Source organism: Bufo gargarizans, chromosome 11 (assembly GCF_014858855.1).
Source record: "Bufo gargarizans isolate SCDJY-AF-19 chromosome 11, ASM1485885v1, whole genome shotgun sequence".
Lineage (NCBI taxonomy): Eukaryota > Metazoa > Chordata > Amphibia > Anura > Bufonidae > Bufo > Bufo gargarizans.
Window position 1 is genome coordinate 27,514,481 of NC_058090.1, and position 123,581 is coordinate 27,638,061.

Consider the following 123,581-nt stretch of genomic DNA (forward strand, 5'->3'; position numbering starts at 1 on the left):
CAAACTGCTTGACTCTTCCTTCAGAGGCAACATCCAGATGTCTCTTGACTTGATTTTATAGGTTGTGCTGCATTTCCAACTATACAGAGGAAATATAGGCATGTCATCTATAATGGCGTGGTGGCTTTATAGGGGGTGGAAAATATCTGACCGGTCCCCTTTAAAGATTCTGCACCCAATCTCTTGACCTAGTTTACAGCTGGGAAGAAGGACTGCTCTGGAGCACAGAGTGCTGTTCTGCCAAGATAAATATTGTGCAGACTAAAAGTCCATGCACACAGCCATAACACGTTTGGGCCCTGTATGGCGGTAAACAAAGTCCCTATGGCTAGTTTCAGACGAGCGGGTTCAATCCGTGAAACGCTCTGCGTGTGACAGTGTGATTTCCCGTTATGACCTCTGCTCCTCTGACAGGATCGCACAGCATTATAATGATTTATAATGCTGTGTGTCCCTGACAGATCTACATCTACTGAAGGACGCTGATTGCAGTATGTCAAAACAATTCAGTAGATTCGCTGTCTGGCAGGAACACACAACCAACCTATCGGAGGATAAGAGATCAGAACGGGAAATCGTGCTCCCACCCGCAGCATGTTTCTGGCATCGAACTCGCTCATCTGAATCTGGGCCTATAGGTCCGTATTGCAGCCCGTTGGTCTGTGGTACCGTCTTGATGAAATGTATTCTCTCCTACAAGGATCATTTCCAGGACAGAATATTTGTATGAAATTGCATGGCAATGGCACGTACCGCCTAAAATGTCTGGCACGTGGAGTTGGAGGATGGACCCATACAGCCATGGACGTGAGGCCTACAAAGAGAAGAACATCACTCATGAGCACTCGTAAGTTATTTTTTGAACGGAGCTCTACAAGGCAGCGTTGCGAAACTGGCTGATCAGGGCCAGAATTGGTTGACTGCATTGATTGTCTGGAAGATGATCACGTTGCTGTCAGTAAACTGCTCATGAGCTGTGATTTTTGTACTATGTGTTTGTTCACTGCCTGTCATGTTTTCTGCGCTGCGACTAATTAGTCACTTTGTCCTCTTGGATGCTTCTGAACAGCGGGGAGGCTGCTTACCGAGGTTTGCCAGTAAATTTCCTCCACTATGTTTTCCTCAAGAATTTTGAAGCAGCCTTCCACCTAAGGGATGAGTTTTTAACTTTAATCCGATCCAGTGTAGAAAAATATTGCAAAGCATCAAAAGATTATTTTTTTAATGTTTTTAACCCCTTTTGCAACGCTGCTATTTTTGTGTTTTTATTTTTTAGTTCATGCACATGAGGTCATGTGTTTAGCAGGACAAGTTTCTAATATTACTTTCTAATAGCACCATTTAATATTCCCTACAGTGTCGTAGGAAGCAGGGAAAAAATGATTCATGGAATCGGGGGGGGGGAGGGGGGGGGATGTGATTGCGCCGTTGCGTAATGAGTTTTCTTTTTATGGCGTTCACTGTGCGGTAAAAATTACCTTCATTACAGCAATACCAAATTTATATAGTTTTTATATACTGTATTTTTTTTACCCCAAAAGTGGGTGGGGAATGTCAGTGTGTCTTATAGTGTAAATACTCTTAAAGGCTATGTACACCTTCAGGGACAATTATTGCATTTTACTTTGCATTTTGGGCTTAGTCATTTTTTTCAGTTGGTCTTTATTAAAAACTAGCTGAAGGACCCGGCTTCGCTCGGGTATATTTAATCTATTTCATTGAATGTTTGTGTGTGTCGTTAAATGATATCAACACTATCCACTATACCAGTGACCTCTATAGCACCACGCCCCCAAAAGAGTGACCGCCACCCCTTAACACTGACTCCCCCCCCCCCCCCCCCAGTGCCCCGTCTCTTAAAATTGGACCTCCACAGCAGCCCACCCCCTTAACTTTGACCTTTACGGCAGCCTGCCCCTTTAACATTGACTTTCACAGCATACCACCCCCTTGACAGTGACCTTTACTGGATCAGGGGCATGTCCTTTTGAACAGCTCACTCTAAGACGGCAGCACTGTACTGTCTAAGTGTGAGCTGCAGGGAGAAAGTCACCCTCCCTCCCACCTCTGCAGCTGACAGAAGTTGATTTTTACCTTCATATTTTCAATCCCTGTTGGCCGGGGAGTGGCCTAACCAGATCAGGGGTGTGGCTTAGCGGGACCCTGGGGGCAGGGTTTTAAGTCTTTTGAGGGTGGACACATTGTGGCAGGGGGCGTGTCTGGACTCCTTCCTGCAAGAGTGACGCCCCTCTGGGCACCTTACTGGCTCATTTGCATACCAAATAAACTGGATTTTCAGAGGATAAAAACATCTATTGCTGGAACAAAGGCACATCTTGAAATAAGGTACTAAGTGCTATTAGGCTATGGCTTTACTTCAATAGCGATTATTCTGGTGACAGATTTCCTTTAAAGCTCACCTACAGCAGTGAAGATAAATGGCTGGGTTGTTATGGAAACCTGGAGTAAAACTGTGTATGTGGAGGCTGGAGGACCTGAGAGCTTCTATAGGCTGATAGGGGTCATGTGACCAAGCTTCTATTGGCTAATGCATTTTTTTGGGAATATCTCAGGAATGGTACATCCTAGAGAGCTGAGACCTGGTCTAAAACCTTCCAAGACACCTGATGTACCTGTGTGCCAAATTTCATAATTGTAAATGCGACGGTGCGGATTCCTTAAGCCGACATACATACACACACACATACACTCGGCTTTATATATTAGATATTCAGCAGCTATGTCATAAAGGGTTAACTTCTGCCTAGCTGTAAGTACTTTCACTTTGGGTCGGCATCTAATAACCCTTATCTCTAATTTACTGATAGCTCAAAAACACTTATTTAAGCCACATTCTTATCAGTAAGGTAAGAATTGAGCTATAATGAGTGTTTATCAGGTCAGGCAGCTGAGCTGCCTGATGGAACACAGTAAAATACAGAGCCTAGTACTAGAGAATCTCAAGGCTGTACAGAGAAAGGGGCTCAACATTTTAATAAAGACCAATTAGAATTTTTTTTTTAGCTTAGGATGAGTACAATGCAATAACATAAAAAGAATTGCCTCCAAAAGGTGTATCGGGCCTTTAACCACCTCCCTTCCGCCCATAGACTAAAAATGTCCGGGAGTTGGTTCTATATCTCTGAATGGACGTTCCTGAAGTCCATTCAGAGACTACAGCTGCACGCTAATTGTGCAGCTGCAGATCGGGTTGCCCGCTGTCAGTGACAGCAGGGAAACACTTAGAGAAGGCAGGGACAGTTCCCAGGTGTTCCTGCCTTCTAGATCGCAGAGTGTATACAGTGCTGGAAGCTCTATGCTCTTCCTGTTCCGGCCGGAGAGTGCAGGAGCTGTGAGGTCTTTCAGAGACCTCGATCAGCCCTGCACTGAGGCTGTACAGCGCTGTATTGCCCCTGTAACTGGGGCTACTATGTCAGCCCCAGTTACAGAAGAAACAGTGAAAAAAAAAAAAAGTGAAGTTAAATGTCCCCCAGAGGTCTTGTATGACCTTATGGGGGGACGCAAAGTGTAAAATAAAAAAAATAAAGTGTTAAAAAAATGAAAAAGGTTTCACATTGTAAAAAAAAAAATCTTCAAGTAAGGAATAAAAAACAATGTTAAACATAGAAAAAAAGAAATAAAATAGACATATTTTGTATTGCCGCTTCCGTGACGGTCGGCTCTATAAATATATCACATGATCGACCCAGTCCGATAAACAGCATAAAAAAAACTAAAACAAAACTTTTGTCACCTAACATCACAAAAAGTGCAACCCCAAGTGATCAAAAAGGCGTATGTCCCACAAAATGGTACCAATAAAACAGTCACCTCATTCTGCAAAAAATGAGCCCCTACATAAGAAAATCTCTCAAAAAATAAAAAAAACTATAGCTCTCAGAACATGGAGACATTAAAACATCATTTTTTTTTGTTTAAAAAATGCTATCATTGTGTTAAAGTTAAATATAAAATAAAAAAAAGTATACATATTAGGTATCGCCGCGTCCGTAAAAACCAGCTCTATAAAAATAACACATGACCTAACCCCTTGGGTGAACACCGTAAAAAAAAAAAAAAAAAGCAATTTTTGTCACCTTACATCACAAAAAGTGCAACACCAAGTGATCAAAAAGGCGTATGTCCCACAAAATAGTACCAATAAAACTGTCACCTCATCCCGGAAAAAATGAGCCCCTACATAAGAAAATCGCTCAAAAACCCCAAAAAAATATAGCTCTCAGAACATGGACACATTAAAACTTAAATGAGAAAAAGTATACATATTAGGTATTGCCACATCGGTAACGATCTGCTCTATAAAAATGTCACTTGACCGAACCCCTCAGGTGAACGCTGTAAAAATAAATAAAATCTGTGCTAAAACCACCAAGTGTTATAATTATAAAGTGTTATAATGAATGATCAAAAAATCATATGTACCCCAAAATAGTACCAATAAAACTGGCACCTTATCCCCTAGTTTCCAAAATGGGGTCACTTCTTGGGAGTTTCTACTGTAAGGGTGCATCAGGGGGGCTTCAAATGGGACATGGCATCTAAAAACCATGTGGCACTTCTTTTCTTCTGCACCCTGCCGTGTGCCCATACAGCAGTTTATGACCACATGTGGGGTGTTTATGTAAACCACAAAATCCGGGTAATAAATATTGAGGTTTTTTTTGGCTGTTAACCATCGATGTGTTAAAGGAAAAATTGGATTAAAATGGAAAATCTGACAAAAAAGTGAAATTTAAAAATTTGATCTCCATTTTCCTGTAATTCTTGTGGAACGCCTAAAGGGTTAACAAAGTTTGTAAAATCGTTTTTTTTTTTAAATCAGATCATTTTTATTGTCATAAAATACAACAATGGAACATTGTTATAAATATAAGCATATCAGGTCCCACATTTTGACATAAAAAGTCAATTCCACTGATGATTATAATACAGCAGGAACCATACAATGATAGTGTAACCGCAACGTACCCTTCCCACCCCCCAACTCCCACTTCAGCACTCAATGGACTTCACCTATTTTTATTCGGTGCTAGACCTCCAACGACCCCACAATTTTTCAATTTTTTGCGGGCATCCTCTCTTCTTAAACACCATTTTCTCATAAACTAACATCGTGTTTACTTTCCTTCTAAATTCCTCAATAACTGGAGGGCATGACTGAATCCAATGTAGCGCCACCCTGGTTCCTGTCCACATCTGGTCCTCTCTTGGTGAGTTTTAGATCAGTCTCCCCGCCATGGTTCTATGCGGCCGATGTTGAGACACCTCACTTGGCTTTCCATTACCTGTTCATTGACATTTTTGCATTGTTAATGCTTTTTGTACTTTGTGCATGACAGCCATACTGGTTGGAATTCTTTGATCTCTACTCCCCCTTTACATCTTTTCATTCATCAATTTTTACATTGTGTTCATGAGGTGGTCATTGTACCATACACTGTTGTATGTTCCTCATGTTCATAACCTTATAACAATAATCTTTTTATATACTCCCTTGTGACCAGTGTGCTCTTCCAGGGTGGCGCTTCTTCTTTTTTCCTCCCTGTTCCCCTACCCTGTCTGTGGCATGTATTATATGTGTACTTTTTTATCATGTATTTCATAATAATAAAAACATTTTCTAATTATTAGTTTGGTACTTCAAGCTTCTCTTCTCTTTTTCTGCTATTATACTCGGAGCTTGTACCGAGTCACCCTCTGTTGGGTACCCCCCAGTATCTATACGATATACATGCAGGCACTGTCCTTGTATTCACGTTGGGGGTTACCTGGGGTCATTCTTCTTTGTTCCTATTGTCAGTATTACTTTTGATAATCTGATCGCCAAAACTTTAGCTAATATTTTAACGTCCGCCGCTAACAATGAGATGGGCCTATAGGAGTCAGGTCCTTTCCTGGCTTAGGCAGTACCACTATAAGAGCATCTTGCATTGTAGCTGGAAGAGAACCTGCTTCTAAGGACTGTTGGAGAACCTTTAATAACTCCGGTAGCAGAACATCCCTAAATTTCTTGTATATCTCCGCGGGCAGGGCCGGCCTTTGGGGTGTGCGGGCTGTGCGGCAATGTAATATGGGCAGGCGAGGCGGCACTTATGTTTTCCCACGGGGCGGGCCCCCCGACAGCTCGCAATGTAATATGGGCAGGCGAGGCGGCACTTATGTTTTCCCACGGGGCGGGCCCCCCGCCCCCTCCATCTCCCCCTCCCCTGCATTCAGCAGGGGGCGCCCGGCGCCCGTTGCGGTTTAAAAAAAAAAAAAAAACTTGCTTATATAAGTTCGGGCGGCCGGCGGCGCCCCTCATTCTGCGCCGCCTGGGTGGCTGAGGCTGAGCGCTTGCCGCTCTAAAGAATCCTGCCTGCGCCTGCTGTGTGCTGTTAATGTAGCGTGGCCGAGCTCTGTTCGATCCGCTGTACAGGAGCTTTTGTTTCCTGTACCCGGCCGGACTGACAGGAAGTGCTCACTAGAGGTGGAGGTGGGAGTAGAATGAGTCTGAGAGTGAAAAGGGGGAGGGGGGGAGGAATAATGAGAGTGATGCGGGGGGGGGGAAATAATGAGAGTGATGCGGGGGGGGGGAATAATGAGTGATGCGGGGGGGGAAATAATGAGAGTGATGCGGGGGGGGAAATAATGAGTGATGCGGGGGGGGGAAATAATGAGTGATGCGGGGGGGGGAAATAATGAGTGATGCGGGGGGGGGGAAAATAATGAGAGTGTTGGGGGGAAATAATGAGAGTGATGCGGGGGGGGGGGAAATAATGAGAGTGATGCGGGGGGGGGGAAATAATGAGAGTGATGCGGGGGGGGAAATAATGAGAGTGATGCGGGGGGGGGAAATAATGAGAGTGATGCGGGGGGGGGAAATAATGAGAGTGATGCGGGGGGGGGGAAATAATGAGAGTGATGCGGGGGGGGGGGGAAATAATGAGAGTGATGCGGGGGGGAAGGAAATAATGAGAGTGATGCGGGGGGGAGGGAAATAATGAGTGATGCGGGGAGGGGAAATAATGAGAGTGATGCGGGGGGGGAAATAATGAGTGATGCGGGGGGGGGAAATAATGAGAGTGATGCGGGGGGGGGAAATAATGAGAGTGATGCGGGGGGGGGAGGGAAATAATGAGAGTGATGGGGGGGAGAATAATGAGAGTGATGCGGGGGGGGGGGAAATAATGAGAGTGATGCGGGGGGGGAAATAATGAGAGTGATGCGGGGGGGGGGAAATAATGAGAGTGATGCGGGGGGGGGGGAGAATAATGAGAGTGATGCGGGGGGGGGGGAAATAATGAGAGTGATGGGGGGAGAATAATGAGAGTGATGCGGGGGGGGGAGAATAATGAGAGTGATGCGGGGGGGGAGAATAATGAGAGTGATGCGGGGGGGGGAAATAATGAGAGTGATGCGGGGGGGGAGAATAATGAGAGTGATGCGGGGGGGGGGAAATAATGAGAGTGATGCGGGGGGGGAAATAATGAGAGTGATGCGGGGGGGGAAATAATGAGAGTGATGCGGGGGGGGAAATAATGAGAGTGATGCGGGGGGGGGAAATAATGAGAGTGATGCGGGGGGGGAAATAATGAGAGTGATGCGGGGGGGGGAAATAATGAGAGTGATGCGGGGGGGGAAATAATGAGAGTGATGCGGGGGGGGAAATAATGAGAGTGATGCGGGGGGGGAAATAATGAGAGTGATGCGGGGGGGGGAAATAATGAGAGTGATGCGGGGGGGGGAAAATAATGAGAGTGATGCGGGGGGGGGAAATAATGAGAGTGATGCGGGGGGGGGAAATAATGAGAGTGATGCGGGGGGGGGAAATAATGAGAGTGATGCGGGGGGGGGGAAATAATGAGAGTGATGCGGGGGGGAAATAATGAGAGTGATGCGGGGGGGGGAAATAATGAGTGATGCGGGGGGGGGAAATAATGAGAGTGATGCGGGGGGGGAAATAATGAGAGTGATGCGGGGGGGGGGGGGAAATAATGAGAGTGATGCGGGGGGGGGGGAAATAATGAGAGTGATGCGGGGGGGAGGGAAATAATGAGAGTGATGCGGGGGGGGAGGGAAATAATGAGAGTGATGGGGGGGAGAATAATGAGAGTGATGCGGGGGGGGGGGGGAGGGAAATAATGAGAGTGATGGGGGGGGGAGAATAATGAGAGTGATGGGGGGGGGGGGGAGAGAGTGACAATGGAGTCCCCAGAGCCAGACTGCAGCCAGAGTCCAGATCATCTTATTGTCCTGGTGGTAAGTAGACAATGCAATATGTTTATTATTTAATTGTTTAGTTATTAATACTACATTGAAAACTAATTTTCTCAGCTGGACACCGGCCGACACTGCGCATGCGCTGGGAGCCTCTCCAGCGGTTAGGGTAGGGAAAAAGCACTGGCCCGTACGTAAATTTTTCCCTTCCCTAACCGCTGGTGAGGCTCCCGGTGCATGCGCAGTGTCGGCCGGTGTTCAGCTGAAAACATCCATCCGATCACTGCGCCTGCGCATTGGCCCATAGTTTTTCCCTACCCTAACCGCCGGCGAGGCTCCTGGCGCATGCGCATTCTGCTGTGAAATTTCCCTAACCTGTCGTTGTGCGCCTGCGCGGCGCTGCACACCTCCTCACGTCATGTCCGGTGCGACCGGAAGTGACGAGGGTAGGGAAATCTCACGAACTAGGGAAGTATAACATTACACCGGCCTTTGGGGTGTGAGGGCTGGTAACTACTTGGTTGGATAGTCAGCCAGCCTATGCCATGATGCCAGCAACAAGCAGTTTTTGTTTTTTTTTTGGGGGGGGGGGGCGCCACAAGGTTAGTTCGCACAGGGCGCCTGAACACCTAAGGCCGGCCCTGTCCGCGGGTAGCCCATCCGAGCCCCGGAGCCTTGTCATTTGCCATGGAATCTAGTGCTACATCTAGTTCCTCCAAACTAATAGGAGCATCTAGCATTAGTCTATTCTCAGACGACAGCTTAGGGCGGTCAATGCCATGCAGGAAATCTATCATCTCTGACTCCACACAACTCGTCTTGGATGTGTAAAGCTCGGAGTAGAAGTCCTCCATAACCTTTAGAATTTCCCCCGTAGTCCGTTTACTCTGACCCTGCACATTAACTAACTCTGTTATACACGTTGATCCCTGTTGAGCTTTTGAAATAACCGAGAGTAAATGTCCTACACTTTCCCCTTCTGCAAAGAACTGCTGTTTGTAGAACTGCCTCTTCCTATCTGCCACCTGAATCAAATGACATCTCAGGTCTTCTTGTGCTAGCTTTAAATTCCGGCTCGTCACCTCTGACGGATCTAATGCATACGCCACTTCTGCGTCTTTGACAGCTGCATGCATACGAACATCAGTCACCCCATAAATGGGGTCATTTATGGGGGTATACACTATGTAGTCCCCATAAAGTGACTTCAGACCTGAACTGGTCCTTAAAAAGTGGGTTTTGGCAATTTTCTTAATTTTAAAATTGCAAATTTTTTACAAATTTTTGGGTAAATTTGGGATTTTTTTCATAAATAAAGGTGAAATATATTGACTCAAATTTATGATTAGCATGAAGTACAATTTGTCACGAGAAAACAATTTCTGAATGGCTTGGATAAGCAAAAGTGTTCCAAAGTTATTACCACATAAAGTGAGATATGTCAGATTTGCAAAATTAGGCCTGGTCAGGAAGGGGGCAAATGGCCTGGATGTGAAGTGGTTAAAGAGCCAAGATGTGGATAACATGAGGAGCTTGGATTGTATGTGAGGAGTCAGTCAGGGAAAGGCTCAGGGATTGTCAGGTTTTGACCTTTCCCTGTTCCCTAGCTTTGGGGCCTAGCCTGGTGTTTTGTTGTATTTGGTTTGCTTCCCTTACCTACCGTGACCTTCTCCTCCTCTGCCAGTAGGGCAGGTATGCGTGCTCCCTCCAGCTCTTTAACGGACAGTGCCTGCACCTAAATCTTCCCCAGCCTATGCCTGGCAATCCTGGGGTATTTCAGGCACATTCCCTAGTGGAATGGTGCCTGCGCAATAAGATTCCAAAACTTGCTAAGTTCCCTGCAAAGGTGTGCTGATTTGTTGTCTGCCTGTGTACCAATATCTGCCCGATTCCTGACTCTGATTCTCCGCTGCCTCCCCCAACCTGTGTCTGTTTACCATATTGACACTTCCTTGCCTAACCTTGGACTGTTTCTCGGATTTGCACATACTCTGCCAGCCCTGACTACAGTTTTGTCTTATCTCTTGGCGCTCTGCACTGATTTCTCTGACCATTGTGGGACAGCTGTCAGCCACACAGGGACCACCCCAAGAGATAGCAGCCTGGTGGCTCTTCTGCAGTGAAGTCCACATCCCTTTTTAGGGATGCCAGGATAACACTCTTAGGTTTAGCCCAAAGTCAAAACTGTTTGTTGACACAGTGGTCCCATACCTACTCTCTGTAATATGGAGTGAGTGAGTCAATTAGAGCATCACACATTACACTTATAAATGGAATGTGCTATGGCCATCTTTATGTAGGCTCATCAAGAGCACAATAGAGCTGTAATACTGTTATCCCAGTTCTACACCTACTATTATACTAGCAGATAGCCTCTTCCCCTCACAGCGGCAGTAAACTGACAAATAATTCCCTATATAGGAGTTGCAACTCTCTGTGAGAGTTTAATCTCTTTGCAAAGTTTTCTATAAATATTTTGTTTAAAAAAATACCCCTTTCTGAAGTGCACCTTTAAATATGCTGGGGCCTTCTGCGCTGTACATTGTATAGTGGCTGTACTTGGTATGGCAGCTCAGCCCTATTCACTTCAATGCGCCGGTGCCTTCTTAAAAAGCTGATTGGCTGGGTTCCCCACCAATCGGATACTGATGACCTATCCTGAGATTAGGTCATCAGTATCAAAATCCCAGAAGACGTTTTTAAAGAGGCTTCAGTGTGAGCATTGGGGCCCTTTAAAACAACTGATCATTGGCGGGTGGCGATCCCCACTGATCTAATAATGATGGCCTATTCTGGGGAAAGGCCATAAAGTTTAAAAGACAGAATATGTAATTTAATGTAATAAACTTGCACGTACATAAGGCCTCTACTGTGTGATCCTTTTTGCTGCTGAAACTACCAAAAATAGCCCTAAGTCTCATTGAGGCTTGACGAAGATTGATATAGACTGTGAAAGCTGAATCCTTATCACTGAGCTGCCGCTTCTAGGATCTTAATTAAACAGGACTTTGCAGAAGCTTTGATTAATGCGCTAATTAATGCACTTGGCATTTCCTTCCAGCAACTGTACGCTTCCTGGAGATGGGAACAGGATACGGGAGATGTAATTTCACTATTTAATATCATACGTCCAGGATTAACCGTTGCATTGATTGTCCCCATAAGACCAGGCTGCATCAGAAAGTCAAGAGTTTTTTTTTTTTTTTTTTTTTCATGCATTTTTTTTCACTTAAATGGGGCTATCATCGTATAATGGAAAAGGTCTGGAAATGTCAATACAGTATCTGCATCAATCCATTATGGTGATGCAACCTTCCAGATGGTGCAGATCTGAACTGGTATGATCATATAGGTTCGCACCGTATCCATAGATACGAAGTATAGCTGTAGAGGAATTTGGAGCAGGTATAAGAAATAGACTGAAGCCCTTGGGCAAAATGTCTTTGGGGCCCTCAGGTACCTGGGTCCACACCCCCTACATCTTCAAAAATCATTCAGGAATGTGTAAGACATAGAGCACTGTAATACCAGGCAGCAGGACCACCCACCCTAAGGCCTCATGCAAAGGAATGTTTTTTTTTGGTCCACGTCCGATCTGCATTTTTTGTGAAATCCACGCTGACCCATTCATTTTTAAGGGGCCGCAAAAAATATGGACAGCACCAGGATGTCATCCGTGTGTTGTCCGCATCCGTGCAAATGATTGAACATGTCCTATTCCGTTTCGTGGACAAGAATAGGCACTTCTACAATGGGAGCCTGGAAAAGTGCGGGACGCACGTGGCCAGTATCCATATTTTTGCGGATTCGCAGTTTTCAGACCGCAAAATGGATACGGTTGTGTGCGGGAGACCCAATGCAAGGTAAATCCAAAGTAGTCGGCCCCTTTCACTTTTTGTACATTTGTACAAAAAAGAAAATAAATTCATTCATGTTTCCAAAAGTATTCACACCCTCTACTCATTGCTTAGCTTATTATCCTGCCAGAGCTCTCTGGATCAGGTTTTCATGATGGATTTCTCTGTACTTTGCTCCATTCATCTTCCTTTGATCCTGTCTCCGGGTTCCTGTAGCTGAAACATATCCGCCAATACTTCATAGGGATGGTATTGGCCATATGATAAGTGGTGCCTGATTACCCGCAGATAACATTTGGGGAGAGTTTGTCACACTTTGCATCAGAATTCTGGCTTCAAAAAAGTTGCAAAATAGGGATTTTGTGACTTTTTGGGGTTATTGGCACAAAAATTCTGAGACTTTTTTTTTGCATTTTTACACCACCCACTGCAGTTTTGAGAAGTGGGTGAGAAAGTGGGTGTGGTTAGCTATGTTTATGAATTTCACTCTAGATTTGTAAAAACAAAAAAAAAAGAAACTCAGTCTAGTAGAGGGCTGGCATAAAAAATACAGTAGCCTCTCTAGATAAAAGTGTTAGGTTTCGAGATGCACCAAATTTAAAGGCTAGATAACTCCTTTATTGTTGCATTGTACTCATTTTGAGCTAAAAAATATTTTTTCCTATTGGTCTTTATTAAAAATGTTGAGCCCCTTTCTCTGTACAGTCTTGAGATTCTCTAGTATCGTGCTGTCTATTTTCACTCTGTTCCATCAGGCAGCTCCTTATCTCTGACCTTTATAAACACTTATTATAGCTCAGTTCTTATCTTACTGATAAGGCCTCATATACACGACCGTTGTTGTGTTCCGTTCCGCAAAATGGGGTTCCGTTGTTCCTTGATCTGTTTCCGTTTTTGTTTCCGTGTGTCTTCCCTTATTTTTGGAGGATCACCAGACATGAAGGAAAGTAAAAAAAAAAATCTAAGACAGGTTTGCCATGCAAATGATAGGAAACGGAGACACAAGCAAAGCTGACCTCAAATCCTAAAGGATTTATCAATATTAAAATCCTGGAGAACCCCTTTAAAGGGGTTCTCCGGGAATAAAGATGTTTTTATCTAACTCCCGCAGCCTGCCTCTATAAATAGAAGAGTCCTACTTACCTTGTCCCTGCTGCTCTGGTCCACCGCGCTGCTTCCCGCATGTCTGCGTTCCAGTCCCTGGAGTGTTGACATCTGGTGCTGCATGGGCACGGTCACATGCTCTGCTGCAGCCAATAACCGGCTTCAGCAGTGATGTGCAGCTTGTGGCTATGTTACCGCTGAATCGTCTTCACAGAGTACCACCAATTCTAAAACGTAGCCTTTTTTTATTCTATTCTTTAAAACAAACCCACAAAAACAAATACACAAAACAAATAATGATAATAATAGATACGGTAGGGACACGGTGGTCCTGAGTCCTTCAAGGTTCTGGAGGGGACTGTTCTTCAGGTAGTGTTATAGCAATCTCATTTGGGACCTTTTCCTAGTGCTTACCCTTTGCTCTGATAATCCCTGCCTAAAGAACGGAATGGCCGCCCCCAATAGGGGCGATCCCGTATTCAGGAACCTCCTGTACGCCCTAGGATGGCCCTGAAGACCGATAACACAGGCAAGACCTTGATGGTATGCCTAAGGCCTATATACTGTGGCCTATTCTAGATACATAAAATAATAAATTCTCAGTACACACGGTTGTTATTATAAATATTTAAATTAATAAATGCTGAGTACACAATGTCGTTCTAATAATTTCTACAATGTTCAGATGTGCAATAGAAAATATAACTATCATCCAGTGGATGCCAAGTACACTGTTCGCCAGTTTAGGTTCTATACCATGGGTACCTAAGCCATTACAGTTGACAACACCACGCTTTAGGCCCTTACATTTTATTTTTTATGTTACTGCTGAAGCCAGTTATTGGCTGCAGCAGAGCATGTGATTGTGTCCATGCAGCACCGGATGTAAACAGTCTGGGAACTGGAACGTGCACATGCAGGAGGCAGGGAGCAGGTAAGTATGACTCTATTTACGGAGGCAGGCTGCAGGCATTAGATTAAAAAAAGATATAAATAATATTTATTCCCGGAGAACCCCTTTATAGGGGATGTCTGACTTCAGCAAATGACATTACTACAAGGCACTTACTAATGTATTGTGATTCTCCATATTGCCTCCTTTGCTGGCTGGATTCATTTTTCCATCTCATTATAAACTGCTCGTATCCGGGGTTATGACCACCCTGCAATCCAGGAGCGGTGGACGTACTTGCACATTATAGGAAAACACCCTAACCCCTGTCCACCTTATAGAAAAACTGCACACACGGTGTACACAGAGAAAAATGAGCAAAAAGATGTGACCTTTTTAGCACCCACTTTATGGAGTAAAGGGAACGGTACATTCCCCCATTATGTATATTCATCAGAGTCATATTTCCTCGTACATAACTCGCAGCACCGGCTGTGCCCGTCCTGCGCTTAGCTAAACCCAGGAAGACAGCAGCTGATACGCTGACGAGTGACTTCATAATGGTCAGATGGCGGTGGAATGTTTCGTTGGGCCTATGGTGGTCACAGATGCGGGCCGGTGCCTGATACTCATCCCTATGATCTAAATGCGTTTAGTAGACTGGAATGTATGGCACAAGGTTGGTAGTGGGGGGAGTAGAAAAAATTCAAATAAGAGCAGTGGTGCCAACAGCGGCCACCAATCAGATCTCATTGTTCACTTCACTAATGGTGGTTATAGAATGAAAGCACAGATTTCATTGGCTAATGTGTGCAAGATTGGCGTCCTATTACGACGATACGCCATCTACGTGCGTGTCTTGCAGGATATTAACCACTTCAGCCCCGCTAGGTGAAACCCCCTTCATGACCAGAGCACTTTTTACACTTCTGCACTACACTCCTTTCACCGTTTATCGCTCGGTCATGCAACTTACCATACAAATGAATTTTACCTCCTTTTCTTCTCACTAATGGAGCTTTCATTTGGTGGTATTTTATTGCTGCTGACATTTTTACTTTTTTTGTTATTAATCAAAATGTAACGATTTTTTTGCAAAAAAATGACATTTTTCACTTTCAGCTGTAAAATTTTGCAAAAAAAACGACATCCATATATAAATTTTTCGCCAAATTTATTGTTCTACATGTCTTTGATAAAAAAAAAATGTTTGGGCAAAAAAAAAATGGTTTGGGTAAAAGTTATAGCATTTACAAACTATGGTACAAAAATGTGAATTTCCGCTTTTTGAAACAGCTCTGACTTTCTGAGCACCTGTCATGATTCCTGAGGTTCTACAATGCCCAAACAGTAGAAAAAACCCACAAATGACCCCATTTCGGAAAGTAGACACCCTAAGGTATTCGCTGATGGGCATAGTGAGTTCATAGAACTTTTTATTTTTTGTCACAAGTTAGCGGAAAATGATGATGATTTTTATTTTTTTTATTTTTCTTACAAAGTCTCATATTCCACTAACTTGCGACAAAAAATAAAAAATTCTAGGAACTCGCCATGCCCCTCACGGAATACCTTGGGGTGTCTTCTTTCCAAAATGGGGTCACTTGTGGCGTAGTTATACTGCCCTGGCAATTTAGGGGCCCAAATGTGTGAGAAGAACTTTGCAATCAAAATGTGTAAAAAATGACCGGTGAAATCCAAAAGGTGCACTTTGGAATATGTGCCCCTTTGCCCACCTTGGCAGCAAAAAAGTGTGACACATCTGGTATCGCCGTACTCAGGAGAAGTTGGGGAATGTGTTTTGGGGTGTCATTTTACATATACCCATGCTGGGTGAGAAAAATATCTTGGTCAAATGCCAACTTTGTATAAAAAAATGGGAAAAGTTGTCTTTTGCCAAGATATTTCTCTCATCCAGCATGGGTATATGTAAAATGACACCCCAAAACACATTCCCCAACTTCTCCTGAGTACGGCGATACCAGATGTGTCACACTTTTTTGCTGCCAAGGTGGGCAAAGGGGCACATATTCCAAAGTGCACCTTTCAGATTTTGCAGGCCATTTTTTACACATTTTGATTGCAAGGTACTTCTCACACATTTGGGCCCCTAAATTGCCAGGGCAGTATAACTACGCCACAAGTGACCCCATTTTGGAAAGAAGACACCCCAAGGTATTCCGTGAGGGGCATGGCGAGTTCCTAGAATTTTTTTATTTTTTGTCACAAGTTAGCGGAAAATGATGATTTTTTTTTTTTTTCTCTTTTTTCCTTACAAAGTCTCATATTCCACTAACTTGCGACAAAAAATAAAAAATTCTAGGAACTCGCCATGCCCCTCACGGAATACCTTGGGGTGTCTTCTTTCCAAAATGGGGTCACTTGTGGGGTAGTTATACTGCCCTGGCAATTTAGGGGCCCAAATGTGTGAGAAGAACTTTGCAATCAAAATCTGTGTAAAATGGCCTGCAAAATCTGAAAGGTGCACTTTGGAATATGTGCCCCTTTGCCCACCTTGGCAGCAAAAAAGTGTGACACATCTGGTATCGCCGTTCTCAGGAGAAGTTGGGGAATGTGTTTTGGGGTGTCATTTTACATATACCCATGCTGGATGAGAGAAATATCTTGGCAAAAGACAACTTTTCCCATTTTTTTATACAAAGTTGGCATTTGACCAAGATATTTCTCTCACCCAGCATGGGTATATGTAAAATGACACCCCAAAACACATTCCCCAACTTCTCCTGAGTACGACGATACCAGATGTGTCACACTTTTTTGCTGCCAAGGTGGGCAAAGGGGCACATATTCCAAAGCGCCCCTATCGGATTTCACCGGTCATTTTTTACACATTTTGATTGCAAAGTTCTTCGCACACATTTGGGCCCCTAAATTGCCAGGGCAGTATAACTACGCCACAAGTGACCCCATTTTGGAAAGAAGACACCCCAAGGTATTCTGTGAGGGGCATGGCGAGTTCCTAGAATTTTTTTTTTTTTGTCGCAAGTTAGTGGAATATGAGACTTTGTAAGGAAAAAAGAAAAAAAAAGAAAAATCATCATTTTCCGCTAACTTGTGACAAAAAATAAAAAATTCGAGGAACTCGCCGTGCCCCTCACGGAATACCTTGGGGTGTCTTCTTTCCAAAATGGGGTCACTTGTGGCGTAGTTATACTGCCCTGGCAATTTAGGGGCCCAAATGTGTAAGAAGTACCTTGCAATCAAAATCTGTAAAAAATGGCCTGTGAAATCCGAAAGGTGCACTTTGGAATGTGTGCCCCTTTGCCCACCTTGGCTGCAAAAAAGTGTCACACATCTGGTATCGCCGTACTCAGGAGAAGTTGGGGAATGTGTTTTGGGATGTCATTTTACATATACCCATGCTGGGTGAGAGAAATATCTTGGCAAAAGACAACTTTTCCTATTTTTTTATACAAAGTTGGCATTTGACCAAGATATTTCTCTCACCCAGCATGGGTATATGTAAAATGACACCCCAAAACACATTCCCCAACTTCTCCTGAGTACGGCGATACCAGATGTGTCACACTTTTTTGCAGCCTAGATGCGCAAAGGGGCCCAAATTCCTTTTAGGAGGGCATTTTTAGACATTTGGATCCCAGACTTCTTCTCACACTTTCGGGCCCCTAAAAAGCCAGGGCAGTATAAATACCCCACATGTGACCCCACTTTGGAAAGAAGACACCCCAAGGTATTCAATGAGGGGCCTGGCGAGTTCCTAGAAATTTTTTATTTTTTGCATAAGTTAGCGGAAATTGATTTTTTTTGTTTTTTTCTCAAAGTCTCACTTTCCGCTAACTTAGGACAAAAATTTCAATCTTTCATGGACTCAATATGCCCCTCAGCAAATACCTTGGGGTGTCTTATTTCCAAAATGGGGTCACATGTGGGGTATTTATACTGCCCTGGCTTTTTAGGGGCCCTAAAGCGTGAGAAGAAGTCTGGAATATAAATGTCTAAAAATGTTTACGCATTTGGATTCCGTGAGGGGTATGGTGCGTCCATGGGAGATTTTATTTTTTGACACAAGTTAGTGGAATATGAGACTTAGTAAGAAAAAAAAAAAAAAAAAAAAAAATTCCGCTAACTTGTGCCAAAAAAAATGTCTGAATTTAGCCTTACAGGGGGGGGGTGATCAATGACAGGGGGGTGATCAATGACAGGGGGGTGATCACCCATATAGACTCCCGGATCACCCCCCTGTCATTGATCACCCCCCTGGTAAGGCTCCATTCAGACGTCCGTATAATTTTTACGGATCCATGGATCGGATCCGCAAAACACATGCGGACGTCTGAATGGAGCCTTACAGGGGGGTTATCAATGACAGGGGGTGATCAGGGTGATCACCCCCCTGTCACTGATCACACCCCCTGTAAGGCTCCATTCAGACATCCGCATGATTTTTTACGGATCCATGGATACATGGATCGGATCCACAAAAAACATGCGGACGTCTGAATGGAGCCTTACAGGGGGGTTATCAATGACAGGGGGTGATCAGGGTGATCACCCCCCTGTCACTGATCACACCCCCTGTAAGGCTCCATTCAGACATCCGCATGATTTTTTACGGATCCATGGATACATGGATCGGATCCACAAAAAACATGCGGACGTCTGAATGGAGCCTTACAGGGGGGTTATCAATGACAGGGGGTGATCAGGGTGATCACCCCCCTGTCACTGATCACACCCCCTGTAAGGCTCCATTCAGACATCCGCATGATTTTTTACGGATCCATGGATACATGGATCGGATCCACAAAAAACATGCGGACGTCTGAATGGAGCCTTACAGGGGGGTTATCAATGACAGGGGGTGATCAGGGTGATCACCCCCCTGTCACTGATCACACCCCCTGTAAGGCTCCATTCAGACATCCGCATGATTTTTTACGGATCCATGGATACATGGATCGGATCCACAAAAAACATGCGGACGTCTGAATGGAGCCTTACAGGGGGGTGATCAATGACAGGGGGTGATCAGGGTGATCACCCCCCTGTCACTGATCACACCCCCTGTAAGGCTCCATTCAGACATCCGCATGATTTTTTACGGATCCATGGATACATGGATCGGATCCACAAAAAACATGCGGACGTCTGAATGGAGCCTTACAGGGGGGTGATCAATGACAGGGGGTGATCAGGGTGATCACCCCCCTGTCACTGATCACACCCCCTGTAAGGCTCCATTCAGACATCTGCATGATTTTTTAGGGATCCATGGATACATGGATCGGATCCACAAAAAACATGCGGACGTCTGAATGGAGCCTTACAGGGGGGTGATCAATGACAGGGGGGTGATCAGGGAGTGTATATGGGTGATCACCCGCCTGTCATTGATCACCCCCTGTAAGGCTCCATTCAGACGTCCGCATGTGTTTTGTGGATCCGATCCATGTATCCATGGATCCGTAAAAATCATGCGGACGTCTGAATGGAGCCTTACAGGGGGGTGATCAATGACAGGGGGTGATCAGGGAGTGTATATGGGTGATCACCCCCCTGTAAGGCTCCATTCAGACGTCCGCATGTGTTTTTGCGGATCCGATCCATGTATCCATGGATCCGTAAAAATCATGCGGACGTCTGAATGGAGCCTTACAGGGGGGTGATCAATGACAGGGGGGTGATCAATGACAGGGGGTGATCAGGGAGTGTATATGGGTGATCACCCGCCTGTCATTGATCACCCCCCTGTAAGGCTCCATTTAGACGTCCGTATGCGTTTTGCGGATCCGATCCATGTATCCGTGGATCCGTAAAAATCATACGGACGTCTGAACGGAGCCTGACAGGGGGGTGATCAATGACAGGGCGGTGATCAATGACAGGGGGGTGATCAGGGAGTTTATATGGGGTGATCATGGGTGATCAGGGGTTTATAAGGGGTTAATAAGTGACGGGGGGGGGGGGGGGGGGGTGTAGTGTAGTGTAGTGTTTGGTGCGACTGTACTGACCTACCTGAGTCCTCTGGTGGTCGATCCTAACAAAAGGGACCACCAGAGGACCAGGTAGGAGGTATATTAGACGCTGTTATGAAAACAGCGTCTAATATACCTGTTAGGGGTTAAAAAATTCGGATCTCCAGCCTGCCAGCGAACGATCGCCGCTGGCATGCTGGAGATCCACTCGCTTACCTTCCGTTCCTGTGAGCGCGCGTTCACAGGAAATCTCGCATCTCGCGAGATGACGCGTATATGCGTCCAGGAGGAGAAAAGCAACCACCTTCCGGACGCATCGGCGCGTTAGGCGGTCCGGAGGTGGTTAAAGGACTGGGCCGCTTTCTGTTTTGTTTTCATTTTTTACTCCCAGACTTCCCAGAGCCATAACTTTTTTTATTTTTCTGTTCACATAGCCGTATGAGGGCTCCTATTTGGCGGAACAAGTTGTACTTTCTAATGGCACCATTTACCCGCCACAGTTATATATATATATATATATATATATATATATATAATTATTATTTTTACAGTGTTTGCTATGTGGTAAAGCTCACCTGTTACTTTCATTTTCTGAGTCAGTACGATTACAACGATACCACATATACATAGTTTTTTTTTTTTACGTTTTAATACCGGGAAAAAAATCTTTGGAAAATTATTATTATTTTTATTTATTTTTTTGCATCGACCCCCCCATAACTTTTTTTATTTCCATGTGTGTGGAGCTGTGTGAGGGCTCATTTTTTACAGGACGATCTGTAGTTTTTGTTGATACTGTTTTGGAGTATGTACGACATTTTGATCACTTTTTATAAAATTTTTGGTTGTTTTTTGAGCTCTCAGATGCCGTGGTCACATTTGACCACGGCATCTGAGGGGCTAAATAAATGTGTGCGATCAACGTTATCGTCAATCTCCTACATTAGCCTCGGCGATGGCTCCCGCATCTTTAAATACCCAACTGCCGACGTATGCTTACATTAGGTAGTCAGGAAGGGGTTAAATGGTCCTTTCTCCGTTCCTCTTCTTCTGTATGGATTGGCAGGTCTTGTGGGAGAAGTTGATTGTGGGGCCCCAAAATCACGATTTACAGACGGGCCTTATACTTTGTGGCCCTGTAAGCCGCGCTGGACAAGCTCGTTCAAAGGACGCAAACTGGGGGACAAACGATCGTTAGTGTGATCGTTCAGTCGCCATACACATCCATCCGTTTCCTGGATTGTCGGCAAATCGCTGCCATGTGCACACGGGCCGATGATCTTATGAAAACCTGGTTTGTCCGATCATCCGCCATGTAAAAGATGCAGTCACGCCCCAAGGGAGCAGAGCGCTATACTGGCAGGACAGAATGACTGATGTATGGTGAGAATTACGGGGGGGGGGGGGGGAGGGGGGAGGGGGGAGGAGCAGTTGCCCATAGCAACCAATCAACTCTAAGTTTTTTTTATTAGACAAAATCTGGTTTTACTGCCCTACTTAAAAAGGAATCTGACTGATCGCTATGGGCAACTGCCCATGTAAGGCTGAATCTAGTTGCAACAGGCTGCTGCTCACATAAGACTCACCCTGGTTGCTATGGGCAACTGCTCACATAAGACTCACCCTGGTTGCTATGGGCAACTGCTCACATAAGACTGAATCCAGTTGGTTGGTGCGGGCAACTTCACATGTAAAACTGAGGCTAATTGGTTGCTATGGGCAACTGCCCATGTAAGAGTGAATCTGATTGGTTGCTATGGTGAACTGCCTAAGTAAAATGGAATCTGATTGGTTGCTATGAGCAACTGCTTGAGGAGGATTCTTCTCTCCCTGGATTTCTTGTTGCTGGCAGCACACCGCTATACTGGTGAGAGACATGATGTGTCCCCCATTACTTGACGTAATTTCAGGATTTCTAGGAACGTTTATTATTAAGCTGACACGTTATCCCCTCGCACAATGTGACAGGACCCCCCCACCTGCGCTGTCACTTTAAGAACTGACATATTACATCATGGCCAGCCGCGGTGCATTGTGGGCGGGGAGGAGACAACGCCATTTTTTCGTTGGGGGAGCAGAGAGGCGGATACCGGCTGAGCAGCTGCAGGAGGAGGATGCGCCCCGGCACCGCGGCTGTCAGCTAGGAGAGGCCCGGCCCGGTGATACCCCGGATACCGCAGCCGTCACCAGTGAAGAGCGCTGACACTGACCGCTGAACGGTGAGCGAGCTGCCGATGTAAACACGGGGCGGCCGGCAGGGGGCAGTGCGGGGACCAGGGAGGATGCTCCGGGGGCTATTGTCACTGCTGGGGGACGGGGTCTCCATGCTGCATAGGTCAGGAGGAGGAGGAGGGGGCCATGACAGGAAAGACTGCATTGTCATGGTGGACGGGATGGCCTGAGCGTGTCCTGTAATGGAGGAGGCTGCCCTGACAGGGGGTGTCATGGAGGAGGCTGCCCTGACAGGGGGTGTCATGGAGGAGGCTGCCCTGACAGGGGGTGTCATGGAGGAGGCTGCCCTGACAGGGGGTAACTTGGTGTCGTTAATGGAGGCTGCACGGATTTTGGGGATATCATGGATGGAGGCTGCCCTGATCTGGGGGTGGATGGTATATGTGGACGCCTGGCTGTACACTGTGTCATGGACAGCGGCTGCACTGATATGGGGGTGTCTGGTGAATGTTATATGGGGGCTGCACTGATCTGGGGGTGATTGGGTGCCACGGATGGAGGCCGCACTGATTATGGGGTGCCACGGATGGAGGCCGCACTGATTATGGGGGTGCCACGGATGGAGGCCGCACTGATTATGGGGGTGCATGGTATATGGGGCGCCTGGCCGTACGCTGTGTCATGGACAGAGGCCGCATCAGGTTCATTCAGTGCTCGTCGATCACTGTGGAGAGAAAGTGATGGTCGCTGACAGATGGAAATGCGTCAGTCACACTTCACGGAGATGCGGCTTCCCGGTGGTGACCCCCATAGTAATCCCCCACAGATTTCCTCTGTGCGATAAACAAGCGTATCATGCGCTTCTCTCTGTGTCGGAGGCCGGAGTCCCGGGAGGACGTATGGTGCATTGTTGTGGGTGGAAAGCATGGCAGCGCTGGTCTATGGAGGAGATGCTGTCAGCGCACACGTGTCGCACCTTAAGGATGGCGGCGGACGCAGTGATCTGGGGCTCAGGACGCAGTCTACATGGTCTTATGGTCTCCAGTAGGTTGTTTTCTGGTTGGGATCTGATCTTGAATGGTTGCCATTGGTCACAGTCCTGCAGCGGAGCAGAGCTGTATTGTCACATCGGACAGGGGGCAGCGTGAGCCTGTCCTTTACCAGCGGTGGGGGCTGCATCGTCCTCGGCGTGAGCCTGTCCTTTACCAGCGGTGGGGGCTGCATCGTCCTCAGCATGAGCCTGTCCTTTACCAGCGGTGGGGGCTGCATGGTCCTCGGCGTGAGCCTGTCCTTTACCAGCTGTGGGGGCTGCATCGTCCTCGGCGTGAGCCTGTCCTTTACCAGCGGTGGGGGCTGCATCGTCCTCGGCGTGAGCCTGTCCTTTACCAGCAGTGGGGGCTGCATTGTTCTCCTCCCCTGTGAGGTGTGCAGTGCTCATTCATGGAGGGTGCAGCCTCACAGGGCACGTGCATGGAGACTTTACCATTTCCTGGGTGGGGTTCAGTGCTGGGGTCTTCTGAGGGATGCTGGCTGGATCGTCATGGAGGCCGCAGGGTACTGTACCAGCATGGATGCTGTTTTCTGGGGGGGGGCATGGCTTAGAGGGCGTAGGCTGCATTGTCGCGGGGGTGATGTTTGGTAGACGGAGGAGAAACTTATCTTCAGATGCAAGTCATGGATGCTTAAGGGGTGGGGTGGGGTCATGATGGATAAGATATTTGCTTTGTAGTTCGGTAGCTGTAATTGTATTGTGGTGGATCAGACAGCCCTGGGGAGGATGGGGGTTGTACTGGGATGTGACAGGGGGTGTTGTCATAGGGAGCTGTCCTAGGTTCTTCATCCCAGGATGTCTTCAAGGCCTTGGTGAGAAGTGTCCGGCGGATTTGCTTGCATGGGATATACGGTTACATAAGTGCGAGGAGATATCGCCTATAGCATTGCTGTACCGCCATGGAGGAAGGTGTGGGTGAATGGGGTGTTATATGAAGTATGCATGCTGGGAGTTGTAGTTTCACAACAGCTGGAGTGCCGGAGGTTGTCTAGTGATCTGCTGGATGTCATTATGTTGACTTAACCGTAAATTGCTGGTAAAAAAAAAAAAATGGAGGACTTGTGTTTTGAGCAGGTTGTATGTTGGAAGCGTGTCTTCTACTGGGAGGAATCTATTTGTTACTTCCATGGAACTGGTCTTGGACCTGTATAAGAAGTCTCTAATAATGTGCTAAACTGTTAGGCCGGGTTCACACCATGAAGAATGTGGTTGAATACCTGGGAATGGTGCTCGGACGTATAACCCCGTAGGTGCGTTTGCTTCACGAGGAATTGTCTTTGGCCTTGGTTTGTTCCGATTTCACAGTGGTGAAGGCCCAGCCAGTGGGAGAGGGCTCTTCTCCAAGAACCAGTGACAAGAACGTCCGGAGACCACCCAGAGAGTAAGGTCTCGGTCACACGTCGGTGAATCTCGTACATGTGCTGTTGTGGTTTCCACACACTACTCTCATATCCATTGACTTTAAAGCGGTTCCTTAAGAATGCCCCCCCCCTCCCAATTTGGCTGGACCTGTAAAGGGAAGCTTACTTAGGCTACTTTCACACTAGCGTTTTTTGCGGATCCGTCATAGATCTGCAAAAACGCTTCTGTTACAATAATACAACCGCATGCATCCGTCATGAATTGATCCGGTTGTATTATGTCTTCTACAGATCCGTCATGAACGCCATTGAAAGTCAGTGGGGGAAGGATCCGTTTTCTAGTGTGCCAGAGAAAACGTATCTGTCCGGGCACACAATGTAAGTCAATGGGGACAGATCCGTTTTCTCTGGCACAATAGAAAACGGATCCTTCCGCCACTGACTTTCAATGGAGTTCATGACGGATCCGTTTGGCTCTGCTTCATTAGGCAGACAGTGTTTTGGTGTCCACCTCCAGAGCGGAAGGGAGACAGAACGGAAGCAAACTAATGCATTCTGAGCGGATATCTTTTCCATTCAGGATGCATTAGGGAAAACTGATCCGTTTTGGACCGCGTGTGAGAGCCCATGATGGATCTCGCAAACGGAAAGCCAAAACGCCAGTGTGAAAGTAGCCCTACCCGATTCCCCTCTCCTTCTCCTCCAGGTTTGAGATGCTTTGCTGGTTTGACGTTGCTGTAGCCAATTGCAGTCGGCGGCAGAGTCCGGATCTCCTTGCGTTATGTGACAGTTTAGCCCGTCACGTCTGCGGCGAGTGATTGGCTGCAGCGATGTCAAACCGGATGTTTGACAGCAAGGGAGCGCAGCGGAGCATCGCAGGCCGGGTGGAGGAGGAGTGGTGAGCCAGCGCTGGGAAGTAGGCAAGTCCTCTTTGGTTACAGATCCGGCCAAGTGGGTCGGGGGGCTGCCCTATTTTTGTCCATGATTACGGATCCCTCACACACATTAGTCTATGGGTCTATGAAAACCATGGATACAGCACAGGTGTTTGGTTCGTGGTGTTTACGGATTGTTGCTAGGAGATGCTCTGAAAATAAATTTTAATTTTCAGCCTAGCAGTGTCCATGGAATATGGATGACACATGGAGGGCAAAAAGCGGACATGTGGAACAAACACTGATTGGTCACGGATGAACCACTGACCATCTCCTCACACAGGGTCGTGTGAAAGAGACCTAAGGCCCTGTTCAGATCATGGTTCAGTGAGCAGGTTCACCAGGAACAGTTCCTGACGTTCATAGGTCTCTATTGGTCTGGTATTTGTTGGTACATCACAAAAGAGCATTTTAAGTGTTTATCACGTATGGTGCTACGTGTGCGCATCTTCTGCAGTATAATTAGTCGCCGACTGTCCAGTGCTCAGATACAGGAGAGTGACTGCATGTCTATGCATTGTGACACAGTGAGAGGTTTGGTCTGGCAAAACAGGTATTTTCCTCCCAGCATGTGCTGCTGGGCTGATTTACAGTCAGGTGAGGTCAAATACCAGACCGGATTTTGGCAGCACCTGGCTGTCCTTAAATAGGCAGCTGGGCACAAAAGCCATGTCTCTGTGTTGGGATCTGGGAGCCTTGTGTCTGGATGAAGGCTTGCTACCTGTTTGGTGTGAAAACAGGTTGGTGCTGCTATCAGCAAGGAATCTTTGAGGCAGAATTGCCGCATGGTGTGAATTACCACCAACACCGCAAGGTGACTTTTTGTTTGATTATGACTGTTTGTTTTATCACTTGCCTAAAATGTGAATAAAACACTGAACTGTTTGATCCAAAGAACTTGTTGTTGCCTCTATACTGCGTCCGCTAATCCTGTCTACCAGAGCGAGTCCCCACAGCATCTACTGTAGAGCAGAGGTCTACAACCACCAGCATCCTCCGATGACCTGTGTTGTAGCTCTCCAGGATCCGAGGACATTGCAGGCATTGTCGATCTTTGACTCAAGTCCTGGGATTGGGCGCTCATGAAAAGCGGTGGAGCGAGTCATTCTGTCATGTCACTTGCGAGGAGGATACACCGCGGTATTGGGAATCCGATAATTATAATATAATATATATATAATTTATTTTTTATTTTTTTCCCCCAGTGTTATTTCGTTCTTGTCATTCACCACCTCCCAGGGGGAGTGGAGCGGTGTCGCTGGTCTCTACAGCTCCGCTGCAACGCTGGTCATTTAAACGGTGCCCAGGTGGCGCTGCCAGGCATGAATCCCCTCCGGGAACAATCTGGAATATTATATAGCAGTGCCAGGAAGGTGCAGAGGATAAGGATAATGTGACGCTGTGTAACATGCAGGAAGATGACTTTTCTGTGGTTTAGGTTCCGTTTACACGTCCGTAGTGTATTGCGAATCCGCAATACACCCGGCCCGCACCCCCCATAGAACTTCCTATTCTTGTCTCTGCAATTGCGGACAAGAATAGGACATGTTCTATTTTTTTCCGGAGCCGCGGACTGGAAGATCGGGGGCGCGCTCCGGAAATGTGGATGCTGACAGCACACTATGTGCTGTCCGCATCCATTCCTGCCCCATAGGAAATGAATGGGTCCGCACCCGTTCCGCAGAATTGCGGAACAGGTGCGGACACATTCACGGACGTGTGCATGGACCCTTATCCTTTGATTTATTTTATTTCATAGATTTTTTTTTTTTTTATTGTAATATTATAAAAAATGTTGTATTAATCATAAAGTGGTTTATTGACGTGGATAAGGCCACTTTGGGTCGCTCGCATCTGCACTAGTGTCTCCTATATAACGGGGTGCAGAGTGGACTGTAGGGTGCGTTTTATATGCCTGCAGTGGGGCCCCCGGGTGGAGGGGTTCCAGGATGGTCTCATACTTCTAGTGCCTGGTCACTAGACCCTACAGTATTGGCAAAGAAGGATGTGGCGGATCAGTCTAACGTCCTGGGGAGCAAACGTTTCATATGGCCACCACTCACGTTTTGGTTGCAGCGGGGTAGGTCTTGAGGGGTGGGGTACAATATTATAGGGTAGATTGAGATTGTCATAGTGTTGGGTGCATTGGGTTGGCATGTAGTAGGACAGGTCCAAAGGGTGTAGTGTTTTTTTTTTTTACTTTTTTAGCTCTGAGCTTCTCTCATAGAGGTTCCTATGGAAAAATATAGGCCTGAAAGAGGCCGTACCTAGAGCTTGATGTGGTTGGCAAAAAGTGCAACGTGGAAAAAAAGCACTTTTGTCTAAAGAGAATTTCACGCTTTACTGTAAGTCGGCAATTGTCATTTATGTTTATTATTTTTATATATTTTTTACATTACCTGCTCTCTGCTCCTCCGGTTTTGCGCGCCGACTCCTGTTCCGCCATCTTCCGCTCCATGGCTTGTTATATTCTGAGTGGGGCATGCAAACAGTATTGCAGCCTGCAAACAGCGGGCATTCACTGGACATGTTTTATATTTTTTTTTTTGCGGTTCGGACAGATCACGGACTCATTCAAGTTGAATGGTTCTGGATCCGTCTGCGGCAGCCGCACTGATGTTATCCGTGCATTGGGGACCGCAAATTGCAGTCCCCATTGCACGGAACAGCCGTGTGTATGAGCCCCAAGTGATGCATCATGGCGCAGGTAACCATGCCCAGCCAGAAGAAAAGCCGGGGAGCAGACAATGGAGGAGATGGAGCAGATGAGTGCTAGTCTTTCAATTCAGGCTGCGGGGGATAGGTTTTGTAGGAATCTCTGTTTTTACCTTTTTAAAGTAACATCTGGCCACGTGAAAAAGCGGTGAAAATCTGCAGAACTGCAAAAAAAAAAAAAGTGTGACACCAGGGTTATTGAGTAAGAAGAATCGTGTATATGGCGGTACACAGCGAGATTGAGAACAGCACCAAAACCATGTAAAAACCGCATTGGAAAACGACATGAATTTAGTTTTATGACGTGGTCCCCTGGTACACTGCTGTGGGGTAGGGTGGGTATAATGTGCCTATACCTTGCATGGTTTGCTTCCTGCATGGCACACCGCAGAGGGCATGTCCTGCTAATAACCGCTTGTCTCCTCAGCATGGCAGCCGCTTTTCCCGTCGCAAGGTTAAAGCCGAGGAGCTTCTCTCCATCACTTGTTTATGAGCCGGGGCACGCTCCTTGTGCTGGGCTGTTCTCGGCACGCCCTGCCAGTGATGCATCGGGCACAGTCACCCTGCTGCTGCCTGAAACAAAGAGGCAGGCGCTGGCTGTACTGCGTGACCTGCCGGTCTCCGAGCGAGCAGACTGGCATTCTCATCATGCCCGCATTGGCATTCAGGCAGTGCCAGGGCCGATTGTGAGCTGCATTCGCTGCTGAAACGTCGGTGTGATTTTATTATATTTTTTTTCCCCCGGCCGCTCTGATGATTGGACTCTTAAATCGCATTTGCTGGTAGTTTGGCATAATAGCTCTGGTTAACCCTTTCCGTAGCCCTGTATTGTATCTCCATGATGCTATAGGGGATTAGCACAGAAGGGTTTTCAGCATCTGGAAATGCAGAATGTCTTCCTTTGATCGCCATCTCCTCAAGGACCCCAGGGGATCCCAGTATGGAGTCCCTTCTATGAAGGGGTTGTATAAGATTCGGAGGAGGGGGCCACTCTTTCCCAGGCGCTTGCCCGTGGGCTTCGTCTTTCATGGCATTTAATTGGAATGGGTCTGAGCTGCAATACCAGACGCAGCCTACTGACTATCTTCTAATCCAAGAGGTTGACCCCCCCCACCCCCCCACCCCCAATCAGATGCTTATCCCCCTTTCCTATAGATGGGGTATAAGTTAAAATCTTGACAGCCCTTATTAGCGCCATAGTTTCTTTCCAGAGGCCTTCCAAGCCCTATACCTACCATATACTTGCCCTGTACAACCTAGCCATAGTCGCCTGTAGCGGTCTGTGGGTCGGGGCGTTTTATATCTTTTTTTTCTCTGCCAGAAACAGCGCCACATCTGACCATGGCTGTGTCTGGTATTGCAGCCTTTCTCCAGTAAATCAAATGGGGCCAAGCTGCAATACCGGGCACAACGCGTGAACAGGTGTGGCGCTGTTTTCGGAACAAAGAAGCCATGTTTGTCCCGTGCTGTATAACTGGTTTAACATGGTTGTATGTCTTGGAGTGGTGGTCACCCAGGTAGGTGCCGGAGTGGTTGCTAGGCAACCGAAGCTTGCAATGTGTGCACGTGCCACAGTGCGAGTAGGGTCAATTCCGGGCCCACTCTGGTGGCCATGGCTTCTCCCATGTCTTATGCAGCACGAGGCACCGCGTGACGGATACGGCTCTGCCGCATTGTGAAGCGAGGCCTCAGCTGCGGGGACCGGAGACCTATCCTGGCAACAAAGAAGCTCCTTCCCTGTCGATTTCTTCCCCTGAGACGCCTAATAGCCGCGTTAAATCAGCGCTTGACTTTAGTATTTTTTTTCTCCTTGTCTTTGCCGTCGCAGTAAAGAATATGTAGAGCTCTTTCAAGCTAGACGAGTCGTCACACCCTCGAAAATACCGACCTGCTGACGGGGGTGACGTGAGGCGCGCTCGAAATGCCATATGCAAGCTTACAAGATAATCGCGTCAGCAGAGATGGGAACATCTGGCTGGGAATATAGACGCCCCCCTCCCCGTGCAGCATTTTACTAATCCTGTAATGCCCGTCCACCATGTTCATTGTGTCAGTGAGAACTGATCCGTCCCCATTGACTTGCATTGTGTGTCAGGACGGATCCGTTTGCCTCCGCATCGTCAGGCGGACACCAAAACGCTGCAAGCGGCCTCCAGAGCGGAATAGAGGCAGAACGGAGGCAAACTGACGCATTCTGAGCGGATCCTTATCCATTCAGAATGCATTAGGACAAAACTGATCCGTATTAGACCGCTTGTGAGATCCCTGAACGGATCTCGGAAACGGAAACCAAAACTCCAATGTGAAAGTAGCCTAATCTGATGGCTCATCTAAAAAAGTCCAAAACTCCTTCAAGTGGTAGGTTCTCTTTAAAGGAACACTAAACACAGAAAATGCACAAAAAAGTGAAAAAACATATTCCCATCACAAATTGTGCCTCTTCTCTTCGTCTCCTCCTTTCTTTTAATCATGTCGTGTATTGTCTCTGGGTGTCCCAGGAGATCAGCAATGTCCCCTCTCCTCCCTGTCGGGCTGTAAGACACGTGGCTGCAGCAGGAGCCTCCCCGGTCTGTCCTGCCTGCAGCAGGACAATAGTCACACCACCACGGCCCCTTCAGCTGAAGATGAAAGTGATCAGCAATTAAAGGGGTTGTGTTGGATTTTTAATGGGAACCTGTCATTAACTTTATGCTGACCTCACTGAGGGCAGTATAAACTAGCGACAGAAATGCTGATGTCAGCTGTGTGTCACACATCAGCTAAAAGTAAGTGGTTGCTGAGAACCAGCATCATAATCACTGCAGCCCAGGCCTTGAAAAGAGTCAAATCTACCTGAGAAGAGTCCTGGTTATCCATAATCTCCTTCTCTCTCACCCATCTGCTGATGATTGGCAGTTCTCTCCTAGAGAGAAAGGGCGAGAACTAGGTAGGAGACTGTGAGTCATCAGCCGGTGGGCAGGAGAGCAGGAGATTATGGATAACCAGGACTCTTCTCAGGTGTCCAGGACTCTTTTCCAGGCCTAATCTGCAATGATTATGAGGCTGGTTCTCAGCAACCACTTACTATTAGCTGATGAGTGACACACCGCTGAAATCAGCATTTCTGTCACTACTCAGTGAGGTCAGCATAAAGTTGAGGACAGGTTCCCTTTAACCCCTTCCCGACCTATGACGTACTACTACGTCATGGGAACCACTGCGTTCCCGCAATTTGATGTGATAGTATGTCATAGTGATCGCCTGGGGCCCGGCAGTCCCTGGTAGCCGAGCCCCTGCTGTATCCGCCGGCATCGCTGTAAAAGCCGATGCCGATAGATTAACCCCTTCTATGCCGCGGTCCGCGCTGACCGCGACACAGAAGAGGTTTGTGACGGGTGAGTGATCGCATAGAGTCCCCGCGCTGCGGTGGCGGGGACCCTGATGCGACAGAAGGCAGCCCGATGCCGTGCAGAGGCTGTCCAATGCCTTGCACGGCATCGGGAACTGCCTTCTACGGGTGCCGAGGAGATCCAGCCTCTGGCCCGTCTCCTAGGCAACCTGTTAGTGTATGACTCGGGCATTGCAGAGGGGATCAGACCCCCAAAAGTGAATAAAGTAAAGTAAAAAAAGAGTGTTTTTAATAAAATTTATAAAGTAAAAAAGAAAAAAACGCCCCTTTCCCCTTATTTTATAATAAAAAACAGAAAAAAACAAAAGCCACACATTAGGTATCACCGCGTCCGTAATGACCGGCTCTATAAAAAGATCACATGATCAACCCTGTCCGATGAACACCATAAAAAAAACGGTGTAAAAAAAAAAATTACATTTTTGTCACCTTGCATCACAAAAAGTGCAACACCAAGCGATCAAAAAGGCGTATGTCCCACAAAATGGTATCAATAAAACCGTCACCTCATCCCAACAAAAATTAGCCCCTACCTAAGGCAATCGCCCAAAAAATAAAAAAACTATATCTCTCAGAACATGGAGACACTAAAACATAATTTTTTGGGTTGTTTCAAAACTGCTATTATTGTGCTAAAGTGAAATACATAAAAAATAAATAAAAAATACATATTAGGTATCGCCATGTCCGTAACAACCAGCTCTATAAAAATATCACATGACCTAACCCCTCAGGTGAACACGTAAAAAAATTGCAACAGCAAGTGATCAAAAAGGCGTATGCCCCCAAAATAGTACCAATCAGACCTTCACCTCATCCCGCCAAAAATGAGACCCTACCTAAGAGAATCGGTCGAAAAATATAAAAAAAGCTATGGCTCAGACTATGGAGACACTAAAATATCATTATTTTGGTTTAAAAAATGCTATTATTGTGTAAAACTTAAATAAATAAGAAAAAGTAGACATATTAGGTATTGCCATGTGCATAACGATCTGCTCTATAAAAATGTCACATGACGTAATCCCTCAGGTAAACGCTGTAAAAATAAAAACGGTGCCAAAACATCCATTTTTTTGTTACCTTGCCTCACAAAAAACTTAATATAGAGCAATTAAAAATCATATGTACCCCAAAATAGTACCAATAAAACTGGCACCTTATCCTGTAGTTTCCAAAATGTGGTCACTTTTTTGAGTTTCTACTCTAGGGGTGCATCAGGGGGGCTTCAAATGGGACATGGCATCTAAAAACCAGTTCAGCTAAATTTGCCTTCCAAAAACCGTATGGCATTACTTTCCCACTGCACCCTGCCGTTTGGTCATACAGCAGTTTACGACCACATATGGGGTGTTTCTGTAAACCGCAGAATTAGGGCAATAAATATTGAGTTTTGTTTGGCTGTTAACCCTTGCTTTGCTACTGGAAAAAATGGATTAATATGTAAAATCTGCCAAAAAAGGGAAATTCAGAAATTTCGTCTCCATTTTCCATTAATTCTTGTGGAACACCTAAAGGGTTAACAAAGTTTGTAAAGTCAGTTTTGCATACCTTGAGGGGTGTCGTTTCTAAAATGGGGTCATTTTTGGGTGGTTTCTATTATGTAAGCCTCACAAAGTGACTTCAGACCTGAACTGGTCCTTAAAAAGTGGGTTTTGGAAATTTTCCGAAATATTTCAAGATTTGCTTTCAAACTTTTAAGCCTTCTAACGTCCCCAAAAAATAAAATGTCATTTTCAAAATGATCCAGACATGAAGTAGACATATTGGGAATGTAAAGTAATAACTATTTTTGAAGGTATTACGATCCATTATAAAAGTAGAGCAATTAAAATTTGGAAATTAGCGAATTTCGGTGACGTCATCGGCGCAGGCGCACTGAGGGAGTGCTGAGGAGGCGAGCCTCCGTCTCTGAGCGCCTGCGCCGAATCAAGACAGGCGCGCGATTTTTGAAATGCAGACAGGGCCAGCCGGAGGAGGAGATCGCGGCTGGCCCTGTCAATCAACAGGAGGAGGGGCGCTTTTTTGCGGCTGCTACCAGCAAGTAGACGCCCTACTTGCTGGTAGACAGGTAATTAGCATATTATAAAAGTACGTTTTTTGCCTTCTCTACAGAACGAAAATGATTAATAACATAATGTATAGCTATATCGCAGTATAGGGATTATAAGTACCCCCCCCCCAAAAAAAAAAAGTTTAGTGGGGTGACAGAAGCCCTTTAAGTTATCACCACTTAAAGTGACACTGGTCAGATTTGCAAAAAATGGCCTGGGCAGGAAGGTGAAAACAGGCCCGGGGTTGAAGGGGTTAATAGCGATTCCTTATCCTCAGGCTAGGTCATCAATAGCTGATCGGTGGGGGTCCGACTCCTGCTGCTCCAGACGGTTAACTGTTTGAAGAGGCCGCGGTGCCCCGGTGAGCGCTGTAGCCTCCTCACAGCTCGCCAAGCACAGCGCCGTCCATTGTATAGTGGCTGCGCTTGGTATTACAGTCCAGGACCGTTCACTTGAATGCGACTGAGCTAAGCCTAGGACATGTGAGTAATGAACGTGACGTCACTGCCCTGAGAGGAGGCCGTGGCCTCTTCATACACATGATCGCTGGCGGTGCCAAGAGTTGGACCTCCTCAGAATCCAGAAGTAAAGCCTGTGGATTTGGTGCAGAAATCGGCACTGAAATTCATGATGAATTTATGCTAGTCTACCTGCACCTGTGAGTAGGTAGCCTTACTTGCAGATTCCCCCCCCCCCCCCTTCCTGGACACCATAGGTTGTTTTCCTTTGCAATGAGCAGTAGTGCCTAAAAATGCTGATTAAGGGCTCTTTCACACCTGCGTTCTTGTCTTCCGGCATAGAGTTCCGTCGTCGGGGCTCTATGCCGGAAGAATCCTGATCAGGATTATCCTAATGCATTCTGAAAGGAGAGAAATCCGTTCAGGATGCATCAGGATGTCTTCAGTTCCGGACCGGAACGTTTTTTGGCCGGAGAAAATACCGCAGCATGCTGCACTTTTTGCTCCGGCCAAAAATCCTGAACACTTGCCGCAAGGCCGGATCCGGAATTAATGCCCATTGAAAGGCATTGATCCGGATCTGGCCTTAAGCTAAACGTCGTTTCGGCGCATTGCCGGATCCGACGTTTAGCTTTTTTAGAGTGGTTACCATGGCTGCCGGGACGCTAAAGTCCTGGCAGCCATGGTAAAGTGTAGTGGGGAGTGGGGGAGCAGCATACTTACCGTCCGTGCGGCTCCCGGGGCGCTCCAGAGTGACGTCAGGGCGCCCCACGCGCATGGATGACGTGATCGCATGGCACGTCATCCATGCGCATGGGGCGCTCTGACGTCATTCTGGAGCGTCCCGGGAGCCGCACGGACGGTAAGCATACTGCTCCCCCGCTCCCCACTACTACTATGGCAACCAGGACTTTAATAGCGTCCTGGCTGCCATAGTAACACTGAACGCATTTTGAAGACGGATCCGTCTTCAAATGCTTTCAGTACACTTGCGTTTTTCCGGATCCGGCGTGTAATTCCGGCAAGTGGAGTACACGCCGGATCCGGACAACGCAAGTGTGAAAGAGGCCTTAAATGGGGAAAGCCTCTCTAACTTCCTATCTGGGTGTGGAGATGACGCGCGGTGTCCGGGACCGGCAGGCGTTCTATGACTGGTGACACAGGGCTGAGCAGAAGTCACACACTTTCCATATGGTTACTATGGGCACTTGGAGTGTTGTGTCTGTGGGCACATGACGCCATGTCCTCCGCAGGGCACCGCTCACGTCTGTGTGGGCTGGTGCTCCACTGACTCATAGGTACCAGCGTCACATACTCTTCTTATAATGGTACCCTCCCCGTATTAAACCCTTAGGAGACGCTTTAAATATTTGCCTTTCTGCATCAGTATGTGAGAAACCCCGCAGGACGCGCTGCAAACTGCTGTGATCGCAGCCCGCACTGTAGAGCTATAGGATAGGTGATAAATGTTTGATTGCTGGAGGGACCATCCGCTGAAACCCCCAGGGATTATGAGACTGACGGGGGCTACAGCAGGGATTCAGCGCTGGCGCTCCCGTCCGCCTGGCTGTGCAGGGTACTGCTGTCCGCCCCATTTACTAGAATGGAGCTGTGGCGGCACTCTGATGGGGGTCGCTGGGATGACTCTGCAGTTAAGCTCCTGCTTTTTCTGTCATCCTAGTGATATGCCATTACTTTAAGATGGGAATACTTCTTTAAGACTCATCCCCAGGTGACGCAGGTCTGGAGGCTCCTAAAGATCTGTCTGGACCCCGCAGCGTCTGCCTCGCAGGCTGTCGCCCCAGTATCCTCGTAAACAATCCTCCCTTCCTTCTCCGGCTGGATCCTGCGTGTGATGAGGTAGACGAGGGTATTGTCTAAGGAGCATGTCCTTCACAGCTGGGGGGGTAATACATATTCTCTACAGATCTCTGTACCCCTCCAAGGGAAAAAAAATACTACATTTTTTTGCAGTCCTGTTCTGGGAGATTTGAAGGTCATCAGAGAATGCGACGTCTTCTGCTGCCTCGCTCTCGTTGCAGTTTTATTTTTATTTTTTACAGCATATGATTGCGGCGTTTTCTCTTGTATTATTGAGCATTTTTCATATCGTCATCTTTTCGTCTTCACAGGGACATTGTGGTCAGGCTCCACAGCAGGGGGGCAATGAGGGGGGGTTATTGTAGCCCCCCTCTGAAGGTGGCGAGGTACTGTACGCCGCTGTACTTTTTAGGATGTGTTCACACGCATTAGATTTGTTGCAGAAATTGCTGTCCCGTTTTTTTGAACAGGGCCTGAAGAAGCAATCCCATTCACGTCAAATCTGATTTGTGTAAATATCTCTTAAAGGGGTAGCTGATAACCTGTATCTCCAGTCCGCCACGGAAGCTGCACTGTTTTTGACGGCATTGCGCGCTTTGTCTGTAGTGCATTTCATAATGTATTATATCTCTTTAAAGGAGACAACTTGTCCTTTATCTACATGATTGGTGGTGGTCTGACCCCTGGGGCCTCTGCCAATCATATTAATAGGGGCCCATGCTCATGGCTTTAATGGAGGAGCAGACAAACCTACGCGCCACCTCTCCAGTCAACTTTTTAGGAGCACAAGTGCTCAGCTATCGCTCCATAGAGCTGAATGGAGCAGCGGCAGCGCCCATGCGTGACCGCCACTCTATTCAAACGAGCAGCACAGGCCCCTCTTCTTCTATTGGTGGGGGCCCCAGCGTTCGAACCCCCGCCAATCAGACACAATGATACCTGTAGAGGAATCCATACTTTCCTCTTCCACACTGCTCCGTGGCTCCCGGGCTATGTTCACCGGGTTTGCGGTCCCCGTTAATAGATGGGGGTCACGAGAGCCACTGCTGCCAATGACTGACCTCTGCACTGATATTTGACTCAGCCGTACGTGACCATCTCTATGGACAGTGGGACTGGAAGGTCAGTGATGAAAGCCGGGGAGCAGGGGAGTATGTTTCATATAGGCCTCATTTACATGGCCGTTGTTCGGCCGTGCCCATATTGCGGCCCGCAAACGGGGTGCGCAATATATGGGCATCGGCTGTGTGCACCTCGCATCACAGTTGCAGACCCATTCAATCCGGAAAGTTGGTGTGGAGCGGAGGCACGGAACCCCACAGAAACACTACAGGGTTCTTCTGTGGGGTTTGTCTCCGTGCCTCCGCACCGCAAAAAATAGAACATGTTCTATTTTTTGCGGTGCGGACGGATAATGGACCCATTCAAGTTGATAGGATCTGGATCTGTCGCTGCAGCCGCACGGATGGTGCCCGTACATTGGGGACCACAAATTGCGGGCACAGCTGAACAACCGTGTGAAGGAGCCCTAATGGGTACCCCATGCTAGGGCAGAGGTCAACAACAACTTTTGACACTCCAGCTGTTGCAAAACTACAACTCCCATCCTGCACTCTTGCTTGGCTGCACTTGAAACTCCAATGGAAAAGAGCAGATCATGTAGGACAGGCATGCTCAACCTGCGGCCCTCCAGCTTTTGCAAAACTACAACTCCCATCATTCCCGGACAGCCTACAGCTTTCAGCCTGCAGAAGGGCATGGTGGGAGTTGTAGTTTTACAACAGCTGGAGGGCCGCAGGTTGAGCATCCCTGATGTAGGATATTTGCAATTTCCAAAAGCAGGACTGCTGAAGGTTGCTGCCCCCTGTGTTAGGGGGTGTAAAGGGGATTCTGGGATTTACATATTGATGACCTGTCCTCAGTGGGGGTCTCTTGTATAGCGGCTGCCCTTGGTATTGCACCTCAGTGCCCTTGAATTGAGTGGGACTGAGCGGCGCCTAGGTCAGGTCACCAGTGAATGTGACGTCACGGGCCTGAGCGCTGCGGCCTTTTCATACATGTGATCGCTGAGGATGCTGGGAGTCAGACCGCCGCCAATCTGATATTGATGACCTATCCTGAGGATAGGTCATCAATATGTAAATCCCGGAGGACCCCTTTAATTAAAAAGGGACCGAATCCTGTAAAGCCCCTCACTGGGGATACACTGGGTGCCCTCTTAATGACTGTGTCCGGGGTTTAATGCGGATGTTAAATCGCCCTTTGTGCTCGCTGTTACCCGCTCATTATCTCGGTCACGTCGTAGGGTGAGGATTTATTCTGGGTTTTATAGCCACATTGATATTCAGTTATGGATCGTCTGACAGATATGGAATATTTGTGGCAGGCCCAGCGTAATTACCACCAGCCGACACCCTCCTGTGTCATGCGCAGAATGCCGGGCTGCGTACATCTCCCTTTGTCTGACCGTCATGTGATGCCCAGGACGGACCTGTCTCCACGGCCCCCGCCGTAAGCTCGCCTGTCACATCATCTCCGTTTTTCTAGTTTTGTTCCCGAGCCTTCTTCACATGTCCTGACAGAGGAGAACGCAGGTCGCCAGTAGCAACGATTGGTGCAGATAGACCAGTTAGTTGAGTTATTGATCACTGGGAACCATGAGACTGTGATGGAAGGAGAAGGGTTAATGCTTCCTGGAAATGCTACGTAATTTAATGGAGAGGTAAGTGTCTGTACAGGCTGGTGGGGATTGTATGGCATCCTATCCCAGAATGCACAGGAAGGAATGGCTGTGTTTAAAGGAAAGCCATCAGCAGGCTCAACCCTATTAAACCAAGCACAAGTGGTTAACGCATGCCTGTCACTTCGCGATCAGTTACTGTGTTCTGGAGGGAAATTACTTTTAATCTTTATGCAAATCAGCAGTTAAGTGCACCGAGGGCGGGACGGAGCCGCTCGGTGCACCCTTGCTCTCTTGGCTTCCTCTGCTAGCCCCTCCATTGTTGACAGGGCCAAGTGAGATGACTATGACAGAACCTGCCCCTGTCAGTCAAGGAGAGGGAGGGACTGGCCGAGGAAGCAGGAGGAGTAAGGGTGCACAAAGTGGCTCCGCCCCACCGCTGGTGCACTTAACTGCTCATTTGCATATTGATTACAAGTATTTTTATTTTCTCCCCTCCAGATTGATGCAACAGTTCTGCATAACAGGGTTGATCCTGCTGATTTAAAAGTATATCGGTTATGCAGAACTGTTGCTTTAATCTGGAGGGCGGAATTTTTTTTATAAAAAAATACTTTAATCAATATGCAAATGAGCAGTTAAGTGCACCAACGGTGGGGCGGAGCCACTTTGTGCACCCTTACTCCTCCTGCTTCCTCGGCCAGTCCCTCCCTCTGCTTGACTGACAGGGGCAGGTTCTGTCATAGTCATCTCACTTGGCCCTGTCAACAATGGAGGGGCTAGCAGAGGAAGCCAAGAGAGCAAGGGTGCACCGCATGGCTCCGTCCCACCCTCGGTGCACTTAACTGCTCATTTGCATATTGATTAAAAGTATTTTTTCATTCCCCCCACCTCCTCCAGATTGAAGCAACAGTTCTGCATAACAGATATATTTTTAAATCAGCAGGATCGACCCTATCAGACATTACGTATGGTTTATAAGGAGGTTTTGCTGCCTTTAAACACTTCTGGGTCCCATGCAGCTTGGGGGACATGTCTCTGCTGCAGCCTGCCCTGTGTCCTCCGCCTGTGTCTGAACTTTACTAGCGGAGACCGAAGTGGAATGAAGGAGTGGGAACAGAGAGGCAGGGAGCCTCCATAGGTCGGGGGGGGGGGAGTTAAAGTGTTGGAAACCCCGTTTCATAGTGTTGATTCTGCTGTTTAATAGTATACTGCCCCCGTCTGTCAGTGTATTATAGCTGTACGAGTTCCCTTCCGCTGTCCTGTGGCTCTCCCGTCACAGCTGCTGCCTCTGAGCGGTTTTACTGCTGCAGACCTAGAGCTGTCATTTTCTCATGAAGGTGATTTGGTTCCGCGTCGCCCGCCCTTGACCTCCGCTCTCGGCATCGACCATGGTTAATAAAGCAATAGATCAAACAGTAACGGGCGGTCAACGGCCGGGCGCTGTCTGGTAATGTGTAACCTGCCTCTGCTTTCATCACGGAACCTCATCTGCTGCGGGTTCCTGCTGGCAGGTGGTGGGGACGCCACTGCTACCAGGTCTTTGGCATCAGAGACCATTAGGGGAACCACTGCAAAGGAATGGTCAGCTACCCGAAGGCAAATATGGGCTCCAACTGCCTCCCACTGGGGTCTCCACAAGACTGGACCCGGCTGAGATGCCCTATTAAAAATCTGTGGCCTAGCAAGTGTATATTGTTTTCTCCGTAGTTAACGACCTGCAGGGGCCCGTATGGCAGTGCCAGCCCCATGCCATTTTAGTTTTGGACTCTCCTCCCGGTCTCCGAACCAGTAGTATGGTAATAACCGGTGTCAGGAAAGCAGTGCGCCCCCAAATGCTGTGGCGGTAATTAAAGGGGTGGTCCAAGCATGTCTTCCTGCAACTCCACGCTGGGTATCACTACCGCCAAGCCCAGTATCCGACACCCCCTGACAGTGTAGTGCACATGGCCTATTCATTCGGATAGAAGTTGAACAGTTGCCGCCTGACAACTGACACCCTGCCTAATGTCGGATAGGTTGGGACAATATTCCTGGGCGCACACACCCGTGCCTAGTATATGAATAGAAAATGGAGCTGTTGTTGGATGGAGGCATAACTCTTCATTCCTGTTTTATTTATTTTTTTAGTTCTTTTTAATTTAATAAATGACAATATGGCTGCCATTATAGCTCCCAGGGTGTTGGGTGCCTGGAAGGAAATTTTTTCTAGTCCAGGACACCCCCTCTCCCTCTTTTCTTCAAAAATTTTTGTTTTTTAATCTGCACCCACTAGGAAATTGTAAAATGCCCTACAAACACTAATAAAAGGGTTGTGCGTTTCCTTCCTCCTGGGTAGATGAAGTCGCCGTGTCCGTTTCCTTCCTCCTGGGTAGATGAAGTCGCCGTGTCCGTTTCCTTCCTCCTGGGTAGATGAAGTCGCCGTGTAGCGGTGGGTAATCCTGGCGTAGACCGGCTCGTGGCCAGATGCTCCAGTTCGTCTCTGCCAAGTGATCCCATTCATTCATATGGAAACGTGAACGTCGGCCGCGTACATCCAGCTGCCGCAGCTTTCGTACAAGTCTGCGATTACTGTCCGTGTTTTCCGTAGCAACATAATAAAGTTGTTTTTTGGGGGGGGGGGGGGGGGTGTGCGCGATTTTTTTAATTGCTCTTCTCATCCTGTCGGCTGGCTGGCTTCTTCTGACTTGTTTGCACAGCTGTGATATCTGTACTTCATTTACTATTTTTTTTTGTATTTTATTTTATTTTTTTCATATAGTTGCGCGGTCTCCCAGCGTTTTACACTCGCGAGCTTAAACACCCACCATTAGGGTCCATTCACACGTCCGTAAGTGTTTTAAGGATTCGCAAAATACAGACACTTGGCAATGTGCAATCCGCAATTTGCGGACTGCACATTGCCGACACTCCAATAGAAAATGCCTTTTCTGGTCCGCAATTGCGGACAAGAATAGGACATGTTCAATTTTTTTCGGGAACGGAAATGTGGATCCGCATCTGTTCCAGCCCTATTGAAAGTGAATGGGTCCGCACCTGTTCTGCAAATTGCTTTACGGATGCGGACCCAAACTACGGACATGTGAATGGACCCTTAGGCCTCATGCACACAACCTTTCAGTTTTTTTGCAAATTGCGGATCCGCAAAACACGAAAGCCGCTTGTGTGCCTTCCGCAATTTGTGGAACGGAACACGTGACCCATTGTAGAAATGCCTATTCTTGTCCACAAAACGGATAAGAATAGGACATGTTTTATTTTTTTCGCGGAGCCACGGAATGGAGCAACGGATGCGGACCCATTGAAGTGCAAAAACTGCGACTCGGATGCGGACCAGAACAACGGTCGTGTGCATGAGACCTTACAGGGCTGAAAAAGGACACAAAGGCCTCATGCACACGACCGTCGTTTTGGCCAAAACTGCAGCTCTGATGCGGACCCATTCACTTCAAAGGGGCCGCAAAAGATGCGGACAGCATTCCATGTGCTGTCCGCATCCGTTGCTCCGTTCCGTGGCCCCGCAGAAAAAATATAACCTGTCCTATTCTTGTCCATTTTGCGGACAAGAATAGGCAGTTATATCAATGGCTGTCCGTGCTGTTCTGCAAATTGCGGAACGCACAAGGACGCCAGCAGTGTTTTGCGGACTGAAAAACACACAACGGTTGTGTGCATGAGGCCAAAGGTGGAGGACCGAGACCCGTGTCCTTATGAAAATAGAGTTCTATCAAAAATATATGTAAAGCCGGGCTGACCGAATCTGGAGCCGCTAAACCCTCTGACGTCGCCGCAGAGTTTTGTTCAGTTCATGCTAACGGAGCAATGACCGATATACTGGATCCGTATTCAAATGGATACGCCCAGTGGACGCTATTGGCTTTAATGGTTGCTGTGGGTACTTCAGAAGGAAAAAATGGTGCCTTATTCTTGCTGTTACAAATACGCCCAAAATCTGTGCCTGTTCGACGGTAAAATTGGTAAGAGTTACGGGTTGGCTTGTCGTGGACTTTGCTTCTGTTTAGACGTTGTTTTTACCCTGTGCATCGCATCAATTGATGTCCTAGGGATTTAAAATTTGCACCGCAGGTTAATTTCCTTGTGGACTCGGCACAGATTCTTCTGCAGTGCGTGTGACATTGGATAGCATCTCCTCCACTCTGCTGCTCCCGTAACACGCTGCAAATTTAGTAGTGTATCCACCCCATGTGGACCTAAAGAGGTTCTGCAGGTAGCACGTCCGTCATGGCGGCATGTCCCATGATCGCAGTGATTGGTGGCAGTCCGCAGTCATCTCATCAGCACTGGGAGGCAGCATTTGGCATGAATGACACCTCATTTACCCCCCCCCCCCCCCTCCATGAAGCTCAGTACTGGCTGTCTGCGCTGCACTTCCCCATCTATTAACAATGTCCGCAAGCAGCATGTCACCGTTAAGTCACCTATTGCGTGTGGATGCGTCCCCACTGAAGCCAGTCATTGCCTACAGCGGCGCACGTGACTACCGTCCGTGTGGATATTAAAGTTGTCCAAAAAGTGGCTGCTTCCTTCCAAAAACGGCACCACCGCTTTCCACAGGTTGTCTCGTGGGGCACAGCTGCAATACCAGTCGCAGTCTGCAAACAGGGCTGGTGCTGTTTTTTCAAAGCAGCCATGTTTTTTCTAATCCTGGACAATCCCTTTAACAGGGAGCTTGAACGGATCGGATATCTTCACAGCTCCTGCTGTCTGGAAAGGGGGAAGAGGGAGTTTAAAAAAAAAATAATTGGACAATCCCTTTAATTCTAGGGCTCCATGAAGGGGAGCAGGGGATTTGGAGCGCTCCAGCCCCTCGCTGATCTAGTTTACAGCCACGTCTGGTCTCGGGGACTATTCTAGCACCACATTACCATGGATGTAATCTATTGCTGAGCAGGCGATAAAGAAACTCCTCGCTGCTCCATCAGATGACGTCTTGATGGCTTCTCATCCGTTGGACCGGGTTGCGGCTCCTTTGTGTTCGGCGTGACTTCTGTGCTGCAGTGATTGAAATTGATGCCTACAGGGCTGAGTTCAAAATGACCATTGATCCCTATTGATCAGAGCCTGGCCCGTTCTCCGATGAATAGACCGCTATCCAGTAAGTTATCACACATGCTATACGATAGCTTTCCAGTACTAGATCAGATTGTACGCGCCCGTGTACGCAGTGATTAATGGAGATTCATGAATAATACATGGTAGAGCTTTGTACGGTTTAGTTTCCCAATGCATTGCGGTATTCGTTCATCTTTGATCTCTAATGTCGCAAGCGGTATGTTCAGATTTTTTGTATTTTTTCAAGACCGCTTTGAATTGGGGTACTGTGGCTGCATGGGGGTGACGGTGACAGCATTTCTTGACATTATATAGGTATCATCCAAGGGTACGATCGCAATTGCGGCAGCAGATCTGGCAGGCTTTTCGAGGACAGAGCAGCCTACCGGATTTCGGATTCCCCATTGACTATAATTGTGTCTCCAGTGCTGATCCATCAGCTTTCTGGCATAAATGGTGGGTTTCAGCCAGACAATAACCGTTGCGTAAAACCTTTTTTTTTTTTTTTTGGGCCCGGTCGGCATTTTGTGCAGGATCAGGCATGTAGCAGATGTGAATGTACTCTACATAGTCTACAGATTGATCAAAAATAGAAAAATACCATAGAGTGACATCCTCAAAAACCTTATAGCGGCAAACATTATTGTGTCATAATAAAAGCTAGAACACAGTAGTCACGACATAATAAAAATCCACACAAGTGACGACCTAATGGCACAGGCATCACAATGGATCACAACCTAAGGCTACATGCACACGAACGTTGTTTGTTTCAGTGTCCGTTAGTTTTTTTTTTTTGGTTTTTTTTTTTGCGGATAGGATGCGAACCCATTCATTTCAATGGGTCCGCAAAAAATGCGGACAGCACACCGTGTGCCATCTGCATCAGTATGTCCGTTCCGTAGCCCCGCAAAAAAAAATAGAGCATGTTCTATTCTTGTCTGTTTCAGGCATTGTTACAATGGATCCGCCCCCCAAAAAAAACAGATGGCATACGGATGTCATCCGTGTTTTTTTTTTTTTTTTTTTTTTGCGGATCCGCAATTTGCAGAGCCGCAAAACGCCATACGGTCGTGTGCCTTTAGCCTAAATCAAATAAATCTCCACCTAGAAATGAGCTCACGCACTCCTGTGTCATAGCCCTGTAGAACAAAGCCTATAAATATGGACAAACCCTACCGTGAGATCATCACCAGAGCTGACAACCTGCAAAATAACCCCTCGCACTCTGGTGACATTGCTATAATAAAGCAATGTGACCGCACCACTACTAGACGTAGTCTGACAGTAAAGACAGACTCTACTTGGGCATCATCATCAATCACAGCCTGTCTGACGTGACATCGGGGAATGTCTCAGCCTGATTGAAAAAAGCACACTATTGAGGTGACGTCGCGTGATGTCATCACAATAGATCATGGCCGAGAAACGAACAAAAAACACGAGCGTGACCTCACAACAGGGCAAAGCCTATAAATAAAGGTAATCTCTGTGACCTCACAATGAAACTCGGCCTATAAATAAACGAGCAGAAAATGCGACTTTTCGATAGTGAAGGATTATTGATATTATGATTTTTATTGATTTCTGTCCATGACGACAGCAATCTTCATCTATTTTTGAAGGTTTGCTATGTAGATATGCATTGTGTGAAGATTCTGTAGTGTATGGAGACTTCAGATCCTCGTCGTGACTTCTCCTTTTTGTTTCCAGCGCAGCTCTAAACGCCCACTTCCCTTTTACTCACTGGTTTCCTATTGCAAAATCTAACATTGTGACCGTTTGCACTAATGGAGATGTTTGATTTACAAGAATCTGATCCCTGGACTGTTGTGTCCTCGCACCATCTTGTCATGGCTCTTGATCATTTTACTCATCCCCCCCCCCCCATTGTCAAGACTGTTAAGGGACTATTTTTGTGTCATACAGAACCACAGATGGATCCGACGCTTTCACACAATCACTTGTGGTTTTTTATGCTGCAAGTTTTTCATCTGCCATTCAACCAAAGTGAAATAAAACGAGCAAAAATAATCCAAGACAACGATAGCCTGAGATGTGTGATGGTGTTCTACAAATTAATGGGGTGGTTTTATTTTTTTATTTTTATTTTTTTCCTTCTTTAAATCTGGCCCCTCAGACCTGCAGAGAAACCCATACTCACCTGGTCTCTGCTGCTCGGTTTCGACTTACTAGGGCTCTTCACTGGACTTTAAGTCCCTGATGGTCAACTTCCTACATGGATTGGGTCACTGGTGCCACTGCCTGACCTCAGAAGAGCCGTGTCCCCAAGCGGCACATCACTGGTGGCTCACATGCTGCTTGGAGACACGTCAATAGTGAGGGCAGTCATTGGCTGCAGGAGACCATGTGACCCTGTCCGTGCAGGAAGTTGGCAGATGGGGACAGGAAGTCCAGAGAAGACAGCCTGGAAGCTGGGGGGATTATTATTATTATTATTATTTTTATTTAATAATAATAAAATTATTATATTCACCTGACTGATGAATGGGGATCAATCCACGAACATTGGTGCACCAAGTAAAATCACAGTAGTAGAGGCAGGAATAACACATTTAGGCCTCTTGCACACGACAGTATGGTTTTGCGGTCTGTTTTAAATGGATCAGTTTTTTTTTTTTGTTTCAGTAGGGTTTCCGTTCCGTTTTTTCCCATTTGCTAATCGCAAACTGAAACGGAAGTATACAATGTTTAAACAGTCAGTACATTAAAAAATTGGGCTGGGCATAACGTTTTCAATACATGGTTCCGCAAAAATGGAACGGATCCGGAAGACATACGGATGCATTCTGTTTATTTTTGCGGAACCATTGACTTGAATGGAGCCACGGAAGGTGATTTGCGGACAATAAAAGGACATGTTCTATCTTCAAACGGACATAGAAGGCATACAGAGTTGTTGTTGTCGTGTTGTTTTTTTTTTTTTTTGCGGATCCATTGAAATGACTGGTTCCGTATATGGAACGCAAAAATCGGAACGTAAATGGGTAAAAAAAACGTTTGTGTGCAGGAGGCCTTATTTTGTGTTAACGCATTTTGGGTTTGGTACCTCCTTCAGACCATGTGATGACGCTTATTCCACACTCCCTCGCTGACAGAGGTAGACTGTGGCGTAGTCTAGTTTTACAAAGCCAGTGGTTGTGGTGCTGATTTTGGTGAAGGAAACCAGTATTTCTGTGGTATTTCGGCATTAAGGTTGTAATTGGGTTTCTTAAAATCTGCTTTCTTTGACTCTACGATGGTCTTCTCCTTGCAGAATGTATGACAACATGTCCACGATGGTGTTTCTGAAGGAAGATAAGTTGGAGAAACTCACCCAAGATGAGATCATTTCCAAGACCAAGCAGGTGATCCAAGGCTTAGAGGCCTTGAAAAATGAGCACAACTCCATCCTGCAGAGCCTACTGGAAACCCTGAAGTGCTTGAAGAAAGATGACGAGAGCAACCTGGTGGAAGAGAAATCCAACATGATCCGCAAGTCTCTGGAGATGCTGGAGCTGGGGTTAAGCGAAGCACAGGTAATTGCATGGTGCACCGCCCTGCCTCGTCGGGGAATATGTAGATCTGTCGCAGCTGGTAGATCACTAAACCGGTTTTACAGATGCCTTGGTTTTTACATCATAGTATGTATACATTCATAATGATGTCTAAGATATGACAAGCTTTGAGGTGTTAGCTTTGGGCTCTCGTGACGGTGTCAGGATATGGCGGCATGCTGGCTTCTGATGCAGAGTCTTATATTGATGTCCTACAGTATCCTCTGGATAAGTCATCAATATCTGATCAGCAGGGGTGCCGGGTGTCTGACCCTCTGCGTGTTGTCTCCCTTACAGAGGCAGCGTAGTGTAATTACAAGAACTCGCCCCATTCAAGTGAATGGGGGGTAAGTACTTGTAATCATACACTGCCTGTCTTCTCGAAAGCAGGTATGCAGGTATTGAACAGGAAGCTGTGCTGGGTGTCGGACCCCCCCCCCCCCCCCCGACTATCAGATGTTGATAACCTATCTTGAGGATAGGTCATCAAATTAAGACCCCTGCACAAGGACTTTAAGGCTAGCCATGCACGTTCTACTTTTGTCAGACGTACCTACTGAGAACAGATGATGTTGGGGAGACAAGGATCAGACGAAATTAATACTTTTACCCAATCCTTTTGTTCTCCAGGGAGCTTTCTCCGCTCTCCTCATAGCATACACGGACACTTTCGGCCAAGCTGAACACGTATGTGTATAGGGGAACCAGGAGACAGGAGAAATGGAAGTCGGCCGGCAGCTTTAGAGGCTGCATCTTACCCAAGGTTGACCTGATCTGCTCATTGGCTTTATGGCTGTGACGATCCCTTTTTGGAATATGTCAGCTTGGTGATCAACTGATCGCCATGGATCCAGCTGCTAAAGGTGCCCATACACGTTAGAGCAAAGCCCGCTAAATCTGCCATTTTCAGAGGGTTTAGCCAACTATCTCATGGGTATGAGGATCTGCATTCTAGGAGTCTAGCAGTGGTGTATCCCCTTGTTCCTACTAAGAACACATACACGCGTGGCCAAGTGTTTATGGAGGACAGATAATTGTAAGTATATATGGTGGTTTGGAAACCCTAAAACTCCACCATACATAAGCTTTTACTGCCAAGTGAAGCTGTGACCAGTCATACAGGAACAGGCCCTGTCCGCCAGAGCAGCAGATGCTTGATGGAGGTATATTCTGGCTCATATACTGGTTCTCGAGTGGCGAACACCCTTCACTTGATGTTGACATGATTAATCAGACGTACCAAAAATGGTAGCCTTGATGGTAGCGCTCGTGAGATCCGGCGGGGAACAGCCTGCCAGATCTCTCTGTATCCGGCATTGCTGGAAGCTACATTGATGTAGTCTGGCCCCATTAACTATAATAGGGACTGGCAGAGATCCAGCCGAAAACCCGGCAAATATTGCTGAGTATTGGCCTGACAAATACCCCTGCGTGCACGAACACTGGTGTGAAATTAACCTTAGTGAAGCTCCTGGGTTAATAATTCATCACTTGCCTTTTCAAAATGAGCAATTAAGGTTATTACCACATTATATTAGATATTCACATGATATATGGCAGCTACAAAGCAGAACTTCACTGAGAAGAAGTTGGAGAAGATGAAGCTTTTATTGATGCCGCAACTTGGCCTCATTCACCTGATAACTGGAACATACATTTTAATTTACTTTTTAAATAGAAGCGGTCAGCAGTATAAATGTGTTGGCTTCCTGTAATTCTGACTGCTCTTCCCCTAGGTTATGATGGCCTTATCGAACCACTTGAACGCAGTCGAGTCTGAGAAACAGAAACTGAGAGCCCAGGTCCGACGGCTGTGCCAGGAAAATCAGTGGCTGCGGGACGAGCTGGCCAACACCCAGCAGAAGCTTCAGCGCAGCGAACAGTCCGTGGCCCAACTGGAGGAGGAGAAGAAGCATCTCGAGTTTATGAATCAGCTGAAAAAATATGATGACGATATCTCTCCATCGGTTTGTAACTTACATTTTTCTTCTCTCCACCCTTCTAATTAGTCATGGACGACTTCCTAGTTCTAAATGTTTGAAAGGGTATTGCATGTGTATTAAAGGAGATGAGAAATACATTGTGCAATCCCTTTAAGCCATTTTCATACCTCATTTTCAGACTGTGGGAGGCATCAATAATTAGAAGTGTTCATTTCATACAGTACTGTGTGAAAGCTAGAAAACCTCCTCACATTGCCAGCCGCAGCGCCCTCTAAGTTGCCACTGCCAGCCAGCCAGCCAGCCGTAGCGCCCTCTAAGTTGCCACTGCCAGCCAGCCAGCCGCAGCGCCCTCTAAGTTGCCGCTGCCAGCCAGCCAGCCGCAGCGCCCTCTAAGTTGCCACTGCCAGCCAGTCCCAGCGCCCTCTAAGTTGCCACTGCCAGCCAGTCCCAGCTCTGCAAACCCTTTTGATCGCTGCAGATAATCACTGACCTTAGTGGTCTCTTGCCACACAGTCCATGATCACTGCTGAGGTCAGTGACTGGCTGCATTGGTCACATGTGTAAAGCAGTTTGACAAAGACCCAGGGACCACTGAAGTGGCAGCCCTAGAGCAGCAGCAGATTAATTTAATGCTATTTCGCACCTTAAGCCTCATTTTTTTTCCATTTCCACCAAACTCCTTTAATTATAAATTGTAGTTGTGCATGCTGTAGGAGGATGGCTGCGGATTTACATCGGCCTTCGCATATGGTCTGCTTAAGACTCTCTCTGTGATGCCGAACATCTGTCTTCTTAGGTCAATTGCCCAAAAGCTGAATCTCATCCAGTTTGCATTATCGTCTGCTTGGCAGAATAAAAGCCTCCCTCTTAAGCTGGCCTTACACATTAGAGGTTTGCCAGGTGGGAATTGGTTCAGCTGGCAAGTGAGCTATGCCACGTCTAACATAATGCACCCGACTACTTATAGCATCTTGCTGTGCACATAAAGAATGACTGCACTTCTCAGTATGGGTGAACCAGGTGGTGAGGCTTCAGTCCATCCTCGCTGTAAAGCATAGCTTATGTTGCTGTAGGAGACAAAAGGCGTGAAATGTACCAGTTATTTTATTTAATTCTGCTAAATTGATGCCCACCGATATAATTAATTAAATGATAGGGAGGGAATCTTCCAGGCAATGCTCCCTGGAGAAAAAGAAAGTAAACTGCGCCTGTAGTGCCACCTGTAGGTAGCTTTAAAGGGGTTTTCTCATCTTAGACAATGGTGGCATATCGCTAAGATATGCCCCCATTGTCCGATAGGTGCGGGTCCCTGGGACCCGCACCTATATCTGGAACAGAGCCCTGCAAAGTGGTGGCTGGAGGATTCCGGTCCGGCCACCACCAATCGCTCTCCCCATAGAAGTGAATGGGAGCACACTGCGCATGACTGGCCAAACTCCCATTCACTTCTATGGGCATGACAGAAATGGCTGAGCCCTCGCTTGGCTATTTGTGGGGACCCCATAGAAAATGAATGGAGGGCACATGCGCAGTGCGCTTTCCACCACTTTCGGGGCTCCGTTCTCGATATAGGTGTGGGTCCGCACCTATCAGACTATAGGGTCTTATCCTAGCAATATGCCCCCATTGTCTGAGATGAGACAACCCCTTTAATTGCATTTCTTTTTCAGGATGATAAAGACAGTGACTCCTCTAAGGAACCTCTGGATGACCTCTTCCCTAACGATGACGACGATCAAGGCCCAGGAAGTAAGTAGCGTGTCAATTGTATTAGCAAACACTTAAACAACCCCCTCCCCGAAGACATTACAGTATAGTCGTCTGGACTTGGCGTTTTTAGCTGGGACGGCCATTAATCTGTTGTGTATTGGGAGCTCCAGACTGATGATGTTTGGGGGAAAGAAGGATCAGGCCTGTTGAATTTCAACACCTGATCCTTTTCTTCTCCTGTGAGTTAGGTCTCTTGCACACGACCGTATGCCCTCCGAGACATGCGGTCCGTGAGCAGGCCATATGTCCCAGAGCGGCATTGATCGTGCGCGCGGGAGTACACAGCATCATAGATTACAATGATGCTGTGCACTTTGGGCTGCCCTTGGGGCTATTGTCCAGCACGGATATGATCTTATGAGTGTGGGACAATAGCCCCGCGGCCGGACGTGCACAGTATTATTGTAATCTATGATGCTGTGCGCTCCCGTGCGCATGATCAATGCTGCTCCGGGACATATGGCCCGCTCATGGACCGTATGTCTCTGAGGGCATACGATCGTGTGCAAGAGGCCTTTAACAGCTGCCAGAGGCTCTCTCCCCATTGAGAACACGCATTAGTCGCACGTGCTCTGCTGAATTGAGTGTGTGAGGGGTAGAGACAGCAGACGGTCTAATGAGAGGTCGGTGGACAGCTATGGAAGGTAAATGGGCATGTTTTCATGTTCCCAGGTGCAACTGCTACATTTGCACTACTGAAAATGCACACAGTGATATCTGCGCAGGAGTAATTCTTACAAGTCTGTTCACAGGGCCTAGATAATCCATACAGGTCTAACGTACCACTGCGATCATGAATAGTGATGTCACAGTACAGAGGCAGTAACTCTACACAAGATTAACAAACTTGTCGGTGCCACACCATGAAAGTAATGAATGGGACAGGAATAATAGATGTCACTATGCAGGGATAGTGCACAATATGGTGTCACAAAACATGAATAACAAACAGTGATGTCACAGTACATAAGTATCTAGACACTGTAGCCGGAGGAGGTTCAGTGCACACAGTGATGTCACAGTGTGGGAATAATGCATACAGAAATGCCACAGTACAGGCATAAAAAAATATAATGTCACAACTGGCTGAGGATCTCTGTGCTGTAACAATGGGATAAAAAAAAGCATCAAAGATAATGCACACAGAGATGTCACAGTACAGGCATGGAAACCATAGTGATTAATTATGCTTTGCAATATAGTGGCTCACCCCTCTTGTCACCGTGGCGATGGTGCTCCTGCAAACAAGTGATCCACCTAATCGCTTGACTTTGGTTATTATATCATAATAATTAGCAGGCACTCACCATCTGTGTTTCATATATATCAGATTTATTATATATTAATAAATATGATATTAGATAAATGGGTGATAATAACACACAGCATAAAATAGGACCATATAGTAAAACAGTGTAATATCAAGTAAATGAACTAACATCTAATAGACTTGCAGCGTGTGGTAAATATAAAAAAATATAGTGTAAATATCTGGTGATCAGATAAAAATGGGAAAAACAAATAAAGAATCAAATAAAAATGGAAAAACAAAACTTTTTTTATTCTGTAGTTTTTCTTTTATTTTTTTTATTCGTTTTTCCATTTTTATCTGATCACCAGATATTTACACCATATTTTTTGATATTTACCACCAGATATTTACACCATATTTTTTTTATATTTACCACACGCTGCAAGTCTATTAGATGTTAGTTCATTTACTTGATATTGCACTGTTTTACTATATGATCCGATTTTATGCTGTGTGTTATCGCCCATTTACCAACCATTTATCTAATATATTTACTATATCATAAATCTGATATATATGAAATACAGATGGTGAGTGTCGGCTAATTATTATTATATAAACCATAGTGATGTCACAGTGGGCTAATAAAGACCTCTTAGGACAAGGTTGTTGTTAAAGGGGTTATCCAACATGTAAAATGTGTCCACCTAATGCCCGGGCCCTTCATATAGGTTATACTTAATCCGCTCACTGGCACCCGCGTGGTTCCTGATGCCCGCAAGGTCGCTGCTGAATCTCCCAGTCACGCGGCCAAAACATCCAGCGACGGGGAGGCAGCCAATAGCAGGCCGTGACTGGATGGGCCTCCCTAGCATCGCGGGTGACGCTGGGGAGGCTCGTCCCCAACGTGACCTGCTATTGTCTAATCGTCCCTCCCCACCCCCCGGTTGCCACATGTTTTGATCCACGCGACGTGGAAATGTAGCAGAGGCTGTGCGAGGAAAAGGAGCTATGCGGGTGCCGGGGAGTGGGATACTTATAATCGATATGAGGGGCCTGGGATTGGAAGGCATGTTTTACATGTTGGATACCCCTTTAACAGTGATGTCACAGTACATGGAAATTGACACTGATGTCATGGCACTGGCTTACTTGAAGGGGTTCTGCAGTTTTTTTTAAACTGATGATCTATCCTCTGGATAGATCAGCAGCTTCTGATCGGCGGGGGTCTGACACCGGGGACCCCCGCCGGTCAGCTGTTTGAGAAGGCAGCGGCGCTGGCAGTAGTGCCGCGGCCTTCTCGCTGTTTACCGCAGGCCCAGTGATGTCACGACTAGTATCAACTGGCCTAGGCGCGGCTAAGCTCTGTTCACTTGAATGGAGCTTAGCCGTGCCCAGGCCAGTGATGCTAGTCGTGACGTCACTGGGCCTGCAGTAAACATCGAGAAGGCCGTGACACTCCTGCCAGCGCTGCAGCCTTCTCAAACGGCTGTTTGGCAGGGGTCCCGGGTGTCGGACCCCCGCCGATCAGATGCTGATGATCTATCCAGAGGATGGATCATCAGTTTAAAAAAAAAAACACAAAAAACTGCAGAACCCCTTTAATGTGGTTATATCACAGCTCAGGGAAATAAATGTTGAGGATGCACACAGTGATGTCACAGTACGGAGAATAAGCAGTGTCCACACACTGTTGGATATTACTGTTGTCTCCTCTATTTTCATGCTAATTTGTTCTAATCCTGTGTTGTTTGCAGTACAACAGCCCCACAGCAGTGCGGCTGCTGCTGCCCAGCAGGGTGGCTATGAAATCCCAGCACGATTAAGGACCCTCCATAATCTGGTGATCCAGTATGCATCCCAGGGCAGGTATGAAGTGGCTGTGCCTCTTTGCAAGCAAGCTCTTGAAGACCTGGAGAAAACTTCTGGCCATGACCATCCAGACGTGGCCACAATGCTTAACATACTGGCTCTGGTATACAGGTAAGGGACATGCATTTTCCTGGTAGTGGGATGCTAGGATTCCTATACTTGCATTTGTCACTTGACAGGAACACCTTTTTTTTTTTTTTTTTTTTTTTTTTTTTTTTTTCTTTCTTTTTTTTTTTCTTTTTTACACTGGTTTCTAATAAAGGGTTAAGCAAGGGCTTTTTCCCACAATGAAATTTAAATTTACTGTTAGATTTTACAAAACTGAACAATTTTCATCGATTTTTATAAAAACTGTTTCTTGGTCTGGATATTGTGGTTACAGACTTGTCATTGTAGCCCCTTTTGGATGTCCACCTAATGTGTTCAGTGCTGCGGAGAAGAAGCCGCGCTGATTCTTATTGGCTTCTCTACACAGTAGCAGGAATGGTGGGACTGAGTTACTGAGCTACTGAGCATGTTTGACCACCGAAGCTAGACACATTTGGTGGATGTACTGAGAGGGAACCAAAAGAACACCTGGGGTGTCATAACAAGTACGTAGCAGCAGTATCTAGACACAGGAGCATTGCTTTTAAAATGATTACAATCCAGAAATGTATTTTTAATTTTTTTTTGCCGAACAATCCCCTTTAAGAGGAGCTGTGCATTTTGTTGTCTGGCTTGGTGGTATGCCGGGCTGGATTCCTGTTCAGAGCAGGAGCTTACGGCGTCATTGGTTGCTATGATGCTGTGCGCTTCATGCCTCCGCTGCACTACAGTAATACACTATACGAGTGTATTACTGTAGTGCAGCGGCAGCATGAAGTGCACAGCATCATAGCAACCAATGACGCCGTGCGCTCCTGCTCTAAACAGGAATCCAGCCCGGCATACCACGGACCGCTCTCGGCCACGGAACACGGCCATGTGCATTCGGCCTTGGGGAAAGTCCAAGTATTTTAGTGAGACTTAAAGGGGCTACCCGGGATTAGAAGAACATGGTTGCTTTCCTTCAGAAAGACCACCATGCCCTTCCATGAGTTGTATCTGTCCATGAGGCTGATCTGTAATACTGCCCTCAACCTGTGGACAGACGAGGCTCTGTTTGTGGAAGAAAGCAGCCACGTTTTTCTAACTCTGGGCAAGCTCTTTACGCGTCGTTCTGACATTGGTTACCTGAGAGCCACAGGTGGACAGGACATCTCTCATGTTGTGTCCACAAGGTTGCAGATTCAGAATAGGAGTGCGTTGGATATGAAAACAGACCGCTATATACAGGAGGAGTCCATACTCCTCGCGGTACTGGATGCTGGTAGGTTAAAGGACCTGTGATGTCATTGCCATGTGACCAGTAACATCCATGTTACATGACTATAGATATTTACATATATCTCACACCTGTGCTCCATCCATCACCCCCTCTTTATCCTTATCCTTCAGCTTTGCATTATTTCTACATTTAGGCTCTCTCCTATCATTTTGGAAATTTTAGGATGTTGTCCCGCCGCCCCCCCTTCTCTCCTCTCCCCCTCATTTCGCTCCCTTTTTTTAATTTATTTTTTGCCCCCCCTTTTCTTGGTAACTGATCTGGTGCTTAGTGGATCTACTGGTAACATCCATTTGTCCAGATCTAGTACTAAGGCCTTAAATAACGCGGGTAAGTCCAGGCTTCCCTCGCGATGTGTTGCTCAGTTGAGCTGTATGATAGCTGTTCAGCTGGAGAAGATGATGGGAGAAACGAGCGCTCACTAATTCGATAATTTAACCCTTTCTTCCATTGCGTTCCAGGGACCAGAACAAATACAAAGATGCCGCCAACCTGTTAAATGACGCTTTAGCCATACGCGAGAAGACCTTAGGAAAAGATCACCCAGCGGTCAGTAATGAATTTTGTACTTTTATGCCCCCCCCCCCCTTTCAGTTTCAGACTTTTTAATTGGTGCTTAAAGTGTTAACATTAAACTCTGCAGGAGAGCTTGCTAATGACCCGGCGATTCCTAGAAGCAGCAGGTAGGGTCCTACAGACGTCTGCACTCCACTTGCCAATCACCGCTAATAAGCACGGCATGCAGAGTTCTCGCCATTAAAGCAGCAGTTCTTACTTCAACCCTGGTTACTATTATTTATTTATTTAGTGCAGACATTTCTGCACCTGTTCCATTCATCTGCTTGTGACAATCCACGTGCTTGCTGCAGAAACAACTCCATTCGGATGAATGGAACTGATCTTCAGTCGCAGACATTTCTGCAGAGAATCTGCTTTGTGTGACTAACCTCTGAGACATGAGTTAATGTGGGGAGAAGAGCTGCTGCTTTAGCTGAACTTTACTGCTGTACAATGATGATGTCACCCCAATCTGATTTCGTCAGTGTGTAATCACTATGGACATTTAAAAGGGTTATCCAGGATTTTTGAAAAAAGAAAGAAAAATACAGAATGTTATAAAAATAAAAAAGAACATATACAAACCTGGTAAATTCAGTCTCTCCAGCACAGTTGTTCCGATGGTCCGCACCGGTCTGTGTCCTGATTTTGTCCTGCAGTGCTTCCATGCAGAATGTGTGCACATGACTGCTGCAGCCAATCCCTGGCCTCAACAGTATCATGCCAGTAAATGGCTTTAACAGTCCATTGCTGCTGGGAAATAAGGCTACTTTCACACTCGCGTTTGGTGCGGATCCGTCATGGATCTGCACAAACGCATCCGTTCAGATAATACAACTATCTGCATCAGTTTGTATTATCTTTAACATAGCCAAAACGGATCAGTCTTGAATACCATTGAAGGTCAATGGAGGACGGATCCGTTTTCTATTGTGCCAGATTGTGTCAGTGAAAGCGGATCCGTCCCCTTTGACTTACATTGTGTGTCAGGACGGATCCTTTTGGGCTCAGTTTCGTCAGACGGACACCAAAACACTGCAAGCAGCATTTTGGTGTCCGCCTCCAAAGCGGAATGGAAGCATAACGGAGCCAAACTGATGCATTCTGAGCAGATCTTTTTCCATTCAGAATGCATCAAGTAAAAATAAACAAAAAAGTAAAGTAGAAAAAAAAATTGCCAAAAAATAGGGTGAAAAAAAAAAAGTAGACATATTGGGTATCGCCGCGTCCGTATCGACCGGCTCTATAAAAATATCACATGACCTAACCCCTCAGGTGAATACCGTAAAAAAAAGCAAAAAGTGTAATAGCAAGCGATCAAAAAGTCACACGCACCCCAAAATATTGCCAATCAAACCGTCATCTCATCCCGCAAAAATCATACTCTACCCAAGATCGCCCAAAAACTGAAAAAACTATGGCTCTCAGACTATGGAAACACTAAAACGTGATTTATTTATTTTTGTTTCAAAAATGAAATCATTGTGTAAAACTTACCTAATATGTATACTTTTTTTTTTTATTTATGTATCACCGCGTCCGTGACAACCTGGTCTATAAAAATACCACATGATCTAACCTGTCAGATGAATGTTGTAAATAACAAAAAATAAAAACGGTGCCAAAACAGCTATTTCTTGTTACCTTGCCTCACAAAAAAGTGTAATATAGAACAACCAAAAATCATATGTACCCTAAACTAGTACTAACAAAACTTCTACCCTATCCCGTAGTTTCTAAAATGGGGTAACTTTTTGGGAGTTTCTACTCTAGGGGTGCATCAGGGGGGCTTCAAATGGGACATGGTGTCAAAAAACCAGTCCAGCAAAATCTGCCTTCCAAAAACCGTATGGCATTCCTTTCCTTCTGCGCCCTGCCGTCTGCCCGTACAGCGGTTTACGATCACATATGGGGTGTTTCTATAAACTACAGAATCAGGGCCATAAATATTGAGTTTTGTTTGGCTGTTAACCCTTGCTTTGTAACTGGAAAAAAAATATTAAAATGTAAAATCTGCCAAAAAAGTGAAATTTTTAAATTGTATCTCCATTTTCCATTATTTCTTGTGGAACACCTAAAGGGTTAACGACGTTTGTAAAATCAGTTTTGAATACCTTGAGGGGTGTGTAGTTTCTAGAATGGGGTCATTTTTGGGTGGTTTCTGTTATGTAAGCCTCACAAAGTGACTTCAGACCTGAACTGGTCCTTAAAAAGTTGGTTTTTGAAAATGTCTGCGAAATTTCAAGATTTACTTCTAAACTTCAAAGCCTTGTAATGTCTTAGTGGGGCAACCCCTATAACAACTTTGTATTATCATTGCCCTTTAGATTGGACATTGTCCGAGTGTAGGGACAAACACAATCAGAACTGACAATGACTCTAAATACTTGCCTGTTGACAAGGGCAATGGTAAAACAGGAGTTAATTCATTCATAAATTTCAAGGAGGAATACCAGATATACAACCCAGTATTAAGTTATAAGAAAGAAATGTTCACAGTTATTTAACCCATAAGATACCATGGTCAACCGTGATCACGGCATCTGGGGTGGCTTTTCTGAACAGCTTCCTGCGCAGAGATTTGGGACGCCATTTCTTTTCTGTAAGACTATTACTGCTGTAGTTCTTATGAAGGCCTGCAGGTGGCAGGTTTCCATAGGAGCATAGCAAATTTCTTATACAGTACAATGAATTATCACAATCTGAAGATCACATTTCACTTGAAAAGGTAGAAAAAGTACCAAAAAGGTTTTAATAATATGAAAGAAATATATATAAATATTCAAATCGCTTCCTTTCCCCATAATAAAAATAAATAAAAAAATAATTTGTACTGCCGCGTCCCAAAATGCCAGAAGTATTAAAATATATACCGTAAACGTATTTATCCCATACAGTGAATGCCGTAAAAAAATAAGAATTAGTGGCCGATTAGTCCGATTTTTTTATTTTATTTTGAAAAAATTTTTTTTTTGTCTATTCCACCTGTTTAGATTTTTTTTTTTTCCAGCTTCCTACTACATAATACGCAATATTAAATGGTGCAAATAGAAAGTACAACTTGTCCTGCAAAAAAAAAAAAAAAAAAAAAAGCACTCATGGCTCTGTGAATGGAAAAATAAGTTATAGCTCCGGGAAGGCAGCAAAAATGGAAAATCGGCTGTTAATGAAGCAGATGCCCAACAAGACTGAAAGACTGATCTTGTAAAGGCTGATTCATGTTCGGTGGTAGCCGTAATAAATGTTTTACTGCTACACCCATTTTCCTGTGTGGATATATTAATTTTTTTTGTTATGCATATATCCATGAAATTCATGCACCTAAAATGCCTTGACTTGTTCAAGTTCACATATGTCCTGATCTCTGGCCTTTTAGTGGCCTCGGTACCAATGGAGTGATGGTCTGGAGACTGTGAGCGTGCCGTGAATCCTCCCTAGTTCCATCCAGTGTTTGTATTGTATAATCAACACTTAAATTTTGCTTCTTGTAATTCCTCTGGTTTTAATGGTGGTGTTATGTCCTGTAATGTCATTTAGTCCAAATGAATATGTGACCGATGTGCTTCTCCTCTTCCCTTTAATGCTTATTTCTTCTTTTATCACCACTTGGTCTGAATTGATTTTCTTCACCGTTCTGTGCTTGTCCGCGGAGACTCTGTACTTTGATGTGATTGTGCGGAGATCGCTGCCTGTGGATATTAAGAGGCGTTTTTCAATTCACAGGTTGCGGCCACCCTTAATAACCTTGCCGTGCTGTATGGAAAGCGGGGGAAGTACAAGGAAGCCGAACCATTATGTAAGAGGGCCTTGGAGATCCGAGAAAAAGTAAGTCGCTACACAATAATCATGTAGGGAACATTATGTTAGAGGAGAGTACAGGAGTATTCACATGATCACATTTGTTTTATCCATGTGCACAATTAACGACACACGTTGTCATAGAATGGAGGGGGTTTTCCAACTTTATTTTTTTATACTGATGTCCTGTCCTCTGGATAAGGGCTCATGCACACGGGTAGGCCATTCGTGCATTGGGGGCTGCAATTTGCAGTCCCCAGTGCACGGGCAACATGCAGATTCCGCAGACGGATCCAGACCCATTCAACTTGAATCGGTCCGGGATTCGTCCCCACCGCAAAAAAGTAGTGCATGCGCTACTTTTTAGCTGTACAGAGGCATTGAGAGAAACCCTACGGAAGCACTCCATAGTGCTTCTATGGGGTTCCGCACCGGACCTTCCGGATTGCAGACCCAGAATGGGTCCTGGGCCCGTATATTGCGGACCCACTGTTTGCCGGCCGCAATACGGGCCCAGCCAGCACACAGTCGTGCGCATGAGCCCTTAGTCATCAGTACCTGATCTGTGGGGCTCTGACACCAGGAACCCCTGCCGATCAGCTGTTTGAGAAGGTCACGGCGCTCCTGTGACATCACGTGGCCTAGGTGCAGGTCAGTCCCATAGAAGTGAAAGGGCTGAGCTGTTATACCAAGCAAATCCACTGTACAGTGTACGGTGTTGAACTTGGTAAACTGTGAGGAGGCAGCAGAGCTCACCAGAGTGCCGGGGTCTCCTCAAACAGCCGGTTGGCAGGGGGTCCCAGGTGTTGGTGATGGTATAAAAATAAATGTCGGAAAACCCTTTTAAGTGGTTCTATTCACACCACCATTTCTTGGCATGAGAAACTCAAAGCTGGTCCAATCTTGGGCTGTGTCCTATAGACAATGGACCTGAAGACCAATGGACTCCAGGTCCTCCTTCTACACACCTCACTACTAGTGTTTAGCGAACCTGGTTTTTAAGTTCTGCGTCCAAAGTTCGGGTTATCGAAGAATCCCGTTATGGATTCCAAATTCCGTTATGGTCCGTGGTAGTAGAATCCTTAACTGGATTTTTCGATAACTTTGGACGCAGAACTTAAAAAAACAGGTTCGCTCAACACTACTCACTACCATACAAAAAATCCATGTGATGTGTCTGCTACATGGACTGTATTTAATATGGATATGTGAATAAGCCCCATTGTTGAAAGATCTCTCATGTATGCTGTGCCCAGCTGCATGGACATATAGAGGTAGTGCTTGCCTGCACAGAGGTTGTCTAGTACTTGGTCTGTAGAAGACCACGTTTTGCATGGCAGAGCTATGCTATAAGCGGATTCTCTTGAGAGACGGATGGTTCAGCCCTTAAGCTGTGTGCCAGGTAACTAAAGCTGGTCATGCGAGAAAGCTGTTGGGGGAGCTTCATCATCAGTGTGCATGATCATGTTTATTTCAGCAGCTTATCTGCCGCAGAGACAAAGGGTTGACCACATTAAAATCCACCTTGCCCGATCCCTCTTTCCTCCGACATCTGTAGCAGGCCCATAAAGTGTTCAGCCGGCTTTCATGTCATTTGTATGACCTGCTTTAATAGTTTTCTAATACGGTTTCAAAGGGTCAGTTTGACTCTGAATGCCTCTGTTCAGAGAGTGGGGCTCCTGATACACCCATTTGCAAATGGGGCATATTTGTATTTTACCGCATCATTTTCACCATACAGACAGACTGTTCAACCAAGGCCATCTCCCTCTAAAGCTCTCTGTAGTGTTATCCCTTTCCCGCATTATATCATGTACAGGTATGATGCAGAAAGGGTCCTTTCCCGCATTCTGATGTCCATGTATGTAGTGGGCTGTCCAGTCCTTTATGACGATGAAAAACCTGACGACGTCAAACTTTTTTTTTAAATCACACATGGCGCAATAAAATTATTAAAACATTTAGTATTTCATCAAAGTATAATGAAAAGTAAATCGCCATAAAACGTGTCCCTATAATACATCCCCATATTTTCCTTACGAAATAATATAATTTTAAAGCAACCATTATATTTACTGAAAAATGATGGCTGAAAAAAATTTGACATGTCATGTGAAATAACAAGACCTCAAATAGCTTCATGGCCTTAAAGCTGTCATCCCATTAGGACCACTTGGGGATAAGTGTCTGATCAGAGGGGGGTTCCAACTGTTGGGTCCCTGGCTGATCATGAGATTTCAATGGAGTGTTGGTCACACATGCATCCCACTGCCCTGTTCAGCTTTATCGGGCTGCTGAAGTCGCACGGCCGCCAGTAAAGCGCCTCTACGTATCAAGCGTTAGCGGACATGGACTAAGGCTGGCATCTAAATCGCCTGTCTTAGTAAAGGTCACCCACTGTCCTTTTTGAGCTTGGTAGCGGAGTGGGTAGTCTTTATCAGTGACTGACAGCTATACAGGGAAGGATGTCAGTCCCGGATAGGACCACCCATTCAGCTACAAAGTTCTGAAGTTTTAATGAACTAAGCTCAGCTCCTTCTGCTCTATAACAGTGTTTCCCAACCAGTGTGCCTCCAGCTGTTGCAAAGGCTGTCCAGGCATGCTGGGAGTTGTAGTTTTGCAACAGCTGGAGGCACACTGGTTGGGAAACGCTGCTCTATAAAATTTGCCTGCAGATTGCACTGCGGTTTCCCTTTTTTGAGAGGCCAATTGCCTCCAAACCCTGGGATATACTAGCTGTATAGTAGGCTCTATAGCACACCTTGACAGCAATATTTACAGGTGAAACTCGAAAAATTTCAATATCGTGCAAAATTTCATTTATTTCAGTAATGCAACTTAAAATTAGAATATTGTGGAAAGGTTCAATATTCTAGGCTCAGTGTCACACTGTAGTCGGCTAATTAATCCATACCCCCTGAGCAAAGGGGACCTGAGATTGTGACTTTGGGGTTTCATAAGCGGTAAGCCATAATCATCCAAATTATAGCAACTAAAGGCTTGAGATATCTCGCTTTGCCTGTAATGAGTCTCATATGTTAGTTTCACCTTTTAAGTTGCATTACGGAAATAAATGAACTTTGCACGACATTCAAATTTTTCCAGTTTCACCTGTGTAATTTTAATTATTTTTTTAGGTGCTGGGTAAAGACCACCCTGATGTAGCAAAGCAACTGAACAACCTGGCATTGCTGTGTCAGAACCAAGGCAAATATGAAGAAGTGGAATATTACTACCAGAGAGCACTGGAGATCTATCAGACCAAACTGGGACCAGACGATCCCAACGTGGCAAAGACTAAGAATAATCTGGTAAGTGTAAGATGATGCTGACCTGTGCGTTATGTGTCTTCTGGCGATGACTGAGCCCTGACATCCCTCTTCCATGTTCCAGGCTTCCTGCTATCTGAAACAAGGCAAGTTTAAGCAGGCGGAGACTTTATACAAGGAGATCCTGACACGAGCACATGAAAGGGAATTTGGGTCTGTGGACGGTAAGGATTATGTTCATAATTGTAAATTATTTCTCAGTAATCTAATGCAGTGCTGTGTGGGATGTGACCGGTTCAGGTGTTTTTTTTTTTTTTTTTTTGGAGTCTTTAGGACCAGACACAGTTTACCTGTTTTTTATTACGTGGTAGTTTTAACCCTTGGTTTTACACAGCAGACACCCGTAGCTAATGGAAAGCTATTTGTTCCTTGTGGTAGCCTCGAGCCTTAGGGAGGATTAAGGCTACCGCAGCAATGTGTTCCTGGAGTGCATAGAAATGTATTGAATCTCCCATAGACTGCAATGGTAATTCATTGCAGTCTATGGGAGAAGTGATCAGGTGATTGCATGGTCGGGTCAATAAAATAAACAAAATGGCTGATCAGCTGCTGTTTTGTCGCTTCATCTCCCAACAAAAATAAATTAAATAAAAAGTGATCAAAAAGTCACAAACACTCCTACATCACTGAAAACTATAGATGGCAACAAAAAATAGGCCTCTTCTCAGCTCTGTAGATGTGAATATAAAGAAAGTTATGGGGGTCAGAATATGGTGATGAAAAGAAAATCTATTAATTTTTCCAAATTTAAAGTATTAAAACACAATAAAAGCTAAATACATGGGATACCAATGTAATTGTGCTGACCCGGAAGGTGTTAAAGAAGTATGTATATGTTTGTGTGTGTATATATGTTTGTGTGTGTGTATGTACATATGTGTGTGTGTGTGTGTATATATGTGTATGTATGTGTGTGTGTGTGTGTATATATATATATATATATATTTATTATACAGTACAGACCAAAAGTTTGGACACACCTTCTCATTCAAAGAGTTTTCTTTATTTTCAGGACTATGAAAATTGTAGATTCACACTGAAGGCATCAAAACTATGAATTAACACATGTGGAATTATATACATAACAAAAAAGTGTGAAACAACTGAAAATATGTCATATTCTAGGTTCTTCAAAGTAGCCACCTTTTGCTTTGATTACTGCTTTGCACACTCTTGGCATTCTCTTGATGAGCTTCAAGAGTGAGTGGAGAGCCTCTTCATTCTTTGGATGAGTTGGGGGACCGTTCTTCTCGACGTAGATGTGGGAGTCAGTGGTCTATAATAAATGTATGGCTTTTTCTGTGCATATACCGTAAATATCAAGGGTGGGAATATCCTTTGAAGTTCAGGCCCCATCCCTACACCTTTTAACTTCACTGTCCCCATGAAAACACTCCCTGCACTGTGTTGTGATCTCATCATACTGACATTGTGTGAGTCCAAATATACAACCAAGGCTTCGCTTCCTAGGTGACTGAATAGCCTCAGTCAGATAGTGGGCGCTGGTGTTTATGGGGTAATAGAATTACATTTCTGTTCTTTTACTTAGTTGTCTTTGCAGTTCGTTTATAAGTGTTACACCTACTTTTGTCATCTTCATTTATTACCTTTTGTTTGATTTGTAGATGAAAATAAACCCATCTGGATGCACGCTGAAGAGAGAGAAAAATTCAAAGTAAGTTTTCCCCTTAAAGGGCTCCTGTCCTCAGAAACATGGACCTAAAACCATCTCACCTGAGACATGAGCCCTTGAAAGCTGAAGATCGTGGCCTTGGTCCCATCAGCCTCCATTCCCGCGAAAATTGCACTTTTGTAAAATGAGCCTTTAGGAGCAATGAGGGTGGCGTCGTTATGCCTAGCTGCTCCCAGAGGCTCCGCGCTCTCCTTTCCGTGCTGCGCCCCCCCACCGCAAGACTGATATGCCAGGCATTGAAAATATTCACATCTGTCCCTGAAGTCTCACAGGTGCGCTTTCAGCACATGTGCAGTAAAGGGATGGAGATTGCCCATCTGTTTGGCGCTCTCCATCCTTTTATGGCACATTCAATTGAGAACCACTGCGCTATAAGAAGAATGGTGCTTAATGGTAGTCATTCTCATGATCTATTCGTGCATGTTCTGGATAATGAGGGGGTATGCTTTTTTATTTTTTTGCATCATTAAAGGGATTTTCCAGGACTTCAATATTGATGAACTGTCCTAAGGATCAGATTTGTGGGGTCTGACACTTGAATTGGGGCTAGAATGGCCTCTACACAGTGGATGGAGCGGTCTTCTTCCTGGTCTGTACACTGTTTGTTCCTGTGGCTGCAGTTCCTGCTGTCAGTTGAACGGGATGGAGAACGGGGGGTCCTGGGTGTCAGATCTCCACCGATTTTGATATTGATGACATGTCCTAAAGATAGGTCATCAGTAAGTCCAAGAAACTTCTTTAATGGGGACATTTGCATACATTTCAGCAGCAAATCTTCCGCATATGTATGTGTCCTAAAAATTTAACCTAAAAGTGATCAGTGGGGGGGTCTGACTTTATGATTGGTGCCCCCTCCCCCCAAAATCCTGAGAATGAAGGAGCTGCAGCACTAACTCAGCTCTGCATCCCCAGAGGTGCTCCTGGCTCTGGGGAACAGCAGCCGGCCCCATTCGCTTGGATGAAGCTGGTGGGCAGGGTACTGCTATGCAGGGATGCGGCAGTAAAAACTAGCTCTGTAGTCCCATCTTTCTCAGGATGTCTTGGGGTCTCAGCAGTTGGACCGCCACTATTTAGAAAGTCATGTATCCTACCGATATGCCACTTCTTTATAAAATGGTAAAACCCCTTTAACACATTTGCTTTCTGAAAACTCCTTTTGTATGTTGGTTCTCTTAAAGGTGGCCTTGTTCTCCTTTGTTGCTGTGTTGTACATATTTATATTTTTTTCCCATTTGGACACCTTTTTAAATGGGTTTTCCGTCTTGCCCCATAGGGGAAACAAAAGGACGGCACATTTGGAGAATATGGAGGCTGGTATAAAGCATGCAAAGTTGACAGGTAAGTTTTACATAAATAACTGCAGAATACTCTTTCTTACAGAGTTTGGAAACTAAAGCCCCCATATGGGGAGAGGGATGGATTGGGTGCATCAATTCTCCAAGAGACCGGGGCTTTCTCATCTTTCCCAACTAAAACCACATGCACGCTTGCCTGAACCTAGTATTTATGTGTATGACCGAGTCGGGAGAGAAAAGTCTACGGGCACCCTAGAGTGGCACTGTATCAGTAAACTTTTCATATGTCACAGGGACATATCAAATGTTGAGATCAGTGGTGGTCTGAGCACTGACCCCACCGATCTCTAGGAAGAGGGGAGAGAATCTCACGGTCTCTCCTCACTGCAGGAAAAGAAGCAAGGCAGACTCTCTGGAAAGTCTGTGGGCCTGTCTCTCTCCCATCTTGTGCGGCGAGTAGAGAGAGCTTGCTGAGCATGCTTCTCTCACCTCAGTCTAGAGATTGGTGGGGGTCTCAGTGCTCAGACCCCCACTGAGCTAAACTTTTGATATATCTCTGTGACATACCAAATGTTTACTGAAAGTACAGTGCCACTTTAAGATTCACACACAGCCAAAAGTCAGTAGGACCTCAACTTACAAACTGTCTGAAACCTGTATTATTTTATTTCTCCTCAATCAGCTGGAAGAATCGCATTGGAAACTTTTTAGCGTGTTATCACAATTTTTATAACGCAACTGCAAATATGTTACTAATATACCCGCCATCCCCCAGTGCCACCAGCTCCGCCATCCCCCAGTGCCACCAGCTCCGCCCCAGAGGAGGTACATTACACAGTACCCATGTACATCCTAGATCCTCCTCTTATTGGGGCGGTCTCATGAAGACCATCCCTGTCCTATTGGACATTATAAATTTCAGAGGAGGGTCCCCTGCTTGGGCCCACCCTATATGTGTTGGCTTTGAGAGGCTTCCATTCTGGTGGATTGGAGTTGACCTTGTGTAACCTAGATGACCTTGTCTTTATGGCGGCTTACAATACGGATTTCCTCTCTAGCGGATGCTGCTGGGGAGATTTCAGGCTGTTTTTGGCGTCTTCTGGCAAAACTATGTTGTAGGGGGCGCTAGCTGCATCGATCTGTTGATTACATTGGCGCCAGCATTTTTGAGTGGGTGTCTCAGTTGAGACCGCTTGTTCAACTTGGCATTACCTCACACAATATCTGAATTTTATTTTTTTTTCTAAACCAGCCATCGCCTGTAAACGGAGACAAATGTACCAAAATAAATGTAGAACTTAAGTACACAAGTTTTGCTTAAAAATAAGTAACCTCTAAATTCAGCCCAACAGTGACCACAACGCTGAAAAATCTTGGAGCACTTTATAGACGTCAGGGCAAGTTTGAAGCAGCCGAAACACTAGAAGAAGCTGCAATGAGGTCACGGAAGCAGGTAAGTGGCATCCGGTGTTGGTGTTTTGTGACTGTGCACGCCTCAGTCGTTAGCTGCAATAATATTCTCACCATGAAGCGCAGCCAAATATCACATCTGATGAGTCCATGTCCCCAGTAGGCTCCTAATATTGTAGACTGCAAAATGTGTCTGTTCACATCTGCATCAGAAACCTCTGCAGTGCCAGTGCAGGTTATGGTACTGGATTTCAGTAGACGGGACATTGATCCAGGAATTTATCCTGATTACCATATCTGGAATCTGGAGGGAATTATTTATTATTATTATTATTATTATTCTATTTTTTTTTTTTAATAAGGTGCAATTGCCATCTGCTTAATAGGGCTTTTTTATCCATCTTTTGGATCAACATGGTAGGATTGTATGTCAGGCTTTTCCCCCTTTCAGTCTTACCAATGAAGTAACTATATAAACACTCCAGGCACTTGCAGTGGGGTCCATTGCTTCTGTCGATGTGTCCATCATTGTAATGGCAAAAAAAAATTGCATTTTATAGCTTGCCGTCTTTTGCGGTAAAACTTATTTGGGACTCCCTTAGGCACCAGGGCATGGGCGCTCCTGCAACATCAATCTACTCCTCTGCAATAACGGCATTGGACCATAAGGCACATCTGAGTTTTAGAGGAGGAAAATAGGAGAAAAAAAAATAATCAGACCCCCCAATCTGTCATCGGACATCAGATCCCCAATCGTCATTGGTCCTCAGATCAGACCCCCCCCAAATTTGTCATTGTACCTCAGATCGGACCCCCCCCCCCCCCAAATTTTTCATCGGACCTCAGATCAGACAAAAAATAAAAAATAAAACAACTTGCCTCCTGCTTTAGATGAAGGAGCTTCAGCACACTCTTCCTGCAGTGCTGCACTGTGACCTGATGTCACACAACATCATAAGTATTTGCATTATAAGACACACCTTTTGAGGGGAACAATTGCTCAGATCACAGATTTCATTGGTTGTGTAGTAAAAACCTTCATATCTTGAAGTACCCCTCGTTTTCTACAGTCTGAATTGTGGCTATTTCAATAAATACTAGCAACAGGGGCCTTATCAGAATTGTTAAAAAATATATATATTTTGAAAAACTTTTTTTTCTTTTTTTACTTTTTTGTGTGCAATTTTAATTATTTTTGTTTGTTCTTATATTCTAGTCTTGTGGCTGTATTTGCATGCATTCATCAGTTCAACCTCACTTGGAGAGTTTTTTTTATTTATTTTTTGTATATGAAACACTGGACGGGCCAAGAGTGATTTTTAGCCTAAACAATTGCTGAAAATATAAGCTATAATAGCTATATCTATACTAGAAAGATTGATTAGTAATGTCTGCATCCCGCCAATCTGATATTGATGACCTATCCAGATAGCTCATCAATGGTAAAAGCCCGGACAACCCCTTTTAAGAACATTGCAAGGTTGCAGTGTTAGAAAAATCGGCCGAGGACCCCGGGAAGGAACGGTGACTACTCCTATCGCCACCTCCCACAATGGGGCACAGTTGTCAGCCATATGGCCGTCACTTTGTTTCAGCTGCATGCATCGTATGTGTTCTTGGTCTGTGGCGTGTTTTAATAAAAATGTCAAGGTGTCCGCATGCCCCCTGGGTAGAAAACGAGCTTTCCTTCCCAGGCCTTGACATTGTACGTCACTTTTTGCCTTCCTTACTTAAATCTCAGGGAATTTTTTCCTTTTACTTGTAACACAAGGGTCCTGTCTCGCAGGGACTAGACAATGTCCACAAGCAGCGAGTGGCCGAAGTGTTAAACGACCCAGAAAGCATCGAGAAAAGGAGGAGCCGAGAAAGCCTGGATGTGGTAAAGTACGAGAGCGGTCCTGACGGAGGGGAGGAAGTGAGTATGAGCGTAGAGTGGAACGGGGTAAGTGCAGTACACAGTGCGGACCGACAATATCTCCGATCCTAAAACACGTGATTCGCATGCTACTATAATCTGTAATGTAATAATAACCAGAATAATGTACTGCAAACCTCCTGTCTAAATCATCTCCGTAATTTCTCATCTGACCTCTTCTCCTCGTCCTGTGATGCTGATTGACCGTCCTGGTTTATCCCTTACCGGAATTTTTAGTTCTCCGCTTGATCCCATAGCTTAGATTCCATCACAATTCACAGTTACAGGTATGGCATCTCTTATGCAAAATGTTTTCTGTCTAATCCGGCACGACAAACCAGAAATCCACTGTAACCCCCAGGGTCCGGCAGAGGTCCGGTCTGCTGCAAAATTAAAGGGGTTGTCTGAAATTTTGATATTCATGGCCTATCCTCAGGATACGTAACCCCGCAACCCCTGCCGGTCAGCTGTTTGAAGAGGCTGTGGCGCTCCTCGCAGCTTACCAAGCACAGCGCCATACATTGTATAGTGGCTGTGTTTTGGTATCGCAACCCAGCCCCATTCACTTGAATAGAACAGAGCTGCGCCTAGGGCCATTTGACCGATGCGTCACTAGCCTAGGAAGAGGCTGCGCGCTCACCGGTGTGCCGCAACCTCTTCAAATAGCTGATTGACTTGGGTTTTGGGAGTCAGACTCTCACCCTGGGTTCACACCTGAGCGTTTTACAGCGCGTTCAAACGCGCTGTAAAACGCTCAAGACATGAAATCCAATGCTTCCCTATGGGAATGGTTCACACCTGGGCGTTTTACAGCGCGTACGAACGCGCTGTAAAACGCCCGACGCTCAAACAAGTACTTGAGCTTCTTTGGGGCGTTTTGACGCGCGTTTGTGGCCATAGGACACTGCAGTCAATGACACAAACGCGCGTTTACTATTACTAAAAACGCGCGACAAAAACGCGCGTAAAACGCGCGTTTGCGCAACGCTCAGGTGTGAACCCAGGGTCACAGATCAAATATTGATGGCCTAAAGGATAGGTCTTCAGTAGCAAAATCTCAGACAACATTATTTGCACTGGGCAACACTTTTCTGGATAAGAGATTGCATCTGTATGTCATTTCACATCCGGTCATTCATTTTTATTTTTATATTTATTTTTTATTTATATTCTCATCAAGTAACAGAATGCAGAATTTTTATTTGAATTTTTATTTCAAATTGATGCACTCAATACTGATTGAATAGAGGCATGGTATACAGGGACCGACGCCTTCAACTGGTAACACACAGTAGTCAATTTATTCATACATTTCCAGGAGGCATAATGGAGGAAATACATAACGCAGTTGTTATAAAAAGAGCCTCTTTCTCCCATTCCCATTTAAGGGGAGGTGTTTTATCCATGTCTTATGACTAGAGACGAGTGAATTTTTCGGTTATGAAATTCGTTTGCAATTCGTTTACTGGTAAAAGGTGAATTGCGTTATGGATTCCGTTACCACGGACCATAAAACAATTCTACGACGGAATGCCTAACGGAATGCCTTTAGAGGCATAATAGAAGTCTATGGGCTGCATAACAGATCCGTCCCGTTTCCATTATGCAGGGGAGTCCTCTAAAGGCATTCCGTCATAGAATTGCGTTATGGTCCGTGGTAACTGAATCCATAATGCACTTCACCTTTTACCAGTAAACGAAATTTGAAATATATAATTTGCTTGTCTCTACTTATGACCATAGAATTTATGGTGTATTTCTTTTTATCTTTTTTTTTTCTTTTTTTCTGATTGCAACCATTCCTCAATTTCTACCTAGGTTGTCTGCATGCTCTAGAATGTCACACTATATTCTCCTAGCCCCTTGGTCATGTATAGACCTCACAGTAGAAGCAGCCATCTTTTCTTTTGACAACCCGTCCTGCACCAGCGCTGAATCCCCTTCATTCTCAGGATTGGCGGGGGTCCCACCAGTAATGGCTTATCCTACTGGTAGGCCATCATTTTGAGATGTAAAACACAGCGTTATACCTTGTCTCCCCTGTAGAAGCCGCTGGAGGGGGAGATCAGCAGCCAGCTGCAACTGTTCCTTTCAAAACCATCTATCGGCCCCACTTCTGTAAATTGCTGCTGTGGCTCTCATTAATGGGGCTGTCTCTGATGGGACCACCCCTTTTAAGAGCCCTTTGTAGTCCTTTATAGCAGGTACAGCAAACCTAAGCTCTTTCCTTGTGGGCAAGTCACGTTTTATACCCATTAGGACAGTTGATGGTTTGGAACGGTTTTAATAAGCTGTCCCATTAGGACGGGACCAGCTTTCCAGTACGCACTTCGGCCCCTCTATATCTCTTGCATAGGGGGGTTTGGCGGTGCAGATATTGGAAAGTAAAAGTACATGCCCTCCTCAATCTGCACTGTGTGGCTAGATTGGGATCGCTTGCCATTAGGTAGTTGAGCCCCATACCTGTTGCCGCAGTTTTCTTATTAAAGGGACGGGTTGCTTAGAAGTCTAGAAAAAGGCGTCGCATACACCATCTGCCTTCGTTTTTCTTTCCTCCGCACCAAGACGCTCAATCAGCATAAATTCCACTTTTGCACAATTTCCTATAATCCAAGCCATGACCATGCGCAGCATGGGGTCCTGCCTAATACATCCTGCTGGTTTGTGAACTGTGTACTGTACTCTTCCCTTCATTTCTGCCGGACTTTGCATGTTCTGTATTAAACTGGTGTTTTTCAAACGTGTGAATATTTTAAAGGGGTTGTCCAAGTTATATTTATTGATGACCTATCCATAGGTCATCAATATCAGATCGGCTGGGGTCCAACACAGCTGTTTGAAGAGAAGGCGCGCGCCGTGCCAGCGCTGCCTCCCCTTCACTGTTTACCTTCTAGCCGTTGCATCTGCAGCGGTGAGCAGGTGTAATTACACCCAAGCCGTCCCATTCATTTCAGTGGTACGGAGGAGCGATGCGTACCATTGAAATGAATAGAACGGCTTGGGAGTAATTACACAGATGCAACGGCTAGAAGGTAAACAGTGAAGAGGAGGCAGCGCTGGCACGGTGCACGTCTTCTCTTCAAACAGCTGATCTGCGGGGGTGCTGGTGTCGGACACCCGCCGATCTGATGTAACTTGGACAACCCCTTTAAGTATTTCTAGGTCTGTGCTGCGGCCCCTTTTTATGCGTCCAGAGTAAAATTAACCAACCCCCACCATCAAAAATGTGTTAACTGGGTGGGAGGGGGGGGGCATACTTCATGGTATAAAGTTGGAAATGACGACTCTTCTGTTAGCAGGGGTGAAGGTGACATTGACTAAGCCCAGAATGTTTTTGTGACCCTTGTACGACACCCGCCAATCTTGTTTTATCTTTATTTTCACATATTTGGTTTCGTCCTGTCATTGTGTCTTCTCAGAAAAAGTACCACATTCCATATACTTTGTGTTATTTTATGACATTTTCTGCTTGTGATCCGTTCTTGCATGACTTTGTGTTGGACGATGCATGATGTATGTCGGCTGCTTCCTTCATGCCAAAGCTCAAACGATAAAGTGAGGGATAAGGGATTTGGATTAACAGCAATCGGCTACAGTTAGAGGGATGTTCCATATCGGTAACTGGTCATACACACTAGATGTATGTTGGTTTGAACTCGCTGATTTCAGTGGGATCAGCTGACCATCTAATGTGTCACGAGACAAGACTTCCCTCCACAGCAGATGTTGAGAAAAGTGTAGGATGTTAGATTTCGACAAACCTGATCTGTTTGTTTTTTAGGGGAGAAAAACGCCGCCAGATGTGTCTGGCAGCAATTTACTCCCTTGTCTCTAATGGTATCGGAAAAAAAGTTATATATATTCAGACAAAGAAATGTTTGTCTATCCTGCCTATAAACTTCTTAAAAGTGGTTATCCAATATCTAGTATGTCCTCACCCCCAATGCCCCGACCCCTTGTATGGATTATACTTACCTGCTCCCCGCACCCACGTCGCTCTGGATCCCTGCACAGCCGCCGCTGAAGCTCCCTGTTGCTCAGATCAAAACATCGTTGAGGAAGGAGCAGCCAATAACTGTCCGCGACGGTGACCAGCCTCAAGGGGGCTCGTCCCCATTACGGCCTACTATTGGTGCTGCCAAACCTCCACACCCCCCATCGCCAGATGTTTTGATTTGAGCAACGGGGAGATGCATCAGCGGCCGTGCAGTGATCCGGAGCGACACGGGTTCCGGGGAGGTAGGGTAAGTATAATCCCGGGCATTGGAGGGTATATTTTAGATATTGGATAACCCCTTTTGATTACTTCCAGATGGTATCCAATGGGGATATATACAGGTCCTTCTAAAAAAATTAGCATATTGTGATAAAGTTAATTATTTTCTGTAATGTACTGATAAACATTAGACTTTCATATATTTTAGATTCATTACACACCAACTGAAGTAGTTCAGGCCTTTTATTGTTTTAATATTGATGATTTTGGCATACAGCTCATGAAAACCCAAAATTCCTATCTCAAAAAATTTGCATATCATGAAAAGGTTCTCTAAACGAGCTATTAACCTAATCATTCTGAATCAACTAATTAACTCTAAACACCTGCAAAAGATTCCTGAGGCTTTTAAAACTCCCCAGCCTGGTTCATTACTCAAAACCGCAATCATGGGTAAGACTGCCGACCTGACTGCTGTCCAGAAGGCCATCATTGACACCCTCAAGCAAGAGGGAAGACACAGAAAGAAATTTCTGAAGGAATAGGCTGTTCCCAGAGTGCTGTATCAAGGCACCTCAGTGGGAAGTCTGTGGGAAGGAAAAAGTGTGGCAGAAAACGCTGCACAACGAGAAGAGGTGACCGGACCCTGAGGAAGATTGTGGAGAAGGACCGATTCCAGACCTGCGGAAGCAGTGGACTGAGTCTGGAGTAGAAACATCCAGAGCCCCCGTGTACAGGCGTGTGCAGGAAATGGGCTACAGGTGCCGCATTCCCCAGAAACAGCGGCAGAAGCGCCTGACCTGGGCTACAGAGAAGCAGCACTGGACTGTTGCATGTCATTCGGAAATCAAGGTGCCAGAGTCTGGAGGAAGACTGGGGAGAGGGAAATGCCAAAATGCCTGAAGTCCAGTGTCAAGTCCCCACAGTCAGTGATGGTCTGGGCTGCCATGTCAGCTGCTGGTGTTGGTCCACTGTGTTTTATCAAGGGCAGGGTCAATGCTGCTAGCTATCAGGAGATTTTGGAGCACTTCATGCTTCCATCTGCTGAAAAGCTTTATGGAGATGAAGATGTCATTTTTCAGCACGACCTGGCACCTGCTCACAGTGCCAAAACCACTGGTAAATGGTTTACTGACCATGGTATTACTGTGCTCAATTGGCCTGCCAACTCTCCTGACCTGAACCCCATAGAGAATCTGTGGGATATTGGGAAGAGAAAGTTGAGAGACGCAAGACCCAACACTCTGGATGAGCTTAAGGCCGCTATCGAAGCCTCCTGGGCCTCCATAACACCTCAGCAGTGCCACAGGCTGATTGCCTCCATGCCACGCCGCATTGCAGCATCCTGGGCCGCCATAACACCTCAGCAGTGCCACAGGCTGATGGCCTCCATGCCACGCCGCATTGAAGCAGTTATTTCTGCAAAAGGATTCCCGACCAAGTATTGAGGGCATAACTGAACATAATTATTTGAAGGTTGACTTTTTTTGTATTAAAAACACTTTTCTTTTATTGGTCGGATGAAATATGCTAATTTTTTTTAGATAGGAATTTTGGGTTTTCATGAGCTGTATGCCAAAATCATCAATATTAAAACAATAAAAGGCTTGAACTACTTCAGTTGGTGTGTAATGAATCTAAAATATATGAAAGTCTAATGTTTATCAGTACATTACAGAAAATAATGAACTTTATCACAATATGCTAATGTTTTGAGAAGGACCTGTATAGGCTTCTGTTATAACAGTTGGCATCATGTGATTGGTTAATTTCAAACCCCTGCTGTAAAGGGTAACACCCAGAGCTTTAAACTCCTGCTGAAGCGAGATCTCACATGCTTTGTCTACGTGTGAATCTTTTAATGACCGGTCATGTAATTTTACCCCTGGAGAGAACATAAAACTTGGAGTATCGCAGACGATTTGTTGGATTCCTTGTTTAGGGATCATGCCAAAAATTCTACCACTACTGTATTGAAAACACACAAATGCTTGGCTAAGCGTGCATGTGTATTCGGTGGTTGGGAGGGCTTGCCGTCTGCTGAATAAGCTTTCAGCCAACAGCCATCTGAAATGGAAGGACATGGAACCACTTTATGTTCCGTGGCCAGAACCCTATAGTAGATGGATCACTGGTTTAGTGCTACAGCACCTTCACTGTTTTCTTGCACAACCAGTGGGCAGTAGCGCCAATGGGCATGGATAGCTTTGAAGGGGGATGCAGCGCTTAATGCTGTGGCCCCTTCATTCTCAGGATTGTGGTGTGTCCCCGACGCCTGATCCTATTACTTAAACTAATTATATGCTTTGAGGCAGAAATGACCCTTTAATGTTGTTAAAGGGGTTCTCTCCTGAAGATTAATTACCTAGTTTGAAATGGAAACCAGTCCAGCAATCGGCTCTCGTCATCCTCAGCGTTTAGCTGTTCTTCCTCGGGAGGAGCAGCGTCTGACAATGTTTCTCCATTTCCTGAAATGAGCATGTACCCTTTGCATGCCCATGAGATGTTATGGACCGACTCGTCTACTACATTTCTTCTACAACAGCATGTTCCTCCAGTTTTGGCCACTGGTATCCAATCCATTTCACAGACGTCGTCTGTTTTCTTCCATCCGCACAACTTTTTCTTCTTTTTTTCTGTATGCATGTTCTCATTAGTTTTTATTTTATTTTATTTGTTGCATGTAGTCCTTTTTGGTGCTTGACATCACTTATAACAAGCCAAAGGGAATCTGCTTCTGGCCAAACACATCTAAAAATGGGTTCTGTATTAATGGGCCCTAAAACCTAGTGGTTCTCCACTCTGGGGCACTGCGGCATCCATATATTACTGACCTGTTGGCACTGTGCCTGGGTGCACTATACAGAATGCAATGTGTGAACTGTATAACAAACAAAAACCTATGTTCCTCCGTATAAAGTATGAGGATCATGTGTCGGTCCAGTATGGACACATAGCAGAAGCTCTCAGTGAGCTTGGTTCCATAGTTTAAAGTCCAAGTGTTCTTGTATCCTGCTTGTGAACCCATCTATAGAGAATCTACCCCGATATGACTGCTATAAGTGATTTGCATTCTTTGATCCTTTGGTCATTGTGCTCTTTCTCCCTTTGCTAATGGGTTAGAGTAGATCTTTAGCATTTACAGTCATTGGCTTGTGTGCCTAGACATACCTGAGGGCCATGTTGCTTCTTGAAGGGCACCTCGGAGATGACCTTGTACACAAGCCCTTAAAGGGGTAAACCTATCAAGGTGATCTTGAGATGATCACGTTTGGTGAAATCTGATCTTGGACGGTCATTGATTTCCAGAACAGAAGAGAGCTCAAACATCTTTGCACTGTGTGGAGATTTTGGTTCCTTCAAATGAAGGTCCACTGGATTTCAGAGGCGTCAATCAGCAGTTTTGAACCCTCAAAACAGCTGACGCTACAAGGTAAGTGAGGGATAAAGTGATTTAAAAATATCTCTGGTGATTATTTTATTTGTATGACAAAGAAAGTTGTTGTAACCCCCCTCATACTGCCTATCAAGTGTCCGGTAGGCGGCTCCTTTTATGTTATGTGTCCTGGAATGAACACTCCCTAGCCTCTCACCTCTGTAGAGGTCTCTTAATTGGATGCCAGTCAAAAGCAGAGGCGAGGGTTGGGGATTGTCCCGTTCAGAGAGCCCAGGACACTTCACATGAAGGGACAGGCCACGAAGAAGCATGGCCCTCACCAGACATATGTTGAAGTTGCTTTACCCTTCGCTTATCTAGTGCTGCCAGCAGTTATCAGTGGGTCAAAACTGCTGACGGACTCCCATTTAATGACAGTGGGCTTACAAGCCAAGCAGTGCCATGCCAAAGGGGTTTGATCTCTATAGGACCCTTCATTCTGGATCAGCGGTGGTCTGAACTCACGGATCTCACCGATGTTACCTCCTCATATGATTTTCCCCTTTAAGGAAATGTATTCGCGTAACTTTCCAGCTGTCTGGGCAGAAGTTAAAGCTTTTCTTTCTCTTCTAATCTACCAGATCTCGACGTCTCGTGAGTTCTGGCCGCGTGACCTAGAAATACTGTGAAAAAGAGGGGGAAACTGTGATTGTAACCTCCAGCCATTTTTTCACGGAGACGTTTTCTTCTTCTGTTTCTATTTCCTTTCCACAGGCGTAGATGCCTTGTGTGATTCTAATTCTGTCTCCTGCATGACGGACGTGCTCCATCGTCAAGCTTTAACCTCTCTCTCCAGTACTGACCACAGTGTCCTAGCACATCTTCTTCTGTAGGATTCCCGTCCACGCTGTCATACACAATTCATTTGTAAATTGACCATTTTCACCACCGGAGCTGAGAATACTTTTTTTTTTCCTCTCTTAACACTGTATACCTGTAGCTTTGTCCACACAGTAATCTAGCTATGGAGAATTGTAACCATGAAGCCATGTGTTATTATAATGTATTAAGTCACTAGGAAAGCACTTCTCGGCTAGCCGCTCTGTCACGGATGGTAACTAATATTCTCGAGGTCTGTTAACAGCATGAGCCGGACCTCTATACAGACAAGCTGTACGCTGTAGAATTACAAAGCATGTTCTGCAAGTGCTTGGAACTGGACGCGGAGACCCATTGTGTGGTTACCGTTGAATGTTGGCTTGATGGATCTCCAGCGTTGAGTTTTAACTGGATCTTTCAGGCTTTAGTGTGACTTTATGGCAGTTGTGCTTCTTCTACTAATCCTAAAAGTGTATGGTGATTTGTGTATAAGTCTTTCTAACTTCTAATAAACTCTCTCCACCTGGCCTCTGTCTGTGTCTTCTTGTATGCTTGGTTTTCTTTCCTGCTAACGTTCCTTAAGGAACCTTCACGTTCTAATCTGGGCATTTACTTATCTGCAGCGTATGTACTAACACAGGCAAATATCCGTAGAGTTTTTTTTAATAAGCTGCTGTAAACACCTACACTGACACCCGTAGGAAAGATGAGGTATATTCATGTCCCGTGAAGCCTCCAGGGAACGTTTCTGCATCCAGTTCAGCAGCACTTCGTCCTTGAGCTCAAGACCAGAGTAATCGAAGAATGGTTGCTACTACAACTTGCTAGGGACATACTGCTTAGAAACCTGATTATGGTTGTCATGGATTGTATCCCTAGCATCCATTCTGTCAGACATGACTTTGTCTTTAAAAGGGGTACTGTTGATGGCCTACATTATCTTCAGGATACTTCAGGGTACTCCATCAACATCTGATCAGCAGGGTCTACTGCTCAGGTGCTAGAACTTTAGTTCTGGTGGCTGAGTTACTCAAAAACAGCTGATCGTGGGGATGTGAGACGTCGAACCCCCACAGATTAGATATTGTTGGCCTATCCCCAAGGTAGGCCATCAATAGTAAATTTCTGCAATACCCCAATTATTCGGGATTAGAAAACCATGGTAGGTATCTTCCAGAAACAGAGCCATACTTGTCCATGGGTTGTATGTGATATTGCAGCATTATAAAAATGTCTCCTAAAAGCCCTATGTGATGTCTAGCTAATGACTCTCATTTAGAATTTAAATTAATTGTATTCCGTGTTATATCTGTTAACCGCAATACTTTAGTGCACTTTGCGCTTACATAGTGGCCATTAGAAGATTTGGTTTATGAAGTTATCTATGGTTGTAATTTCATGTGTCTTTCATCTTGTAACTCCAACTCTGAGCTCATATTCTATGTTCTGCAGTCTTTTCCTGTTAGACATGTATTAGAGCTGGAGAGAGGATTGTCCATTGACCTCTGTCATAATTTCTCTGGGTACATTCAATAAATTACCTAAAGGCATATCCATTGCATATTCCTCACTGGGATTCTACATGCAACTGGTATCGCTAGGGCTATGATTATAGCGAGTTCACTATCTTCCATTGATTGTACTCCATCAGAGACTTCTCTTACCTACATTGGTGGCAGAATACCCTAATTGGATGGTTGTGACACATGGGTCTAGACATGTCCTTTATAATATACCCTTCAGTAGAAGGCCTTCCAACTTCTAACATTGTAGAGACATGGCCTCCATGCCCATAGGACACATGATGGCAGTAATTGTGTGTGACCTCTTAGGAAATATTTTTGGCCTACCCTTTAATGGAACTGAGCTGCAGTACCACACACAACTACTGTTGAGCGAACTTGTGGTTTCAAGTTCGGCATACAAGGTTCGAGTTATCTAACAATTCAGTTATGGATTCCGCTACCACAGACCACAGCTTATGGTCTATGATAGCAGAATCCATAATGGATTTCTTAGATAACCCGAACCTTGTACGCCGAACTTGAAACCACAAGTTTGCTCAACAGTAGTTGTGTGTGAAGTTTGCTCAACACTACACACAACCATGGAAAAGGCGTGTAACTGGTTCTGGAAGAGAGAGGTCATGCTTTTCTAATGCTCGATAACTAACCCCTTGTTTGTGGCTCTGTGGTTAGATCAGATAAAGGAAAGGGAAACTGCTTGGCAGCAGGCACACAGTAGCATAATCTTCTGAGGTTATGGCTCTGAAATGAGAAAAATCTGCTACAGTGGAGAAAATCAGAAGACATTGATGGATTTCATGGAGCCTCCACCAATCCGTGAATGAAGGTGTTATGACACGTACACGTTGGTGTTGGCCTTGGCCTCCAACCATAATGCAGGTTTCATCTTTACAAGTAAAGACAGGAACATGGAGGCAGGCATCGGACTGGAGGATGTAGGCATAATGTCCTGCGCTTTACACTTGTGCTTAAAATGTTTTTCACATAGGATAATGTATATGAATGTGGTACATTTTCAGACTATTAGGATATATTCACACGGCCATGGAGAATCCGCCTCGGTTTACAGCAGCAGGAGCACCACAAAAGCACATGTCCTTTCTCGGTGGGGTCGTGGCCCTGATCCACGGCCACATGAATGGCAGCCTGACATCATTGAGAACAATGGGAGGCATGTTCTCCATGGCCGCCGGCAGATTTTTGGCACTGAATCCACGCCAAATTTCCAATGTTCCGCTGTGTGAACATACCCTTAGATGAAACGTATTTCTACTGTTGACTTGAAAAGCAGTGATATAAACATAAGTCTTCACACACATTATCAGTTTTTTGTGGTCCGCAAAATCCGGATGCAGTCTGTGTGCCGCCTGCATTTCTTTTTATTTCTTTTTTTGCTGACCTACTGACTTCAATGGGTCTGTGGTCCGCATTTTGGGGACATGTTCTATCTTTTTGCAGAACAGACATACGGATGTGTAAAGCACACGAATGGTCCATGTGCATTCTGAAAAAAGATAAAAGTTGGACAAGTATAGGACATGTTCGTTATTTTTTTGCGGAACGAATATGGATGCGGAAAACACGCAAATCATCCATGCGCTTTCTGCGCCCGTATGTTCATTCTGAAAAAAAGATAGAATATGTCCACAAAATGAAAATCTGGACCGTGGGTCTGCAAAAAATGGGTCTGCAAAAAATGCGGATGCAACATGGACGGTATCTGTATCTTGCGGTCCCCAAAATACATACGGACGTGAGCATGGGGCCTTATACAGTTATGCATGCGGAGAGATGAAAGACCATAGTAAATAACCCCCTTCTGCAATCGACACATCTGCTTCATATGTCTGTGATGCATTATTATGGCTATATCATGTTGCCGAGCTGAGTTTGTCAATTTTGGCATCCATATTGCTACAGCTTAAACCAGTGTTTCCCAACCAGTGTGCCTCCAGCTGTTGCAAAACTACAACTCCCAGCATGCCCGGACAGCCTTTGGCTGTGCGGTCATGCTGGGAGTTGTAGTTTTGCAACAGCTGGAGGCACACTGGTTGGGAAACACTGGCTTAAACCTGCAGCATCACCTTTTAATATGATGGCATATTATAAGGATATGCCATCACCTTATGACTCTGAGGGTCTGACTTTTGGGAGCCCCCACTAATCCGAAGAATGAAGGGGCCGCTGTGCTGATTTAGTACAGTGACCGCTTTACTGTTTTCTCCTGCATAGCAGTGCTGCCCGCTCTGCAGGGAGCTGCAGCTGTCCTCTTTCACACTGGCGTTCCCCTGCCTGGTGGGTGGCCAACGTGCTGCTGTGCATGGAAAGAAAAAGGGAGGGTGCAGCTCTGAATCAGCTCATTATCAAGATTGGTGAGGGTCCCAGAGGTCAGACCCTCGCTGAAGTGATGGCAGATCATAGAATATCGCTTTCACTCTATTATGAGAATACCCCATTAAAGGGGCTGTCTCATGTAGAAAATCCTCCAGTAACATTATGGTCCGGCTCCTGGGCCGCTGGGTAGGCTATGACCACCCATTATGACAGCCATTTAGATAAATGTAGTACATGGTTGAGCATGGTCCATTAGCATGGAATCTGGTCTTACTTAGTGTCGCTCTGCTCTGGGTCTCTGTTGGGTTCCCCCAGGAAGTTTATATTTCCCAAAGGACTACCATCACGAGACTTCCCCTTAAGGCTACATTCACACATCCGTAATAATAGGTCCGCATCTGTTCCGCAAATTGCGGGACGGGTGCGGACCCATTCATTCTCTATGGGGACAGAATGGATGCGGAGAGCACACTATGTGCTGTCCGCATTTCCGGAGAGCCCCCACCGCAATTTCGGACATGAATAGGCATTTATATGGGGGTGCCGGCCAGGTGTATTGCGGATCCGCATTGCACTACGGATGTGTGAATGGACCCTTAACTCAATAAGTTATCTCAGTGATGACACACGCTGGCCAATTCAGCTCTGCTGCATCTGTATCTTGAGTCGTAATTTGCCGCCTTCTGATCAGTTTGCAACCGGCACCTGAATTATTGATTTGGCTTTTCATGTCTTTTAACCTTCTGTTCTAGGACGGCACTGGATCTTTAAAACGCAGCGGTTCCTTTAGCAAACTCCGAGCTTCCATACGACGCAGCAGCGAGAAGCTGGTCAGGAAGCTGAAAGGAGGCAGCTCACGAGATGGTGAACCAAAGAATCCTGGGTAATTATCCAAACCTAGCTGAGCTGCTGTATTCCCAAGCTTGTAACCCTTAGCACTTAGGTGGATAGAGAAGGAATGCACCAAGTGTGATGTGCGGGTTTCCTCTATGACGCGAGTTGTAAAATGCGCTGGTTTTTATTACTTCTCAGGGATCACGTAGAATTGTGACAAGGTCTTCATCCATAGAATTTATTTTTGGTATAATTGCAGCCGTGGAAGAGCCGTTCCTAGTCTAGAATGTGTTCCCTCTTTTTAGGATGGGGCCTGTAGGTCAAAAACTTGTAAATGGAGATCATGGATTTATATATTTTTTTATATTTCTGTATTCATAAAAAAATTACTTGTTTCAGGAAATTTTATATGTGTATTGTAACGAATGGGGCTCTGCCACAGGGTAACAAGTTAAAGGGGTATTCCGTTTAGTTTATCTAATATCTACAGGATAGGGGTTAACTATTAGATCAGTGGGGGTCCTGCCGCTGGTACAACCCCCGATCGCGAGAACAGGGACCTCGTACCCCCTGCTCCCTGTCGCTCCATTCAACACATTTCTATGGGAATTTCGGAGATGGGTGAGGGCTGTACTTGGCTGTCTCTGGAACTCCCACACATGTGCGACAGGCCGCCGACTCTCGTGATTGGTGGGGGTCCCAGCGGTATGGTTGATAGGGGATCACTTCAACCTGAATACCCCTTTAAAGGGAACCAGTCGCGATGTACATCAGGCATGGCCAAACCTGCGGCTCTCCAGCTGTTGTAAAACGACAACTTCCACCATGCCCTGCTATAGGCAGTCTGGGCATGCTGGGAGTTTGTAGTTTTGCAACAGCTGGAGAGCCTCAGGTTGGCCATCCCTGATGTACATGAAGTCATATCTGCAGGAAGCAGGTTATAGAGCAGGAGGAGCTGAGCAGATTTATGTATAGCTTTGTGGGAAAATATTCAGTATAACTTGTAATCTCTGCTCTTTCTGTGCTTAGGCGTCAAGTCGGCAGCCCTACTCATTGACTGATGGCTGACAGGCATCTCTTCATGTACACATACTGGGCTGTCAGTCACCGATGGGACTGCCCACTGGACTCCTAAGCCCAGAACGAGCAGTGATTTAAATGTATGAAATACAAGTTACACCAAATCTTTTCCCACAAAACTATATTTTGTTACTGTGCAATAAGAAGTGTCTGGCCACAGTTTTGACCATGCTAAACTGCTGACAGCATCTGGGTAGGGGCTGTGGAGAGCAGCACAAACATACCTTTTGTTATCAGGAGTAGTGTGAATATGAAGTTTTGTTCTGCTCCTGCAAGTGCACAGGACACTGAGCTTCACTGTTCTTAGTGAACTGACCTTCTGGTTGGATGTGACAGCAGTCACTCAGAGCAGAGGGGAGGGGTCGTAAAGCAGCAAAATGCAGAGAGCACTTCACAGTGAAGCCTGAATCCAATCTAAAACCCGACCGTCCTAGTTCCCCTCTAAGGCCTCATGCACACGACCGTTGTGTGTTTTGCCTATCCGCAAAACACGGATGGCGTCTGTGAAGTGAATGGGTCCGCATCCAAGCCGCAAAAACTGCGTCTCTGATGCGGACCAAAACAACGATCGTGTGCATGAGGCCTTTTGCGGATCCGCAATTTGCGGACCACAAAACACACAACGGTCGTGTGCATGAGGCCTTAGAGCAACTTTGTGTTAAAAATGATGGATGGTTGCTGTGGGCAAACATGAATGTAAGGGGTTAACCCCTGAACAACATTTATCACCTATGCACAGGTTTCGTGATAAATGTATGATCGGTGGGGGTCCGTAGGCTTGAACCCCCACCGATCATGACATGCTTCAAGCCTACGGACCCCCACCGATCATGATGACGTGCTTCCCTGATTGCCCTGTGTGAGTGGAGTGATGATGACCACCGCTCCAGTCACTTCTAAAGGACTGGCAGATATAACCGATCACCAGCCCCATAGCAGTGGACGGAGTGATGGTCACACATGCCATTTAACTTTTCACATAATTTACACTGGAAACTCACTCATTTAAAAAATGTTTTTTAATACTGTATTTATTTTTATAATTGTTCTAATTTTTTTTAAAAAGTTCTATTTGTCCTAACGAGATCATGTGACGCCTCTTGTGGAACGTTTGTAAAGCATATTACTGAATAAATTGACTCAATTTTAACCTTGGTTCATTATTTTACTTTATTTTTACTTTATCATGTTTCGTGGGTAAAATGTAAATGAAATCTGCTTCTGATCAGCCGATGCCCCTGTGATTGTTCTTCATATTTAACCACCTAATGGGTTTGTTCTTAACCAGCGTTGATTTCAGCTCTTGAGCCGCATGGTCCTACTAATGCAGACTGTTTATGTGACTTATATGTCTGTTCTGTCTTCTCTTGCTTACTGCTTCATCCTAACCAAATAATTGCCAGAAACTGGGTGTCCTGGTCTCAAAATGTTCATAGAATTTTAAAATGTAGCAAGCTAAAATATGATGCTTTTATGATACATAGCTTTTTTTCTAAAGAAGTCCAAAATTATCTTCATATTGTTTCTCTATAGGTGCTGGAGCTCTTTTTTTTCTGATGCATAGCTCCAAATCTCCTACTTTCCTTCACACATCCAGATAAATGAATGATGACATTCAGGCTGGCTGCAGTCACCACTAGGGGGAGCTTATTGCATACAAAGGTGTTTTTGTCGCCTGGAAATCCACTGACAAACCAGCCACAATACCTTGTAGGACTGGGTCATCTGAATGGAATTCTACTTGGCAAACCTTTGCTTCTTCTGGAGAAAAAGTCCTTTTAATCCATAGGAAAATGAGCCGTTCAGTGGACCAAGGACAGGCCCAAGCCACTCTGCATCCTTGCTCCTCCTTCCTCCGTCAGCCCCTCCTTCTTGATAGACGTGGCCAGGTGAGATGACTATGCAAAAACCTGGCCCTGCTGATCAAGAAGTGGAAAGGGCTGGGAGAGGAGCAGAAGCGGCAAGGATGCACGGTGTCTTGGGACCGCCCTCTGTGCACTTAACTGCTTATTTGCATATGGGTTAAAATTCGGTTTTCTTTAGAATGAAGCAACATATCGCTAAGGTATCATTACATTCAGTTGCACTTGCCATACAATGCATTGTACCTGGTTTATCATTGAGTTTCCTGGTGGAAAAATCCCCTATTCTATCAGCTCCCCCTAGTGGTGGCTGCAGGCATCCAGAATTGCATTTTTATATCACATAGGGAGCAGGGGATTTGGTGCACTGTATCACAAAACCTGTGCACCGCTTTTAGTCAGAACCACAAAACTGTACATCCACTTCAAAGAGGTTGGTCCACATTCATAATCTGTTCACAGGATAGGGCAGGGATCAGCAACCTTCGGCACTCCAGCTGTTGTGAAACTACAATTCCCAGCATGCTCCATTCATTTCTATGAGAGTTCTTATAAGAGCAGAGCCAGTGTGCATGCTGGGAGTTGTAGTTTTACAACAGCTGGAGTGCCGGAGGTTGCCGACCCCTGGGATAGGGGATAACTTCATCATCTTTGGCTGACTGCTGGGGCCCCCATGATCACTTGAGTAGGAGTCCCGAAGTCCCATGTGTAAATGTAGTGGTGGTAGCGTATGTTTAACCACCTCTCCTTTCACAGGCCATGGATCTGCCGACTACAGTGCTCTATCTCCGACTGTCAATTGACGTGAATGGAGAGGTGGTCACACATGCACACTGCTGCTCCATTCACACAAGGGGCTCGGGGACCCCCGTTCTATTGATTGATGGGGGGGTCCCAGTGTTGGTGAGCATACATTTACCACTTATCCTCTAGATAGGTGATAAATGTCGGTGGCCTAGCTGATTTTCTCCATTCTCTGTAGAAACTGCACTGGAAATCAGAAATCTTAGAGGTTGTCTCATCTGAGAAATCGGTGGCATATCGTTAGGATATGCCGCCAATGTCATTACAGGAGCTGTGAAGTGAGCGCAGAGCAGCCGCACATGTGTGGTCGCCCTCTATTCATATCTATGGTAGTTCCGTAAATAGACGAGGGCTGGGTCGGCTATCGCCGACAGTCATACTAGAAGTGGGTGGAAAGGTAGCCGCTCATTGTTTGGCCATTTTCGGAACGTCCATAGAAATGAATGAACAGTAAAGAGCATGTAGTGTTCTCTTCAAACAGCTAATTGGTGGGGGTCTGACTTCCGGCATCCCTGCTGATCTGATATGGATAACCTATCCTTAGGATAGGTCATCAATATAGGAAAATGTCCAACCCCTTTAAGTTTCAATCTATCTTGCTTTCAGTCTCACACCGAACCGTCAGGTTTCCACTCTCATGGCTCGTTGTAAACCTCTTAATCCTGACAGCTCATAAACACTCATTATAGCTAAATTCTTGTCAAACTGATAAGACTATGGCTTAAATCAGTGTTTCTCCACTCCAGACCTCAGGGCCCCTTTGCTGTTCATGATTTGAGAAAATCCCACAAAAATTAATACCCGAGGTAAGTACCGATGCATTGACGATAACTATATCACCTGCTCAATACTAAGGAAATCCTGAAAACGTTACATGCTTGGGGGGGCTGCGAGGACTGGAGTTAAGAAACAATGGCTTAAATGACTGTTTATGAGCGGTCAAGAGTTCAGAGATAAGGGCTGTATATCCAGCCTTCAGTGCAGCAACCTGATGGTTCAGTGTGATACTAAAAGCATAAATTTTTGCAGATACATTGAAACTTAACCCTGTAGAACAAAAACTGCTGAATTCTTTTTTTTTTTTTTTTATATACTTAAGACCAATTCAGAAAAAGCCCCCAATGTTGTTCATAGCTGTTAAGGTTTGGGGCAATTAAGTAGCTCTCCGATGGATGAAAAGGCCCATCCTTGTAAGTATTCATTCCATTCAGATGTACATCTTGTTCCCCAACACTACTGACTCTAAGAGGTCGAGAAGTTACGTTCTCATTGTTCACCTATTTTATCATAAAAGCTATGGAAGGAGGCAGAAGATACATCTATAGATGTTCTCCGATATCTGCACCAGCGTTGAGCAGGATTGTTTGCCATCGTAGGAAGGGGCTTATGTCTTGTATTACTGTGTCTCGACCTCCAGTGATTCTCATTGGTTTGTCCTTGCATGTCCACTTTCCTGGTTGCAGCATGAAGCGTGCCAGTTCTCTGAATGTTCTTAACACGGGCGGCAAAGCTGCTGAGGACCACATGCAAGTAAGACGCCCAGTCATGTTCTTACCTCATGGTGTAGCGCTGATGTGTGTACTTGTAGTGTGCCAGTGTGAATGCCGCCTAGAATTACCTAGACGTTGTGCCGTGTTCTGTGCTTTTGCTCGTGAAGAACGTCCGTAATGGACAGTGATTGGTGCGAAGTTATCCTAGCATTAAAAGAACTAAATGTAGACTTCATTGTGCTTATGTGCTACCCCCGTCCACCGCTATGTACTAACCTAATAACTGACTAACCCGCTCTTTACTGCCCCCTTCTGATCATTATAATGACGATGGGGGGGATGCATCAAAATTGAGATGTGGCAACCGCTCCACTTTTTCTGCTGCACTAGTTTGATACATCTCCCCCAATGACACTGGACAGTAGTCCATACATATTATTCACATACACCTTAAAGGGGTTAATCAGGGCTTAAAGGGATTGTCCACTTTATTTTTTATTCACCTCCACCCATCGAATTTGTGAAAGGGAATATAAATACCTGCTCCCAGCTACTCGTTCCTGATCCGTGGTCCCCGGATGGTCTTCACTGCGCCTCCAGTTCCTGCATTTAAACTTCCTGCACGGACAGGGTCATGTACACCCTTGCAGCCAGTAACTGGGCCTCAGCAGTGACATGTCCCCAAGCGGCACATTACCCAACAGTGACATGCTTCTTGGGGAATTGAAAATAAAACACATAGACAAGCGCTTTAAATAATATTAGATCAGTGGGGGCCTACCAACTAGGACCCCCACAATCAACAGCACTCAGGGAATACTTGGTGGCCATGTCATTGTTTTACCAAGCACAGTGAGTGCCATACATTTTGTAGCCACTGTGCTTTGTCCCATTCATGTCCACCTGCACAGCATCACAGCCCCTTCAAACTGCTGATTGTTGGGGGGGAACGCTTGTTAGACCCCCACCGATTTGATAGTTATGACCGATCCTGAGGATAGGCCATCAATACTAAAGTGCCAGAAAACCCCTTTAATGTGTTGAATATTCATCAGCGTATGTTGGAGATGATCTTGGTCTTGAAACTGTCTGATTTAGAAGCACATTATCAAATACTAAAGGTGGTGGTGGGATTTCCCATTCAAGACCCTCCTCTATTAGAGTAGAGAGAGGCTCTTTGTAGTCAATCTTGCTCTGGAGGACTCAACATGTCCAAATGTTACATCCGCAGGCCATTGATTTCAATGGACACTATGTAATGCTTGATATTTCCTGTGGTGGCGCTGCAGGGGAATTGAACACTTATTAGTAAAGATTACAGCTGATTGCTGTGGGACCGGGCAGCAGGTCATGCTGGGATCCGCTTATTAAGAAGGGGTTGTCCACTTTGGTTTGGAATGACTCATCTTGGAGTTAAAAAATAAATAAAAATAATGGGCATCACATGTAAAAGTAAAGTTTTTAAAGTGACCCTCCCCCCTCCATAATAGAAAAAAATCTCCTAAGTCATAGAGACATGTCAAAAGGTCAGCGGTGGGGTCACTCTATATGGGAGCACCCGAGCGCAAAGCTCCACGCTACCTCTTTGCCATCAGTGAATGGAAACCATATTCATGTTGAAAATCCGGACGCTGGTCCCGACATAGTCCTGAGCTGCACTTTGTTACAGTGTAACCATCTAGTTTTTAACTTCTGGATGTAAAGAGAAATCTTTCCATTCACTGACATCAAGAAGAGATCTTGAAAATAGTAATACATAACAATATACAGCCTATAAGAAAGTTTAATCACTTTTCGGACAATAAATAAACTTGCATAAAGCTGGACAACCCCTTTAAGGAGTCTATACCACTGCCATGTACGGGAGAAGACCGTTCCATGCTTGGGACTACGGCGTCCACCTTGAGGAGATGTTTCTTGAGTTGTTGTCAATTTTCATCTTAAAGGGGTTGTCCAGGATTATAACAAAAAAAATAAATGGGTGCCTTTTTTTCTTTTTTCCCAAAGTGGTCCTACTCCTGTTTTCAGAAGTGGTATTGCAACTTGGCTCTATTCACATTCATGTAGGTGAGCTGCAATACCTCAAACGTCCTGTGGATAGGTGTGGCGCAGTTTCAGGAAGAAGGCAACCTTTTTTTTTTTTTTTTTTTTTTTTGTATCCTTCAAACTCTTTTAATTGTCCCCTAAGTTTTATCTGATGTGCCCTACTTGTATTCGAGCCTGGCACATCTAGACTGCTGTGTGCCCATTAAACCATAGGCTACAACTGTTATTGCAGCTCATCCGTGAATGAATGAAGCTGAACTGCAGTACCACACGCCACCAGTGGACAAGAGTGGCACTGTTTGGGGAAGAAAGCAATTTTTTAGGTCTCCTACAATTCTTTTTTTATGTATTTTTGGTGAAGGTTACTATATCTGCAGTGTGTGAACATGAGAAAGCTTAATGACAACCATTTGGCGCTAGAATGGTGGCCACGTTGGTTGTCAGTTTTCCAAGATGCAGTTCACATCTGTGTCAGAGGCTGTATTCAGTAGTGAATGCATCCAAATAATGGAACCCGACAGACCCCATTGTACATCAGTGGGGTCTGTGGGCGTCTGGTGAAATCTGCTATTCTTTTGGGAGGGGACACTACATTCTCTGTACGTTCTGTGGTACCATTGCTAACGATATATTTATATTTTTCCCCTTCCTTGCTTCTTTTCACAGGAACGAAATAATTGTCTGACAGAAGTCCGAGGTTTGAGCGCTAGTCACACTGACCTGGCTCATTGAGCTGAGCATGGGGGCTAGCCACCACGAAGAACGCACTGAGACTAAGCTTCCCCCCCCCTCCCTGTACGAGAAGCTTATTCCCGTCTGATAATGGATTGATGTTACTTTTTTTTTTTTAAAAGGACAAAAAATAGATTTTTAAATTAGTATAATTTTTAGGTGTTTTATTTTTATTTTTTTTCCTTTTTAAACGGAACCTCTTATTTATAGGTGTGTATGATGTGTATATATATAATTTGCTGCTTGCACTGTTGTCTGTAGAAATATAATATATAAAATGCGAAAACGCAGAAGTGGGTCACTGTTACAGCAGCCACACGATAGGCTGAAGACCTGTTGGCTTTTGGTCGTGTTCATGGGGTTGGGGAAAGCGTTTAAAGGGTCTGTTCACACATCAGAATTTGCCGCTGAACGGTGGCCAGTGGTTTTAAAGAGAATCTGTCATCATGATCAACTGTTAGCATGCTGCCTGGTAGGGTTGACGATGCTGATTAGAACGATACCTTTGTTATGTCTGTAGGTAGAACCGTTGCTGAGATACTGAGATATCGGTGTTTTAGTAACATGCAGATGAGCTGGTTGAGCAGCGAGGGGGCGGCCCGAGCCCTTGGAGCACTGCTTTTGTAACATCCCTCTGATCTGGACATTCCTCCCCTGCTCCCCTGGCTTGTCTAGCCCCGTCAATCAAGGGGGAGAGAGGAGTGTCCAGATCAGAGGGATGTTACAAACGTAGTGCTCCAAGGGCTCTGGCCGGCCTCTTGGTGCTGAAACCAGTCTATTTGCATATGACTAAACACGCAGATATCTCCGCAACGGTCTTACCTACAGACATAACAAAGGTATAGTTCTAATCGGCATCATCAACTGGTTGAAGTGGATTGATCATGCTGACGGGTGCTTTTTAAAGTTGCGACTGCACAGGGAAGGGACATATTCCTTCTTGGCATGGTGTCCGGAAGGACGCTGCTGGAAGCCACATCGGGTGGCCGCTCGTGGTTTAACAGCATTAAATGGGGCTAAACTGCGAGCAGATGTGCATTTAAAGTTATAAAACCACGGAATATGTGGCAGGTTTTGACGGCGTCAAAATCTTCTGTGTGAACATGCCCTGTCACCAGCAGCTAGTTGTGCCTATTGCAAAAAATCATACTCTCCTGCTCTTTGATACTCGGTTCAGTAATCTCCCAGTATGTAATCTTCTGGACCGGATCACGTGCACTGCTGTAGCCGGTCACTGGCCTCAGTGGTGACATGTTCCCAAGCAGCACGCGACCCTGCTGCGATGTGCCCCTTGAGGACATGTCACTGCTGAGGCCAATCATTGGCTGCAGCAGCGCACGTAAGTTTACAGGCCGGGATAGGACCTTCACCAAACAGAGCATCACTTGAGTATGATTTTATTTCATAGGGGTACAACATGCTGCTGGAGGAAATTCCAAAAGCCTGGACAACCCCTTTTAAAGGGGTTGTTCATCTTTGGAGGACCTTTCGAGCAGACCCCCCCCCCAGTGGCCAGACCTATAGAGGGGAAAAGCATACTTACATGATCCCCGCTGATGGGTTCTGGCTCCCAGCGTATAAACATCCAGTTTGCCGCTGCTGCAGTAGTGACCTTCTCCCATTGTGTCGCATCAATGGGTCACGTGACACAAGGGGGCAAGTCATTGCTGCAATGGCGCCAAACTGGATGTTGATAATCGCGGGCAGAACCCATTGGTGAGGAGCGTGTAAGTATTCTCCCCTCTACAGGTCTGGCCACGAGGTGGTGGTTGGGGGTCTACCCAAAAGGCCCTCGAAGATGAACAACCCCTTTAAGGGGCGGCTCATGAACAATATTTATCACTTCTCCACAGGATAAGGTGATAACTGTATGATCGCTGGGGTCCAACCACTATGACCCCAATGGATTGCGAGAATGGGTGTCCCCTGTGTGAAGAGAACGGTGGCATGAATGCGTGACCACGGCTTCATTCACTATCTTGAGGACGGCTGAGTACAGTATTTGCCTGTGTCCATCAGTCCTGTAGGAGTGAACGGAGAGGTGGTCGCACATGCACACTCCTGCTCCATTTACCCAGGGACCCGTGACCTCTGCATTCTGGTGATTTGTGGAGGTCGCCAAGCCCCCAGCTTTCGTAAATTTATCATCATGGGTGATAGATGTTATCGGTTACGTTTAACCCTTTTAAGTTACAAGAAAGACCACTTTGGGGCGGGGAGTGAATACTTTATATTGTAAATAACTGTTTACATTGCCCGGACAGGGACTGCACACGTCTTTACTTGATGAACCATGGACCACCATCAATATGTTCTAATAAATCTGTTACCTTCCATTGATACCATGGTATTCCTCGGGCGCGGTGATGTCGCTTGGCCAGAATTTAGCGCTGCTCTGGAATACGAATTCAATATGAGATATAATATTAATAATATATATATATATATATATATATATATATATATATATATATATATATATATATATATGTGTATATGTATATATATATATATATATATGTATATGTATATGTATATATATATGTATATGTAGGCGTAGAATAGAGCTGCAGCCTTTTTTTAATTTTCAAATCTGCCCGGAAAAAACGAAAACTGCAATCTGATTGGCTGCTAGGGGCAGCGGCTCCATTTTTTGTCTGCGCTGGTCGCCATGCAGGGGGCCCAGCACGGTTATCAAATGAAAGTTCATCTCTAAACTGAAACGGTTTCTTGTTCTTATGGATTATTCACAGAAGAGATGGAAGACCTCAATACTGAAATAAATTGCTACTCAGAAACCCGTTTTGGAAAATATTTTATATTGCGTGTCATAAAAATAAGACTTCTGCTTTAAAATGGTTTTCCAGGAGTCCAATATTGATGGCCTGTCCTCAGAGTAGGTCATCGATATGTGATTGGTGTGGGTCAGACTCCTGGCACCCCTGCCGATTAGCTGTGGCGCTCTGGTGAGCCGCCTCCTCACAGCGCCGTGAATTGTATAGTGGCTGTGCTTGGTATTGCAACTCATTCACTTGAAGGGGACTGAGCAGCAACCTAGGCCACTTGACTGATGGGCGTGACATCACTGGCCTTGGAAGAGGATGGAACACCAGAGCGCTTGGGGCCCTTCAAACTGCTTTAATGGGCTGGGATGCTGGGAGTTGGACCCTCATGATCAGATATTGGTAACCTATCCTGGGGATACATCATCAGTATTGTACTCCCAGAAATTCCCTTTAAAAGTCAACAATATAATAAACTGTTAAAGGGACAGTGTGCATGCAATGATGAACATATGGTCGTGTACATGAGGCTGGATAGAGCGCTTGGACTTCCAGCCTACAGTATGGCTGAGGTGGTCTTATTGCATAGAAACCTTTTTGTAATGCTTGTACAGCTTTCCAATAGTAGGCCTGAAAGGCTACTTTCACACTTGCGGCAGAGAATTCCGGCAGGCAGTTCCGTAGCCGGCAAATGGATGCATTTGTGAGACTGATCCGGATGCGTCTCACAAATGCATTGCAATACCGGATCCGTCTCTCCAGTTGTCCTCCGGAAAAACAGATCCGGTATTTATTGTTTTCTCATTTTTAAAGGTCTGCGCAGACCGCAAAACCGGATCCGTTTTGCTGGAACACTTGGAGCCGGATCCGGTATTAATGCATTTCAATGGAAATTAACCCCTTCCCGACACATGATGTACTATTACGTCATGGAAGCCACTGCATTCCCGCAATTTGACTTAATAGTACGTCATTGTGATCGGGCGGGCACTGGAGCGGTGCGCGCGCGATCACTGCAGAGGCCCGGCAGTCCCTGGTAGCCGGGCCCCTGCTGTATCCTGTAAAAGTCGATGCCGGCGGATTAAGCCCTTCTATGCCACGGTCCGCGCTGACTGCGACATAGAAGGGGTGCGTGTCGAGTGAGGGAGCGCATAGAGTCCCCACGCTGCTGTGGCGGGGACTCGATGTGTCAAAAAGCAGCCCAATGCCGTGCACAGCATCGGGACCTGCTTTCTACGGGTGTCCAGGAGATCCAGCCTCAGGCCCGGTCTCCTAGGCAACCTGTTTGTGTACTACTCACTGTAGTACGCGAACAGGCAATGCATTACAATACAGATGCATTGCAGAGGGGATCAGATCCTCAAAAGTGAACATCAGAAATAAAGTAAAAAGAGAAAAGGGAAAAAAAAGTTAATAAAATCAATAAAGTAATAAAATAAAGAAAACAAACGCGCCTTTCCCCTTATTTTATAATAAAAAACAATACACCCATATTAGGTATCGCCGCGTCCATAATGACTGGCTCTGTAAATATCACATGATCCATCCACCCTGTCCGATAAACACCATAAAAATAAACGGTGAAAAAAAAAAAAAATTGTCACCTTACATCACAAAAAGTGCAACACCAAGCGATCGAAAAGATGTATATCCCACAAAATGGTATCAATAAAACAGTCACCTCGCCCCCAAAAAAAAAAAAAAAATAGCTCTCAGAACATGGAGACACTAAAATGTATTTTTTGCTAGTATTGTACAAAAGTGAAATGCATAAAAAAATATATACATATTGGGTATCACCACGTCCGTAACAACAAGCTCTATAAAAATATCACATGAGCTAACCCCTCAGATGAACACTGTAAAAAAAAAAAAATTTTTTAACTGGTGTAAAAAAGCCATTTTTTGTCACCTTACATCACAAAAATTGCAACACCAAGCGATCAAAAAGGCCTATACCCCCCCCCAAAATAGTACCAATCAAACTGTCACCTCATCCTGCAAAAAATGAGAGCTTACCTAAGACAATTGGTCAAAAAATACAAAAGCCATGGCTCTCAGACTGTGGATACACTAAAATATCATTATTTTGGTTTCAAAAATGCTATTATTCTGTAAAACTTAAATAAATAAGAAAAAGTAGACATATTGGGTATTGCCACGTTGGGAAACGATCTGCTCTATAAAAAGTCACATGACCTAATCCCTCAGGTAAAAATAAATAAATAAAAACTGTGCTAAAACAACCAATTTTTTTTTGGTCACCTTGCCCTATAAAGTGCAATAATGAATGATCAAAAAATCATATGTACCCAAAAATGGTACCAATAAAAACTTCAACTCTTCCTGCATAAGCCCCTGCACAAGACGATCGGCAAAAAAAAAAAAATAGGGCATTCAGAAAATGGAGAAACCTAATTTTTGTTTTCAAAAATGCTTTATGTAAAACTGAAACAAACATCATAGAAAGTACATATTTGATATAATTGCGTCCGTAATAACCTGCTCTGTAAAAATAGCACATGACTTAACCTGTCAGATGAATGTTGTTAATAATAAAAACTGTGCCAAAGCATACATTTTTTTGGGTTACCTTGCCTCACAAAAAACGTAATATAGAGCAATTAAAAATCATATGTACCTCAAAATAATACCAATAAAACTGGCACCTTATCCCATAGTTTCCAAAATGTGGTCACTTTTTTGAGTTTCTACTCTAGGGGTGCATCAGGATGCTTCAAATGGGACATGGTGTAAATAAACCAGTCCAGCAAAATCTGCCTTCCAAAAACCGTATGGCGCTCCTTTCCTTCTGCGCCCTGCCGTGTTGCCATACAGCAGTTTACGACCACTTGTGGGGTGTTTATGTAAACCGCAGAATCAGGGTAATAAATATTGAGTTTTGTTTGGCTGTTAACCCTTGCTTTGCTACTGGAAAAAATGGATTAAAATGTAAAACTGACAAAGTGAAAATTGGGTGGTTTCTATTACGTAAGCCCCACAAAGTGACTTCAGACCTGAACTGGTCCTTAAAAAAAGTGGGTTTTGGAAATTTTTCCGAAAAATGTCAAGATTTGCTTTCAAACTTCTAAGCCTTGTAACATCCCCAAAAAATAAAATGTCATTTTCAAAATGATCCGAACATGAAGTAGACATATGGGGAATGTAAAGTAATTACTATTATATGAGGTATCACTATCTATTATAAAAGTAGAGAAATAGAAATTCGAAAATTTGGGAATTTTTCATAAATAAAGGTGAAATATATTGACTCAAATTTATGACTATCATGAAGTACAATGTGTCACCAGAAAACATTCTCAGAATGGCTTGGATAAGTAAGTGTTCCAAAGCTATTACCACGTAAAGTGACACATGTCAGATTTGCAAAAAATGGCCTGGGGTAGAAGGGGTTAATGCCGGATCCGGCAAGTGTTCAGGATTTTTGGCCGGAGAGAAGACTGCAGCATGCTGTGGTATTTTCGCCGGGATTTCGAACTGATGCATCCTGAACAGATTGCTCTCCATTCAGAATGCATTAGGATAAAACTGATCCGTTTTTTTTTTTTCCAGTGTTGAGACCCTGTGACGGAACTCAATACCGGAAAACAAAAACGCTAGTGTGAAAGTACCCGAATATCTGTTATCCCTGTGCGGTTAGTTATCAAGTCCACAGTTGGGCCTGAATTTGCAGCCATAATACGGTGCAAAAATGCATACGTATTCGGTCCTTAGGACCAATGCAAAAATTGCAGTTTGACTCAAACCAGATTTGCAATATCTCTTGTGGTTCAAAAGTTATCAACACAGAAAGTTGCATCAGCAATTGGGAACGTTCCCTGTGATGCACAGCTATTTGAGGTGTTCAATGTGTTGTCCCTGGCGCGGAACACAGAACTTTTTAAACTTTCCGTGTTGATAACACTTGAGATATTACAAATCTGATTGTGGCAATCGATTTCTGAGAAAAAGTCTGGTCTTCTCTGATATGCTGCATGACCCCCTTCCTATTGGAAAAATTTGCCATTGATCCAATATGGTGACTGTGTTCCGGACATAGCTGAAAAGATAGGCCCCCCTCACCTATTACCTACTGGGGTATTCAGACATTTCATTTTCCCTTTTTTTCTGAAAAAAAAAAAAAAGGGTGTCCTGAGACTTTTGATTCACCCTGTACTATGATTAAAATGTATTTGCTGAGACTGTACTACCCCTGTCTAACTCTAGAGGGCAGTGGCATTCTGAGGCTGGGAGAATATACATAATCAGTTGGGTCTGGACAGTTTTTTTTTTGGGGTGTGTAGGGGGTCTGATGCACCAGGCAGAAGAATGCAGCTGGACAGATAGCGCCGGGCCGATCCTATAGAGAACAATGGGATTGGTTCTACCTTCAGTTTCCCTCCGCCATGCCAGAAGGAAACTGAGCCGGATATATGTGAAGGAGGCCTAAGAGATCAGATGTAAAAGGTTAATCCAGCATTGTTACGGCCGCTGGCTGCATGATCCTTGTTACATATTACACCTCCCAATGCCAATATTCATTAATCATAGAGGTTTGATGTCACTAAGCCTAGGCCAGGCTATCAAGCAGTCATTATAAGCTGATACCACTGAACTGGTTTGCCCTGCACCTTTCTAATAGCCGTGGCCTCCAACCTGTGGCTCTCCAGCTTTTGCAACACTACAACACCCAGCATGCCCTGATAACATCCACGCTGGTAGTTGCACCACAATTTGGTGACCACTCTTTTATAGCATAGGGGCCCTTTTAGTCTACCTAGTAACCAGCGCCAATCGATAACAGCAGGATGCCGATCGGTGCTTGTTACGTGAGGCAATCATTGCCCTGTAAGGGGATGAATGATCATTAACGTGATTGTTTATCCCCTGTTGACACCAGGACGTGTGCTGCCGACAATCCAGCATTTTTATGTTTCAGGCAAATGAGCGCTGTTCTTCGTTTCTCAGTGCATGTTTTCGAGGCCCTGGTCGGATCAGAACTGTTAAACCGCACATGATGTAGGTGATTTTAAGCTGGCAAATACTTCCAAGGGGTTTAAATATATTCATGGTGTATAGATTGTCATTTAAATAAAAATATCTGTGAACAGTTTTGAAATATAGTATGGCTCCACCTAGTGTTCTAGGTGTATAGGAATGCCAGCGTCCACACATGCTCAGTCGTGCCCTCCACAGCCGGTTCTCTACATAGTGATCTCCTATTCACGTCAGGACAGCTAATGGAAACCGCTTGCCATCTTGCTTCCTCAAGAAAGGAGCAAAGACTCTGCAGTAGCATGGCGGTAAGTCTGAGAAGTGTCCTACTGCAGGGGAGCATGTCAGCTGCCAGAGGGGGAAGGAGATGGATTCTGTTCCTTCAGCAGCAGCAAGGTGGACACATGGAAGCAAAAATGTTGTAAAGTATATATTTTTTTATACTAGAAACACTGTAAATTACTTTTGGATGGTTATTACGCAGCTTTTTTTTTTAAATAAAAATGATTCATGGGATAATCTTGTCAAGTTAGAAGTCATCTTCTATGATGAGGATTATAGTCTCATTGAAGCCAGTGACCTTTCTGCACACCCCCAACTGGTAACGCCTGGATTGTTTTTATTGCAGACTGCTGGTAATTCAAACATAAACTTCTATTAGGAATAACAGAGGAATGTCAAAATAGGGTTATATGAAACACAGCCATATAATTATTATTACATGGAGAATAAAACAGACAAGTCGGGGGAGGGGGCATGTCTAAATACAACCATGTCACAGCTACTGTAAAATGTAGATTTTCTCCATGAAAGTCCTCTAAAAGACAGATTTATATACAAAATATTTTTAGATTTTCAGGAACCTAGATAATTGTTAAACAATAAAAAAAAAAAAGACACAATTTGGCTGCTTTTTGCTGTATATTTATTACATAAGGTAAAGTGCGGCAGCGAGGAGGTCATGACCATAAATCCTGAAATGTTACAGGGCATCTGTCAGCAGTTTTGTACCTATGACACTGTCTGACCTGTTACATGTGCACTTGGCAGCTGAAGGCAAATGTTTTAAACTATATGCAAATAAGCTTCTAGGAGCAATGGGGGTGTTGCCATTACACCTAGAGGTTCTGGTCTCTCTGCAACTGCTCCACTTTGATTGACAGGGCCAGGCGTGATCATGTTTCCACTGCCTGTCTCTGCCAAGCAGAGTGCAGGGGGCGCGGCAGTTGCAGAGAGAGCTGAGCCTCTAGGTGTAACGGCAACGCCCCTGTTGCTCCTAGAGGCTCATTTACATATATTAAAACATTTTTTTTTCTCAGCAATGCGGGCACATATGAACATGGGACAAACACAGATGCCTTCAGCTGCCAAGTGCACATGTAACAGGTCAGCCGGTGTCATAGATACAAAACTGCTGACAGATGCCCTTTAAATGTCCCCCTAATATAAGTGTCCCTCAAAAACAATAGTCTCACACGGGGGTTCGGAGCTGGCTGGCTGCTGTAGACATAGGCCCATTACTTGGAAACTTCTCTGACTCCTTACAGTTTCTTTTACCTAATGGACCGTGTACTGTAGGTTATATTTCCTGGGCCGATGTGTAAAGGGTTCATGGGGTGTCGATGCCCTTCACTCCTTCCAGGTCTACAGTGTAGTAACAAGTAGAGGGAGGAATATGAGGTGCAAAAATGACTTCCATAGTCCGTAAAACACCGCCGGTGTGCGGTGGAGGCGCCATCATCTGTGTCCGAGAGACCATAAGCCTGATCAGTAGCTGGTTGGACCAGGAGATTCCCAGAGCTGGCTGCACCTTTTTAGCTTGTAACCTGTGATGTGCAAAAAGAAAATAGCTTCAGTCCGAATTTTTATATATGGGAGATGAGCGAGGGTCTGAATGGTCAGCCACCCCACCAATCACAACAGCAAAGCGAATGGAGTTGAGCTACAGTACCAGACACGTGTCTTGTAAAACTACAACAAAGCGGCGTCATGGGTGGGGTTCCCCCAATTATAACCCTGCCGCCTTTTATAGTATTACTAGATTGCTCCTTTCATCTATGGGTTGGATAAGGTGTTTGGTCAATCAGTACACTGTTCCCTAGGCACACTTAGGAAGGGAAAGGGTTAAAACACACGCTGTCCTATGTACAATGTGGGCGGATGGAGTTTTCTACTTGAGAGACTGGGATTAGTTGTTTGCAATGGTTGAGCTACAGCTCCGTGATACGTAGTGTGAACATGTATGTAGGACGTCTTACCCCAAGTGACTCGGGACTGAGTCTGCCTCCTTCATGGTGTCCGTGACCTAGTGAACAGGAGTAGAGTATTACATTATATGGTGTTAGGCTGCGGCCACGCTGTAGTGTCTGTATTATGGCGGCAACATCCCGACCACCACACCTCTACTGAACCGTACACTTAGATAGTGGTCTGACCCCCCCCATTGATCAAGGATTGACGGCCTATCCTAAGGACAGGTCATCAATCTTTACGTCCATATTCTGGAGCTGTAAGGGCTCTGTGCCTGTGCTGTGGACCGGTCCGCAACGCACGGGCACCGGCTGTGAGCACTCCTGGTGCGGATGCGGACCCATTGACTTGAACGGCTTCGCGATCTGCAAAAGATAGGACACGTCTTATATTTTGCAGTGCGGAGGCACGGACCCGAAATCCCATGGAATCACTTAGTGGTGCTTCCAATTCAGGCCTCTGCTCCACAAAAAAAATAGGATATTACCAATCTCTGGTGGATTGCAGACCCATTCTAGTCAGTGTACACGGCCAGTGCCCTTATATTGCAGACCGGCCGTTTACGATCCGCAATAAGTGCACAGAGCCCTTATGTTCGTCTGCATGAGCCCTAAGGTTCGGTGAGTCTGAATGAGGCCCTCCTGACATTACTACATGGGGGCCCCATTAGCGCAGGGCAATACCTGATTGATGCAGAATACAGGCGTTGAGAAGCTGGTGCTGAGATGGTGGAGTTTGGCCCCGAGGGACTGCAGATGCTTTGCTTTTAGGGCAGCGTCCTTGGCGGCAAATTCGCAGCGAAACAAAGCCGCAATAGAGTCAATGACTATCAGGCGAATCTGACCGCGGCGGAGGAGGATGGGAAGTTTCTTAGTAATGCAGTCAGTGAGCATGTCCTACAACAGGAATTACAGAGGTAAAAATGAGCAAGAACAGAGAAAAACCATAGGGAGAGATCTTTCAAAACTGTTGCTAAGAGTACTTTCACACTAGCGGCAGGGGACTCCGGAACCGTCCTGCCGCAAGTTCACGTGCACCCCCGGACCGCCACTCCGTCCCCATTGACTGCATGCAGTACTTTTAGTCCGGCCGCCTCTTAGCGTGCGCCGCCGTGCTGCCACCGGAACTCCACCCCTGCCCCTATTATAGTCAATGGGCACGGAGTGGCAGTCCGGGGGCACACGTGAACTAGCGGCAGGACGGATACGACGGGCTGTTCACCCGCCGGAGTCCCCTGCCGCTAGTGTGAAAGTAGCCTAAGGAAGGTGGAGCAACTAGATTTTTTTTCCAATAAAACCCCCCATGGTTTCCAAAGTTATTTTAATGAAGGTTTAAAGGGGGTTGTGCCAAGTTTTTACGTTATTCTCTCTCCACAGGACAGGGGATATTCAGCGGATCCCTGGGGATCTGACCGCTGGGAACACCACCGATCGTGAAAATAGGGGTCCTGTTCCCCCGTTCTGGGGATCTGTCCCAGCGGCCAGATCCCCAGCCATCGGCTAGCTACCCCCTATCCAGCCTGGTGGCGTTCACCGGATCCTTGTTGACTATAATGGGATGCGGCAGCGATCCAAACGCTTTCCAGCATAAATGACGGGTTTCAGCCGGAAAAATACTGCTGCATGCAGCATTTTTTGTCCAGCCAACAACCAGTATTTATGCCGGATCGGCAAGCCAATGCGTCCTTAGTCCTACTCAATAACTAACCCTTATTTTTTATGCACCGTCAAGAGGCTGTGTCTGCTATGGTATTGCAGATCTATTGAAATGAATGGGAATAAGCGTCAATACCACACACAACCTGAGAGCAGGTGTGGCGCTGTGTTTTTTTTTTTTTTTAAAAGAAGGCAGACATTTTACCTAAACTTATAACTGTGAAGCGAATGTAATGCATTTACAATCCCCAGCACTTACTATATCAGCTGCGTGCTCGATATAAATTCTATCTCCAAATCGGATGCTGCGAGTGATGTCGAGCGGGACGTCCGATCTCAGTTTGTGCTGGGATTTAATTAACTGCTGCAGTCGCTTGCTTGGAAAGGCGTCTTCTGTGCAGATGTACACAGCCCCTGTGCAATACATAGGTTATACAGGGCACAGAGAACGCCACCTGTATATACAGCATATATATATAGTGTGTAATATACGTACCTGCTCCAAGACCTCCATACTCTGCGGGGTACTGCACAGACAGGCACAGCTGCAAAGCTATCTGGGTTTTCCCTGCGGAGCTTTCCCCGGCCAGTTCTGTAATGCCCACTATGGGGACCCCCCCTCGCAGGAAATGATTCAAGATGCTGCAGCCGAGGCTCAGCTTCTGGTGCTGGGTTGGGAATCCGTCCTTGTCCCTGTATAACTGCAACGCTGTCAATGAGAATCAGAAACAATGAATCTGCGAGTGGGTACTTGCGCGCTGTCATGGAAGTGCGGTGTAATGACAAGTACCCGCTCCAGTTTAATTACACTGCATCTCCGCCGCAAGGGAGACGACGCGTAGAGCGGCGCCTCCTCTTCAAACAGCTGATCGGCGGGGGTGCTGGGTGTCGGATTCCCACCGATCTGATAATGATGACCTACCCTGAGGATAGGTCATTAACATAAAGCCCCTGCACAACCCCTTAGATACCGCGGTCAATGCTGACCACGGCATCTAAGGGGTCTACAGAGGGAAGGGGCTCTCTCAACCCATTGACGATCGCAGAGTGCAGATGGTTGTCATGGCAGCCATGCCTTCTGAGCCCTGCCGAGTGCCCATGCAGTAGTTTACAACCACATACGGAGTGTTGCCATATTCTGGAAAAAATAGGTAACCAATTTTAGGGTCCTTTTTCTCCTCTTTAACCCTTGTAAAAATGAGAAATGTGAGGCTAAAGCATAATTTTACTGTAATTTTTTTTTTTTTAATTTTCACAGCCGAGTGTTTCTAAATTCAATAAAAAGCCAGTGGGGTCAAAACACTCATTACACCCTTCAAATTCTTTGGGCGGTGTAGTTTCCAAAACGGGGTTACTTTTTGGAGGTTTATGTCAATCCAAATTTACCACTAACATGAAGCGCCAGGTGTTATGTGAAACATTGTCAGAATGGTTCGGATAAGGCCTCTTTCACACTACATTATGTCCATTTCAGTGTTTTGCGGTCCGTTTTTCACGGATCCGTTGTTCCGTTTTTTGCTTCCGTTGTGGTTCCGTTTCCGTTCCGTTTTTCCGTATGGCATATACAGTATACAGTAATTACATAGAAAAAATTGGGCTGGGCATAACATTTTCAATAGATGGTTCCGCAAAAAACGGATACGGAAGACATACGGATGCATTTCCGTATGTGTTCCTTTTTTTTTCGGACCTATTGACTTGAATGGAGCCACGGACCGTGATTTGCGGCCAAATATAGGACATGTTCTATCTTTCAACGGAACGGAAAAACGGAAATACGGAAACGGAATGCATACGGAACACATTCCGTTTTTTTTTTGCGGAACCATTGAAATGAATGGTTCCGTATACGGAACGCAAAAAACGGACCGCAAAACGGAAAAAAAAAAACGGTAGTGTGAAAGAGGCCTAAGTAAAAGCGTTCCAAAGTTATCGCCACATGAAGTGACAGATGTCAGATTTGCAAAATTAGGCCTTCCGTGTCCGTGATGACATCAGTGGTTCATCCGTGAATGATCCGCGTTTGATGCGCATGGTCAATTTTTGCCCTCCATGTGTCATCAGTATTCCACGGACACTGCTAGGCTGAAAATTAATTTCAAGAGCATTTCCTAGCAACAATCCGAGAAACACGGATGCAATAGGTTTTTATTCACGTATCCCTAGACCATAATGGGCGTGACGGATCTGTAAAACACGGACATAAATAGAGCATGCAACCGTGGCTGGGAACGTTCCTTTAAAATGGAACTCTACCTCCCTTTACTGAGGCATTTAAAGGAACCCTCTGTGAAAACTGGATACACAGTATTAGCCCTAGTACATGGCCTGAGGGGGCGGAGCATGACACAGAAATGCAAAGATCACCAAGGTTAGATGGGTCATGCCCCTCCCCTTCAGGCTCATCAATGGGCATAACCCACAGTATCAATGCTCCTTTAACTGATTATTGCTGTCATTGTATCCTTGCTCAGTTTGCTTCCTATGGGCTCACTTCCTGGGGAGTCTGTTGTTCTACAGGGAAGAAAATCTGAGCAAGAAGAGCTGCAGTGTAAAGCAAGGGGAAAGAACAGATGTAGCCTGCATCTCTATTGAGACAGCTAAGTTTCAGACTACCGCAGACGCCTACAGACAATGCAGCTATACCATCGCGAACGGAGCGAGAATAAAGGGCAGGTAAGTGTCACCCATACATTATATCCTAGATTTGAAGAAAGCTTAGTTATGGTACTTTTATAAAAATCATAGAAAATTTACCTGTAATCACTTTTTTATCCTTTTGCAAAGTAACAGCGGCTGCTTTCTGTACGTGCTGGACATCGGGGATGGACAGATGGGTAATTCTCTGCAGATCCACCGCGGAGTAAGTTAAGATGTCTGCCACAGATTTGATGTTTGCTGTAAAGATAAAGCAACATTTCATATAGTAACAGAAGACGGGAGCCCCGGCCTGAGCATGTGTCATAATGCAAAATAACGTGCACGAAAAACACAATGTCCCCTGCGTCGTATGAAGACGCTGCACAGATGCTGACACCATATCTACCTATCCACTGCCATATCGCCGCTGCTAAGCTCCCTGGATGTTAACTTCCTGTTTGACGCCGCTGCAGCCAATCTCTGGCCACAGCTTTGACCTGCTCTCCTTGCGCCAAATGGTCATATGATGCAAGGGAAGCAGGTCACCGCTGCAGCAGCGTCAAACAGGAAGCCCGGCAGGGCAGCGGAAGCCTGGGAGCAGGTAAATATGCTTCCCTTCGCAGGTCTGCTCATTAGGGGGTTGTCAACACCCCCCCTTAAGGCTCCAATCACACATCCGTATGTGTTTTGCGGATCCGCACTCTCATAGAAAATACCCTTTCTTGTCCACAATTGCGGACAAGAATAGGACATGTTCTATTTTTTGGCGGAAACAGAATTGCGGATCCGCAAATGCGGATAGCGCATTCCGGCCCCATTGAAAATTAATGGGTTCGCACCCGTTCTGCAAAATTGCGGAAAGGATGCAGACCCATTTTGCGGGCGTGTGAATGGACCTTTATAGTTTTAAAGGGGTTGTTCCAACTTTTAAATGTATCCCAAATATACAGGATAAGGCTACATGCACACAAACGTTGTTTGTTTCCGTGTCCGTTCCGTTTTTTTTGCGGATAGGATGTGGACCCATTCATTTCAATGGGTCTGCAAAAAATGTGGACAGAACACCGTGTGCCGTCCGCATCAGTATGTCCGTTCCGTAGCCCCACAAAAAAAAAAAAATATAGAACATGTCCTATTCTTGTCCGTTTTAGGCATTGTTACAATGGATCCGCCCAAAAAAAAAACCAAACAGATGGTATACAGATATCATCCATTTTTAGCGGATCCGCAATTTGCGGACCGCAAAACACATACGGTCGTGTGCATGTAGCCTACGGGATGGTCTCTGCGTCCATAGGATCTAACATGGCAGAGGTCATATGATTTATCCAGGTGTCCACCGTACCTGCAGACACAGGAGACCTTGACGGTATCTGCGCATGTGTTGAACGTGTTTGGCCCCTGAGGAGGCAGGCTGGGACCGCCCATGGACATGCATACTGCTGACGTCCAGTGTCCGTGGGCAGCAGGGGACTGGAAAGCCCTATAATCACTGTGACATTTTAATATAAAGTGGACAATCCCTTTGAAGGGGTTTTCTGGGAATACAATACTAACGGCCTATCCTATAGTTCATCGTTCTCTGCACATTGGGGGTCCGATCCCCAGCCGATCAGCTGTTTGTAGAGGCCACGGCACTCTAGTGAGAACCTCTTCTTAGGCCAGTGATGTCGCGTTCATCGGTCACATGGCCTAGGCGCAGCTCAGCTCCCATTCAAGTGAATGGGCTGCAATACCAAGCACAGCCACTATACAATGTATGGCGCTGTGCTTGGTAAGCTGTAAAGAGGCTGCAGCGCTCACCCGAGTACCACAGCCTTTTCAAACAGCTGATCGGCGGTGGTGCAGGGTGTCGGGCCCCCACCGATCACATACTGATGACCTATTCTGAGGATCGGTCACCAGTATTTTTTCTTCTGGAAAACCCCTTTACAAATTTGGGTTAAAGAGGACCCATCACTTCTCTTGACATGTCTGTTGTAGTTACTACTTGCATCCCCGTGTAGTAATTCTGCCGTTCCTCTATTATTTCTACTAGAAGTTATGAATGAATTGCCAGCAGCTTACAGTAAAAGGTACAACTGGGTGTTACCAGTTGGGGGTGTGTCCCTGCACAGACTGACACTGGCAGCACTGACTGGACAGAGTAAGGCACACCTGCTACTGGTAATATCCAACAGTATCCTTTACGGCAGACTGCTGGAATTTCATCTGGCCACATTCACTATAATGGGGACCGGCAGAGATCCGGAGTGAGTGGACAGATACTTATTTGTACAATTCTAGTAGGAATAATACAGGAATGGCACATCATAATCATAGGAACAGATGCTCCATAATTATTATTACATGGGGGAATGTAAGTAGCTGCTAAAACAGACATGTCAGGAGAGGGGACGTGTCCTCTTTAACCCTTAGGCTACCAGAGCCGTACATGTACGGCTCTGGTGCGATGTGTAAACATGACGCCCGCTCGCACGTGCAGCAGAGACCTGCGGCTAATTACAGTGACCGGCAATAATGCCGATCGCGGTAATTAAATGCTTTAGATGCCGTGATCAAGTGAGATCACGGCACCTAAATGCGCAAAAACCCGGAAGCGCTTCCTACCCATGCCCCGTGTGTCCAATCCGGGCTTAGGTAGTTGTGCTGAATACTAGTAGCCTTACTGAGTAAGCTAACAGTATTCAAACTGCAATTCTTATTTTGGCCACCAGATGGCAGGCCAGGATAAAAATTGAGCAAAAGTAAGGGCTCTTTCACACCTGCGTTCTTGTCTTCCGGCATAGAGTTCCGTCGTCGGGGCTCTATGCCGGAAGAATCCTGATCAGTTTTATCCTAATGCATTCTGAATGGAGTGAAATCCGTTCAGGATGCATCAGGATGTCTTCAGTTCCGGAACGGAACGTTTTTTGGCCGGAGAAAATACCGCAGCATGCTGCGCTTTTTGCTCCGGCCAAAAAAACTGAAGACTTGCCGCAAAGCCGGATCCGGAATAAATGCCCATTGAAAGGCATTGATCCGGACTTAAGCTAAACGTCGTTTCGGCGCATTACCGGATCCGACGTTTAGCTTTTTTACAATGGTTACCATGGCTGCCGGGACGCTAAAGTCCTGGCAGCCATGGTAAAGTGTAGCGGGGAGCAGCATACTCACCATCCGTGCGGCTCCCGGGGGTGCTCCAGAGTGACGTCAGGGCGCCCCAGGCGCATGGATGACGTGATCGCATGGCACGTCATCCATGCGCATGGGGCGCTCTTACGTCATTCTGGAGCGCCCCGGGAGCCGCACGGACTGTAAGTATACTGCTCCCCCGCTCCCCGCTCCTACTATGGCAACCAGGACTTTAATAGCGTCCTGGCTGCCATAGTAACACTGAACGCATTTTGAAGACGGATCCGTCTTCAAATGCTTTCAGTACACTTGCGTTTTTCCGGATCCGGCGTGTAATTCCGGCAAGTGGAGTACACGCCGAATCCGGACAACGCAAGTGTGAAAGAGGCCTAAGTAAAATAAGCTAATAATTAGTGTTGAGCGAACTTGTGTTTTAAGTTCGGCGTCTAAAGTTCAGGATCAGGTTATCGAAGAATCCCGTTATGGATTCCGCTACCCCGGACCAAGTTATGGTCCGTGGTAGTGGAATCCATAACGCGATTCTTCGATAACCCGAACTTTAGACGCCGAACTTAAAACACAAGTTCGCTCAACACTACTAATAATAGATTCCTGATAAACCCAAAAAAATAATTTAAAAATGTAATGATCTCATATATGAGGCACATAATGATCACAAAAAAAAGTTAAAATATATACAAAAAATATATAAAAAGTTTAAATCACCCCCCTTTGCGTATAATTAAAAAATAAATACCTAAATAACAATAAATATAAACATCATGGATATCACCGCGATGGAAAATGCTTATAGTATTAAAATAGAAAAAAAAATCCAATACGGCGAATGGCGTAACGGCAAAATCGGTCAAAATGGCCGATTTGCCATTTTTTCATTGCTTTTATGAAATGTGTTTTTTAAAAAGTCACACATACTCCAAAATGGTATTAATTAAAAGTACAGATTGTTCCACAAAAAATGAGCCCCTAAACAGCTCAGTAGACATAAGTATAAAAGAGTTATGGGGGTCTGAATACGGTGATATTAAAAATTATCAAAGTTTAAATTTATTTTTACACTATTTAGACATAAAGAACCTATACATTTGGGGTATTGTTGTAATCGTACTGACCCAGAGAATGAAGGGCTGTGGGAACAAAACCCGTAAAACGGTGAAGGAATTGCCTTTTTCTGTCCAATTCCACCCCATTTGGAATTTTTTTACCGCTTCCCACAACATTTTATGCCATACTTAAAGGGAACCTGTCACCGGGATTTTGTGTATAGAGCTGAGGACATGGGTAGCTAGATGGCCGCTAGCACATCCGCAATACCCAGTTCCCATAGCTCTGTGTGCTTTTATTGTGTAAAAAAAACGACTTGATACATATGCAAATTAACCTGACATGAGTCCTGTCCCTGACTCATCTCACATACAGGACTCATCTCAGGTTAATTTGCATATGTATCAAATCCGTTTTTTTTTTACACAATAAAAGCACACAGAGCTATGGGGACTGGATATTGCGGATGTGCTAGCGGTCATCTAGCAACCCATGTCCTCAGCTCTATACACAAAATCCCGGTGACAGGTTCCCTTTAATGGTGGCATTAGAAAGTACAACTTGTCCCGCAAGATATAAGCCCTCATACAGCTATGTGACCGGAAAAATAAAAAAGTTATGGCTCACGGAAAATAGGGAAGAAAAATGAAAACGAAAAAAAAAAACGGTATCCAAAGGGTAGGGTTTACGGCCTCAATCCATACCGCCTGCTACGTGACATGGCCGGCTATACGTAAAGAATCTTACCCTTATTAAGGGCGGCAGTGACTTGAGGATTCAAATCCAAGTGCTCCCAGTCCATGTCTTCAAGGAACACACTGTAAAGAGACAACATGCAAGCGTCACAGTATCCAGTATATACCAGGGCCCCCTCCAATCACAGGGCAGCTTTCATTTCTTAAAGGAATACTGTCAGGTTGAACATGGAGTTTGAGCTGCAGGCAGCGTGTTGTAGAGCAGGAGGAGCCGAGCAGATTGATATATCGTTTTATGGGAAAAGATTCATTAAAACTTGTAATTTATACATTTATATCTCCGCTCATTCTGGGCTCTGAAGTCCAGGAGGCGGTCCTATCAGTGATTGACAGCTCTCTCTGTATACACAGCCATAGAGGACAGCCTGTCAATCACTGATAGGACCGCCTCCTGGACTTCAATGCCCAGAATGAGCAGGAATTTAAATGTATAAATAAAGTCATACATAAGCTTTAACCATAACACTATATGGCCTCCTGCTGCATTTTCATAATGACAGGTTCCCTTCAAGATGCATTTGGGGGGAGGAGATAAAGTAAAAACTAACGAAAAAGTAAATATCCAATGAGTTTACAGCTTTCGTTTTTTTCAGTGCAGTTCAGATATGAAAGCTGCGATTTGATTGGTCGCTAAGCTGTCCCTATGCTGGGTACCTTAGCCACCTGCACCAAAACTTACCAAACAGCGAGCCGCCGCTTGTGTAGATGGCGGGAATCTGGATTCGCCCCAACCAATGGCGGTAGAGACAAACAAAAGTTGCCCTCCAATCAGAGGACACGCGCTCGACCACGTGGTCGGCCGCTCCCCTCAAATCTCTGCCTTCGCATTGGCTACGATTTTCTGTCAATAAAGACCGCGTGACCTAACCTGTCACCTGCGATTGGTCACGATGGGCTGTCAAAAACTTGATTCGCGCAGATTGGTTGATTAAAATTAACTCTGTCAGTGCCGGTCGGCCAATTAGACCATTACGAAGAGCCAGGGTTTGGTTCACCGTGTAAAGAGTTAAGCGACTTTCCCCCCCAATCAGAGATCACGTCCAGGTCTCTGCTCTGTTCTGATTGGTCGCCTGGAACGTGTCAGTCACGGGAGAGCTGAAACCTGATTGGCTGAGCGGGTTCTTCGGTGGTGTGAGGGAGTAAAGAAGATGTCCACCGACCGAGATGGAAAGAAGCTGGTCCGGTCCCCCAGCGGTCTCCGCATGCTCCCCGAGAACCGGGCGCTTGTAAGTCCCTTCTGCCTGGAGGAGCCGCAGTGGGTACCGGATAAAGAGGTAGGAGCCGCCGCTGTGCGGGGGGCAGGGGCCACAGGAGTTGGCTGACTTTCCCTCTGCCTTCCTCTCCAGTGCGGGGGGTTTGTGTTGTTTCACCCAAAACTAATTAAACTCTTGTAATGCCTAGTGAGGTAGAACTACAAGTCCCAGCATGCCATGCCAGGTCAGCGGTGCAGTTGTGCCCTGTGAGTCGCGCGACACATGTCTGTAGCCTTAGCCTAAGGGAACCTGTCGTCAGCTTTGTGGGTGTGAGACGGCGGGACGCGTCAAGTCTGTGTCTGTACCGCCGGCCGCTGCGGGGTCTGTGTCTGTACCGCCGGCCGCTGCGGGGTCTGTGTCTGTACCGCCGGCCGCTGCGGGGTCTGTGTCTGTACCGCCGGCCGCTGCGGGGTCTGTGTCTGTACCGCCGGCCGCTGCGGGGTCTGTGTCTGTACCGCCGGCCGCTGCGGGGTCTGTGTCTGTACCGCCGGCCGCTGCGGGGTCTGTGTCTGTACCGCCGGCCGCTGCGGGGTCTGTGTCTGTACCGCCGGCCGCTGCGGGGTCTGTGTCTGTACCGCCGGCCGCTGCGGGGTCTGTGTCTGTACCGCCGGCCGCTGCGGGGTCTGTGTCTGTACCGCCGGCCGCTGCGGGGTCTGTGTCTGTACCGCCGGCCGCTGCGGGGTCTGTGCCTGTACCGCCGGCCGCTGCGGAGTCTGTGCCTGTACCGCCGGCCGCTGCGGAGTCTGTGCCTGTACCGCCGGCCGCTGCGGGGTCTGTGTCTGTACCGCCGGCCGCTGCGGGGTCTGTGTCTGTACCGCCGGCCGCTGCGGGGTCGGGTTGGGCGATATAAAAAATATTCCCATGATAACAATATTAAGAAATTTATCGCAATAAATACCCATATAGCAGAAAAAACGCCTGGGGCCAAAAGGACACATTATACTGTATGGGGGCAGCCACAAGGAGACGTTGCACTGTATGGGGGCGGTGGGCCACAAGAAGACGTTGCACTGTATGGGGGGGCGCACAAGATGACGTTGCACTGTATGGGGGCGGTGGGCCACAAGAAGACGTTGCACTGTATGGGGGGGCGCACAAGATGACGTTGCACTGTATGGGGGCGGTGGGCCACAAGAAGACGTTGCACTGTATGGGGGCGGTGGGCCACAAGAAGACGTTGCACTGTATGGGGGCGGTGGGCCACAAGAAGACGTTGCACTGTATGGGGGCGGTGGGCCACAAGAAGACGTTGCACTGTATGGGGGCGGTGGGCCACAAGAAGACGTTGCACTGTATGGGGCGGTGTGTGGTAGTGTAGAGACTAGAGATGAGCGAACTTCTGTTTTAAGTTCGGCGTCTAAAGTTCGGGTTTGGATTAGCGGAGAATCCCGATCTGGAACCGGATATGGATTCCGACTTCCGTTGTGGTCCGTGGTAGCGGAATCAATAATCGGCCATTATTGATTCCGCTACCACGGACCACAACGGAAGTCGGAATCCATATCCGGTTCCAGATCGGGATTCTCCGCTAATCCAAACCCGAACTTTAGACGCCGAACTTAAAACAGAAGTTCGCTCATCTCTAGTAGAGACGCCTCTTACGAACCATCTAACTGGGGTAAAATCCTATTAGGATAATTTGTGGAGGAAGTCTGCTTTGGGGGATTTTTAAAGAAGAGGACAGGGCTCCACATGGGCTAGAAGTGACAACTGGTATTGGGGGGGGGGGTCATTCTGTGGTGATGTCACTCTCCAGCCCCAAATGTGACAACTGGTATTGGGGGGGGGGGCTGGTCATTCTGTGGTGATGTCACTCTCCAGCCCCAAAATAGCACTACATGAGGAAGCTGAAGTGACAGTGACTGCAGTCATTACCTGAAGGAGCAGTGGCATAGCCAGGGGTTATGTTAGCAGTCAGCAGCGGGCTGCCGGTCACAAAGGGCGACGCAGATGAAAACACCTTCAATGTAAAGCATCAGTCTACCGGACGATATATACAGATACACACGTCATGTATGTACACAGTGCCGTCTCTATTTATATGCCTATCACATCACAGGTGGACACTGGAGTGAAGACACACGTGTTGGTGACAAACCTTGAAGAGGACCTTTCATGGGTCCAAAGAATATGAACTTAGCAGCAGCCTACATAGAGCGGCGCCCGGGGATCTAGGTGCACTTACTATTATTCCTCGGCGCCGCTCCGTTTGTCCACTGTGGCCCCCGGTAATGCAGCGCTGCTGTCAGGGAGAAGGAGAGACTCTGGCGTCTCCTCCTACTTGCACCGAATGTTGAGAAATTACTAGGGGCCACAGCGGGTGAACGGAGCGGCGCCCAGGAATCATAGTAAGTGCACTTAGATCCCCGGGCGCCGATCTATGTAGGCTGCTGCTAAGTTCATATTCTTTGGACCCATGAAAGGTCCTCTTTAAGGTTTGTACAAAGTCTTGGTAAAGTTGCCATCACAGGTTTATATAAAGTGAAGGAAAAAAAAGCCTGCTCGTCCCTGCAGCCAGGTTCAGCCCTCCGCGTGCTAGTAGTAATGCAGGAGGCAGAGGCCAGTGACCGGGGAACGTAAGCAGGTGGAATCGGACATTTTAGAAGTAGGTCAGCACATGTGACCACTCCTATGACGTCATTAAATACAGCGGTTTTTCAGAAATGGTGATATCGCCGTGTTTTAATATCGCGGTATATTGTGGATGATACCAACCCTAGTGTGGGGTCTGTACCGCCGGCCACGATGTCTGTGCAGAGCTTTGCTTTGCTGCAGGATTTTAAGACACAATGGGAGTTGTAGTTTTGCAACAGCTGTAGAACTACAGGTTGGATCCCATAGACGTGCAGCATAAGTGCTTGTTCAAAAGTGGCAAAAACCGCAGATGTCGCCTTATGCAATGCACAGGGTGAAATCTGCGGAAATTCCATAGTAAAACATCGATTTTTCTTGCAAATTCTGCGGTGAAATCCACGCCTTATTTTACATGGACGTAAAGTGATGACACAGGTGTGCGGTTCTAAGATCCATCGCTCCCATTGCTTTGTTTTCAAACGGCTGATCGCCGGGGGTGGCAGGAGTCGGACCTCTGCTGATCTGTTATTGCTGACCTGTGCAAAGGATAGATCATCAGTGGTAAAAAGTGGACAACCCCTTTAAGCCTTTCCCATAAAACTGTACATCAGTCTGCTCTGTCCCCTGCTGCCTGCAGATTGCACTATATAGTAATGCCAGTAATATTGATGGCCTATTCCCAGGATAGGTCATTATCTGCTCGTGGGGGTCTGACTACCAGCACCCCCGCCGATCAGCTGTGTGAAGGGGAGGCGGCGCTTGTACAAGCACTACTTCCTTTTTACACTGCGCATCGTCTCGTTTGCAGTGGTGGCGCAGTGTAATTAGAAGTTCCCTGTCCCATTCAAGTGAATGAAACAATCACTTGTAATTACACTGCGCCGCCGAGACAATGCACAGAGTAAGGCTACATGCACACGACCGTAGGCGTTTGGCGGTCTGCAATTTGCCATTCGTTTTATTTTTTTGCGGCTCCATTGTAGCAATGCCTAAAACGGATAAGAATAGGACATGTTCTATTTTTTTTTTTGCGGGGCTACGGAACGGACATAAGGATGCGGACAGCACACGGTGTGCTGTCTGCATTTTTTGCGGACCCATTGAAATGAATGGGTCCGCATCCTATCCGCAAAAAAAAAACCTGAATGGACACGGAAACGAACAACATTCGTGTGCATGTGGCCTAACCTTGAAGAGGAAGTAGAGCTCGCATGAGCGCTGCCTCCTCCTCAAACAGCTGATCGGCGGGGGGCCCATATACGGAACGCAAAAAAGGCCTAAGGGTACAACCTCACGTTCAGGTTTCCTGATGCAGTTTTGGGAGGCGTGAAATCAAAAAAGAGTAGACATCGTATGTGTCCATTATACCTTCTCTCCTTTTAGGATCTATTCCGGATTTTGGCTCCCAAAACTGCATGAGAACCTGACCTTGTGGCCGTACCCTAAGGATAGGCCGTCGGGAGAAAAGTCCCCAAAAACCCCTTTAATGTTACTGAAAAAATCTATTCAGACCAGTGTGATCAGTCTTCTCATGGACGCTTTTGTATATTCCTTTCTTTATTTTTTTCTCTTTTATTGCCACATTTGCCACTCTCTGAGACCAGTACGGATGAGGAAGTGCGAAGGTGCGATATTTCCCGCCATACGGATCATTTTCCTCTTGTATTGTTGTGGGGGATCTCTATTCATCTCTCCCCTGACCGGTTCAGCTGTTTTTTCAGGTATTGAGCGCTGGTTCTCGGCTCCATCATCGGCTTTATGGCCTTTCACCAGGTTTCATTGCTTGTAAAATTGTGTTTGGAAAGCAGGCGGAGGACAGCGCTCGCATCACAGCGCACACTTAGCAGGTTTATTGCAGGTTTTTTTTGCTGTGAGTTTCCTGGTGTTGACGTCAGCAGGTTGTGCACTGTATGGCTGTTTATACCTGTTTTGAACTATTACCTTTCAGACAGCCTTAGGCTGATTAACGTCTTTCCAATTCCTTAACCCTGGGTTCAGACCTGAGCGTTTTACAGCGCGTTCCTACGCGCTGTAAAACGCACAACAGGCAAGAACCAATGATTCCCTATGGGAATGGTTCTCACCTGGGCGTTTTACAGCGCGTACGATCGCGCTGTAAAACGCCCGACGCTCAAACAAGTGCTTGAGCTTTTTTTTGGGCGTTTGTCGCGCGTTCCCGCACATAGATATTCGGGTACGCGTGACAATGTGTGCACGCCTGTCTCTGTATGCGCGATTGTAAACGCCCGTACAATCGCGCATACAGAGCGCTCGTTTCAGAACGCTCAGGTCTGAACCCCCTGTTAAAGATCTGACCTGTTACATGTGCGCTCGGCAGCTGAAGACATCTGTGTTTTGTCCCATGTTCACATGTGCCCGCATTGCTGAGAAACATGATGTTTTAATATATGCAAATGAGCCTCTAAGAGCAATGGGGCCCTGTGTGACCCTAGACCCCCCCCAGGGGTGCTGCAGCTTGACAGCATCGCCCACCTCACCGCTGATCAGCGCATTTGAATCTTTATTATATATATTTATTTATTTTTACACTTTTTGGGATTTTCTATATTATTTTTTTTATTATTATTTTTTGTTAGGTGTAGGGCAAAGTCTGAACACCCGTCCCCCACACACACACACTCCCCTATGGCCCGCCATCTAGCTATGATGAGCCCCCAAGGCAGCGGAGAGACGCTGCCAGGTGGAGCAAGGGGACCGCCATGCTAGGGACCCTGTGGCCCACACTAGTACGAGCAGCTCTGGGGCTCGTACTAGTTTTCTGGCCCACCAGATAAGTCCACCGGAGCCCCCTACCGGTGAACTTGTCTGTTGTACCCCAGAGCCCTGTGATTCCTGAGTTTGTAGGCCAACCAGGAATCCAGATTCACATAGTGGGCTTCACTGAATTCGACTACTTTAGTCTTTTTTTCAGCGACCACTTTGTGAACCTGATGGTGGAGCAGACGAACCTGTTCGCCCAACAGTTCATTGCTCAACACCCGAGCTCCTTTTTGACTAGGGCCGGTGGCTGGACTCCGGTCAGTTCAGCCGAGATGAGGACGTTTTGGGGACTCGTGCTGCACGTGGGCCTAGTCAAAAAACCTAGTGTCACTCATTACTGGAGTGGGGACGTTCTCTACCAGAGCCCACTTTACAGTATTGCCATGACACGTACCCGGTTTGAGGCCATCCGGAAATGCCTGCATTATGCAGATAATGCAGCATGTCTCCCCCAAGGTGATCCTGCCTATGACCGCCTGTACAAAATCAGGCCGGTCATCGATCACTTTGGGGCCAAATTTTTGGAGGCCTATGTACCTGGAAGGGAGGTCGCGGTTGATGAGTCTTATTGCTTTCAAGGGGAGACTCCTTTTCCGCCAGTATGTTCCCTCTAAGATGGCTAGGTATGGCGTGAAGCTGTACAAACTTTGTGAGGGTACCGCAGGATACACTTACAAGTTTCGTGTGTAGGGGGGGCGAGATTCCCGTATTGAACCCCCAGAATGTCCCCCCGCTCTGGGTGTTAGCGGGAAACTTGTGTGGGACCTTATGCACCCACTGCTGGATAAGGGTTACCACTTGTACGTGGATAACTTTTATACTAGTATCCCCTTGTTCCAGTCCCTTGCCGCCAGATCCACGTCCGCTTGTGGGACCGTGCGGGAAAAATCAACGAGGCCTCCCTACCCACCCCCTCCAGGTACCTATCCCCAGGGGTGAGACCCGTGCCCTTACCAGTGGAAACCTGCTGCTGGTCAGATAAAAGGACAAGAGGGATGTCCTTGTACTGTCTAATTCACAGTAATGACATCACTCCTGTCCCTGTGCGAGATACAATCGGGCTTGAGGACCGTTGCCGCGGTATCGGCGAATACAATCGGTATATGGGAGGAGTTGATCTCTCTGATCAAGTCCTCAAGCCATATAACGCAATGCGCAAAACCCGGGCATGGTACAAAAAAGTTGCAGTCTGCTTGGTACAGGTTGCCTTGTACAACTCTTTTGTGCTGTCTCGGAGCGCTGGCAACACAGGGAAATTCCTCCATTTTTATGAGGCAGTCCTCAAGGACCTGATCTTTTTGGACCGGGAAAGAGCAGGCCGGAGTACCTCGGGAACTGGAAAAAATGCAGAGTATGTCACAGGAGGGGGATACGGAAGGACACCACCACTCAGTGTGACACGTACCCCGATCATCCGGGCCTCTACATTATTGGTTGCTTCAGCGAGTTACCACACTTCCATGGAGTACTATATTTTTAATCCCCTTCACCAATTTTAATTCCATTTAGCCACTGACAATCGGGGAAAAAAACTGTGGTTCTCAGACTTGAGACCCTAAAACTAAATATTTTTTTTAGACATATTAGGTATCGCCGTGTCCGTAATAATCTGCTCTATAAAAATACCCCATGATCTAACCCCTCAGATGAACACTGTCTAAAAATAAAAACAGTGCAAAAAAAGGTATTTTTTTTTTGTCACCTTACATCACAAAAAGTGTCATAGCAAGCGATCAAAAAGTCATATGCCCACCAAAATAGTGCCAATAAAACCGTCCTCTCATCCCGCAAAAAATTAGCCCCTTCCTAAGATAATCGGCTAAAAAAAAAAAATGACTCTATGGAGATACTAAAATGTTTTTTTTTTGTTTATAAAAGGATAATATAGTGTAAAACCTAAATAAAAGTCTACAGACCTCGTCTATGGAAGACCCTCCATCCCTGGACTGTACCATGGAAGAGGAGAGTGGTCAGCGCACTGGTGACGAGGACAACCACGATACACGATCGGTATTCCTGGTGGGGTAAGGGGGTTAATCCCCAGCATTATCCTGACAAAGTTCCTTATTCTAAGAGGGCCATTCTGTTTATTTATTCCTAGAATATCAAAAAGAGCCCTAGGAAGGCGACTTCTAAAACACGTGGGAAAGAGTGCGCAACTTTCAGGAAAAAGTTAACCCCCTCCTGGCCAAAGTTGCTTTGCCAGCACTGTTTTAATAAGATGGTAGAAGAAGAGTCCCCATCGTTTATGCAAAGTATCAAGAACATGGTGAAATCCGAAATCTCGGCTTCTATGAAAGAATTTAGGAAATTCCTTCCATCTTCTTCAGGGGCTCCTAGCAAACCTGTCTCAGGGGCTCCCCTGGAATATGCAAGAGCAGATTTCAATCACCACGGATGCAAGTCCAACAGGTTGGGGGGCATACTGTCAGGAAATGTTGTTCAGGGAAGATGGACTCTTCTAGAAAGAAGAGATTCGCAGAATGTAAGAGAATTAAGGGCAGTACTCCTCGCTCTAATAGCTTTCCTTCCAAAATTAAAGGGGAAAATAGTGAAGGTCTTTTCAGACAACACCACGGTAGTGTCTTATTTGAACAGGCAAGGCGGCACAAGGTCAAAGGATCTTGTGTCTCTGGCAGAAAAAATCTTTTCCATAATCATTGCCTCAGTCTCCTTCATAAAAGCGGTGCATTTAAAAGGTTCAGAAAACAAAAAAGCGGATTTTCTAAGCAGAAATCGTCTAGATCAGGGAGAATGGTGTTTAAATGAAACAGTGTTCAAGCAGATAATCTACCTCTGGGGAAGTCCTCTAGTAGACATGATTACAAACAGGAAAAACTGGAAATGTCGTTGTTTTTTTTGTTTTTGTTTTTTTTTTTTTTCTTTAAATCCAGAAGATTCTCAAACTGGTATAGACGCCTTCTCCCTACCTTGGCAGAACGATCTTCTATACGCCTTTCCACCCATAAGACTAATTCCAAGGGTTCTACAGAAACCGAGGCAACACAAGACAAGACTAATTCTGATCGCACCCTTCTGGCCCAGAAGGTCATGATTCACCTGGCTACGCAAACTATAAATAACAGAACCATGGGTTCTGCCAGACAGACAAGACCTGCTGTATCAAGGACTGGTTCACCATCCAGGGTAACCAACCTACACCTAGCAGCATGGTATCTGAGAGGTCTAAACTAGAGAAGAAGGGCCTTTTCAGAGATGTAATTAATACCCTCCTGTCATGTAGGAAAGAAATCACTTTGTCTATATACCTAAGAATATGGAAAAACTTCTTAACTTTTTCCACGGTTCCAATAGACCCTTTAGGTCCTCCTCCTATGCCGATAATCCTTGATTTTCTTCAGTGGCCTAGACAAAAGACGAATGGGTTAGTACACTTGAAAAAGTGCATGTTTCAGCTCTTAGTGCGTATTTTGACTTCACCTTAGCCAACCATTCTTGGGTGAGAAGATTCTTTTAAAGCGGTCAGTCGTACCAGACCAATTTCCAGAATGTCTGCTCCTCCGTGGGACCTCAATTTAGTATTGTCCAGTATGATGGAGCCTCCGTTTGAACCTATACAGGATTTGTCGATTAAATTACTTTCCTTTAAGACTGCTTTTCTGGTGGCCATCACCTCTGCCAGACGTGTAAGTGAAATTTCTGCCCTTTCCACCTCTCCTCCCTATACTAAGATCCTGGAGGACAGAGTAATAATCAAGGCGGACCCTTCTTTTCTTCCCAAAGTAGTTTCCTTTTTTCACAGATCTCAGGACATCGTCCTACCTTCATTATGCCAAACTCCGAATAATGAAAAAGAAAGGAAGTTACACTGTCTAGATGTCAGGAGATGTCTCCTAAATTATCTGGAGATGACTGAACCCTGGAGGAGGTCCTCTAGACTTTTTGTACAGTTTGCCGGGAAGAACAAAGGGGATAGTGTTCTGGATGTGACTATCTAGATGGATTATCGCAGCCATTTCTTTGGCCTATTCCTCTGCAGGGGAGCCTTGCCCCTTGGGATTCAGGGCACATTCAACCAGGTCCATTTCTACCTCCTGGGCAGAAAGAGCTGAAGCTTCCCTAGAGCAGATCTGTAGGGCCGCTACTTAGAAATCCCCTTGTACTTCCTTCCGCCATTACGAGCTGGATCTAGACTCCAAGGATCAGCTATCCTTTGGTAGGAAAGTTTACAGGCTGTAATTCCTCCCTAGTCTACTTCTATTCTAGCCTTCTCTCAAGGGTGCTGTCATGGGCATAAGGCCTCTTTCACACTTGCGTTGACCGGATCCGGCGTGTACTCCACTTGCCGGAATTACACGCCGGATCCGGAAAAACGCAAGTGTACTGAAAGCATTTGAAGACGGATCCGTCTTCAAAATGCTTTCAGTGTTACTATGGCACCTAGGATGCTATTAAAGTCCTGGTTGCCATAGTAGGAGCGGGGGAGCAGTATACTTACCATCCGTGCGGCTCCCAGGGCGCTCCAGAATGACGTCAGAGTGCCCCATGCGCATGGATGACGTGCCATGCGATCACGCCATCCATGTGCCTGGGGCGCCCTGACGTCACTCTGGAGCGCCCCGGGAGCCGCACGGATGGTAAGTATGCTGCTCGCCGCTCCCCACTACACTTTACCATGGCTGCCAGGACTTAAGCGTCCCGGAAGCCATGGTAACCACTCTAAAAAAGCTAAACGTCGTATCCGGCAATGCGCCGAAACGACGTTTAGCTTAAGGCCGGATCCGGATCAATGCCTTTCAATGGGCATTCATTCCGGATCCGGCCTTGCAGCAAGTCTTCAGTTTTTTTGGCCGGAGCAAAAAGTGCAGCATGCTGCGGTATTTTCTCCGGCCAAAAAACGTTCCGTTCTGGAACTGAAGACATCCTGATGCATCCTGAATGGATTTCACTCCATTCAGAATGCATTAGGATAATCCTGATCAGGATTCTTCCGGCATAGAGCCCCGACGACGGAACTCTATGCCGGAAGAAAAGAACGCAAGTGTGAAAGAGCCCTAAGGAAAATATAAGATTACACTCGCCAGTAATCACTTTTCCATGAGCCCATGACAGCACCCGCTACTTATTCCCTCCCAAAAGAAAAAAAAAGTCCTAATTCAAAAAAAATATATATATTTTTTTTTTCCATAATAAAAAAAAAAAAAAAAGTTTTGTGGATGTTGTATATGTTTTGGGACAGGTTCTCGCAAATAACTGGTGGATAGAGGCCGGGTCCCTTCTTAAAGGGAGTCTGTCATCAACATTTCACCTTTGTAACCCTTCCCATAGCTTTCTAGCATCCTTACAGTTAACAAAAACGTTACCTTTATGATCAATCCTGGACTTATAAAACCGGGAAAAAACATCTTTGTAGCATGTGCAAATGAGGTGCCCTGCTAGCTCAGCCTTTTCTTCGCTTCCCCCCCCGCCCCTTCCTTCCCTCTGCCCACCCATCCTTTCCCTCTGACCGCCTATCTACTAACTTCTTGTTTCGCCGAGATCCCGCACCTGCGCACTCAGTCCGTTGGCCGGCGCATGCGCACTGCGATGGCCATTGCTTGTACGGCATCACAGTAACTATTGCGCATGCGCCGGCTAACGGCACGAAAACACAACAAAGGAGGTGGTCCATTGGCGCATGCGCATTATTTACTGTGATGCCGTACAAGGAATGGGCATCGCAGTGCGCATGTGCCGGCCGACGGACTGAGTGCGCAGGCGCGGAATCCCATTCCCAAAAATTGCGGAACGGATGCGGTCTCATTTTACAGACGTATGAATGAACCCTAATAGTAACGCCCCCGTTGCTCCTAGAAGCTCATTTGCATATAGTAAAACCTCATTTTTCTCAGCAATGCGGTCACAAATAAACATGGGACCAACACAGATGCCTTCAGCTGCCGAGCGCACGTGTAACAGGTCAGCCAGTGTCATAGGGACAAAACTGCTGACAGGTGCTCTTTTTAATAATCCCCAGAGATCAGCGCCACCTAGTGGTCACAATATCAAAACCGTCATCCAGAGATGCCTCTCCACATGTATATTAAGGCCGTGACCAAGGTCTAGTGTTGACCGAAACGTTGGCCAGTAAATTTGTATTCGCTCATCTCTAAATACACAATTTAGAGCTAGTACAGATGATCATTTAGGGGTCTCGCCAAATCACTCCCCTCCTTGGGATCAACAGGGGAAAAGTTGTCCAAACCAGACACCTGCTTAAACACTTTTGCTTGATGCCAAGACTTCTACATTTCCCCTGTCTTGCTAACTTTTGAGGCAACTTTTTGCAAAATTGACACCAATCACCAATGTGAGATTTCTGAGCTGTCCATGAACCTGCAGAGTCCATATATCAAGGCAGCTTAAGAAAACCGTACTTCGTAGTCAGACAGTAGGGAGGACATACAGCCACCTAGTACAGAGCTGCACAGCCGTCATACAGCTGCCATATGCATGCCCAATACAGTATGTCCGTTTTTTTGGTTTTTTTTCCATATGAAATCGGAGGCATATAGAGGAACAGTAAGGCTAGGTCTACACGACGACATTTGTCGCGCGACATTTTGTTGCACCAATGTCGCGCGACAATTTTATAATGGCAGTCTATGGTGTCGCACTGCAACATGCGACATGCTGCGACTGCGACGCGACAGTCGCAGAAAATCCATTCTTCTGCGACTGTCGCGTCGCAGTCGCAACATGTCGCATGTTGCAGTGCGACACCATAGACTGCCATTATAAAAATTGTCGCGCGACATTAGTGCAACAAAATGTTGCGCGACAACTGTTGCGCCCTAATGTCGCGCGACAAATGTCGTCGTGTAGACCTAGCCTAAGAGCCAGTTCACTTGTGTAGAAGCTGTCAGAATACATCTGTGTGCATGAACCCCCAAAAAGACTGAAGGAAAAGCTCAAACTATGGCCTCAAACCAAGTAAATTCCTGCGGTTGGTTTTGATATTGTGCAAGAAGTTGAATGGCCTTCTCCTCCTTCTTCTCCTTCTCCTCCTCCTTTTTCTCCGCTGGTGTATCAAATATACTTTTT

The 123,581-nt window shown here is 45.9% G+C and overlaps 2 protein-coding genes across 7 annotated transcripts; one reads left to right on the forward strand and one right to left on the reverse strand.

Annotated features, from left to right (window-relative positions):
• The first annotated feature begins 22,071 nt into the window (after nucleotides 1-22,071).
• On the forward strand, nucleotides 22,072-93,012 carry KLC1 (kinesin light chain 1). Of its 6 annotated transcripts, none has more exons than XM_044271704.1 (16): nucleotides 22,072-22,246; nucleotides 47,013-47,274; nucleotides 49,029-49,259; nucleotides 50,906-50,984; nucleotides 54,015-54,240; nucleotides 55,957-56,044; nucleotides 59,777-59,878; nucleotides 62,989-63,162; nucleotides 63,245-63,344; nucleotides 64,806-64,855; nucleotides 66,147-66,211; nucleotides 67,513-67,621; nucleotides 69,350-69,520; nucleotides 82,577-82,707; nucleotides 87,868-87,934; nucleotides 90,607-93,012. In XM_044271704.1, exons 2-16 carry the CDS (start codon nucleotides 47,014-47,016, stop codon nucleotides 90,670-90,672), a joined length of 1,920 nt encoding a protein of 639 aa, XP_044127639.1. In that variant the 5' UTR covers nucleotides 22,072-22,246; nucleotide 47,013; the 3' UTR covers nucleotides 90,673-93,012. The 6 variants fall into 6 exon arrangements, with proteins under 6 accessions (XP_044127639.1, XP_044127641.1, XP_044127640.1 ...); XM_044271706.1 differs by having other exon boundaries at nucleotides 69,350-69,493; XM_044271705.1 differs by having other exon boundaries at nucleotides 69,365-69,520.
• Nucleotides 93,013-99,770: 6,758 nt separating this feature from the next.
• On the reverse strand, nucleotides 99,771-110,658 carry XRCC3 (X-ray repair cross complementing 3). The gene is made up of 8 exons (XM_044272185.1): nucleotides 110,609-110,658; nucleotides 109,922-109,992; nucleotides 105,113-105,253; nucleotides 102,852-103,064; nucleotides 102,615-102,769; nucleotides 101,384-101,596; nucleotides 100,709-100,755; nucleotides 99,771-100,276 (listed from the first exon to the last, which is right to left on the reverse strand). The coding sequence occupies exons 2-8, from the start codon at nucleotides 109,974-109,976 to the stop codon at nucleotides 100,060-100,062; spliced, it is 1,041 nt and encodes a 346-aa protein (XP_044128120.1). The 5' UTR covers nucleotides 109,977-109,992; nucleotides 110,609-110,658; the 3' UTR covers nucleotides 99,771-100,059.
• Between the last annotated feature and the right edge of the window lie 12,923 nt (nucleotides 110,659-123,581).

What these genes read in the sequence shown, in the direction of transcription:
- KLC1 (XM_044271704.1), top strand. Translation starts at nt 47,014, where the DNA reads ATGTATGACAACATGTCCACGATGGTGTTTCTGAAGGAAGATAAGTTG. An exon ending in ATGACGATATCTCTCCATCG is followed by an intron (nt 49,260 to 50,905) that starts GTTTGTAACTTA and finishes TTTCTTTTTCAG; the next exon opens with GATGATAAAGACAGTGACTC. An exon ending in AAAGCATGCAAAGTTGACAG is followed by an intron (nt 66,212 to 67,512) that starts GTAAGTTTTACA and finishes CTCTAAATTCAG; the next exon opens with CCCAACAGTGACCACAACGC.
- XRCC3 (XM_044272185.1), bottom strand. Translation starts at nt 109,976, where the DNA reads ATGGACTGGGAGCACTTGGATTTGAATCCTCAAGTCACTGCCGCCCTT. An exon ending in CACTGCCGCCCTTAATAAGG is followed by an intron (nt 105,254 to 109,921) that starts GTAAGATTCTTT and finishes TTATCTTTACAG; the next exon opens with CAAACATCAAATCTGTGGCA. An exon ending in GGATAAAAAAGTGATTACAG is followed by an intron (nt 103,065 to 105,112) that starts GTAAATTTTCTA and finishes TCTCATTGACAG; the next exon opens with CGTTGCAGTTATACAGGGAC.